At 44.9% G+C, this 141823-nt stretch overlaps 2 protein-coding genes and 1 long non-coding RNA gene across 8 annotated transcripts; 2 read left to right on the top strand and 1 right to left on the bottom strand.

Annotated features, from left to right (window-relative positions):
- Window positions 1–21188: 21188 nt before the first annotated feature.
- MYZAP (myocardial zonula adherens protein) lies at window positions 21189–111484 on the top strand. 4 transcript variants are annotated; one of them, XR_010380841.1, is made up of 14 exons: window positions 27699–27824; window positions 38705–38791; window positions 50022–50177; window positions 52444–52536; window positions 56042–56155; window positions 59732–59884; window positions 63352–63477; window positions 64432–64560; window positions 68757–68836; window positions 70300–70405; window positions 87743–87826; window positions 92059–92159; window positions 109122–109193; window positions 110561–110614. XR_010380841.1 is itself a non-coding variant. In XM_064485562.1 (13 exons), exons 1-13 carry the CDS (start codon window positions 21243–21245, stop codon window positions 110655–110657), a joined length of 1338 nt encoding a protein of 445 aa, XP_064341632.1. In that variant the 5' UTR covers window positions 21189–21242; the 3' UTR covers window positions 110658–111484. The 4 variants fall into 4 exon arrangements, 3 of the variants coding, with proteins under 3 accessions (XP_064341632.1, XP_010977868.1, XP_064341633.1); XM_064485562.1 differs by lacking the exons at window positions 27699–27824; window positions 109122–109193 and adding an exon at window positions 21189–21254 and having other exon boundaries at window positions 110561–111484; XM_010979566.3 differs by lacking the exon at window positions 109122–109193 and having other exon boundaries at window positions 110561–111484.
- On the bottom strand, window positions 89861–125315 carry LOC135321271 (uncharacterized). Of its 2 annotated transcripts, none has more exons than XR_010380843.1 (3): window positions 125090–125315; window positions 92426–92528; window positions 89861–91063 (listed from the first exon to the last, which is right to left on the bottom strand). It is a non-coding gene; the product is annotated as an uncharacterized LOC135321271 (long non-coding RNA). The 2 variants fall into 2 exon arrangements; XR_010380844.1 differs by having other exon boundaries at window positions 89861–91060.
- On the top strand, window positions 124728–140622 carry POLR2M (RNA polymerase II subunit M). Of its 2 annotated transcripts, XR_010380842.1 has the most exons (5): window positions 124728–124965; window positions 126726–127373; window positions 129358–129562; window positions 131345–131609; window positions 140040–140622. XR_010380842.1 is itself a non-coding variant. In XM_010979568.3 (4 exons), exons 1-4 carry the CDS (start codon window positions 124853–124855, stop codon window positions 131489–131491), a joined length of 1113 nt encoding a protein of 370 aa, XP_010977870.1. In that variant the 5' UTR covers window positions 124728–124852; the 3' UTR covers window positions 131492–132518. The 2 variants fall into 2 exon arrangements, 1 of the variants encoding a protein (XP_010977870.1); XM_010979568.3 differs by lacking the exon at window positions 140040–140622 and having other exon boundaries at window positions 131345–132518.
- The last annotated feature ends 1201 nt before the right edge of the window (window positions 140623–141823 follow it).

Genomic DNA, 141823 nt, shown 5'->3' with positions numbered 1-141823 from the left:
AGCCCCTTTGACTTTGTTACCAACATCAGCAACAAAGATATTTAGGGAGCAGCAAATACGGGGAAGACAGAAATAGGCAAGGTAATTCAGCATGGTGTTGGGCCTCTGAGAACTTTCACTCGGAGACCTTTGGTTTGTTTTGTTGAGGAATTTGTGTTCCCACCACCAAGAATTAACAGCAGTTAACATTTGATCATATCTGCTTCGTGTTTTTAAATAAAGCAATAAAACGTTACAGATAAAGTTGAAGATTCCCCCTTTGTTCCTCACCCCCTGCCTCATTCCTTTTCCTCCTTCCTGCAGGCGTCCACTGCTCAGAGAATTGGCCAGTTGCATTAGCATCGAGGATATGAGAAGTGGAGGAATGATTGGAGGTGAGGCTTTTAGAGTGAGAGAATTGTTTTAAACAAATACTCTACAGGAAGCCAGGACATTTAATAGCTGCCCTAGGGAGGGATGAGACCTCCAGGAAGCATCCTTGCCTAGTGGCATGATGGCTAAACCGCCTTCTGAAATGAACCCAGATTGGGGCAGGGCCTTGGCTTGGCTGAGTTGGGACGTCCAAGTTTCGGTGTCCTGAGCTGAACCTCCCTGCACAGTAGAGAAGAGATCTAGTGCTGCCCCGAGATGTTCCTTCCCCTTCCTTCCCTGCTGTCCTTTGTCCCTTAAATATGCTGAACGAATCCTGAAGAGTAGTGATCTGAGGGAACGCCTATTTATTTACCTGACTGATATGTGGCATTTTCAGTTGCCTGTGGTGCTCACATGTCTGGTTCCGGGCTCACAAAGACCAGATTGTCACCAGCTCTCTCCCCTGGAGAACAAAGAGCACGGCATCCTCTGTCATTGTGGGGAACCACCCAGCTTGGGCCTGGAATTCCCATTGTTCTTGGCTACTGCCTTTGTGGGTCCTCATGCCTGCAGCCTCCTGGGTGGTCTGACGGGTGAGGCGGGACGCTGAGCTCGTCACTGAGGACCAGCTGGGTGCTGGTGGCCATGTTTGTTTTGCCATATTCCATCTGGACCCTTGATCAGAATGTGAACTTCATTTGGTAGACTTTAAATTTCAGCATTCCCAGAGGTGGAATCCTTACATCTTGGGAGTAGCTCTTTGAACACTTTGGCAGTAGAGCCATGCCTTATGGTGTTTGTTCTAGAAGTGCCTAAAAATAGGATCACACCTCAGCTTGCCAAGAGGCCTCACTTCTGCTCCTGCTTGGCGGGTAGAGGGATTGAAAGGCCTCCTTTCATTCTTTACATATTTATTTTTCCATATAAAATAGAGCAACCATATCACCAAAAACTTGGAAAATAACCCCACCAGCCTACTGTAGCCATCACGAGCCTTTCAGCACATCTCCTTCCAGTCTTTTTTCCTATGCATTTTTTTTTTTAACATAACCACACGGATAGTGTTTGTGTGAGTTTATATATGCTTTGTTGTCACTTAACTTTAGAATAAGCATGTTTTCTGATAATAGATAATCTTTATCACTTCGAAAAATGCTGCATAACAATGTATTGTGTGACTCTCATCAATTAATCACCATCCTGATATTACTGGATGTCTAGGAGTCTAAATTTTGCCCTCCTACAATGAATATTTTGTATCTGTAGTTTCTTCCTCCATATTTTAGATTATTTGCTTTGGCTCGATGACCAGAACTGGAATTATTGGGGTTTTAAGTGAAAAAGAAATCTTTATATCTCTGTAAATGTTGCCAAATTGCTTTACAGAAGGATTTACTAATCTACACGGATGCCAACAATATACAGATGTGGCGGTGCCTGCGGACCCCCCGCCCCTCAGCTAGGCTAATTCACCTTTCTTCCTGAGTAATGGAATAACCTCTCTCATCAGGTTAGTCTCCTTTTCTGTTGTCAGTGGGTTTATTTTATAAGATGCCCTTCTGTGACTTGTCTATTCTTGTCCTTTTAATCATTATCTATTAAGGCTAATGTGTTTTTAAAGTAGCATATGCTAAAAAATGCAAGTAGTATAATAGGGTAAAAACAGTGAAAAATGAATCCTGCATCCTTGACCTCAGTCTCTCCAATCTCTACCCAGAGACAACCACTTTTTCTAATTTATTTTTTTCAAGCCAACTGCTCAGTGTTTCATCCAGGCTCCAGAATTTTATGTGTCCCATTGGACACATTCACAGAAAACAACTGGAGGGGATTAATAACAGGTGGTGAGGTGAGCGTGGGCCCTGGGGACACCCCTCCTCCAGGCTGACCCCTCCCCACATTCCACACAGTAAAGGAGGCCTGCCTCTGGACTGCTCACCAGAAGGGTTACATCCAGGATAGGGACTTATGGGTCACTGAGGTGATCCTGAAGGAAGGCTGTCAAATTGGATTTTTTTTTTGTGACTTGTAGTGTCAGTTACATGAGAGCTTCAACATGACAGGCCAAGGTCTGTCTGAAGAGGCCGAGGCCTTCCCAAGGGAGCCAGGCACCCAAATCCCTGAGCCCGGACATGCCTAAGGCTCGGTGTGCGCAAGCCCCAGGCCGGGGCCGTGTCAATCCCAGACTACTTTGTGGGCTGTTCTTTCCCATTTGCCTGCTCAGGCCTCACTATCTCTTGTCATCTGTCTTGGCGATCATCTTCTGCTTCTTGTATATTTTTCTCTGGGGATCTTTGATTTCTTATTCTTTGATTACCCACTGGCTTTCAGGATCTGACCCTCTTCCCCAGCCCCAGTGTCAGGCCCAAGGGGTGTCTTTCCCCTAGCAGGTGCACATGGTCAGCACCATAAATATAGGGACACTTTCTGGGGAGGGCAGCGAGGATGGGGACCACTGGGGCAAGTGGCCTGGGAAGAGAGGAATTCTAGGGTCGACCCATCTTCCTGAGATGGCAGCAGGAGATTGGGACCAAAGGCTCCAGGTCCTGGAGGCAGCATTCCCAGCCAGGAATGAGTGGGAGCTGCAGCAGTGATTTTCCCAGGGCTCGTGGGTCCTCAGGTGGGCTCCTTAAGGGGCTAAGAGGCTGATGGGGTGGAAGGCTTCACAGGGCTACCTGCAGTGAGTCCTGAAGCGACTGACCACTGTGGTGCCCAGCAGGGGGAGTTGGTGGCTCCTTCTATTCTGGCCCTGAGGAGGTGGATTAGTGGCTGCTGGGTATCCAGGGCCCTGCCGACCAGTGGTGGAGCCCCGAAGGGGACTTTGGACAATAGTAAGGTTTGTCTTCCCAGCCTAGCCCAGGGTCATTTGGGGCTCCTTAGTTACCTTTAGGTTGCAATGTTTACCTCACACTGATTTCAGTTCCAACATTTGTTGTGAGCTGCTGTTTTGTGAGAGACCGAAGTTATTCATTTGCATTTTTTAAAGACCGTTTGCTGTTCACCTGCTGTGCACTGGCCTATGTTGAGATAAGTTGGATTCAGTCCCTGGACTTAAAGAAATAAAAAATGTCCACTAAGAACTAAAAAGCAAGGGGCAGAGTGTCAAGCAGTAAAAGAGAGAGATAAATGAAGTGTGATGGTGGTTCATGATGGGAAAGATTGTTATTGGCTAGGGTACTCAGGGAAGACTTTATGGAGGAAGTGGTGTTTGAGAGGGCCTTAAAAACTGGTACAATATTTTAGGACTTTCTATTACGAAATTTTAATCTTAACAGATAAGTATGTCTTTGGTGGATAGAACAGAGTGAACACATGGATGCAGGTGGGATTCAGAGAATCAGCCAGTTCATTAGAGTCTAGGATAAATGAAATGGAGGAGTGATTGGAAGTGAGGCTGGAAAACAGGTTTGGGATCGTGTTTTTGGACGACTTTGAATGCCACTCCCATAAACAAGAAAGCCATGGATGTTTATAAGCTGGGGATTCTGGATAAAAAGCAAAGGAGCTGAATTTTATGCCTCCTTGCCCTTTCTGAGAAGGAGATGAATAATTTTTAAAAAGTGGGTGATGAACTTTAGTTCTTAGAAAACCTATGACACTGATCATCAATGGGAGACTTAGCTACTCCCAATTGAGAAATCTGATGATCCGTTTCATACATCTCAAGGTGCAAATCACTACCTACTCTAGACCAGGGCTTCTCAAACTCATGTGTGCATCAGAATCACCTGGAGGGCTTAGTAAAACATAGACTGCTGGCCTCGCTCCCAGAATTTCCAGGACAGCAAAAAATTTGATGCTGATACCACTGGTCCCTGGACGACACTGAGAACCTCTGGGTTTAACTTCCTACCTGACCTTCCTCAGTAGATCCACTGGGTGGCAGCAGAGAGCCCCACAGTCTCCACACTGGCCAGAGCTGGAGTCTTCAGGCAGAGGCTGCTGGGGCTGCTTCTGTGAGCCTTCAGTGCACGTCTTTGCTCCTGAGTGACCACACCAAACAGCCACAGCATCCAGCTCTCCAGCATGCAGGGACGCCTTGTAGGAGGGAGTGCTTGGTGACTTGGATCTCATTCCTTCTCCGAGATGTCCCCACTCCTATCCCCATCCCAAACACCCTCCACCAGGCCATCGGAACTCGCCTCAGCTAGTCCCTCCCTTAGGAGTGGATCAAATTTGAAAACGTTCGGGGTCACTTCCACAAAGGTTTCAATCTGAGGGGTTACGTGACCTCGAGCTTGGAAAGGGGACTGTGGAGTCCAGAATGGATAGGTTTGGCTGTGGCCCTGGGGTTCACCTCATGTCCCCAGTGCCCAGGCTCCATGGTGAGCTGCCCGCTGTATCAGCAGAGGGCAGCCCGGACCCTGACACAACGCTGGAGATAGCAGGGTGCCGTCCTGACGGGGATGTGGCCTGTCACGCCCGGCACATGTCTAATCATTCTGGAGATTTCTAGGTTCATTTGTGAACCATTGAGAAAGAATCCACCCTGTTCTGGTCAAAGGTGGCAAATAGAGTTAACTGTAACCAGCAAAGGACAGAGAGTCAAATGTGTCTTCTGCTAATGTCTCCTTATTTCCATGTTAAGATTTTTCTCTATTCTTGCTAGTATATTCTGCTCATGATATTTATTCTCTTTTGTCATATACTTGAGGTCACACATCAGCTATTTTTTCCTAGATAATTTCCTTAATATTGAGAGCATTTTCTAATATTTTAAAGTATTTTTCTACTGTTTTTGAACATTTTTGAACATCTAATGTTTTGAACATCATGAATGTCTTTTAAAATTGCTGTATATTTTCCCATCATGCATGGGAAATAAACTTAATTCTTACAGGCATTATTTTCTTTGGTATTTGGCATTATTTTCTTGGAGTGATATCCCACAATAGGAAAATAGTGTCAAATGCTTTTTTTTTGGCATTCAAGTGGAACTTTTTAAAACTTTTTCACTTACTCAAATAATTTATGCTCTTTGTTAAAAAATACAGATAGGTAAATGATAATAGTATGAATAAAAAGGAGGAGGGGGAGAAGGAACGTCACCCTCGGTTTCACTATCTAGAAATAACTTAATATTTCTATGTGTATTTGTCAGGCTTTTTCTCTATATGCACATTTTTATAAAGTTTGGAATCACACTGTTTGCACTCTTTCATAACCTGCTTTTCAAATTATCACAGATATTTCCATGTATAAAAATGGATTTTCTCAACACAGTTTTAACAGCTGCACAGTATTCCATGGAACCATAATAAGAGTTGACACTTATTTTGTATTCACTGTACACTAGAAAGTTACATTATCTAAGTTTGTTTAAATCCTCTTGGTATGAGGTCAGTGCCATTACTCTCTCCATTTTAGCAGCAAGGAAGGTTCAGGCATGGAAGGGTTAAATAACTTGCTTAATCATAGAGATATCATACATGTATACGAACCAGTAGTCTGGTTCGTTGTAGGACATTTAAGTTGCTTCTTTTTTGTTTGCTGTCAGAGGTGATGCTGCCATTCATTCATTAAACAAACATTGTCTGAACTCCCACCAATGCTGGGTGTTTTGCAAGAAGCTATGTCTACAGGGTAAAATTCTCAGCAGAAGGTAGGACTGGTTGGGGAAGAGACCCACCTGAGAGGCTCCTGGCATCAGACTGGGTTTTCTCCATTGTTTCCTCACGTGGCTGAGGGAACTCAGTGCTGTGATGCAGTCTCTGGCTGGGTGTGGTTCTGTCTCTTCCATCAGTGCCGGTGTTTTTGGGGTCTGCTTCCTGCTCACACCCCTGCCAGGGTGGGGCCTCGCGCAGTTGCTCTCCTTCCTTCCTGAAACAGCCAACCAAAGCCAGAGGGGTAGCCTGGGGGCTGGTCCCGCACGTCTGATTCTGTTGTTCCCTCTGTGCAGTGCCTCCACTGATCATGAAAATGCCTAGACGTGTTCATTGTCAGTTACTGAAGAAACCTGGCCTTGGTGCTTCGTAGCAGAGTGGTCACCTACTGCACTGGCTCCACCCTGCTGGGCCCGCAGCCTTTCTTGAGCACTGTTTGCTGAAGCATGTTTGGTGTGCTGGGAGAGGGGCTAAGAGCTTTCTAATTTTCCGTTTCCCCCGTAGGGAACCCCATCCCCATTAGTAGTTCCTCCTCACTTTCCCTCCCCTGCTCCTGGGCGCTGGCAGCCACTAATGGGCTTTCTGTCTCTAGGGATTTGCCTATTTGGGCCATTTTATTTAAATAGAATCATATAGTATGTACTCTTCTGTGTCTGAGTTCAGTTTAACACGATGTATTCCAGGTTCGTTCACGTTGTAGCACGTATCAGTACTTCATTTTTATGGCTGATGCTATCCCATTGTGTGAATACACCACCCTCTGTACACTCATCAGTTGATGGGCATTTGAGTTCTTTCTGCTGTTTGGCTGTTATGAATAATGCTACTATGGACATTAGGGTACCAGTTTTTGTTGGAACATATGTTTTCAATTCTCTTGGGTGGAATTCTCTCTAGGAGTGGAATTCTTGGGTCATAAAGCATCTCTGTGTTTAATCTTTGGAGAAACTGCCACACTGTTTGCCAAAGTGGCTGCATAATTTTACAATCACGTCAGCCTTGAAGTAGAGTTCCCTGCATTTTTCACTGCAGTTACCATGGCAGTCTCTAAAATGCAGGCAAGTCACAAGCCAACTGGTGCAGTGGCTCCCCAGCTCACAGTTCCACGTTCAGGGGAAACTCTCAACTCAGCTGTGACCCTCTCATCTTTCTGCAAGGCTGGCTGACAGGTGTGCTACGTCTTCACGTCTCACGATTGCATGTGTTCTTCAGACAGTCGTCCCAGGTGACTCATAGTTTCCCCACCGGTACCTGACTTTTGTTGGCATTGGTGGCCTACGAGTCCACTACTTCAGTGCAGAGGCTCTGTCACACTGACACCTAGAATTCCATTGCTTTGGACCAGTGGTGACATTTTCTTTGTACAATTCTTTGCAGTTGACAAAGCACTGAACTACTACCCTTTTCTTCAGGACCTTGTACTCTGCTTTCGAAGGCATTGTCCTTATTAAAGCAAAGTAATAAGGCCTGCAAAGGTGTATTAATGGCCAGTAAGATGTTGGCCTTTCATCGGGGACTCGTTGAGTCCTCATGTGCACTTTGTGTAAGTGAATCTGTGATGGGGGGAGGAGAGTAGCATTGGAGACCCTCTCAAGTCCAGCCCTGGAGGACTCCCCCTCTGCGGGCGGGTCATAAGCTTGGCATTGTTATAGGAACGTAGTATCAGGTTCAAGCTACACGATTTTTCTAGATTTTTTTCCTTGTACACAAAGATTATTGTTGAAAAAGCTGAAACTGGTGGCAAGATTTCAAGTAAGTTTTCTTTTTGCTTATGTTATTTTAATTTTCATTAAATTATGTCAGTTTGTAACAACTAAAAAATTTTAAAGGAAGCAAAAGGGTGGTTCGAGGCCTGGGATGTGGGCGCCTCTGGGGTTGGCAGTTTCTCCACAAGGCAGTCCCTATTCGTGAGCGCCCCCGCCTGCCTTCTTGTCCATAAACCAGTTATCCATGCCTCAGAGAACACTCCTCACAACCGTGGTTTCTTTAAAAGGAGAGCCTTTGCAAAGGACCCTTGTCAAATGTTTTTCCATTGTCTATAAATTACACGGGGAAGGGTACAGCCCAGGGGTAGAGTGAGGGCTTAGCATGCACGAGGTCCTGGGTTCAATCCCTAGTAGTGCCACTAAAAAATAAATAAATATTTAAGTAAACCTTATTACCTCCCCTCCCCAAAGAAGCTTGAAAGATTGTTTTAAAAACCCTATAAATTACAGACAAAGTTACATCCATAACATCAGCATCCATGTGTATGTTCATCCCGTCTGAAAATGGCCAGGCATGGTGACTCCTCGGAGACGCCGTGTTCCTGTCTCTCTCTCTCTCTCTGTCACCTCCCAACGTTTCTATATTCCCAAGTATTCTCTGTGTGAACTTTTTATTAGATCAACTCACCCTACATAAAAAAGATACCAGATTCTATGGATGAGCCCATACTCCTAGGAGAGCTGTGTTTCCAGAGCTCGAGCAGTCCAGAATCCTAGTTCTTGCAGGCCCTGTGGTCCAACTACAGGCCGGGTGTTCCTTGTTACATTCAAATTTACTTTCTAGCTTGAATGCAAATACCCATTTGCAGAACTGCCCTACTCCACTTACTGGTGTAATCCACCTGCACGCTTCCTCATTGTGTCACTCGGAGAGTGTTCTGATATTCCAGTAAGCTACCAGCCTGGAAATAAAGCAATCCAAATTCCCAGGAGGAGTGGCCCACCTTACCACCGTGCCCTCTTTCCTTGCCTATTTATTCATCAGAGATGAATTGATACCTTGTAATTTCGTAGGTCATCTCGTTCAGTTCTCTGTTTCCAGAAAGGACTATTTCTAAAATAACCCAGGATGTGACTGTCTGTCATATTCTTCTAACTTTACGGGTATGGAAAAATGGCATGTTTGACAAATAATTACTTTCAGTGTCTAATTTTTAGGAATTTTGAAAGTTCTGCTTGATTATAACCTGAATTTTTTTTTTTTTTGCTGTGTGGCATGCCGTTTTCTCAGAGTGGATCTGGTAACTGAAAAGAGTTACCTTTATGTAGTGCGTACACATTACATGCCAGAAACCATACACAGTGCTTCACAAACATTACCTTGTTTTCTTTTTAAAACAGCACTGTGAGAAATGACTTACCGGCAGCCTTTCCCAGATGAGAAGGAAGGGGCTTAGAGCCATGAAGATGCTCACCAGGGTGATGACATTCGGACTTCTGTAGGGCACGAACGTATAGATGGAGAAGATGCACAAAGCACCAAGCATGGTGGATGGATGTAAATCCCCAACAAGGCATGTGATCGTGGTATTTCAGACCACGAAGGGCGAAGGGAAGACCCGAGAAGCTTCTGGAGGGGAAGAGAAGGGATATTAGGAATGAGAATGACTTTGGACTTTCCAATGAAAACAAAACACAAGCTGGAGAATCAGGGAGTAATAGATGCCTTCAAAATTCTGAGAGAGAATTATTTCTCCATACCTAGGATTCTGTACACCTCCGAAACATCGGGACAGTTTCAGAAATTCAAAGTCTTGAAAACTTTAATTCCTATTTACCCTTGGATGTATTTCCAAAATGAGGTTATTCAAGAAAAAGGCAGACAGAAGATAATGGAAGCCGGTGATCTATTCCAGGAAGTACACCCTGAGGACCCACAGGACAAAGGTAAGAGAAGCCTCAGGGTGGCGCTGTGGGGCTGGCCTGGAGGCCAACCTGTGCAGGCAGGTGCGGGAGTTTGTTCAGAGGGCTCTGCCAGGCAGTGGGCTGGGGGCAGTCACCAGAAGATGACATTGATACAGGACCAAATGAATTTTGTCGTACTGAGAGATGGCTACTTTTGAAGGAACGTTAGTGATGAATTAGTAACAAGTACGTAGAAAGTTAAGTGAAGAAAAAGTCATCATGGTTACCTCCAGGAGAAACATGAAGTTGTGTAAGAAGAAGATCTTACTGTATACTGTACTTCATGGCCTAATAATTACATGGCCATAGGGTGTAAGTGCTGAATACTGATTTAACCAAAACTATGGTAGAGCTCAGTTTGGAGAGTGGAGGAGGGGACGCAGGCAGGGAGAATTAAGAGACCAAAACTTCAGCTTCCACTTGGAAAGCTGATGGATAAGATCTAAAATCTAAACCAAACCCAGACATAGTCTTGTAAGTGTGCTGTTTGAATGTAGAGAGATAAATACCAGAACAAGTAGCCAAAAGGGTTCACAGCGGTTGTGTCTAGGGAGTGGGAATCTGCATCTAGAAGACGGAGCCGGCAAGTGCTCAATTTTCATTACAAAGCTTGTAGAACCATTGGATTTTAAAATCATGGATATATATAATCTTGGTTTCGTTTTAATAAAATCAATAGCACATAGTTGCAGAATCACTGTTTGAACCCAATTCTGTCTGCAGCCAATCCCAATTTTGCCTCTCAGTAAATACTTCATATTTATTTGCCTTTAAACTCTGATTTTCTTTAGAGTTCGATTTGTGCAGTTGATCCCATGATCCACACGCTGCACGAGCACAAGGTCTGTGGTAACCTCACTGGGATTACTGTAAGTGACAAGGGGAACCTGTTCTGAGGTTGGAGGGACATCTCATGAAGCCCCTGGGCTGGGGACTTGAACCAGGGACTGGGGCACCACAGGGAACCCGGACAGTTCTTTCGCTCCTTTGCTTCTGTGTCCTCCCCTGCCCGTGTCTGCTTGGTTCGTCTGATTCCCAGTTTGCAGGATGGGAAATAGTCACTGAGGCTGCACCTGAGTGGGGCGCTTGGGAGGGGATGAGATAAACCCAGTGTGAGTGCCAAGTTCTAGAAAGCCAGAAAGGAGATCCCAGTGGGAAACTCATGCTCTTTTTAGAGCTCAGAGGGGGTCATGTAATGAATGGGGTTTGGTCCCTGGGCTCAGGCTTCCCCAGATGGCTTGCTGGTGCTGGCATGTCCCTGCAGACTCAGGCTGCCAAGGCCCTGGGTGGGTGGCTGGACTGGGGCTGGGTGGGGGGCGGTAGGGGTATCTTCAGAGAAGTCATTTACTTGTGTTGGAACAAACACAGGGCTTGTGCAGCAGCGAAGACAGCACTGACTCGGGGTCTGAGGCAGGGACCCCAGTCCTGGCTCCTCTTACCAGCTGTGCAGCCACTAGCCCTGTGGGGCCATTGAGAACTTGAAATGTGCTGCAAGTGTAAAATACACATGGATTTTGAAGACTTAGAATGTCCAAAATACAAAATATCTCATTACTGTTTTACTATTATTAACAGTAACATTAATATTAATGCTGAAATGATAACATTTTTGATATACTGGCTTCAATAGGATATATTATTAAATTTAATTTTACCTGCTTCCTTTTACCTTATAAAAAGGTGACTCTTAGAAAAATTAAACGTTACAAAGATGGCTCACGTTATATTTCTATTGGACGTCACCAGTCTGGACTCTAGACCTGATACACTGCCTTTATTGAAAAGAGCAAAATCACTCAGACTTGGCATCACTCTAGAAAGCTGGAGAGAGCCATTTGTACAATCTCAACGCCTTAGCTTCCACTTAGCATTAATTAAGCATCACCTTGTCTTTCAGGGTCCCAAACCCCGGCGACATCCACACTGCTTGCCCTTGCCACCAACTCTGCCTGTAACAAGCTAGCCCTAACCATAGGAGGCAAGGAGAGGCCAGTGTTCCCGGCAGGAGACCCGTGCACCCTTAGGGGCCTGCAGATGTTTTCAGGGGACCTGCAGGCTGTTCCACTGCTCTGGAAAACTTGACAGAAGGAAGCTCTCCAGCTTCTCACAGACTGCTGCCTCGGCCGACGAGATCAGCATTTCTGGGCTTGGGGCTTCCAGCAGCCCAGCCAGGCAAGGTTGGTGGTCTTGACTGATCAGAAGCTCTAATTAGCAATTGGACATTTGACAAATGAAATGTTGAAAGACAAGTTAATTGTTTGTTATGATGTAACTGGGTAGAAAAAAAAATCTCTCCAAATGTGGTATTCTTAGAGAAAGTTACTGAAAGATGCCCTTGGTGATGGAAAATTTGGGAACCCCTGACAGAAGTCATTGTATTCTCCAGGATCCTGGTTCTTGCATGTTTCGTCTCCACATTTGGTTGGTAAGTGATGGAGTTCTGCTTAACTTTCGCCCAGGGTTGTGTCCCTGGTACGTACCTCCCTGTGAAGTCACAGAATTGTGAGACATGGACGACTTCTGCCGTTTCTCCTCCTGGGACAATGAGCAGCCTGTCATGACTGTCAAAGCCCCACAGCCAACCCTCGTGCTCTTCGTTCAGCCCCGCTTACTCCACATCTTAGGATGTACCAAGCTTGAAATTACCTCATCGCCAAGACCTGAGTGGTAACCACAAATTCCTTAGTTTGTGCTGCAGCTCTGCACGCCACTGTCATCTTCACAGAACCGGCTCTCCGTGCGCATGGAGACCACAGGCACCTGGGCCCTCCCAGGGCACTGACATCCCACTCTCCTTGACCTCCACCTGCATCTCCAGCCCCCACCCTTAGGGAAGGCAGCATTGATCGGGAATTAAGTGCCCGTGCTCGGGGCAGGCTGCCTGGGCTGTGTCTCCACATCTTCCTGACAGCCTGTGAGACTGCCGGTAAGTTACCTCATCTTTCTGGAGCTCATTTTCTTATCTGTAAACTGGGATTTATGTGAACACCTACCTCATGGGGAAGGATGTGACATATAATTCTGTATGTGCATATATGTACATGTACTTATGTTGAGATAATAGTGGTAAAGCTTTCTATCACACTTGGTTCATGGATGGTCTCAGCAACTGTTAGCTCTGGTTAGTTACCATCAGCTCTGGTTTTTCACCTGCTTTCTTCCCCTGGCCGTGGGGGCTGCTCAGAGAAAGCCCGAGAATCAGGCCGCTTGTCTCGGGTACAGAGCAACATACATTCCCCGCACTGGACCTCCCCGTGGCTTGGCTACCCGCGTGCTCGTGTGCGCATGTGCGTGCGTGCGTGCGTGCGTGTGTGTGTGTGTGTGTGTGTGTAAAAGTCCTGTCCACAAATGTGTGGATAATGTGTCTTTTTTGGTAACAGCTTTATTGAGATACAATTCACACACCATACAATTTCGCCCTTTAAACTGTACAATTCAGTGGTTATTAGTATATTCACAGAGTGGCACAACCAGCACCACAACCAATTTAGAACACTTTCATGACTTCCCCAATAAACCCCATATCCCCTTTGCAGTCAATCTCCATTTTCCCCAGGCCATGCCAGCCCCAGGCAACCACCAATCTACTTTTCTCCCTCTCTCTCCTTCTTTTTTTTAAACTGAAGTGTGGCTGACATACGACATAATATTAGCTTCAGGTGTACAATGTGATTTGATGTTTGGTGTGTTGCCAGATGATCACAATAAGTCTAGTTAACATCTGTAACCATATGTAGTTACAGAATATTTTTCCTGTGATAAGAACTTTTAAGACTTACTCTCTTAGTAACTTTCAAATATGCAGTGCAGTATTACTAACTCTAGTCACCATGCTGCACATTGCATCCCTATGACCTATTTATTTTGTAACTGGAACTTTGCACCTTTTGACCCCCTTCACCCATTTTGCCCATCCCTGACCCCCTTCCTCTGGCCACCTCCAACCTATTCTCTGTATCTCTGAGCTTGGTTTTTGTTTTGCTTTTTTTAGATTTCATATATGAATGAGATAGTTTGTTTTTCTCTGTCTGACTTTTTTTACTTAATATAATCCTGTCAAGCCCCATCCATGTGGTTGCAAATGGCAAGATTTTATTCTTGTGGCTGAATAATATTCCATTGTGTGTATATATGATATATATTTATCTCATCTTTATTCATTTGTCTGTTGATTGACACTTAGATTGTTTCCATGTCTTGGCTATTGTAAATAATGCTGCATTGAACATGTGGGGTGCAGGTATCTTTTCAAGGTAGTGTTTTCATTTTCTTTGGATCACTACCCAGAAGCGGGATTGCTGGATCATATGGTAGTTCTGTTTTTATTTTTATTTTTTTTTAGGAACCTCCATACTGCTTTCCATAGTGGATGTGCTTTTTTTTTCTCTTTAAATCTGCCTATTCTGGACATTTCAGTTCAACGAGGTCATACAGTGTGTGGTCTTTTGAGACTAGTTTTCTTCAATCAGTGTAATATTTCCAAGATTTATCGATATTGTAGCATGTGTTGGTACTTCATTTCTTTTTATAGCAAAATAGGATTCCATTGTATGAATATACCACAATTTTTTCATTCATTTGTCAGTTGGTGAACATTTGAGTTGTTCCACTTTTTGGCTACTATGAAGAATGCTACTATGAGCATTTGTGTGCACATCTGTGAATGGACGCAGTTTTCATTTCCCTTGAGTATATACTTAGGGGTGGTGTTGCTTGGTCCTATATTAGGCTGATGTTTAACCTTTTTGGGGGAAGTGCCAAACTGTTTTCTGCAGTGGTTGCACCACTTTAGATCCCCATCAGCAGTGTGGGGGTGTTCCAGCTTCTTGCCGACCCTTGCTATTGTCTGTCTTTTTGAGTACAGCCGTTCTAGTGTGTATGATGTGGTGTCTTGCTGTGGTTTTGGTCTGCATTTCCCTGATGACTAGTGATGCCAAGCGGCCTGGCCATTGTTTTATCCATTCTTTGCTTGTTATCTCTTGGATTATCATTGTGGGTGTTCCAGTCATTGCCCACACTTCACAAGGTCCCAATTCCTTTCATCTCCAGAGATCCCTTCTCATCTGCTGTTCTGCAGTGTCTCCATGCACAGGTTCATTCTTCAGCAAATAGTTACTGAGTTCCTTTCATGTGGTACAGGCTGAAGATGGCTGGGAACATGTAACCAAGGTACCACTTCAGTCTGATGACAACACGTCCCCGTGGGAATCCTCTGCTTAAAATGCGTCAGTGACATTTTAAAATTTGGGATCAAATTTAATAGCAAAATTCATGGCAACCAGGGTTCTGAGTACATATGAGTGTTAGGCCCGTCCAGCCACCCTCCCCACCATCTTCCCTGCTTTGCATCTTCCGCTGCCATCCTTGGCTCCAAATGAATCATTCTTTCCTGCATCCCTGTCCCTGTTCTCCACCACCCCTTCTAGACCACAAGCTTCTCCAGGGCAAGGGATGATTCTCATGCATCCTTGCATTTCCCACGGCCCTGGGACCATACTTCGCCACTTGGAAGTTCTCAGTACAATACCACGTGATGCACTTGATACACTGACCGTTGAATGAGTAAATGAGTAAGTGAGTGAATGAAAATTTATCCTTCTGCTGGGCAGTGCAGTTTATTTTAGTTTTCAGTTGGCTGAAGTCGGGATCTGTCCTGATCTAGCCTGAATGATAGGCCAAGCCTGCTGACCGGAGGTGGCTTTATTTGAGGCATGTATTTATAACAAACAGTGATGCTCTAAGGGGTTTTAAGTCATGGCCTGTTCAGATTGGTTTGTACCCTGTAGGAGTTTCAGAAAAATGAAGTAAAGTGACAGAACATAAAGTACCCACAGCCGAATATAAATGTGTTGAACAGAGTCAGGTCTGGGGGCCTGCATGCAAATTTGCAAGGAAAACTGGAGCGTTACAAGTGTCCAGTCATGGTACCCCTTCCCCCTTGTCCAGGCAGGACAAAGGTCTCTCTCTAGCCAGGACGGGAATGTGTTTCTCTCCTGGGTGGTTTTGTTGAGGGAGAGGATGGGGAGGGGGCAGAAGTGGGCTTCTCATCGGGTATCCGGCCCGGCCTGGCCCTGGGGGAGACAGGATGTGTGCGAGCCAGGCTCCCCAGCCCCTCTCATCAGGCTGTTTCCTATTTTCAGGGGTCTCTGTGGTGGCCCATGTGGGGCGACAGCCGTAAACACATTGTCCTGAAATCTGAGCTGGGGAGGGAGGAAACGCCTGGCATGGATGATACGTCTGTCTGCTTATTTGCCGGGAATGTTGTTTGGGGGAGATAATAAACACTGTGGAGGCAGTGTTCTCAGAGATGTTTGTGAAGATGACGTCCTGTTGAAGAGCTAAGACACTGACGACTTTGGAAGCAGGACGCAGGTCTCACAGCCAGCCTCAGCTCGCCCAGGTCTCTCCCTCAGTTCCTGCCTCCATTTCAAGGTCCTCCCAGTGGTCCATCCTCTGACCACCTCCCCCGCCCCAGCCTCTGGCCTCTTTCCCTTCTTCTTCTCCATGCGCCTCTACATTGCTACGGACCCAAAGCTCCCCCAGGCTGCCCTCTCGTGCTCACAGCTGCTTGCAGCTCTTTCTTCCCCGACTCTTCATCCCCCTCCTGAAACTGAACAATCAGATCTTTGCTAATAAGGCAGTAGAAGAGGCTGCAGGGGACAGCCATCCCTGCTGCTCTCCTTCATCAAGTACTTACCATGTGCCAGGTGTTTTCATATCATTCATTTCATGCACACAACCTAAAAGGCAGTGATAATGGCCATTTCCCCCATTTTATAGGTTGAGAAACTAGGGACCAGGGAAGGAAGTTGATTACCCTTATAATCAGTAGCACTGGGAATCGAACTCATAGTCTGAAGCTGAGACTCACTCTTACTCAGTATGTTCTGTTTCCTTCCTGCTACCTGCCAGGCACCACGTGAATGCCTGATACAGCAGAGTTGCTTAAGGCAGCCCTACCCTTGAGGAATTCCTGGTTATACAAAGAATGATGAAACTCTGGGAAAAGCACTGCAGCAGCAGCAGTGGAGGGTAGAGGCTGGGGAGATGGGGATGGGGTGGGGAGGAGCGGGAGCAAAGGCACTGTGGTGGATGCTGCAGGCTGCTGCCCACACTCTCCCCCCCAACTCCCCCAGCTGCAGGGAGCAGTGGGTGCTAATGGTGCAATGGAATTGCCCTTGGCTGGAGGGAGCTGCCTTTCCCAGTGTTAGGCCCCCTCCCCAGGGAAAGCCTGAATCTAGGGACTGGTCAATAGGTGAGTACCAAGGCCCAGCCCCCAGGTTCAGTTGAGCACAACTCTGAAGGGCCATCCCAGCTGCAGAGGGTCAGCTCCACCAGTCAGCCCCTCCCTCTACCAGTTCGCTTCCATCACTGGAACAGGGATGTATCCAAAGAGCACCCCCAGGACCCTTCTGCACACAAGGCTTCCTCAGAGTGTGTCCCAGGGAGCCCAAGACATGGGAGGCATGGCGGTGTGAAGCTACCTAGCGTGCTCCAGAGAGTCAAAATCGTCCAAGGCCGCCAGGCTGTAGGATGTGGCGGGTGGAGGACGTACCGTGCAGGTGGCTCCTCCTGCAATATGGTCTGAACATCCTTTGACGGACCTCTGTCAACTTTTCTCATTAAAGGAGTCTGCAGCTCTGTCCAGGGCCACAGAGGCCTGACCTGTTCTAAGAGTAAACTGCTGACAGTTTAGAGGAAATGGCCATTTGTAACCCAAATAAATAACAACAAAAAATGTTTGGGAATTTTATCGATGCTTCTGGAATGTCAAAGCTACAGAGCAGCCTTCAGTTACCACGTGGAAGTGAAGCCCCAGGGAGGTGGCGTGACTTCAGGTGAACACAGTGTCGGGGCCACCGCCGGGGCCCAGGGTTCCGGGCCTCTGGTTCGTGGGTCTCTCCGTCTCTCCTCGGTAGGTCTGTACCTCATACCTAAGAACTTACACGTAAGCCCTTGAAGGTTTGCTGAACTTCGTACTCTGACAGGGACTTGTCCACAGGAGGGCAAAACGCCCTTGAACAGCAACGCCGCCGCGCTCCCCCAGGGCTCCAGCAGTCCTCCACAGGGCTCCACAGAGTGAGCCCGCCTTGCTGGTGCCAGGCACATCAAGGCTCGGTGTTGTTCCAGAACCTTCTGCACTTCCCCTGTTCGCTATCAGATCAAATCCAGCTGCTTTTCCTCCAGCCATGGTCAAGATAAATGTGAAACCCATAGAACATAGTCAGGGCACGCTCTGTGCATCACACGCCTGGTCAGTGTTCAGTGCCGGGTCCACTCACCTTGCTGCCCGGGTTAGATGGGCTGCCCTGCTCCAGGGGAAGGGTTAGCGGGTAAGCTGACTTTTGGTCCAGGCGCTTGTTATGACCATTAACAGCCCTTTGCCTCAGCACATTAGCCTCTGTTAAGTGGATGACTCCAGACCCGTCACCGCATCGGAGACAGCGGTGCTTAGCTTCTGCTGTCCTGTCTCCATCGGTGACTTTGCCCTGTGACCTGCTTCTCAGGGCTGACAATTATTAACCTGCATAATCAGACTCTGTGTGAACTTCTCTTTCCAGATAAGGCACGTTTCTGAAAAGTTGCCTTAGAGCAGGGTCTCCCCAGCTGGGGTTTGTGTTGTGCTGGTTTCCTATGAGCTGGTTTATTAGTTTCCCCTGGGCGGGGAGGGTCTAATGTTCAGTTAAGTTGTGGAAACAGTGATGATTATTTATCTCTGGAAGATGCTCCATCTCCTTTAGGGGAGTAAGTCCCATCTTAAATCTGCCCACTTTTGTTTAACCTAGATCTTCCCAATTTCACTTGACTACAGAATCTTTAAAAAAATTTGTTTTGTTGGGGAGGTAATTAGGTTTATTGATTGATGGAGGAACTGGGGGTTGAACCCAGGACCTTGTGCATGCTAAGCATGTGCTCTGCCTCTGAGCTGTACCCTCCCACCTGCAGAAACTTTTTAAATGGAACCTTTTAAACTCCTTGAAGGGACTTAACCTCACCTCTTTCTGAGCTCAGTTTCTCTCATCTGTCCTGCTTTTTACAACTGGGCTTTCCTGTCTGGGCGACTCTTCTGGCATCACTGTTCTGTGTCTCCCCAGTGTCCTTCTGTACTCGGGGGTGTGGCCTTGCTCCCTGTTTCTGGTCCTGGTTTGCCTGGGACTAATGAGGTTGCCTGAGATGTGGGACTTCCCGGTACCAAAGAGAATCCCAGGCAAGCTGGGACATGTTGGCCATCTCCACTGAACCCTGCTTCCTGCGTGCAGCGCTGCAGCTCCCTGGCAGCCACCCAGGTGTGTCCCACGCCTCTCCTGAGATTCCCTGTTGCTGGGCTCAGCCTGCATTCTAGAATGCACAGCTGTTTAGTTTTCAGCTCCCTGCTCCTGGTTGATGTTCTGTGGCTGAGACCACAAGTAGCTTAAATGCCTACCCTCTCCCTGTCTTTCAGCTAAACTCAGTCTCTTCATCAGCCCCTGAAGCTGGAGTGGGTTCCCCTGCTGCCCCTGTGAGCAGACCCTGTCTGACCCCATCTTATCCACCCCAAATGCACTTGAATAACCACAGCACTGAGGTACCCGCCCTCTCTCTCCCCTCTGTGGGCTCCTGGCTCTGACGGGCACAAGGGTAGCTGAGTGGCTCTCAAGAGGGGTCATGGTGATGTGACCCCAGCTGAGAGAGAGCTGAAGGGGCAGGGGCTCCCCTGACATTTTGTGCAGCAGGTAGAGAGCCAGCGTGTCCAGGGAGGAGAAGCTGCAGCCTCCCAGTGCCTCCATTTACTTCTGCTCTGCCACCAGTTAAGCAAGCGTTAGGGCGTATCACCACACTGCGGATGGAGTGACCAACTCGTCCCCTGCTTTTACTGCTGTCAGTATTTTTCTGTTTCCCCCGGCTTTCCCCGAACCTTTCAATCCCCTTGCTCCAGGGCCTTTTGTGTAGGTCCAAATCAAGAGTCTTTTTTTGCTCCTTAAAGCCCTCACTTATTGGGAGATTGGTGACATTTGCTCTTGAAGGGGAGGGGAGGAGGTGACCTGCAGGGGTCAGACAGAAATAGCCATGTCAGAGGGAGGTTTGGACCAGACATAGATGTTTTTCCAGGTCTGGTGAGGAGTGGATCTCAATAGCACCCCTGTCCAGAAGTGCTGGACTGATTTGAACATGCTGCAGCCCTGGTCGCTGTGGCAAAAAACTGCTTACTTATTAAAAATGGTCTGCTGGATGTCTTTTCTGTGCCAGGCACTGTTACAGATGCTGGGATTAGAGGAATGAACAAAACAGACTAAAACTGCCCTTTTACACCTTGGATCTTCACGGGAGATAGACACAAACCAAATGCAGAAAACTTGGGCTTTTATCTGGAGAGCTGTGAAGCCGCTCAAAGGGTCTGTGCAGAGGAGTGTGGATTTAAAAGGATCTCAGGATCCTCCGTGTTGTGCATGGAATGACTATGGAGGGGCAGGGGCAGAAAGAACAGTTAGGAGGCTGTTTCAAGGATCCAGGGGAGAGGTGATGGTGGCTTACATGTTGCTGATGAAAAGGGTTTAGGTTTTGGACATGCTTTGAAGGTGAAGCCAGATAGGCAAGATGGAAGCTATGAGTCGAAAAGGAGGAATCAAGGATGACTCCAGGGATTTCGGCCTGAGCTACTAAAAGAAAAGAGTCCTCATTAACTGAACTGGGGAGGGCTGTGATGGGAATATGGGAATAGTTTTTTTTTTTTTTTAATGGGGGAGTGGAGAGATCTTGCACAGAAATAGCAGAGCCCCATGTCCTGCATTCTCGGTGGGGCCACACCAGCCCACATGTGTGTGGATTAGAAATGGCCTCTCTTCCTCCAGCGGACACGGCCCAGAGCTGGGGCCACAGCTCGTCAAGGGGCACCGTCCCTCTTCCAGCCCGAAGCCCTGCTGCTGTGAACAGCCTTCACAACCACATAGGGAGGCCCTGCCCACGGTGACTCCCGGTATATCGGAACGGCCCCTGCAGGCGGGAGGGGGCCAGATGGATACCTGGGGCAGAGTACACTGGACTTAGAGAAATAGCTGTTCACGGCCGGATGTGGTATTTTACCATAAGTTGTATACTTGCCCCCGCAGCTGCAGTGAGCGGAAGCCTGCTTGCTTCTGTCACTGGTGTTATAAAGCAGTACTGCTGGTCTTCTTAGGATTAAAAAATAATGAATGCTCTTTTGTTTTGAAGCATTTGATCCTCTTTCATGATATGCTAAGAGCAGGTAAGTTCTGTATATTACTCTCTCTTCATAGAGCAAAACAAATATAGGAAACAATGGCTTCTGTTCTTTTCCAGGTGTCTTCACATTAGCGCCAGCGTGGAACACGCGACACACTTGCTTTAAAGAGGTTGCTCCAAACAAAAATAAAGGCGTGTTCCATCCTCTTTCATGCTCAGCATTGCCCCACAAATGACCAGGCAGTTTATGGCTTCCTTTAGAAAGGACTCTGACATACTATAGCCATATAGTTTATATTTTATACTCTCAGTCAAGCCTCGCAGCTGCTCTGAGAGGTGGTACAATTATCTCCCATTTCACAGGAGAGAAGATTAAGGCTTGGAGAGTGGAGATGGCTTGCCCAGGACCCATCAGCTAATGTGTGGCAGAGCCTGAATGCACACTCAGGTTAGTTTGGCTCCAGAGTCCTGTCTGTTAAACAGTGTTCCTCAGACTGACTCCTCTGATGTGAAACCTAGAATGCCCCAATCCCAGGGCCACAGATTTCTGGAATTTGAAAGGAATAAATGTATCTGCCCTAGGCTCCCTTCCCTACCTGATGCCTGAGCTCCGTCTGGTCATCCTTGATGAGATGTCTTCACCCTGGTCCTTGCACAAAGGCTGGGGGATGGCAGAAGGAAAAGTCTCGGAAGCTTACTAGAAAATGAATTTCTGGGTATCATCCCAGGTCCACTGTATCAGAGTGTCCTCAGGTCGGGGCCTAGAAATATATTGTTAGCAAGTCCCCAAGGATCCTAGTGTGCAGCCCAGCTTGGGGACCACTGACAGAGCCACAGTCCAGTGGTGAGGAATGCCCTGCCTGCCTCACAGGTTGGCCGTCCCATCATTTCCACCATGACCCACTGCTTTCCTTTATCTCCTCTCCTTAGCTAGCTCTGGCTAGTAAAGTATTTAGATTGTTTTGAATTCCATCTCCTTGTAGCTTTTACCTGCTGGGCCCCATTCTATATTTTGGGTTACACAAAACAAGTCTAACCACTCTGCCACAGCAACAGCCCTCAAGACCTGAAGTCACCAAACATGCCTCCCCAGCACCAAGTCTTTTCTTCTCTAAGGACAATATTCCAGTTCGGTCACCTGCACGTTTCATTCCTTAGTGTCAGGTTCTTGTAGCATCTGTGTCATAGTCTTCTGAAATCATTTGGATGATGCTTGTTCCAGAACTGAAGGCCATTTTCCCGGGTGTGGTGGGGCCAGCACCACACAGTAAGGACTTTTGCCTTCCTAATTCCAGACCCTGCTTTCCTTTGAAGGCACTTTGACGTTAGATAACATGTTCTGGATCATGGAGGGGTAGCTTCTGTGGATCTACTGTCCCAGCCCAGCTCCACGTGTGCCCTTAGTACATGACGCTGCTGAGCTGCGTCTCCTGTATCCTCTGTTGGTGCCCTTGTTGACTTTGGACCCAAGGTGAAGACCATAGATTAACTCCTGCTGGATTCCGTCTTGTCTGATTTTGCTCCTTGCTCCAGCCTCTTGAGTTTTGGACTCCTGCCTCTTCTATCAGTAGATGTAGTCACACTGTGGGTTCCAGGGCTGGGTTCAGAGGGGCTCAGCTGCTGTGTCCGTGTGTGTGGGACCCGGGGCCACACAGCGGTTTATGGTTACTGTTGCTCCAGAGATCTTTACTCCAAGCAGCGACATATTACACACCCCTCAGTGTCTGCTTCTATGTCTGTATTTTATACGGACAAAGTAGACAGTCTTCTTGGCTGTTTTTTTGCCAGCTCTTTGTGTCTGTTTCCCAGCTTTTGTGTGCTCTGATGCTAATAGTCTGTACCTGTGACCTCCAGAGGATTTTTCATGGACATAGTGGCCCCTTGTCCCTGGGGAGTGTCACGAGTGCCTGTGGGCTGTGTACTTCCTCTGCTGTCCACCCCCGTTGCAGGCAGTGACTGACTGGTGCAGGAGGGCAGACGCCCAGCTCTTTTATCTGGAGGCAGGACAAACGCTGAGTGCAGTGTGCACCCCAGAGCTGCCCTGGGATCAGGCTGGATCTGGAACAGTACGAGATGGTACCCTTGCCGACTTCTTCCCCTTCCTGAGGCCCCACTCCCTTCCTGGTTTCTGCTGGGGACCCTTCCTTAATATCCCCTGCACTTGGATCCTTGGTTCAGAATCTGCTTCTGGGAGAAGCTGACCTAAGATGGTGGGTCGCGGCATGAACAGCTGTGTCAGATGTTCTACGTGACTATGTATAAAGATTTCAAGGCTTTTTTATTTAAAAAAAAAGAAAGCTCCAGCAAAATCCTTTTTGTAGAGTAGCTATTTCATTTTGGGTATAGATTCAAATACAGGTATTAATATCTTAATTGGTCCAAATAGGATTTACTGACCAGTCACCACCAATTTCAGTATTTTCAGTATTTTTCGGACCCAAATTCCTGAGTCACTCAAGAAAGCACAGGGATGGCAAAAGGAGATGTTCTTTGTCCTGTGTGCTTGGGAAGGCCCCGAATTCCTTTAGCATTTCTCACCTGACTGACTTCTTCCCTTCTGAGATGAGGAGGATGATGCTTATTTTGACATTGGGTGGAGTCTGCTTCCTCTTAAAGACAGTCACCAGGATGCCTTCCTGAAAAAATAAACACGTAAGATTTCTGCCTTTGCACCTGCAAGTTTCCTACTAAAAGCCCATTTGGCTACTTGGAAGAGCCAGGAGGATGCTCCGATTGCCCAGGTGTCCAGACTTGTCCCTTTATGTTTAATGCACAACAAAGTCCCAGGGCTAAGAAAGGAATCACTCGTTCTTTACCCATTCATTTTCTTTGCTATTTCTCCTCCTCAGTGCTCTGTGGCACTACTGGTCACCTACTCACTAGGGTAACCTACGATGCACAAAAATCTTCCAACTTTTGGTTGGTCACTAAGTTTTGTTGATTTTCTGCCTTTCAAATCCATCCCTTCCCTTTCCACCACCACTGGCTCCTCTAGTTCAGAGCCTCTTTATCTCTCATCAGTACTATTTCCATAGACCCCAGAGTGCTTGCCCTGCAGTCTATGCCTTCTGTCCATACCCTTCTCTCTGCTGCCTGTCACTGCCCTGCTCCCCAGCCTTCACTAGCTTCCTGTCCCCTGCAGACTGGTTCTCAACTTTATCCAAGGCCCTTTGCTATCCAACCCCAACCTACTTTGTCTCTGGTCTGTCCCTCCTGTTGGGAAGTTCAGGCTAGGCAGGGTAACACACATTTCCTGGACCCTCTCACCTCACCGTTTCCTCTGGCCCTGAGTCCGGAATGCCCTGGCCTTTCCCTCCTCATTCTCCAGGGTCAGCTCCCAGGCCGCCTTCCCAGGGAAGCCTTCCTGCTCTCTCTGGTGGCAGTGGCTTGGAGTTCTTCATCCTCTGCCCATTGCAGTGCTTTGGACGTGTGTCAAGTCTGGCTCCTCTCCAAGTGTAGCCAGTGAACTGTCAAGGACACAGGCCCTGGAGCCATCTCACTGGGGGCTGACGCTTAGCTCCACCACTCACCCGCATTGGTACTACGGACAAGTCACTTCCCCTCCCTGTGTCCTCATCTGCAAAATAGGGGACATAATAGTACCTTCTTCACCGAGTTGCTAGAAAGGTTAAATGAGCCGATGCACTTTAAGACTTTGAATACTGTCAGTGCTGTTTAAGTCTTTGCTGTCGTTTTACTTGAAGGAGGCTGTCTTACTCCGTGTCCCCAGTGCCTGGTACGTGGTATCTGCATGGTACATATTTGTTCAGTGAATTGGCTTATTGTCCTGCTGTTTGCACCTTTCTCCATGGGTTAACTGGTGAACACAGGATTATTTTCAGGGAGTTCCATTCCCTAGAGTGGACCAGCAGCAGGTTCCAGCCCCCGTGTCTAGACAGGTGTATAAATTCTGTGTATCTGGGTGACTTGCCTGGGGTATTGGGTTCCTCTCTGACTGCTTTCCTTATCGCTAGGCCCTGTTCTCTGCTTCTCAGACACCTGGTGAAACGGGGTGTTTCTTGTTCTACTTTATCCAAAGGGGCTTTGTAATTCAATACCCTTGTCCTTGGGTTGGAACTGTGTCCTTTTTCTATTGTGAAAGTTTGGTCTCTGTTTTGCATTCAGAATGGGAACATGCCAGGACTTTGGGATGCTGGACAGCTAAATGGAAGGGGAGAAAAGGAGACGTAAAAGTGAAGAAGGCACAAAATATCAACAAGCCCGGTTGCTAGGGCTCTGTGACCTGTTCAGTGATTCAATTCCTGATTGTTTCTGCCAAGAACTAACAATAGTCTTTGCCACTGATGACTTTGCTGCAGAAATGGGTCCTGTCATAAGCCCCTCAACTAAGGATGCCAGTAGAGAGTTTGGAGAGGGTTCTGCAGAGAGCATCGTGGACAATTTAGAAAGGGATACGAGAGAGAAGTCTGGGAGCTGGGATGGGGGAAGGAGGTGCAAGCCAGTGACTGACTTCAGGAAAATGAAGGGCGTTTATACAGACAGTCAGAATTTTCTACAGACCTGTACTTCAGCAGAGAAATTCAGGACAGCTCTTAGGGTTATGTGGCTATTACTGTGCACAGGGAGGGTGGCAGATCTGAGAGTTCTGTCATAGCGTCTGTTCCCTCCACCCAGACAGTGGCACTGCTCCGTCACCAGTGCTCACAGAGGGCTCAGGGTAGACTGGGGCCATGCTGAAGGGAGCAGATCGACTGTCCCTACCAGCACCTACATCTGTCCTCTTCCTACTCTCAGTCCTGTAGGCCAGGGAGGGCTTCTCGGTGGGGCAGGAGTGCTCGGCTTTTGACTCTTCTTTAAAAAAAAAAATCTTTCCTTTTTGTCTTCTTCTCCCAGAACTCTTTCTAGATGTCATCATAGTTTAGAGACTGTGACTTCATTTTTGACTTTTGCTGGGCTAGATCCACCTTTCCATTGGTTTCTTAGTCCCACCTGCCTTCCTGTGTTCCGTCCTCCTCCTCTCCCACTTTCTGAGGGCTTTTCACATTCCTCTCTTCTGCAGTTCCTTAGGTGTTGGCCTGGCATGGAGGGGCTGTGGCATAAACCAGAGCCTGGCATCTGCCCGCCCACACCACCCACAGCCCTTGGTGACAGCTAGTATAGGGAACTTTCCTAGCTGGGACCAACACCACCCTGGGGCTCTGGCTGCTGCAGCTGGCAAAGTGCATGGAGACCCTCACCTGGAATAATCACTCAGATGGAGTCAGCTTGGAGACCCTCACCTGCCTTAGAAGCTGGGTTAGCAAGGATCTTAGTTTTCATTTTGCTTCATCATGAGTGCGTTGAAGTATTGCTCTGTAATATTTCTTCACTCATTCGACATTTACCTTGCAATTGCAACATGTCAATTACTGTTCTAGGTACTGGGTAGGCAGGTACTAGACAAGATCACTTCCACCAGCAGCTCACAAGCTAATGTGTAGTCTGCTGCTTTTGCAATGGACTATAATATAGTGTAAAAAGTATTAACAATATGAAGGATGGACAGATGGAGGAGACATCTGTTCAGCAACATTTCTTACATTTCTTGAACATCTTCCCTGTTGGTGCCACACTGGAATTTAGAGACGGGTGAGGCTACTCCCTCGGCCCCCAAAAGCTCACCATTAGGGAAGGGGACAGACATGCAACGGAAGACATGGCCTCAAAGAGCTGAGAGGTTCATGAGTATAAGTGTTCAGGGCAGGAGGGTCCTGGAGAGTTTGGTAGGGAGGGAGTATTTGGGCTTTGAAAGGTGAGTAGAGAGAGATTGTCTTCCCCTGATGAGAAACTTTTATCCTCAGGCTAAAGGCCAAAGCCTTCAGCTAAGCACACCTGGTTCCTCATGGCCCAGCTCCCTTCTGGTGCTTCTCTACCACTGGCCCCTTGCACTAGGGTATTTTCAGTTCCTAAAAAAATATACCATAGCTTCTTTTGCCTTCTGCCATCTATGCACCTGCCATTTCTTTTGGCCTGGAATTCCCTCCTCTCTCTGCTAGGGGGCAGCAGAGTGGACAGGCAAGGCACTCTGGTCAGACTTGGGTCCATTGGAGATTTGCTACTTTCCAGCCAGGGGAGCTCCTGTTGTGTTACTTAACCTCTTGATGAGTCAACATCCTCATCTGCAAAATGGGGATACAGGACAGTCGTAGTGCCTACCTCAAAGGGTGGTTGTGAGGATTAAATGAGTTAATACATGCAAAGTACTTGCCAGATGGGGTCACAGTAGCCACTGAATAAATACAAGCAAATGAGTAAATATGAATGCTCTATGCCTGCTTGCTTCTACTTGTATTTCAGGTCTTAGGTTAGTCATCACCTCCTCTGGGAGGCCTTTTCCTACACAGGCCAACTTCCAGGGCCGGTTGTGAGCTCCCATGGGCATCACCTCTTCTACCAAAGCACTGACACCTGTCATTTATCCATGTCCCCACCAGATTGCAAATCCCATAGGACAGGGGCTGGGTGATTGTATTGGCTGCTGGGAGGGACACATGGTAGGCATTCGGTAAATATTGCACAAATGACGTGAGGTGAGGGTCCCATCCATCCCAGAGCCTCCTGGGGCAGCGAGGGGTGGGGATGGGTACTGAGCACCCAGGATAAACAGGCAGGTGGACCTTGACACTGCAGGCCGTAGAGAGAGCCTGTACGTCCAGGGGGTGCAGGGCTCCTTCCCGTCCCGGGACTGACCCTGGGAGGGTGCAGAGCTGTGGGAGGGGAGGTTGGCGGACAACTTTGGCTGGGTCTGTGCCCTTGGGAGGAAATGTAGCCTGACAGGTCAGGCAAGTGCGCGGGCCGCGCCCCCGGCCCCTCCCCCGGCCCGCCCCTGCCCTGCGCGCTGCTGGTCTGCGCCGCCCCACTTCCCGCCCCCAGAGCAGGGCGGGCCCGAGTGCTTATTCTCCCGCCGGGGAGAAGCTGAGCCCGCCAGCGGCGCCGCTGCGGGATGCTGCGCTCCACATCCACCGTCACTCTGCTCTCGGGCGGAGGCTCCAGGGCTCCTGGGGCACCCAGCAGGAGGGTGAGTAGCTGGGGTCGGGAGCTCCCACTGTCCTGATTCTCCGTCCAGGCTGCCCGGCTGCGGGGGTCTAGGGGTGGAGACTCACGGGATCCGGTCCCTGGGCCCCCTCAACCCACCCTGGACACAAGTTTCCGTCCTGTCCCAGCTCCGGACCTGTCCCAGCTCCGGAGGGGACCCTTTTTTCCTGCACTTCAGAGGTGCACTAGTAGCTCAAAGGCTTAGGGGACTTTCTGGAATTCCCAGACATTTCCGCGCCCTGCTCCTCTGCCAAGCCAAGTGTATTGGTGGCACTGGTTTAAGAAGCAAGGGAGACATTTCTGCAGTGTCTCTATCGTAGGATTCAAAGATAGTAAATGTCTTTAACAGCGAAACATTCCTCCTTCCAGTGATGAAAAGAAAGGACCCATTGTCCCCACTGGTGATAGAGTAACAGTGGTTTGGAGTGGGCTTAGCCAAGGTAGGCTTCATTTTACAAAGGAGAGGCGAGCAGCTGGCCGCCCAGGAGCCCAGCTGTGGGTCCATGCAACCACTTTCTTCTTTCTATTTTACATATTAGTGAAGAGGCAGCAGGGGTAGCCCTGGGTACCATCTCCAGGGAGGTTGCCCTTTGGAAAAGCAATGTTTCTCTGCCATCTTTGCTGCATCTTTTCTCACCTCTCCAGGTGTTCTGTGAAAGAAATGCTAGCCACAGGTTACATCTTTCCCATTTCATCTCTCTTCTAAGATTGGTGCCTCTGGGCACATGCCCAGGGCCTTGGTCTGTGCCTTTTTTGGTTCATCCATTCATTATGATATTCAGTACTCATCATTTGGTGCCTGTGTTTTGTGGTTGAGACTTCTCTAATCGTATTTCCCTGAGGTTTAGCCAAACAGGTGGTTAAGTGCAAGCCGAGTTCCCCTTTGGTACTCTTACCTGTTTTCTAGTCTTGTAGATGTGCTTATTTGATTTTGCATACCTCATCCAGGTGATCAGCAGTCACCTTCAGTGCTGCCTTTCTTTAGCTCTAGAAGAAAGGCACTGTTACTCTTGGGCATGGGCCACGTGATGGGTTCTGGTGTGTACATGTGTGCTGTGTGTACTCCAGATTCTTAGGGTTGACAGAACTCTGGCTGTCCAGTCATTAGCCTCATAAAGCAAGATCTCCATTACATCCAAGTGGGTTTCCAACCAGTCCCAGCCTTACTCCAAGAGGGCTATTTGCTTTATTTTTTATGGAAATCATTGTCAGTTGGAACATAATTGCAAATGAGAAAGAATGAAGTCACTGAAAAGCCCTTAGCCTGGACAGGGTCATGCATGGGACCAGATTGTGTGGATTGCATGAAATTCTCTGAGTCTCCTTCCAGAGTGGGCATTAGTTGGGCAGCTAGAATGTTATCATGGGTGAATGGAGATTTGACTAGTGTACTAGATAACCATTCTGAAGATTTTTTTTTTCTTAAGTATTTACTTTCAAGTATTTCTTTAGAAAGTGCTGTGGTGTCTGGCACAGTGGACACTCTACTGAGAAAGCTTTGCCTCTTGGATAAGACAACTGAAATCCTTTGAACTGGAGGGGTTGGTGTCCTGAATCAGACCATGTAGGGCTGCTCTGGGCACATGGCTGCTACTTCTGGAAAGAAGACATCTAAGGGTCCTAGGGTTCCCTTTATGATTTCCACCTCTGCTTATGATTTGCAGATGGCCCATGCACTGTGTGTGCACACATGTGTATGTGTGGAGCGCAGCAGTGAGCTGATGCTTGATTGATTGATCAACCAACACTTACAGATCTTTTGTGTGATGCAGGGCTAGGTATTGGGGTCCACTCTACCTGTGGAGGCAGACGTTGTCACAAACTACCGTCACACAAAGTGATGGTGGTAATAATAGGGGCAGAGTGTTGACAAGGTTACGTGGAAGCTAAAAGGAAATGTTCTTCTCCGAGCACCTGAGGAAGGCCTCCCTCAGCAGGAGACATCTGAGTTTAGTCTTGCAGGACGAGTGGGAATTTGTAGGGTGATTGACACATTTGGGATTCTGAAAAAAAGGAAGTATCATTTATCTAAATGGAACTCTTGGCGTATATTGTGTAACAGTGGCATATTGGATCTGCTTTAGGGCAAAACACTTTTTTTTTTTGAAAAACAAGAACAAGATGTCTTGAGAATAAAATTGTAGACCAAACAAGTAAAAGCGAAAAAGTGTTCCCGAGGTTGAAAGTTTTTCAATAAACTCTATCATTCCGACTTTCCTTTCTGATATTGGACAAGTGATGGTCTTGGAACAATAACACACTAGCCATTAAAGTAACATAGCTGTTTCATCCAAAGAGCTTACCAAATTAGGGACTGCAGGGGAACCAGGATGTGTTATTCCAGACATCCAAGCCAGCCAGAAGTGGTGGTGACAGCTGACACTGAGCAGGGCATTCTGCGTCAGCCGTCCAGGGTGGTGTGGCCAGACCAGACTGTCACCAGTTACCCTTTGTTCAATAGCTGCCACCTACAATTTGCATTTCCTTCTTATCTGAAATCTCTCAAGAGGGAAAAAAAAAAAAAGGTGGGAGAGTAATTTCTGTCAGCTGATAAACAAGCCTGTGAGAGGCATTTAAGGATGCCAAACAGCCCAGGTTGTAAAATTAAAAAAAAAAAAAAGCCTGCCTTCAAACCAGTTGTACACTAAAAATAGTTTTAACTGCAGGAAGATAAATTGGCTGGAGAAACACCGTAGACAGATTGATGACCTTGGAGAATTGGAGAAAACATTAAAAAAAAAATATTGACAGTGCTTCATCATTCTGAAAGGAATTTTGTAAATGCAGTTAATCCCAGCGAATGGGACTTTGAAATGATAGGTCATTTGTGTGGCCAGGTTGTGTGCTTTGAGGGGAAGGCACGTGTTGCTTTGTGCAGCCAAATATTTTTGGTTAAGCTGTTCAGCCAGGGCAGTGTGAGAGGAGAGATGTGTCCAGGGTTTCCCCCAGCACCACGCTCTGTCCATGATAGGAAACTGTTGGCTGGTGTTACTGGTACGTGGACCCTCGGTAGCACATGAAAAACAAAACAAAACAAAACCCAGCAAGGCCACAGGGATAAGACTGTCTCCTGGCCCGCCCTTGCCGACATTTCTTTGTATTTGGCAGGGGCTTCCTCTGTTAAAAACTGGAATGAGCCTGCCGGTCATCACTTCCTTACTCATGCAACAGTCTTGGGGCCCATTTCTGTCTGATTGGCTCAAAATAAAGAATTCTCCTTAGCTGGCTGGTGAATGGGCCAGACAGGTGTTTACCTCACTTCCTTTTCCGTTCACAGAAACACCTGTGTGCAAAACTTCCGTGTTGTCTTGTGGGGTGCTGAGGAAGGGACAAGGGGTGTCATGGGACCTCAGCATCTGGGGGAAAGAAGCTGGCTGCAGTGTCCTCCAGGGAGGGGGTGGGCAGGGGGGTCCCTGTACCCAGGAGACAGGCTAGCTGCTCTCCTGTTTAGAGGGGCCCTCCTGAGCCAGCCCCTGACATGCCCAGTTGAGGGGTTTTGGAACCCTGGTATCCCCAGGACTTAGCCAAAAAGCCTCTGCCACTAAAAAAGTGAGTTGTAGGCTCAGAAAAAAAATGTCCCAACCTCTCTGCCTTGATTCACCCATCTTGCTGTGTCAGATGTAGGATAAAGAGACCTGATTTCTGGCGACTCTTAAGGAAAACCTGAGACCTGGAGGCTGGTGTGACCACTGAGCTTCTGGGCACTTAGGAAAGCCTTTCAAGTCAGCCTCAAAAATTATAGAAGTGAGTGCAGGGAGTTGTGGATCCAGGGCCAACTAACCAGAGACTGCGCTGAAGTGTTTTCACCTAGGTTTCTTTCAGCGATTCCAGGCATTTGTGGCTTTCTAGCCTCCAGCTGCCACCTCTCTCAGCCTAAAGGTGTTCCGGTGTTCCCCAGCACTCGGGAGGGTCACACAGAAGTGTCTGCCTCTTTCCCTCCCTAGATGAGTGATGGTTCCTAAATGTCTGTCACACTGTTGACTCTTCTTGGTCATTTAAGGCCAGAGTGATCTTTCTAAAATGCAAATTCCAGTCACCCAACTCCTCTGCTTCAGGAGCCCCCTCATCCTGCCAAGAACAAGTACAAACCCCCAGGTTTAGCAGCAGGCGCTCCTGATCCGGCCTCTGCCCGCCCTGCCCCCTCCTCACACACAGTCTCTCTAGATGTTCCAAGTTACTTGCTCTTCCCCAAGCTTGTGATGCTATTCCTCTCCTCTCCCTTTTCTCGTGCTTCTCTGAGGAGGGGTCAGCTCTTCTGTGTTCCCCTAGAGGCCAGTGCACCCCATCATTGCTTGTACCTCTGATTAACTACATGAGACAAGGTTTAGGGACTCCCCTCCCCAGGCCTGGTGTAATAGGTGCTCAAGAAGAGGAGTATCACCAGGGCCCTGAAGGAGCCACGCTTACTTAACATTGGCTTGGCAAACGGGAAAACAGGAAGAGAGGCTTGGGAGGAAGCCAGCCCGTGGCCTCTGGCCCACCTGCGCAGGAAGCAGGTGCCCAGGGGCTGGGAGTGCGGGCCCAGGTGAGGACTTGGTCAGCGCTGGGGAGGCCTCCAAACATGCCAGTTGCCTCATCCTGTTGTACCGTCAGTTTCATCCTTTGGTTCAGTCACTGATTCTCGACTCTCGTTGCACATGGGACACTGAGAAGCTTAAAATACCTGCACCCGGGCCCCGCCCTAGGCTGTCTAAGTGAGAACCTCAGCAAGTAGAGGATAAAAATTGGGATTGTTTAGGAAGCTCCCCAGGTGATTCTCATGTGCGGCCAAGGATGGGGACTCCTTCCAAACCATACTGTCCCCTGATGGCTTTCTTGGAAATGCAGATAGTCCTGGGACCTTGTTTGGGAAGGTCCCTTTGGCCTTGTGGGAAGGTGGGGTGGGGCAGGGTGGGGAGTCCTAACACTTCAGGTCTTTGTGTGCATGCATTTACCTGTGTTTTCTCTCTGGGTCTTGGCCTGAGGGGCATGTTGTGAGCCTGGTACGGCAGTGAGCCTGGCAGAGCAAGAAGGAGAAGCCGCCATCCTCTTATTAATGAATTTTGTCTGGAGTCAGCCCTGACGCGGGAAAGGGGGTTCCAGGCCACTTTATACCGCCTGGAAGAAGTGTCCGCATACGCAGATCAGGGGTCAGTAAGCCACGGTCCTGGGGTCAGATCCGGCCCGCGGCCTGCTTTGTACACTCTCAGCTAAGAATGGTTTATACAGGGCCTGCAAAACCTCAGTGTTTACTATCTGGCCCTTTACAGAAAAAGTTTGCCTCACCCTGATATAGATAATCAGTCCTGCAAATTCAGGGCCACAGCAGAGCCAAGAGGCCTACTCCAGACAGGGCAGGCCCTGTTGCGCCTGTGTGTTCCAGAGATACCCTGCCTGTGCTGAGCAGAGAGAGTGTGGTGTCCCTCCTCCCAGCCGGAACCCTAGTGGCCACACCTTCTGTTGTTAGGTGGAGCTGGGCAGGGACCCACCTTCACAAAGTGGACCAGGCCTGAGGGAGATGTAAATGCACTTGGCTCATTTCCTTAGGGAAATGCATGTTTATAGACTGGTGAGCCAACCTGACACCTCCCTGGGTCATCTCCTCCACCCCTTTTTGTTTGAGATGGACAGTTTTCCCTCAGGGGAGCCCAGGTACCGGAAGCTGAGAGCATGATGGTACATGGATCCCAGCATCTCCCCTAGATGGAGACCAGCCCTCTGCCTCCACAAAGGGGGTCGGAAACAAGTCTCCAGAGGACCAGCTTAGCTCCCAGGTGCCCTCATTGCAGACAAGGGTTCGGCTGTTTATCCTCCTGTGGAGGAAGCTTGAATGCTTGCTGCCCCTCCCTTGCTACTCCTCCCATGGGGGTTGGTTTAAAGAAAGTGGAAGGCCCTTTGGGGAGTTTCAGGTACATTCTTCATACTGTATTTTAGTTCAACCTAAAAAGAAACTCACACTGACATTTACTGAGCAAGGGCCTGTTGTGTGTTGATACTGTGCTGAGTGCTGTAAGGGCTACAGAAACAAGTAAGGTTCAAGGCTCGCTTGGGAGCCCTGTTTTTTCCCTTCCAGTCCAGTTTGTAGTGTGTGGAACATAATAGGAGATACTCAGTGATGCTGTTGCATCGCTGAACTCAGATTTGAGTGTTAGTCCCTTTCTCCAAAAATTTGAATGGCTCCCCCTTGTCTTCCATTAGAGGCCTTACTTCTCCATCAGGCATTCGTAGGTTGTCAGAGTTTGGCCCCTATCTGTTTGCCCTTTTCCCTCTCCCATTGTTGCTCAGGCTGCAGGCCCATTTACCATTCTCAGAACGTGCCAGTGTCTGTGCCTTTGGCCAGCCTGGAGTGAGTGCCTTTTCTGGGAATTGTCTGTTGTTATTCTGACGTTGGATTCTCCCAACTCATTGCCCCTGAAAATCCTTCTGTACCCAGCTCCAGTGTCATCTCTAGGAGCCTTCCCATGTACGTCCACCACCAGTTAAGGTTATTGCTCTCCTTCCTATATTCCTATGGTAAAAAAAAGAACACTTACAGAGCACTTAATATGTGCCGGGAACTCCTCTCAGCCCTTGCCATGTATTAGTGTATTTAATCCTTGCCACAATCCCAGGAGAGTGGTTCTGTAGTATTGTCAGCTCTGCTTTACCACTAAGGTGACCGAAGCAATAGAGATCAAGTAGCTTTCCAAAAGTTTCATAGCTAGTAGGTGTCAGAAACAAAATTGGAACCCAAAAAGTACAGTTCCACCATGTTACACCAAGGGCTCTCTGTTGCCCTGAGTGGGTATATATCTGAATTGTGAGCTCCTGCGGGTTCAGCTGTCTCTTTTCATATTGGTTGTTTCTCTCCATGCTGGTACCCTCATAACCTTTAAAACTATTTCACAAGTTGTGGGTGCTCAGTAACTAAGTGATGGAATGCACTAAGTCCATCTTCCTGCTTTTGATCCACTGGGAAGGACCCTCACTTGTAGGGACAGCTGGTCTAGCACTAGTGTTCAGGGGAAGTTAGGTTCGGCTCTCCTCTGTTCAGAACACAAGGCTGAGCCAGCTGCTATGGGAACCCCTGGGAACAAACTATCTTACCTGCCACTCAGTCCTGTCCAGCCTGGGCTGCTCTGGGTATTTGTGTGTCAGGAAACCATGAAGGTCAGCATCATAAAATGCTCAGAGAGATAAGCAACACTGCCTTGATTGTACTCAGTGGGAGATTTTCCCAAAGGGAGATTCCTGAAAGTGAATGACTAATGGGGGGTAAACTCTCCTGGGTCAGCCTAGTGGGTTCGTTCAGGGGTTACTTGGTGCTTCTGTTAGGAAATTCACAGTGTCTTTTTGACCTTGGGATGTTTTCTTTCCTGAAGCTGTCCTGTGGGTCTGGAAAGGATTGCTCTCTTCTCTTTCTGATACAGCCTCTCTCAATTTTTATTATTGCTATCACTACTATGATTTTTAATTTAAAAACGTGCACATACTTGGAGCAGGTGCAGATAGTGCAGAAATCCCACTTTCCTGAGATCACCACCACCACCACCAGCAGCAGCAGTTAGTTGTGTTTCCTTAAAGACATTTTTTTCCATAATGTACACAAATTATCAGAGTGTGTTTAAAAAAACAAAAATGGGATTATTCCTAACATTTTTTCAAGCAAACTTTTTTCCCTGCAGGACAGTTCATTTGGCCATCTTATTAGGAAGCATCTGATCCTGTTCCAGGCTGAGTTTAAATTGTGTCTGTGCAGTCGGTCCATCAGTGGGTCAGCACTGCTAACTCAGACTGCAAGTGCCACGTGTAGTCCGTGCCTCAGTGTTTCCATAAAAGCACTTGTAATGACGAGTGTAAACATTCACACAGGGGTCTGGGTGTAGCCTCAAGCACCTGCTGCACCTGGCATGTAGCTTTGCTGTCAGATGTTTATTTTACATGTTCGTTTTATTTTAATTCATTTCTGTCACCAGGTAAAACTGAGAGCTTAGGGAAATGCATTCTGTTTTTCCTGAGGTTTTGTATACCGTGGAATCCACACAGCTCGGGGAGAGCTGCAGGAAATGTGTTGAAAAATATCAGAGTTCTGCATGGACAGATAGAGAATTGTCTCAGTCGGGAGGGGACTTCTCATTTTGGGGTGATTGGACCCATGGAGTCCCTTCTGAGCCTTGTCTTTTCTTCAGGCTTTAGTTTATTCTGAAAATTATTGCCATGAGGGATTACCCCTCTAGGGCAGTCACCCTAAAAAAGGTATCACTTGCAGTACTAATTCCCACTAGACCCGTTGACCAAATTGTTATTATCATGGAAAGCAGAGCCGGGAAGCCAAGTAAGCCTGTATCATTTTCGAGCTTGTAGGATGATGATAACATCTAGATAATAATACAAATATCTAACATTGACAGAGGCTTACTATGTGCCAGACATCTTCCTTGCCCTGCTTTTTTACCCTTGAGACTCAGAGAGATCAAATAGCTTGCCCATAGTCAACACAGCCTAGTAGGTGTTGGAACCGGTGTATGTGTGTGTCTGTGCACCTGTGCAGGTGTGCACATCTGTGTGCACACGTGTGTGTGTTGGGGGGAGTGTGGTGCAGGAGAAAATCATTTCCTTTTCTCTGCAAAATTATGCTGTGGCTCAGATCCAGCCTATCAGAGAAGATTATTGAGCATCACAGACTTGGATTGCCTGCCTGGTGTGAGTTACACTTTGATGTTTGTGCAAATGCCAGCTGGTTTCATCCAGTCCAAGTGGCCTGAAGTCAGAGGGCTGCCTTTCTCTGCAGGCACTTGGATTCCCATCAGTGTTGTTGCTTGTCAGCTGAGAGCTATCTGCTGGAATGGTTTGGTTTCTCTTTGGCCAGCATAACTGGTGATGAGCTTTGAAGGTTTGGTGCAAAGTTGTCTACATAAAAGGGAGTGACATCCCTGGGGGTCAGGCCACATCTGACCCTGGGGTCACTGGGGTCGAAGCTTGCCCAGAGGAGAGCGAGGAGAGAGAAGGATCTTGAAACCGAATCATGGCTGAAAGAACTAAGGTTGTTTAGTACAGAAGGGAGGAGGTTCAGGGGACAGGAGGCCCACCAAGAGTAAAGGGAATTCTCCTGCAGCCCCTGAGAGCGCCCTTAGTCCATCAGGTAGGTGTTCTGAGGAAGAACTTGTAAGTTCATTGTCAGGAAGTTAGAGGTGTCAGGTAGCAAAATGGGGTGCCTCAGAGGGAGGCAGTGGTGTGTGTGGAAGCACTAACATGCCCCAAGTGGGCTCTCACTTGTATGTGGAAAATGTTACCCTCAGGCTGGGTATCCACCTGCCAGTACCTTGTTGGGTGAGGGGGGCCTTTGTAAGCTGGCAGGTTGGACTTCTAAGATCTTTAACAATCATATCCAACCCTGGGCATCTGGGATGAAGGGTAGTTTTGCTCAGAGGCTGCCCTGTGGACCAGTGCAGATCCATGAGCCTGCAAACCAGGTGGAGGGGTGTCTTAGTTTGCTAGGACTGTTGTAAAAAGGTATCGCTAACTGGGTGACTTAAACAGCAGAAGTGTATTGTCTCGTGGTTCTGGAGGCTGGAAGTCCGAAATCAAGGTGTCAGCAGGGTTGGTTCCTTCTGAGGGCTGTGAGGGAAGGAGCTGTTTCAGGCCCCTCTCCTCTGCATGCTTACCTGGTGTTCTGCCTGTATGCACGTCTGTCTCCACATTCCCCATTTTTATAAGGACACCAGCCGCTTTGGATTAAGACTCGCCATAACAACCTAATTTTAACTTATGTAACCTCTGTAAAGACTCTGTTTCCAAGTAGAGTTACATTTTGCAGTACTAGGGGTCAGGACTTCAACATATAAATTTTAGGGGGACATAATTCAACCCATAACAGGGACAAGCAACACTCTAATGAGTCAAACCCATGTCGCTGTGGGCTGGGTGCTCTGAGTGCTGCTTTGGCCCTCTGTTTTTTGTTTTTGTTTTTGTTTTAATTTAATGGCAGGATCACTTTTCTCTGGGAAATGTCACATCAGGACCCGGCTATAATAGGGTGAAGTAAACATCATGTGGCGTTGAGTCCAATGTCATTGTTACACAGCCGTCACTACCATCCATCTCCAGAATGTTTTCATCTTTTCACACTGAAACTGTACCTTTCCCCCATCTCCTCAGCCCCTGGCAACCACCAACCACCATTCTGTCTGGTCTGTGAATTTGCCTACACTAGAGACCTCATATAATTGGAAGCGTACAGTGTTTGTCTTTTTGGGACCGCCTTATTTCACTTAGCCTTATGTCCTCAAGGTTCATCCATGTTGTAGCATGTGTCAGAATTGTCTTCCTTTGTAAGGCTGTATAGTACTCATTTTATTCTGTGTATTTACCACATTTTATTTATCCATTCATCTATTGATGGACGTTTGGGATGTTTCCACCTTTTGGCTATTATAAATAATGCTGCTGTGAACACGGGTATGGAGGCTTAAAAAAATTTTGTGATTAAACATGTACCTGTCTATTATAGAAAAATCCAGTACACAGTCCAGTACAAAGCACCCTCACACCCCATCGCCACTGGCTGTAATTTGGCCTCTATCCCTCCAGCTGTATTTTGGCCTGTGGTTGTGAAATAAGACCATTCTGTACTGTAACAGAACATGAGCCATTTAAAAAAAATGTCTGAACTCTGAAAGTCTTTAGTAGTTTCCTAAACACGGAAAACATAAAACCTGAGCAGAGGGTGTCGAGTGCATATGATGAGCCCGGCAAGGGCTGGCCTTGCCCCAGAGTCCCCTGTGTGATTGGCACCATCACTCCCGCTGCCAAGTAGGGGAAAGGGGCTCTGAGAAGCCCCGGGTGCCCCGGTTCCTTCCACCCCACATGCGGCTTCCTAACCGGCCTCCCCCGTCTCCCATATAGGCAAATGTCTGCAGACTGCGGCTGACCGTGCCTCCCGAGGGTCCGGCGTCGGAGCCCAGCGAAAAGAAGGCTGAAAGGAAAGAGCAAGTAAGCCCCTGCAGGGCGAAGCCCTGGCCCGTTCTCCTCTTTGTGCCCTCGTGTTTCACCCCCTCTCCGTCCATCCTGTGCCCAGGCCGGGCACAGAGCCTGAGTGTCGGCAGCTGTGAGGTGGCAGGCCCTCTCGATTTGCCCCGTCCACCTCTCCCCACAAGCCCGGCCTCTGATCTGCTCTTCTTGGTGGACACTGGCTGTGTTGCCTAGAAGCGATCGGGGCGCTGGCCCTAGTCCAGGTGCTGTGACAGGGACAGGGAGCGTGTTTCTCCTGGAAGAGCCCCGTCCAGTCGAGTCCAAGGGCCCGTTGTCAGCTGCCGGCGCTGAGGCCCAGCTCTTGGGCGGCCAGGCTGCCTGGAAGGGAGCAGCCCGTCGTGGCGAGGGCGCCCAGCGGCGGGCCTCTTTGTGTCAGCTGCTGTGCTGGGCCGTGCAGATACGTCTGACCTTGGCCTTGCGTTAGAGGAACTCACAGTGTTTCAGGTGAGACAGATGTATAAATAAACAAAGATGACAATCATAGTCTCAGTGTTAGGATCCAGAAGTGTGAGAAGGGCTCCGGGAACACGGAGGATGGGGCTATAACCAAGGACCCAAAAGCTGGTTTGAAAGGGCTCTCACCAGTAAAAATGGAATGGTTTCAGCATCAAAAGAATTAATAACAATAATAACACATTGAATAATTGAAAAAAACCTCATGAGTTGATAGTAATAATCAGAGAAAGAGAGATTATCAAGGGGAGAGCTCTTCTTTATATTACATCAGCTGGTAAATTTAGAGAATCTCTGGTTTATAACCCCCAAGGCAGTGCGTCAGTGGTTGCAGAAACTACTTGGTGAAAGATCACTGCGGAGGAGTACGTTCACGGGGTCTGAGAGTATTAATCACTTACTGACTCTCAGGGTCCAGTGCCACAGTAGGGCAGCCAGCAGTCCAACCGCGTGATCCAGTTCACCATCACCAGTAGTGGGGCTGCCTGGTACTATGTGACTTCTCATGTGATGCAGGTAAGAAGTAAACAGTTTTACCTGTAATATTCATGCCAAACTTGTTTAACTTGAATCTAGTAATAAGGAAACAGAAAAATCCAAAACAATTAGCCAGAATCCCTTAATAGATTCAATGTTATTTAAAAAAGAAAAAAAAGGAGACTCTGTTGAAGGTAAGAGGCTAACGAGATTAAATATCAAATATAATGAATCAACCTTCATTAATTCCTGGATCCATAGAAAGTTTGTAAAAGGCATATTGGGATAATTGTACAATTTTGAGTATGAACCCATATATTATTGTTGAATAGATGGTATTTTTGTGATAGTGGTACTTTGGTTATGTAGTTCCTTCTTTCAGCTTCAAATATTCTACAGAGAAAAAGCTTGGGAGTAAAAGCTCATAACCACAAAGAGAGCAGGAGTGGTCAGGCTTCGGCCGCTGGGCCCCTCTGATGACTGTTTTGCTGAGGAGGGGAGGTATTCCCTTCTGCCCCCACTAATCCCCTCCCTCTCCATCCCTTTCAGAGGAGTGGGCCTGGGCTGAGTCCAGGGGCCTGTGGGCAGCTTAGCACATGGGGAGTCAGAAGGAGCCCTTGCTGGAGATGGGGCCCGGCTAGGGTGAGTGACAGGACAAGGGCCTTCCTTGGTGGCTGTTCCCGAATGCATGGTAGGGGCAATGGGGAATTTGGTCTGCTGGAGTTGGGCCTGAGCTGCACGCCTGGGGAGATGTTCGTGGGGGGTTTCTGGGTGCTGCCACTGGGGCGGTGACTGCTGTGAGGCACCGGAGGGCATGTCACTGCTCAAGAAGAATCAGATATTCCCAAAGAAAGAGGCATCGTGTTCTGTGTCACATGCACGTTGGTAACCGTGCTGTGTACCGATTTGCTTACTGGTGTTGAGCAGTGCTTTTTGAAGTTTAAAAACCAATTAGACCAATTTTGTTTTTTGGTTTTTTTGGATCAAAATGTCATCCTGAACCCTCATATGTAACCCAGGTGCTCGTGGGGGCCAAAGTCCTCCCAGCGTCCCTGCACCCCAGGCGCCCTCCTGCTGCGAACCTGAGCGCAGGGCAGAGATGCCTGGGAAAGCTATCTGCCATGACGCTTGTACTGGGTGGACCAGGTGTGCAGTCTGAGTGTCCATCTCTGACGTGTCGGATGACTCACTGCAGAAGAACTGGGGTAGAGAGGAGGAGGGTGGGGTTGGCTGTTCCCCAGAGCCAAAGTCCTTGGGTGGTGGCAGCACCTGAAGGCCCTGGTGGTGACTGTGAGGCTGTTCTGGGTGACTTCGTCACCATGTCCTGGCTGGTGGCCTGGCCTGCTTGTGTCCCCTGGGCCTTCCTGGCGTCATGCTTCTTCCTGGAGAAACTGCCTGTCCTGCGTCTCCTCCTCCCTCCGGGCTGTGCCTGCTGCATCTTTTCTGATGTCATGATGTCCCTCTCTGAGCAGCCCTCTTTCAGTACACCCCGGCCTTGCCTCCTCTCTCTGCACAGACCAGACCTCGGGGGACTCCTCCATGTACAGCTTGGCCTGTCTGGGGAGGCTGCCCACCCCACACGTCAGCTGTGCCCCCCCCCCAGCCCCGTCCTGCTGTGACCGTGCTAGTGTGCAGTGTTCTCCACGTGGTGTTACTTTCATGTACAGAGTACAGATATTTTATGGCTGTGTCAGTATTATTTTAGTATCTAAAAGTATGAAATGTGGATCATTTATGTGAACAGATAGAACCAGAAAGTTCTAGGCTGGAGTGGGACATAGGTGCCCTCATTTAGAAGATGTTCTGACCCTATCAGGACAAGGACCTTACATTTCCTGATTACCAGTGAGAGTGTGTCTTCCCGTATTTGTTCCTCACGGGTATTAACCTTGGGGCTGTGTGCTTCCCGGGGACCCTGATGGAGCCGTCTTGGAAATGAGGCGGGGACATGTGAAGGAGAGCAGGAGGAGGGCTTGAGGGGGCAGGGTGGGAGGCAGGTGCTTGCGCAGACTCCCTGTCCTTTTCCCAAGTCTCTCACCCCCTTCTCCAGCACAGGCCCTCCGCCCCCTCCCCGTCCTCCTTCTCTAGCCCCACCTACTCTAAGATCATTTGCCTTTACTAGAACCTTCTTCCTCAGACAACCTCCCTGCGGAATTCAGCCCTGGGCCTTGGCCCTCTCTCAGATGCAATGGCAAATGACAGCAAAGGGTAGAAGATGATGAGGCGGTTTCTTCCCTATTAAATAAAATAACTGTCTTTGGTTGTAAGAAAATAAATGCCAGAATACCGGTAGTTTGAGCTGGTTCCATGTGGCACCACTGGTTGTGCTTCAGGACTCAGACCCTGTCGACTCGTTCGTTCCTCTTGGGTGATGACCCAGCCTGTCTGAAACCGACTCAGTAGTATCTCTTTTTTTTTTTTTTTTGGGTCGGTCTGCTCTCACCGGACAGATTTACTAATTATCCTTTGACCCCATGGCATCTACTTCCTCCTCAGACCCCTTGTTAGGGCTCTAGCCTGTGCCCGGAGTCTCTCCCCAGCCGTCTCTCAGTTGATCCAAGTCTTCGCATCCTTCAAGGCCCTACTAAAGGCCTGCTTCCCCCCAAGACCTTCCTGGACCGCCGGTGCTGGGGTGAGCGTCCCCTCTTGTGAGCCACAGGACATCCAGGCTGCCCTCTTTCTCTCCCTTGGCACGTCATCTGCTGCTAAGAACTCCACATGTGTATACGTACATATTCCTGCAATGCTGGTGCACAGCACGAACAGATACACACACACATGAGAATGTGGAGTCTTTCAATGTCGTCTCTCAGAGCCTAGCCCTCTGCCTTGCACATAGTAGGTGTTTAGTGAACTGTTGATAATGATGATTCAGTTTTGTGTTGGTTTCCTGTGGCTGCCACAAAAAAAGTGCCACAAACTGGGTGGTTTAAACAACACAAATGTGTTGTCTCATGGTTTTGGAGGCTTCAAGCCCAAGACCAGGGGATGAGCGGGCCCATGTTCTCTCTGAGGGCTCCAGGCGAGAACCTTTGCCTCGCTCAGCTGATGGCGGCCCTTGGCAGTCCTCGGCTGCACTCTGGTCTTCACGTGGTGCTCTCCCTGTGTGTGCATGTCTCCAGAGCCAGATTTTCCTCTTTTTATAAGGGCACTAGTCATCTGGGATTAGGGCTTACTCTAGTGACTGCATCTGAACTTAACCCTGTCTCTAAATAGGGCCAAATTCTGAGGTACTGGGGATTAGGACTCCAATGTGTTACCTATTTGCAGGACATAATTCAACCCATGAGAAGTTTCTTTGTGGAATTTAAAAAAAATTTTATTTATTTATTTAGGTTGTTTGTTTTTTGGGATAGGTAATTAGGTTTATTTATTTACTTATTTATTTTAATGGAGGTACTGGGGATTGAACCCAGGACCTCATGCAGGCTGAGCATAATCTACCACTGAGCTATACCTTCCCCCTATTTGGAATATTATCATCTTAAGTTGTGTTAATGACTCAGATGAATTAGCTCTATGGACTTCTGTTTGTATATTAAAAATCATTATGGGAGAGGAAATGCTGATTAATTTGTGGACACAAACTTCATGTTGAGAAATTGATGAATGTGCAATATAATGTTTATTAAGTTGTTGAACAGTAAAAATTAAAATTGGTAGTAGATGGTTTTGAAATTGAACCCTTATTTTCAGAGAACCTTGTGAGTGTATGTATCTGTATTCCTATCCAAATCTATATGCAGCGTATTCTTATGCACACACAGAAATAAGAACCAACACCAGCTATTAAACCCTTATCATGTTGAATCAGAGTCTCACTGCATAGCTGAATTTTAGAGAGTATGACCTGAGCTGATTGAGTCTGTGCAATGGTGAAGTTTTTCCAAACTGACATAACAGCTTGAAGTAGATAATGTTTTAAATAGCTGTTAACGTCTCACTGTCAATGGATGTCCTTTAAAAGTGACTTGTGGTTTTAAAGAAGTGGTTTCTAGATCTTGGAGAGCACTGAGTGAAGGAGAGTGGATATATGTGTAGATATGAAAAGTTGGGAACTTTGATAGCCTGGGAAAATGTTTAAAAGGGCCATTCAGTTTTACAGCCCTCTTTCCCTTAAAAGCCCCGGATGAACAAGCCTGCTGAGGGTGAGTTCTTGTTCTTGGCATGACTGTTTATACAACATGACAGGCTGTTGCCAGGTGCGGAGTGTGCTGTCAGGGTTCCGGTGGGGCTGGGGCTGCCCGCTGTGGCACGTGGGACTCCGTGTGTCACCTCGGGAGTAGCAGCCCCTGGAGGGCGGAAGAAGCCTGGGTTCTAGTCCCAGCTGCCTGACCAAGCGCTGTAGTGGTCGGGCCCGTCAGGTCATCTCTAGGGGCCTCAGTTTCCTCTTCTAGCAGATGCAACTGTGTCAGCCTGGAGCTGGCATTTTTTCAGTTTCTTTAGCTGTGGAAGTCTAGTCAAACGGCTGTGTAGGACAGTGCCATCCATAGAACAAAGTGCAGCGGCTGTGGTTTGCAGGGAGGGCAGGGCTGTGCTGGCTGACCCAGCAGCGTCCCTCACCCCCACCCCACCCTACCCTGTCATCAGGCACCGAGGTGGGGCTGGGAGGCTGTCCACAAGGCCGCTGACTGTGCAACGCTTCCAATTTCTAACCTCCTGAGATTTTGATTCTCTCTTTATGAAGACACAGCAAGGCTAGTTCAGGGGCGAGCCTTTCACCGTCAGAGTAAGTGTGATGACTGTGATGGGAACAGCAAAGACCCCCACGAGGAGAGAGGTGGAGAGACAAGCAGAAGCATCCAGACAGACATGGAGAATTTCGTGGAAGATCAGATACTCAGAAATGAGGAGACACCGCCACTAACAGTAGACTCAGGCAGTATCTGCTGGTATGCCCAGCAGCATGCTAGATGTGTTCCTTAAAATAACTGAAATTGGTGGTGTTATCCCCATTTTGCTGTTCAGGACCCTGAGGCACCGTGGAGTAAGCCCTTGCCCAGGGCCACACAGTGAGTAGCTGTGGACCTGCAGTTCTAATTCGGGTCTGTGCCCCAGCCCTGGCATCGTGGTGACGTCGCCTGCATGCTTTCTCCCATTGGGAAGGTCTGTTTCATCAGTCGGAGGAACTTACCTAACGTGTGCACTATACCGCTGGGTTCCAGAAAAGAAGTTCCTGATTACCCGCCCCAAGCTGGTCTCTTTTTCCCTGGGGTTTTTAGGCCTGAGTAGCTATTACCTGCTTAGAGGCTGTAATATCTTTAAGAAGTTACCTGCTGTCCGGATACTGTCATTAGAACCACGTTCTCTTTGAGGTTTCTGCTAGGCTGGAGGTTTTTCTTTCCCTTCTCAACTTGAAGCATTCAGAGTGATCAGTCTTTTTCTAAGCATGGGATTATTTAGGAAGTGGTCTCTGTTCGGTCTGTGAGATAGTCAGAAGTAACAGACATTTTAATGAGCCAAAGGTCTCCATTCCTCTGAGCAGACAGGGCTGCCGTCCCCTCCCCATTTCTCTCCCGGGCTGTGGAAGAGCCTCTCTGGCTCAGCTGCAGTGTCCACTTTTCTCACAGTCCGGTAGAACAGCATTAAGCGTGAGTAATGACCAGGAACAGTAATTTGCTAAGACGGACGCACAGGTCAGACAGGTCAGAGCGCATTCCTGAAAGGGACCCCCTCTGCCTGCAAGGCGGGTAGGATCAGAGGCCCAGCGCTCAGCGTCCCTGGTCAGCTGCCACCCTCTGGCTGGAAGAAGAGGTCCCAAACCAAAAGGGTTGGAAATAACTTAGCTTCTAGTTTTCAAGTCACTCAATACATGTCAGGGTCCACCTAAGTCATGTTGCCAGCCGGACATGTGACCAGATGCCTGTCCTGGCCTCTGGGGTCCGGGGCTGGCTGTGGCAGTCTGCCAGCGTCAGTTTGGATGTATGTCCAACTGTGTTTCTGGTATTGTTTATTCTCTGAGAACCCATCTTGACCATGGGCTTTTCTTCCTTTGCACAGATCAGTGTCTGGGATGACCACACACTCCAAATACTTTGGCACAGACACAATTCCAAACAGTCCCTCTCTCTTCTTCCCTTCAAAACGTATTTATGGAGCATCTGTTTATGCTGAGTATCGGGAATAAAGCAGGGACTACAGCCTCTGTAGAGCTTACGTCCTCATAAGACCCTGTACTCTGACTTAGGGTTTGGAACCTGTGTTCATCTGTCGCTGGATTCACACGTCAGTAAAACCCTTCCAGCAGGAGTTTAGGCTGAGTTTCTTTTCTAAGGCGCTTGCCGCCAAGTACATCTTCATGTTAAACGGCCGTAGCATGAGCCTGTAAATAAGTTTTAAGCTATGCGTACATCCCAGGGAACAGTTTCATTGAGACATTCTCTGTATAGTTTACTGATGATGCCTGTTGTTAATTCTGCCGCATTGCTCAGAGGGATTTGGCTTGAGGTGGTGGTTAACTTTTCCCTTCTTTGACAATAACTTTTTCATTCCATGCATTTATTAAGGCTTTTGTTTTCAAGGCATATTGTGGCCTGCCCAGGAGGCTTTTAATAGGCCTAGTATACATTTTTTAAGATTTGACATTTTTAATACCAAGCAGCATTACAAAGAAGTTAAAAAAATTTAATTATGGAGACTTTCAAACATAAACGAAAGGGGACTGAATCATGTAATGAATACTGGACCCTTCCCCCAGCCGACAACCCTCAACCCCTGGTCAGTCCTGCCCTGTCTACACCCCCATCCACTTCCTCCAGCTTTTATCCCAGATGTCATAAATAGTTTAAGCATGTTTCTCTAAAAGTTACCGTTTATCTCGTAATATAATCACAATGCTATTATCATGCCTAAAACTTAATATTTATCTTGTGGGGAGATTATCTTAAAGGATATGAGAGGAGAAAAATTTAGCTACAAACACATCACTGAACATGTTAGCTCTTCTCATTTTTTTCTGGCTTCTCCAGTTTTTGACCAAAAACATACTGACATTTTATTAAAATGATAGCAGTCTCCACTCCTTTGTGACTTTTATGGATATAGATTTTATGATTGGGGCAAATATCATTTCTCTGTCCTTCCATCTGCAAGGACTCTTCAGCTGGGCTGTATTTCCATATTCCAGGTAATTGCCTAGAACCTCTTCCAACTTCTTAAGCTCCTGATTCAGGCAGCACATAGTTAGAGAAACTCAGTAAGTGCCAATCACTATTGGATGCCGGGGAATATGGTGGAAAAGAAGGCAAAGAAGGCCCCAGACTTCTTAGAACTTCCAGTTAATAGGGAGTAGGCTTTATATATACAGCGATGCTAACAGTCACTCCATCGTGTCTGTGGTGAGTGTTGTGGAGACCTGACTGTCCAAAGGGTCAGTGAAGGTGACCTTGAGGGAAGGACATTTCAGCCCAGCAGTGCGCTCTGCAGGCAGAGGTAATAGCCTGTGTAAATGCCTGAGGCAAGAAGCAGGTTGGCTGATACAGGAACAACAAGGAGGCAGTGAGGCTGGAAGGGTGTGGGGGCCCTGGGGAGATGGATCACAGGAGGCTGGACAAGAGCCTTCCATCCTGGGCTGCCTCTTCCCAATGGCCCCGGACCCAGGCTGAATGCTTCCAGAACCCTGAGGTCTGAGGGCCACAGGAGGACGTGGGCTCCAGCTCCTCTCCTCTTGGCCGTCTTGAAGGCTTTGTGGTTCAGAAACGAGCCTTGGTTTGGAAAGACACACAGGCACTTGAATGCTCCCACCTTGGAAGGAAGAGTAATGTTTACACAGTAGGGTTATCGTGAGGATTAAAGAAAATGTTATACAGTGGCTAGACAACAGGTATTTCCCCTTCTCTTCTTCATAAACATCCCTCCCCTTGCCCAGCCCAGCCCAGCCCAGCCGCGCCTCACGCTGCGTCAGGAACCCTCTCCTCGTGGAGTGGCCTCTGCTGGTGGCCCTGCGCCCAGCAAGAGTCCTGTGTCCCTTCCCTGTGGGTCTTTCATTGAGACCCCGATGTGGTAATCATTCTTTAGTTCTAATTTTTTGAAAATTAAAATAGAAATGATCCAAAGATCATGCCTGTTTCAAATGAGTTCAAAAATAGAGTGCAAGAGAGCAGGAAGGGAAAAGTGCAATCCTGTCTTACTGAGGAAACTACCGTCAGGGGGCTGGGGGCCATCTTTCTAGGTGCTTCATATACTCAGACGCACATTTTTTAAACCAAAGATGGGAATATGAAATTTATTATTTTTTACTTCATGGATCTTCGATAGCTTTCCACGTGTGTAGCTTTCAGATCTGTGACCTCTCGGGCGATGTTCTGCAGACCTCATTGTCCTTGACGTGTTTGTGTTGGCCTCCATCAGTGGTGGTCCTCACCTCCCGCATGCGTGGGGAGGCACAGTCCTCTGTATCCGGCCACCTGAGCATTTTCCTGTAAGCCAGTCCACCTGTGAAAGCCTCTGCTTTGCAGAAAAGCATTTCCCCAAAGCCTTAGGTCAGCATCAGCCTGTTTTTCAGGAACTGGGTGGAGTTCGTGAAAGAGTGTGCCTTTGTTTTCTGGTATGTGGGGAGTTTCATTAGCGCTTTTCCTCTTCCTAATGAACTGGGTAGTAATCAGGGATATCTAATTCCAGCTTCTCACTCCACTGACAGCCATTAACCCCCATTCACCGAAACTTAGCTCCCAACTTCAAGGGTTGCCTCAGTGCCTGTGGGACCTAAGGATGAGGGACTTGAGTGGAAGCATTTTGCAGAAGAAAATGCAGAGCATCCCACCCTCATACTTGCTCTCTTTCCAAGTTTGTGCAGAAGAGTGGAAAACATTGTTTTGTTATTTCTTTAAAAAGCTCACATTGTAAACAAACAATACATAAGGGTATAAAGAAAAAAATCGAATGTCATCTGGTCTCCAGCATCCCTGCTCCTCCTCATTGTCTCCTCCTTAGAGGTCATTACGATGGAAAATTTGTTGTATTAACTTTGCTTTACTTTTACAAACTTTGGCTGAATGGGCTCACAGAGTACTTATTATTCTGCCACAAATGAATGATTTTAAAATGCAAATTATAGTCTCCTATGTCAACGATACTTTGCAAGTGCATAGAAAGAATTTATGCCAAGGTGGTTTAAAAGTGAGTAGAGGAGCAGAGTTGCTGACATGGAATGCACTCAGCCTTCTGTCCCAGGCTCGGTCAGCCCAAGGAAGATTGGATGTAGGCTGATTTGTCTGTAAAGTCTAGTTCCTCATCTGGAGTTTCTCCCGTCCCTTGTCTTCTGTGTCGTGAAGGCCTGCTCTATCCCTATGCATCTAACAAAGCTGGCAGTGTGGGGAGATATCCTTAGTGTCAGACAGAATTGGGCTTAAATCTAGGTGTGACCATAAGCAAGAGACTCAATCTCTCTGAACCTCAGTTTTCTCAGGTATAAAGTACAGGGGACTGTCACTGCCTCACAGCATGGTGGTGACGACGAAACATGTAGGGAACATTTCTAGCTTATAGTAGGTGCTGAACACATCTTAACTTCCCTTCCTCCTGTTTCTTGAGGCTTCGTTCTGTGAAGGTGTGTTAGGACTGGGACACGTTCCCTCTTCCCAAAGGTATTTGCATTTCAACACCAATTGGAGTTTTAATAGAGGGAGTTAAGGAGTGGAAGATTTATTTGGAGTGAAGTCATGCTGCCTCTGCCTGGCTTTTCAGAAATACTTCATGAATGGTCACAACAGGTGACCCCACCTCCTTCCTCAGAACTGGCTCCAGGGTCAGCCCTAACCTTGGAGGACAATTTGGCTGCCAGAATTCTTCCATTGTATGTATCAGACTCATGCATTTCAGGCCACATAGTTAGTGATAAGGATGAAGTCATTTCAGAGGAGCCGGTATAAAGAGAAAAACAGCATTACCAAGAATGTGAGAGTTCAGACACTCACTTTTGTTATCAGGGATGGTGCACGTCCAACTGGCACCTCTGTGAGAAGGCGCCTTCTCTGAAAAGACGGGGCCCTGCAGCTGCACCACTAGGTAAGGGGACAGGGCTTTGGTAGAAATTAGGGAAAGGTGCTGTTCCTCCAGGGTAAAGGCAGGCTGAGCCCGTGACAGATGTGACTTGGTGAGTGAGACCAGGCTGGATTTCTGCTGGCTGCTCTCCCCGTTGCCAGGCACCCCAGTGCTGGGGACCACCTGCATAACCACATTCGGTGGCCCCGATACGACAGCTGTCTCCACGTGGCCGAAGACGTCAGTCGTTATCCCTGTCTCTCTTCCTACTCTCTTTTAGCATCATGACCCGCGCAGTGGAGAACCCACCAGGAAACTCCCTCAGGGTGTTGTCTATGGTGTGGTGCGAAGATCAGATCAGAATCAGCAGAAGGAGATGGTGGTGTATGGGTGGACCACCAATCAGCTGAAAGAAGAGATGAACTACATCAAAGACGTGAGTTAAGGATTTTTTTTTCTGGTTTATATAATCTTTTCATAGCACATTAGAGGGTGGAGTTGGAAGCATTGATACGGATGTGACAAGGCTTTTTGAAACAATTCCTAGTGGTGTCGTTTTGGATGGAAATGCTCCTACAGATCTTCATGGTGATGTTGAAAGCACAGATGGAATTCTGCAGGGAGGCTTAGCGTGAGCTTCCAGATGCGATTAAGTAAGGATGCACTGGAGGCCAAACGGCTTCTTCCGTCCATGCGTGATAAGAGGCTCCTAAGTGGTTTTGCTTATAACATTGGACTCTCCTAATGTACAAATTTGGACAACTGTGTGGATAGATCATGGGGGCTGGGAAAGGACCCCTGCAGTCCAAACTTCTAGCTCCATGTGCCCTATTTAATTTGGTGGGTTTGCAGATAAAGCACAAAGACATGTTGTCAGCTTTTGTTTGAGTTATCGAAAAGAACATCTCTTAATCAAATACCAAGAATAATAAATGCTTTGGGCACCTTCTTTAATGTATCTCAAAAGATTTGGATACTTGTGTAATTCTAAGGAATAAAAAATAATCTTGTTTTGATTTCCAAAGATAATAAATGCTTAACAGAGAAAATGAAGAAAAGCCAGAGAAGCTACACTCATACACAGACATGCAGAACATGTATGACAATTACTAACTTAAGATCCCCAGACATCCAACCCCCAGAGATCATTTTGAACCATTCAGAGAACTCCATTCCTAATTTTCCTGTAGAGGAGCAGCTTACATCTTCCTAGTCTCCTGTATTTTTCTCATGGAAATGCTTAGACCTCCCTCAGTGATGTGCTCCAGATAACATGGCTCAACTTCAGAGGTAGACCTTCTAAGCAGAGGGAGAGTTGCAGATTGCCCAAGACAAGATTGCAGGCCCAGGCCATCAGGTGCCCAGGTCACAGGGCTGTTTCTGACCTGAATTGCCAACCTCCAGCGTGATCTGCAACTTAAATTAATTTCCAGGTCCCACCTTCTAGAGCTGGCTTCAGATCCACCCTGGCTACTCACTCCTGACTGTGTTAATGGGTTTGTTTGCCCTCCCTTGAGAGTGGGTGACTCTGGCTTAGCTGGCTTCCTGCAGTTTTTGCCAATGAGAGTGACATGCAACTCCACCCACTCTCCGCCGGTGAGCAGCCCGAGAGCCAGTCAGGGCCGTGGACGAAAGCCATCCTGCCTGCCCAGAGTGAAAGGTTGTGCTTTTGGCCTCATTTCCCCGAAATGTTTGTAGTTAATAGCAAGAAAGTAGACCCTATCATTAGAATTCATCTGGGGAAAGCTTGGTGTCTTGACTTGCCCTCTCTCTCCTGCCCCGAAATCTCCACCAATATTCAGTCACCCCATAAACATGCAGTCTAGTTTAAAACACAGCTTCAAAACTAAGTCCCCATGTGCTGTCCCTGGCATACCCGTCACTCTAACCAAGTCTGCCTTTGAGCTTCTCCAGTGATAGACGTTCCAGAGGCTCCCTTGAGACTCCTTGTTCTGTTTAGGATCCCTGATTTCTTTGTCCATCCTAGGGGGCACCAGAAGAAGGGAGGAGACAGAGACTACACGTTAGGGTTTTTGTCTTTAAAAAAAAATGTACAAGGCCCCATTACTCCTCTGGAAGTGGGACTATAGAGAAACTTAAACTTAAGTGTTTGGGGGGTCACCTCGACTTTTCTTATACTGAGTGCCTTGTGTATTGGTGATTATTGGGGAACTGACTCTCACATGTATGGGCTCATACTTTCCTGTCTCACATCCCAGACATTTAATTACTCTCTGGCAGTCAGAACCAAGATAGGGGAAACTAGAGTTGGCTTTTGGTTTTCCGGTTCTCCTAGCCATATTTTTACAAGGTCAACTTGTTAAAAATTTTCTACCTATAAAACTGTATGGTAGGGAAACGGGAAAATCTAGCCTGAATATGGTTTTGAGGGTGGCAGGTAAATGTCAACAAACCGGTTTTTCTTTAGAGCTTCTTATTTGTATAATCAATATTTATTAATAATTATAATTTTATGTAATCATAATATATGTGTATGTATTATTATCCTTGTTATTTGGATAATTCCCTTGGCTTCCAACTGGCTATCAGGAGTGATGCTCTCCTTAACTGTCCCAGATTGTCTTCTTCTGAGACTGCTTTTGTGTGAGGTCCTTCTCTCATGAGGGTTTCTTAAACGTTTTGGAAATCTCACATGAAAATGTTGTAGCTGGCTGTCTAACTAGCATCTTTGTGGGCTGCAGGTGAGAGCCACTTTGGAAAAAGTGAGGAAGAGAATGTATGGGGACTATGATGAAATGAGACAGAAGATTCGACAGCTCACCCAGGAACTGTCAGTAAGTCAACATCTCAGTGACTTGGAAATTCAGCAGGATGCTAGAGCAGAACGCCCCCTCAGGTGCTAGTCCCTGAAGGTATTTGAGTGTACATTGGTTTTTTATGGATCGACTCATATTTTAAAAGAACTGAGGGAATTTTGTCACAGAATGGAGTTTAGTATCTGAAGGAAAACTCTGGGGTCAAGAACAGCCTTTACATTGGAAGCATTCCCTCCAAAGGCGGGAACAAGACAAGGAAGCCAGCTGTCATGTTATTCCTTAGCACTGTCCTGGAGAGACTAGCCGATGGAGTTAAACAGGAGAAGGAAATCCAGACGTTTATAAACTGGACAGGCAGACGCAAAGCTATCACTGCTTATAAACTGTATGATTATATACCCAGAAGGCTCGAGTGAACCAATGAAAAAACTACTATAAATCCAAAAGAATTGTGTAAGGTAGCAAGATAAATGATTAACAGACACAAACAAATAGGTTTCAGTATACCAAAAAAACCCAACAACAACAACAACAAAAAAACCCCCCAAAAAACCCAGAGGAAATAACAGCTACATAAAAAATACCAAATACCTAGACGTAAACTTTAACAAGTAGAAAGACACACCATGTACCTAGAAAGGAAGATTCAGCATTATAATATGTTAGTATCATTCAAGTTAATACACAAATTTAATAAAATTCAATAAAAATACCAACATATTTTTATTTTATTTTATTTTATTTTATTTTATTTTATTTTATTTTATTTTATTTTATTTTATTTTATTTTATTTTATTTTATTTTATTTTATTTTATTTTATTTTATTTTATTTTATTTACAACTAGATTAGGTGATTCCTTGGTATATAGAAAACAAACATGAAGAGTTGAGGAAATTCTGGGGAAAAAAGGGCAGTGAAAGAGAATAGCCCTATTAATGTTATGAGAAATTGAGAAAGCCTCAGAGAATAAGATAGCATAGTGTCAGCACATAAACAGACATCATTGAATAAAAGCTCAGAAATACACCCCAACAGATGATAAATGTGGCATCTGAAATAAAGGGAGGCAAAGGGACCAGTCACTGTGTTCTCTTGGGACAGACTTATATCCGGATAAATTCTAAATAGATCAAAGACTCTAGATGCTAAAATGGAACTTAAAAGTGTCAGAAGAAAATACATGTGAATCCTTTAATACTCTTCAAGAGGGGAAGGTGTTTTCTGACTATGACATGCAATCCCAAAACCACGAAAGGAAAGGCTGATACAACTTTGGCTACATTGAAATGAAAACCAGTGCTGGCAGAGACACTGAAGTCAAAGGCAAGGGGCAAACTGGGAAAAGTTATTTGCCTTCATATCATAGACACTCGGCTAATATCCTGAGTATTTAAAGAGCACCCATGAGTCAAGAAGAAAAAGGCCACAGCTCATACAAACAGGCACGGTATCTGTTACAGATAACTTACAGTGAAGGAGCGATAACGACCCTTAAATGTATGACAGGATGCTCTGCCTCATTCTCAGAGTAAGAGAAACTCAAACAGTCCTGCTTTGTCCTTTTTACCTAGAGGACTAGCAGAACTGCAGGAGTGGGACCGGACGCCGCAGGAGCGGTGCTAGGGGGGAGCAGGCAGGCTGCTCGTTGGAATGTAATTTGCAGTATCTACCCAAATTGCAAATGCCTACCTCCTTGGACTCAGCAATTTTATTCCTAAAAATTTATTCCATAGATAAATCCTCACATATGTGAAATGACATATGTATGAATTTAGTTGTTAAGCTCTGTTTGTAATAGTAAGATTGGAAACCTGCATGTCTATTAAGAAGTGGAAAGTAAAATAAATTGTATCTCTACAGTACAATACACAGAGTTCTAAAACCAAAAAAGAAAAAAAAAAAGTGAGTAAGCTCTTCAGAAAGAGAGATTAAAAAATTTCAAAGATATATAGAGTAGATGGTGAAAAAAGCAAGATACAGGGAAATAATCATGTATAGTGTTCTAACATTTACGTAATCCAAGAGGGGGAAATAAATACGTCCAGATTGTTTCACATGTGCACAAAAAGTTACTCGAAGGATGTCACAAAAGTAATTAACAGTGGTTCCTGCTTGAGTGGAGCCAAGTGCAGAGTGGGTGAGGTGGTAACAGAGCAATGGGACAGGGGTGAAAGGGAGATTTAGCATGTACCTGTTCTACTTTTAAAATGATGAACTCTGTGAATGTATCACCTACTCAAAAATTTAAGAAAAAATAACTTTCCTTTAGTTTAATCAAGCAAATGCTTATGGGAGAAAAAAATTTTTTTTAATATTTTTGATTAATAATCTTGAAGGAAAAAAAAAGTCCATTATATATGACATGCTTTCCATGACCCTTAACGTCTGCAAGGAAGAAGCACGGTCACAGCAGTCATGTGTTAGAGTCTAGTTCATGGCCGGGTTGTGAAATTGTCTGCTTAAGTAAGTCTTACTGCCTTGATTATAGGGGTGAGGTTATGTAAACATACCCACCTAACCCATTCTCACTGACAAAGAGGAGGAGGTTTGTGAAATTTTCACCACCCTTGGAAATTCACCCTGCCGTCCACTGACACTAATGACTGTAATTAAAGCCAGAGGATTGGATTTGCAGTAGATGCCTAAACAGGTCTCTGCCCCTTGCTCTCCACTGCCGTCTCCTGCACACCCTCATTCTCATGCTAGGACTGTCACAGGAGTGCCGGCTCTCTGCCCACAGTCTCTCCTCCTCCAGGCCGCACCATGGACTGTAGGCGGGTTAAGGTGCTAACGTACTGCCACGTGAACACGCTGAGCAAGAGCACGCCTCCTGCTCTGGGTCCTGGCCTGCCGTTTCCCTTCTGCCTCCCTCTCCCAGTTGTGCACCTCCTGCTCTCTCGTGCCTGGCTGCTCCCCGTGGTGCCCGCAGTCCGCCCAGGTCTCCCCTGAGCATTCCCGGAACCTTCCCCCGGTTCTGCCGCCTCCTGGCCTTTCTGTATCCAGCCCTTCTTTAAGGTTGACCTTAAGACTGGTCTCTGATGAAACACTCACAAACATGTTAAACACACATCCAACAAAGACAGCATAACACAGCTCTTGAGAACTGGGTGAGCCCAAAGGACGTTCCTTCCTGGGTGAGGAGGAAGAGCGGGATGGCTCAGGCAGGTATTCCAGCTGGGTTCTGGTTCTGGAGGTAGCTGTGCCACTTAGCTATTTGTGTGCAAACCCCTTAACTCTGATTCTGCTTCCTCCCTTTAAAAGGGAACGTTGTGGCTGCCACGTAGTGTTGTGAGGACTGAGTGAGGCCCTGTGGGGGCACGTGTGAATATTATCCAGAGGAAGAGCAGCCTTGTCTTTCTACTCTCGGGTCATGCCGAAGTTGACTTGTTAATTTAAAGCTGTACTTGAAGTACCGTTGACGAGGATGTGGCTGCTGTCAGGAGCAAGTCCCCGCCGGATGGGAGGTGGTTGTGAGTGTGTGTGGACTGGCTGTGTGTAACCGTCTCCTCCATCTGTCCAGGTCTCCCAGGCTCAGCAGGGCTACCTGGAGAGTCACATCCAAACACAGTCGTCAGCCCTGGACAGTTTCAATGCCATGAACTCGGCTTTGGCGTCGGACTCCATCAGCCTGCAGGTATTCATCTGCCCCTTGGTGGCCTGGGTGTCCCCCGTGACAGTGCAGGCGTGCTTAGCCACAAGTGGGCCCCTAGTCTTTGTAGAAAAGTAAGGCATTATTGAGAATCCTTTACACATGGCCGCAGTCAAGGCTGAGCCAGGAAGACAGTGAAGGAAGGAGGTTGAAGGAAGGGCTTCCAAGCTGAGACTCTTCACCTTGGAGCTCGAGTTGTTTCTGCTCTTATTAAAATGGGGGTTTAGATCCTGAGTTCAGAGATCAAGATGTCACGTAATCCACTAGATCCCCAAGTGGTCTTAGGTGTCAGTGCCTGAAACAGCACATCAGCTGGCTCCCCGAAGCCCAGTGTTTCGAGAAGCTCCAGCAATCACAGAGAAGACAGACGTAACCAAAGGCAGTGTGTCTTCATTCATGACAACTCCTAAAGGCTATTAGCACTTTTTCCCAATTTAGAAATTATTTTGCATTAAAAGAGATCATATGCATTCCAAAAAACATCTTATAGTACCTGGCAGAGAAATAAAAAGAGCCAGAACCCTACATTTGTGCAAATGAAATGTGTGTGTCAGCCCAGTTTAAGGTGATTGCTGTCTTGATCAGTTTGATTTGCTAGGAGTTAACCCCTTGGATGTTGCCCACTGCTCTTCCAGTGGAGCCCCCCATCCAACATGCAAATTAACTTGAAAATGTTCAGAGAAGAACATTATATTCCCCGGAAGCAGCTTCCCTTGGCTTTAATTTCCAAACATGTAAACAATAGTTTCTGCCCGCTTCCACCTTTCTTTGGCTATTAGCTTTCTACCCTCCTCTTGAAGTTTCCACAAGCGATTTCACATCCTTTCTGGTTCTCTATAAATAATCTGCTAGATAAGCAAACAGAGTTTCATGCTGAGATTATCCACTTCCGCTAGGATCTGGTATTCTCTACTAACAGCTGTTTGGGCAGTGGTGCCAAGAGCAAAACTGGGCCACGGTCCCACCACGCTTCTGGGTGGGCCTTGTGTTTGGATTTGTCTGGGAGGCCCATTTCTGGTGGGGCCTCCGTGTCCCACCCTTTTCCTGGCTCTCCATAGTTCATGCCAGCTTTCCCCTGGCCTCAGGCCAAGCCCTACTTTGGATCTGGCTCATTCAGTAGCCTTTGTTTTCCCTTCCTTCTGCCATCCAGGGGGCTCACCCAGGCTCCCCTTCCTCCCCTCATGGACATCTTCTCACTCAGGGCCAACCAGGAAATGCTGTCCCTCACCTGCGTTCAGATCTGGTTGGTATCGAGGTTTTCTTCCCCATCATACTTTTCATTTGCCATCCCACTGTTGACTGAGAAAAATGTAGTTAAAAGTTGTAAGTTAAGTTTTATTCAGGGACTTCGCAAAGGACTGCTAAGCCCTCGAGTCAGTCCTGAGGTAGCTCTGAGGGACTGTTCTGAAGAGGTAAGGGAGGAGCCAGGACATACAGGATTCTTTTTGATGGAAAAAAAAAACAAACCAAAAACCCAAAACCATGTAGTCAAACATGTAAAGATTATAGTTAATCATAAAAATCAGACATCTTAAGTTAATGATTTTTAGTGCTTTCCTATGTATGGAAAAAATACAAGTCTGGGCTCGTTGAAGTGACTTCTTTGATGTGCAATTTAACTGTCCAGGGCCAGTATCCTGTTTTTTCCACCCTGAATTCCCCTCAGGTGCATCTTTGGAGGGGTGAGGGGTGTGACAGCACTGGCTGATGGTTTGATGGTGGGGAAAATTCATTTACCCGAATGGCAGGCAACATTCTTTGTTTACTGGAATAGAAGGCAACATTTTTTGTCCACACCGCTGACAGTCCAGGCATTTACTTCAGGTCAACTGTTAGAACAGGGTCAACCCTAACCCAGGGCCCCCTGACCGATTCCTAGTTATGGGCTAGTCTCATTCCAGGGCAGACAGAGGAGCCTTATAATGAAAAGATTAAAAACCATTGTCTTAAAAAAAAAAAAAAAGGCAAGGGGAGGAGGAAGAGGAGGAAGGAAAGGTGCCATCCCATGGCCAGGAAACCCAACTGGTCTGAAGTAGTTGGCTTCTTCTGCAAGGCTCTGACCCCTTCTGTTGTCCAGTCTACCCCATTTTCATTGTTACTGACAATAAGACCAGATCCTTGGTTTGTTTGGTTTTCTAAATTGTCAGAGCTGGAAAGAACTGTTGAGATGATCCCCAGTCCCCTTGTTTTGTGTAAGCAAACTGAGGCCAACAGAGAGAAATGACTTGAACAAGGTGTCTAGCTAGTGGCAGAGCCAGGGCTGCAACCCTGCTCTCTTGGTCCGGATACAGGTTCATGAGCACGATACTGGGCTCTGAAAAGCCAGGGGCGGTTGGAGCGGGGTGGTTGGGCCAGGTGGCTTCTAAAGCTCCTTGTAGCTTCAGTGTTCTGGGATTCTGGTTTCCAAGTGGCTTCTGTACTTTCTTTCATGTCTATTTACCACCATTGAAAATCCTTTCTCCTGACTCAGGTAGGTTTAGGATTGAGTCTAATTATCCAAAGTGGAGGCTGCAGAGTTGGGGGAGCTTTAGAGACGCGTCATTTACAAAGAGGACTCAGATGTTAGAAAGTGTGTCTGATACCAGAGTTTCCAGATCTTCTAATATAAAGCTGTCAGTGACTCGGGGAGGTGGTAGGAGGGGCCCATAAGTCTGTGTCCAGTGACAGGAATTCTGGAGATGTAGACGCCATTTCTGTGGAAGGAGAGTTCAGCAGGTGATCTGAAGCATGGAATAGCAGCAGTATTAAACATTCCTGTCCCAGCGGGCGGCCTAGAGCAATAATCAACAGGCTTTTGACATCTGTCATGCACTTTTCTGAGTCACACACTCTGTTCCCTGGTTCTCCCTTCATCACTGCCCTTCTCTGCCTGAGGGAGGAAGGTGGAGCCTCTGCAGATGTTATGGTAACCTCAACCACGTTGTCATGGCAGGTCGTCTCGATAAGTACATATGGGAACAGCCCGTTTGAGGAAAAAGGGGAGTGTCTCCATTCTACACAACACCGATTTTGTCTTCCGATTTCAATTTGGGAATTTGGAAAATATAGAAAATACAAAGAAGAAAAGAAACACCATCCATAATCCTATCCCATCGTGAAAACTTCTTATTGGGGTTTCAGTGATTCTCCTCCTAGTCTTTTTTTCCCTCCTGTGCATGAACACATTTGAACATGCTTATGCATTTTTTTTCCAAATGGGATTCTTCTCTACTTACTATTTTCAAACTCATTTTTTTTCCTATGTGAAATGATGTATTATGAACACTTTTCCTTGGAAAAGGTTTTTAACCATTCCCATCCATCCTGGGCAGCAGCAGGTGGTACTGGCAGCAGCTATGGGGTGCCATGGAGGGGGCTGGCTGGCCCACCCAGCCACGGAGGGCAGGCCTGCTGACCGCTATGGGGCCGCAGTCGTTCAGACATCGGGGTCCCGGCCTTGCAGCTCCTGCGGGCTGATGTCCAGCTCAGCAGCTGATGACAAAGGGACATCCCGGGGCGTGACTCTGGCCATGTGTTCTCGCACCACTGGATCTGGTTTTGTTTTTATTTTCATCCCAACAGAAAACCCTTGTGGATGTTACTTTGGAAAATAGCAACATTAAGGATCAAATCCGAAGTCTGCAGCAGACATATGAAGCCTCCGTGGAGAAGCTGCGGGAAAAGCAGAGGCAGTTAGAGGTAGCACAGGTTGAAAACCAGCTGCTGAAAATGAAGGTAAAGTCCAGGAGCGCAGAGTTCCTGCTCACCTTTCTCTCCTCTCTTCCCCCATCAGCTCTCCCATTTTCTTGTCTCTGCTGTCTTCTTTGTTGCATTTCCCACCCTTTTGTGGCCAACCCCACAGGGCTTGACTTGAAGGCCCTGAAGGGGTTTCTGTGTTCACAGCTGCCAGCCCAGATTGGGGGTGCCCATGTATACCCCACCGTGGCGCACTCCTGCCTTGGCCCCAGTGGCCTTAGGGGCTGCCGAGACAGTCATCCGGGCACTGCTCTTCTGTACCAAGAAGGCACCTGGGATGCCTACCAGTCTGGGACCTCAGAAGCTTCACTGTTTAGATTCTCTCTGAGGTTCTGAGGCCTTTCTGTCTGGTTTGACAGCAAAGAGCTGAGGGGCAGCCAGGAAGAAAACGGGTGGGTAACCAAGGACCTGGGCAGTGTCCCTCCTGCCCACCAGGCTGTGCTTGGTCCTCCGCTCGGCTTCTAAGGCCCCGGAGGTTGTTGGTGCTCCTCCCAAATTTGAAGCAGGGGTCGATTTCCTCCCCAGTGCAGGAGCAGTCCCACGAGTGGCTCACGGAAGCCACTCACGTGATTTCCTGAGTGAATCTGTTCTCATCTAAGTCTCTGGTTTTCAGACTGTGGTTTGCATGGTCTTAGGCTGTGCTAGAGAAGATGCCTGATGTGTGGTGTCTCCACGTAGTTTATTGCTCAAACCAGAGTACGTGCGGGAGTGAAAGGAGGTGCTGAGCATTCAGTTAGGGGAACACAGTGGTCCCCTCTCTAAGGGCTGCCCAGGGAGGGCTGGAAGGCGAGCATGGGCTGCATGGTCTCTCATTGCCGCCCGCGGTTGTGCGGTCACCATCCACTTGGCCAGACACGGCCACCAGGGGAGGGGAGGGACCAGAGGGCTACGGAGTAGACCAGCTCCCCTTCGCTTTCTCTTCGAACAGGGCTGGACTTCCACTTACTCTTGCATGTATTATATTTCTGGGTGAGAGTTACTTTGAAAAAAAAAGGGGGGGTTGTGGCTGAGAAAGTCTGAAATGTCTGTTTCAAGTCCTATCCTCAGTGTAGGAGCTTTACCAAGCAATTCATTCCACTGTCTGCTCTGTGCACCTGTGCTGTGCTCTCCTGTCTGTTCCAGGGGTGCTGTGGTGTTGGGGAGACCAGGTCTCTAAATCTGGCCTACATGTGCCTGTTTTAGAGATTAATACTTTCCTTTATCCCCAACATAATCATTTTAAAAAGTTACAGGACTGAGAGTATTTCATACAACCTGGATGCTGAGTAAACAGGACGTGAGGGACAGAACCTGTTCTAAAGTGGCGATGGGGTGCAGGACACACTGGGTCTCTCTCAGCTCACGATAATCTCTGTTCAGGAGTTCCCGTTTTGTGGCTTCTTCAAAGTGCCTAGTGATGAGAAGGGAGAATCAGAGGGCATCAAGAGCGACTTCGGGCCAGTCTTTGAAGTGAACACCCTGCAGCCTATGGAGGTTGCAGTACACCTTCCTTATCCAGAGGTTGGGTACCCAGCCAGCTCAGCAGTCTTGACCAAGCAATAAGCTGGAAGGGAGAGACACAAGGAAACCTTCGGAAGTGTAGTATCAGTGGCCTGAAGTTCACAGGCGAGGGCAGGGCCTGGGCAGAAAGGAAACATGAGCCACCTTCAACATAAGCCTGCTGTTTTTTCTCATCTCCTAAGCTGGGCCTGTGCAAGCCCCCCAGGAGCCCCCAGCTTAGGGTCCCCTGAGCCAGGCGGCAATGTTTCTAAAGGCAACATTTGGGGAAGTGCAAAGGTACGGAAAGCATTGAGTCCAGATTTCTTACACAAGCATAAGTCTTTCCTAGAGACTGATTGGCCAGTGCAACTAATGGGGTGCCCTCAACTCCACGTGGCAGCTTCTCTTCAAAGGCCTCCCTGCTTTCTAACTTAAAAAAAATTTTTAAGTAATAAATGCACATGGGGGAAAAAACCAAACAAACAATATGGAAGGTAACCTGTAGGTACACCTGCACCATTTTACACTCCCATCAGCCGCGTAGGAGGATTCTGTTTTCTCCCCATCCCTGTCAACACGCATTACTCTCTGTCTTACTGGTTACAGCGTCCAAGTGGAGGGGAAGTGGTAGCTCACTGCAGTTTTGCATTTCCCTGATAACTAGTGATGTTGAGCATTGTCTCTTGTGCTTATGGGCCATTTGTATGTCTTCTCTGGTGTCTGTCAAATCCTTTGCCCATTTTTAAATTGGGTTATGTATATTTTATTATTGAGTTGTAAGAGTCTTTATATATATTCCAGATACAAGTATTAGATATGTAATTTGCAAATACTGCCCCCCACTCTCTGTGTTGTCTTTTCAGTTTATTGATAACATCCTTTGAAGCACAGGAGTTTTTAATATTGAATATTGGTAAAGTCTTATTTATCCATTTTTTGTCGCTTGTGCTTTTGATGTCATACCTAAGAAGCCATCACTTAATCAGAGGTCACGAAGGTTTACCTTATGTTTTTCTTCTAAGAGTTTTGTAGTTTTGGCTTTCATGTTTAAGCCTTTAATCCATTTTGAGTTAATTTTTGTATATGGTATATTAGGGATCCAGTGTCATTCTTTTTTTTTTTTTTTTCAGTGTCGTTCTTTTGCATGTGACCAATCTGATTGTCCCCAGTGCCATTTGTTGAAAAGGCTATTCTTTTCCCAGTGAATGATCTTGGTAGATAATTGTTTGAAATTTGATTTTTATAACAGATAAATTATTTACTTGGTTTGAAACTCAAGTCTACAAAACAAAATATATTCAGAATTAGAGCATCTATATCTGTAATATCTTTTTTCTTGTAATCCCTCCTTCCTCCTATAGGAAACTTAAAAAATTTCTTTAAATTTATATTATAAGGTATAAATTGTTAATTTTATAGTTTATCCTACTCTGACCCAATTCTGATAACCTAGTGATCTTATTTTCAGCCCTACAACAGAACACTCAAGAATTAAAACAGCATATCTTTCTGATGCTAATTAGAGTGTGGATATATTAACCAGAGAAAAAGGTTTGTTCAAACTGATAATAAAAGCAAAAGAACATTAGACAGGAAGAGTCACTGAAGAAAGGGGTTAATAAGACAGTGGAGCTTGGACACATTTTGGAGAGCATTCAGTTTAAAAATGATTAAATCTGGGGGGAGTGTTGATACTCAGGTATGTGTCTGCCTTTGGAAAATTTACTCACGTGGAGCACTTTTTCCTGATGTTATCAAATAAATGAGTGTAAGGTGCTGCTGTTTATTTTCTGTGCACCCGATCACCCCTTTGCCTTCTTCCTGCCGTCCCGTTCCCCGTTAGTTCCTGCTGCCTGTCTCCTGCAGAACCCTGGCTCCCCTGTGAGTCCACGCCTGAGACAGAGCGAAAGGGACGGATTCCCCTGGAACCCGCCAGAGCCGCAGCTCTGACGTGAGTCTCGTTGCAGGTGGAATGCTCCCAGGAGGCCAACGCCGAGGTGATGAGAGAGATGACCAGGAAGCTGTACAGCCAATACGAGGACAAGCTCCGCGAAGAGCAGCAGCGGCACAGTGCGGAGAAGGAGGCGCTCCTGGTGGGTATGCGCTCGCCGCCGATGGAGTCACGACAGTCTGGGCTTCATTATTGTCGGTGAGCTGTAACTGGGAGGGTTCTGCTCCCAGGTGAGTTAGTGGACTCCAACAGAGGAGACGGGTTGAGGAATTTATTATTTACCCATTCGCTCCCCTCCCCTCCCTCTACTCACCCGCCTCCCTGCCCGGAGTGGTCCCCAGTCTCTGTCTCTCCTCGCACCCCTTTCTCTAGCTAGTCTGACCATTTCCAGCATCCAGGCAGGTCCTGGGCTTCCCTGCAGTGGTGCCCTTCCTCCTTCCCCATCCTCGATCCTACCCAAGCTCCCCCAAAGCCTTAAAAACGCCACCCTCCCCACAAATGAGGTCTTCCCCGCTCACGCAGCTAGAAGTGTCCTTGGGGAGCCCGCTCTCCCTTTGCCGTGGGATCCTCTGGGCCCTGTTACTAGACCTGGGCCGCACGTCTCACGTCTTGGCTTCTCTAGAAGAACATAAATTCCTTGGAGACAAGGACTCCATTCTGCCTTATCTTGTGTCCTCCCAGGCTTAATCAGTGTGCTGACTGACGGACTGAGTTGGTGCTTTGCAGTACGGGGGAAAGATCTGGGCATTCTGCATTCAATTCCAGATCCAGCCCTAATTCCCTTTATGTTGGCAGATACGGTGACACTCTGAGCACCTAGTCAGGGGATAAGTAATATTTGCAGGCTCTTTTTAGACATCAAGACTCAAGAGAAAATAGGAGAAAAAAAATAACTAAGCCCAGTAAAAAGCCATGTGATGCGTCTTTATTCACAGGTGAGAACCAGAACCACAGAATTTGAGTCTATGGTCTGTGGGGCACTTCTAGGCCCCCACGTCATACTTTTAAGGAATCACAATGATTTAGCAAGGCCTGAGCTGTTCGGAGCCTGATTGGTAGGGACTGCATGGCTGAGGAGAGTGCGTTTCTTTTGCAGGAAGAAACCAATAGCTTTCTGAAAGCCATTGATGAAGCCAATAAAAAGATGCAAGCGGCAGAGATCAGCCTAGAGGAGAAGGACCAGAGGATTGGGGAGCTGGACAGGTTGATTGAGCGGATGGAAAAGGTAACACACAGCTTCGGGCCCCTGTGGTCCCCTTGCCCGGCCTCCTCTGTGGTCCTGCAGTTCCCTGCAGGCCTGTCTGAAGGTATGAGAAGCCCTCACTACAGATCCTTCTCATCCGTGCAATCTGTGACTTAAAAAAGAAACAAAAAACAAAAACAAAACTGCAAAATAAAGTATATGGAAGTCCGGAAGTTCTAATTTCTCCCATGGTGATGATTTGGATGCTGCAAAAAATATTACCTGTAAGATTATTTATAAAAATTAATATTTTAGCAGGCCTGCTTGGCTGGGGCCCCAGGCATGAACTCAGTTTACTTGTTGAGCAGACAAGCCCTCTTTAGATGTTACATGGGACACCACGCCTTTTGTTCTGGGGCTTCGGTCTGAAGGGTTGGCTTTCCTCTGACACCACATGTCCGAGTGGGGGACGCCACATTTCTTTGTGGGTCTGTGGGTGGGGCTCGCAGGCTGATGGGTGCGGGTGGGGGAGGCCTGTGGAAGGCAGTTCAGCTGAGATGACGAGCCAGTCTGGAGAAGGGCAGGAGGGAGACCAGAAATTCGACAGGAAGTGGAGAAGAGGGAAGGCAGGGTGGGAAAGAGGAAAGAAAAAAGGAAGGGAAGGAAGGGACAGGGCGGGTGACCTGGAGCAGGTGACAGCTGACTCTGGGGGAGTGGAGGTAGTGGAGCACTGGAGCTGTGGCTGGTTTCTGGAAAGTGGCTCTCCAGCATCCGGGAGCTCATGCTGGATGCTGGGACTCTCCAGGCTGATGACAGAGGGAGAGGAGTGACAGTGTGAGCAGGGTCAACATCTGGGCTGACCTGTGACATCTGCAGCAGAAGCTCCTCAACAGGCCCCCGACAAGTGAGGTGTAACCAGAGTGGGAAAGGCATCAAGTTCAGCGCTGGAGCGCTCTGGGGCTCGTCGGGGGCTCCTGCTGCAGGTCATATCTTTTTTGGGGAAAGACTTGACAAATAAAGCATCCATTACAATTTAACCTCTACTCTCTGGGAAAGCAGAATCCTATCTTGTATGGAAGGGAAGAGACATGGCGTGGTTAGGGCTCATGTCTTGGTTGGGGGTGGTAGCAGTGGCATTTGGGCAGCGAGGGCATCTTCTAGAACGTGGGTGAGCTTTCTCCCGCATCCCCACTCCTACACCAGCAGGAGTGCTCCCCGGGGAGACAGGCTGTCCTGCAGCAAACAGAAGCGGGGTGCACGGGCAGCAGGGGCAGGTGTGTGGGCGGTCACCCCACAGGGAGACTGTCCACAGAGTGGTTAGGAATATCGGTTTTAGAATTAGACAGACCTAGGGTTTGAGTCTTGCCTCTCTTTCTAGTTGTGGGCAGTTACTAGACTTTTCCAAATTTAGTTTCCCCTTCCATAAAAGGCTGATAATAGTAATTCCTATTCTTAGGCCTTTTCTGAGGAGTAAATGAGAAAAATCCATACCATGTGCCCAGCGCCACACCTGGCGTGTACACGGCAGGGGCTCAGAAGTGGGTGGCTCTGATCTTTGTGCTGTTACTCGCCCAGCTGTCTGCCTCCTGTTATCAGCTTTTTTTTTAGCTGGACTTGTTCTCTAGGTTAGTGTCTTTGTACCCTTGGGATTCTGAAAGTTTCCAGCTTTTCCCCACCAATGTCCACATGGAGCCCGTGTGAGGGGCATCTGGCTGGGAGGCCGGGGAGGTGGTAACGCCAGCCCCCCTGGCCACCATTTGTGTCACTAGAAACATTCCCAGGTCCTCTTGGCTTTTTCTTTAGTGATTGAAAATCTATTGTCCTTTCTCTAAATATTTCCCATTTAGACTATTGAAATGCTTGCTTTATTTAGCCAAGATTAGATATACCCATTTACTGTTTTTTTTCTTTCCTTCAGAGATAAATCTGAGAGAGCAGGCACCCTGCCAAATCTGTCACACACTATGTGAACAGCATGTCCACAGAGTTTGTATCCTGTTCTCACCTATCTGAGGGTTCTTCTCAAGGCAAACTGTGTGCTTTTGAATGGCTTCTTTGCTATATCCCTTGGTTTACTGTTTCTGAGCATTGCGTTCAAAACACCTTTTTCTCCTAATGAGTAAATTCTTTTAAGGCCCCTCTTGCAGAACAGATAATCTTCTACTCCTTGATCTCGGTGGTGGTTTCATCAGGTAATTAGGTAGATTCAAATGTAAGAAGTAATTGTGCAGCGTTTATTAAGATTTTATTGTACCTCATTTTAGGAAAAAAAAATAGAATTTTAAAGTATGCTGTAAACTAGGCCGTGCCCTACTTTACAACAGCTTTTCGGGGAGCCTGAGGGGAGGCTCACTTGCTCAGGATTGATCACTGTTATTTCAGGGTTAACACCCAACTTCCAGCCCGTGACAGAACACGTTGGGGCAGGAATAATGTGCATTTGCTGTAGAGATTTAACAACAATAACAAAGCCCCACTGAAAAGTCGGTTTTCCTTCACTGTTCTAAACACATTGGTGGCACTGTGGTCTTCCTGCCAGGCTGGCCCGCTCCCCCATTTTGGTCTATCCCTTGGTCCACCACTGCTTACAGCTTCAGAAGTTGTGGGGGCTAACGCTTCAAAGATTTGCTTTTAATTTGGGTAGAAAAAAGGTTTGGAATCCATGTCCGGAGTCCCAGCTTGTTGGGGAGAATTTCTGAGGTTAAAGATGAGGCAGAGCTGTGCTTCGAGGAGGACCTAGAGTTAAACAGTCTCCCCCCTAGTCAGTGAGAAGGATTTGATAAAATCCATTTTAAGGAGATTTATTATACTAACATCTGTAACGTATTTCCAGTGCAGTTTTGGTGATGATGGACACTACACTTTAATTAATATTTTCCACTTTGTTTAAAGAAAGAATTGTCCAGATTCTTATACTACATTTCTTTTAGGGAAACTTTTGAATTTACATATAGACAGCAAAATATGCAGATCCTATGTGCACAGCTTGATACATGTGTTGGTTTCCTGTTGCTGTTGTAACAGTTCACCAGAGGGGCTTAAAACAACATGAATTTATCATCTTTGGTTCTGGAGGTCGGAAGTTGTAAAGTCAAGGTGTTGGCAGGGCTGGGTTCTTTTTGGAAGGTCTAGCAGAGAATCATTTCCTAGCCTTCTCTGCCTTCTAGAGGCTGCCTGTATTTGTTGGCTCGTGGCCCCATCCTCCAGCTTCAAAGACAGCATTGTAGCATCTCCCGGTCTTTGTCTCGGACTCCAGCCCTACTTCTTCCTTCTTATAAGGGCCCAACTGGGTCATCTCCTGATTTCAAGATTATTAACTTAATCACATCTGCAAAGTTCCTTTTTCCATGTAAGGCAACCTAATCACAAATTTCAGAGATCAGGATGTGGACATCATTGGGGGACCGTTATTCTGATTTTCAAAGTACATTGTTACCAGTGAACATGCCTGCTTCAACACCACCCCAGTTAATTTATAGGATGTTACAGAATTCCCTCTTGATGGTTCAAAAAAATAATCAAGGAATTTGTAGTATGACAGGCCACTGATTTAGAGTATTGATTATCACTATTTAGCACTACAAATTTTCATAAGACATCTGAGCCTGGGCTGATGGAATACTTTTTAAAAGATCTGCAGAAAGAGAAAGAAAAATACCGTATGATATCACTTATGTGTGGAATCTTAAATGAGACAGATGAGCTTATTTACAAAACAGCAACAGGCTCACAGACATAGAAAACAAACTTACAGTTCAAAGTGGGGAAAGGGGGTGGGGAGGGATAAATTGGGAGTTTGGGATTTGCAGGTAATAACTGCTATGTATAAAATAAACAAACAAGGTCCTACTGTATAGCACAGAGAACTATATTCAATACTTACAATAGCCTACAATGAAAAGTGATATGAAAAGGTATATATATATACACACATATATATATGTATATATATGTATAACTGAATAACTATGCTATACCTCAGAAACTAACACAACATTGTAAATCGACTATACTTCAGTTAAAAAAAAACTTGAATGGCTTTATTCAGGATATTTGTCTTTAATTCATAAATATGTCTATAAATACACACTAGCAAATCTGACGTTTGTGAGCTTTGCTTGGACCTTGGTGAGTGGGTGTCACATAGACTTGAATTCACTTGTGCTGGAGTTGCTTGCTATACATTCTCTGGCAAACTTGGGATCCACTGATTAAATATCACTGTCTGTCTGTTTCAGGAACGCCATCAACTTCAACTCCAACTCCTGGAGCATGAAACAGAAATGTCAGCGGAAATAACTGATGCTGACAAGGAGAGGTAAGGTGTGATGCCCTTTGTCTTGTACTAGGTTCAGACAGTGGACACGCTGGGTCTATGTGGGCTCACTTAGCCCTTGCGTTTTTATTCATTTGGTCGTCACTCATTGCAGACTTACCCACGCAAAACACTGACTGGACTGAGAGCTTCCGGACACATCTTACAGCCCATGGCTGGTTGTTAGTGCCGTGGAGCACACCAAAGACTGCCACAAGGGACAGAGTTCAGGCTGTAAATTTTCCCCATCACCTTGAACTCCACAGGATGCCCCTCGTTGAAGAGAAAAACTCACCAACAGTGATGAATACCATTGCTGTGGAAACTAATTTTAAAATGTCTTTGTTTCCAAACATCCCTCAGTGAAACCGTGCCTTGTCCTCTGGCTGTGAGTGGGCAAAGCCCTGCGTGGAAAATGCAGGGGCAGTAAGTGCACTGCCTCTTCTAGAAACCAAATGGCAGAGAGGCCACGCACGGCATGGCCCTCTAGTGAAGGAAGGCAAGGCTGGGATGCCTTGAGCATTGGAGCAAATTACTTCCTTAACCACCATGAGACTCTTTGATTTCTGTGAAGTGGGAATTCTTTTTTTTAAAGGGAGAAGGGGTTATGATGATCTAGCCGTGCCCATCGCATGGCTTATTATTGTGAGGGGACTGTTGAGTGTACTACCTGCCAGATAGTATGTACTGAAAAAACACCTGTTCTCCTTCCTCTTAGCAGTTTCAGAGTCTGTAGAGTTATCGGAATCCTCCCTAACCTTTAACATAGTGCGGACCTGGCAGAGATGGGGGGTGGTGAGCAGACCGCCAGACCCTCCGTCTGTGCTCCGGTCCAGTGGCCCCAAAGAACCAGAGAGTCCATCTGCTGGTTCCTTTGGTTTCTATGAACCAAGCAAAGTCAGAAGATAATTTATGCTGTTTTTTCCCCAAAAAGTGTGAAATGCTTTATGAGGTGGTCTGCTCTGTTTTGACAGAGAGAAGTTCTTTCAACATGTTTCCCATTTTCTAAAAGTAAATGATGCACGGAACAGTGGTAGTGCCAGACTTCCCAGGACTCTGCCCCTGGATTTCAGATATTTTGTTGTGTTGCTGGACTCATCTCCTTCTCTGTTTTCCTAATCACGGTAATTCACTGGATTTCCAATGTTTTATTAAGGCCCAAGCAGAGAGCCTCTCATCTCTGTAAGTGGTGCAAGAAAATTCCCTTCCAGCCCCTGGAGAATATAGTGACTGTCCTTACACAGGGTAAAGCTTACAAGAGGGAGCCTGAGAAAGGGTCCTATGTTCCTTCTGCATTAGGACGGTTGACTGGTAGCTCATCACCTAGGGTGCACACGAAGTGAGCAGAGCGCCTCGTGAGGCTCCCTGTCTTGATCTTGGCCGTGTTCCTTTCATGCGGGGACTTTCTGTGCTGCTGTCGCTGCTTTGGTTGAGGATTCACCTGCTCTTTCTTCTGTCTGTGTTAGGTATCAGCAGCTGGAGGCGGCTTCAGCCAGCCTCCGGGAACGGATCAGACACCTAGATGACATGGTGCATTGCCAGCAGAAGAAAGTCAAACAGATGGTTGAGGAGGTAAGCCCTTGGGAAAGGCCACGGGCCTGGGATTGCCGCCTGTGTGGGGACGCTTCAGCCTGAGAGCCAGATCCGACTCTCAGCTCAGACTTCCGTGACTGAGTGAGCTAGCTCAGGCCACTGTCGCCTTGGCCCCAAGGAGAATTTCCGCATATGTCCCCCCGTGGATTGGTGATTATCCCTTTACAAGAAGGCCTTCCCTGGACCAAAGGGATACTGTTAAGAATGCTGTGAAGTGCAGTTCAGCCCCTGTACGGGACAGCAGCTCCTTTCATGGGTGCCCACAGCTCTGGGACCAGGGACTGTGAGAACAGTTTACTTCTGCTCAGGTCTCTGCACCCCTGGAACCTGCCTGCCTCCCCCGCCCCCGCTCTTGTCCTTTCTCCAGTTCAGGTGCGCCTCTGTCATTCCCTGCCCCTGTCTGTTCCTCACTTTCTTTTCCTTCCTCATTCACTTCTCCCACTCCTGTTTCTTCTTCATTTTTTTCTCTTTTCCACCATCCTTTTTCTCCTTAACTGTCTATATAATAGGAAACCAAGTTATAGGCTTATTGGACATAGTTTACTAGCCTATTTTTCTAAGTGAAAAAACAGGTAAGTTGAACATTACTACATCTCTACGAGGAAAAAAATTTCTTTTACCTGGTGTTACTGTAACCTGGCTCTCTTGTGGTGGCGCTTCCTAGAAAAAAGTTCATGTTGTGTACAGCTAATCACATATTATTGTAGGTTTCACGCTCGATTAAAAAATCAGATAGATAAAAGAACAGTTAGTACTAACAGGGTTATAAGAATTCCTTACAGACTAATTCTCTAACTTGCAAAGAAAAGGTTTTGATATAATGAAACACCTGGTCGGCAGTAGAAAAAATGAAAAAAAATTTCGTTTTATTAAGCACAGCTCTGAAAAATTATCTATGAATCAATTACTAAAATTAAAAGTATATTTATTTCTAATACATAATTTACAGCTATGACAGACAGAAGATTAAATGTATATCTATTTTTTTTCATCTCTAAAATGTTGGCGATAAGGAGTAGGGGGTTAAGGTCAGGAAATTGTGAGGATGGGCAGGGATACTTTGTTTTATAGCATGTGGGATAAACACATACAGTAGATAAAATCTTCTCCCCAAGGGAGAAACCCTGTCATGCAGCGTTGAGTCCTGTGACCAGCTCATGTGTCAGTTTCGGGGAGCAGAGGCTCCGAGGAGGAAACCCACATGCACCTTTGCAGTCCCTTGGCACAGCCAGGCAGGAGCACTGCCAGCAGCAGTGATGGGCACGTCCTGCCCCACAGCAGCATTAGGTCCATGTCAGAAGTGTGTTTCCCAAGGGTCGCTTTGCACAGTTAGCATCTCAGGGAACCATGGCTGTCAGAGCATAGCCTTTCTGCTTCTGCATTTCACACGGCTGTCCCTCATCTCTCCGTGTGGCTCCTTGACTATGGGAAACACTCCCTTCCTCTCACCTCCCCTCAGGGTGCTGGTCTGCACTGTTTCCCTACCTAATATTAGAGAACCGCTGAACAAAACCTCCTGTGCCTTGACATCTGATTGAATTATCATCTGTCAGTGTTCACAGTTGGTCTTTTTAAAAAGACATTTTCAAGTATTTTAGAATTCTCTTTTCTAATGTACCTCTGGAATATAATAGACATATCAGTTTGAAAGATGTAGGGGAATATTTATGGAAAATGGGGAAGGATGTGAAGATCACTGTCCATGCAGTATTCATACTGTCCCTGTGATGTAAGATCTTCCAAATAAAGTACTGAGGAGGGAGGGTGTAGCTCAGGGGTAGAGCATGTGCTTAGCATGCACGAGGTTCTGGGTTCAATCCCCAGTACCTCCATTAAAAAAAAAAAACTAATAAAAAATAAATAAATAAATAGACCTAATGACCACCCCCCCCCCCCCCCCCCAAAGTGCGGATAACATGGTCTGAAAGACTCGGTCACTGGCATGAAATCCCAGGCTGAAATTTTGGATGGCATTGTTGGTGAGCACCACCTAGGGGCCGGCTGGGTTTCAGCAGTTAGATGGAGACAGAAAGAGACCTTTAATTCTAAATTTAAACTAAAAGCTATTTAAAACGGGTAGTGAGAGTTAATGAGCTTGTCCAGTACACCATGTTAACTCACAGAACAATAGGAAGGTTTCACATCTCAATTGCTGTAGCCATTTATGTGAATACTTTTTTTTTTTTAAGTTGGAAACATGGAAAAGGGACATGTGAGCCTGTTGAGAAGTTCAGGACCAGCCTGGGAAGAAGTTGGGAACTCCAGTAATTCAGGGGATGGGGAAGGACCTGATGGCCAAGGAGAGATGTGAGAGTTGAATTCACATCTTAGGAAATGGTCAAGGAGAAGGGGGAATGTATTTTTGTTTGTATTGCAGTGCAGGGCCACTGGGTGGCACTTGCAAAGAGGCAGACTTCAGCTTTCTGTTCAACATAAAGAAAACGTTTCCAGGGTTGGCTTCCCTGGGAGGGGGGCTAGGCCTTTATCACAGGTGCATTTATGAGGAGAGAAGTCGAGATAAAAGCCCCTTGTATAAAGGGTTCTCTGTGGTTGACGAGGCTGTGCCTGTTGTTAGGATCTCAGCCTTTTCATTACTTTGCATCACGAGTGACATCGGCAAAGACTTATTAAAGCAGCTCAAGTCATCTGGACCAGATTTTGAAACATCCAGACGACTGAATTAGTCATTTGTGGATTCTTGAACTCTGACTTTAGAAGCATACTTTTATCTAGTGAACTCCAGCTGGCCAGATATTGAGACAAATTTGACCTGGAAATAGAGGCAATTACGTGTCACACGTTAGGGACGGTTTTCCTTCCCTCCCATGAAGTCTGAAAGCTTGTCTGTACGGTGGCTTCACACGCACCCCTCCGTTACTGCTGTCTTACAATGTCTGTGAGTAAAGTCAGCTTATTAAAATGATGGGCTTCTTGTCTCAGCTCAAAACATCCAGGGATTATTACCAAGGTGCTTGGAATCCTTAAACGTTAAGCAGTATATTTATTTCCACCTCAGTAGAATATCATTTCTTAATAATAATAATAATAATAATAATAATAATAATAATAATAATAATAATAATAATAATATACTGAATAAAAAATAACTGGCCTAGGTTTTGCGGTCCTTAGCTCAATAATGACTTGGTTTTCCTTGTGTGGGACAGTATATTTCGGGTAAGGATTTGTGCATGTGAGAGCGGGCAGGATGGGCCCTTTTGAAATGAAGGATTAATACGTATCTTATGGAGTCAAGGTCATTGAGAAAAGACAAGGAAGGCAAAGCGTCTTGTGTGAAGTGTGGGACAAATACCCCCAAGAGGCTAGATCTTTGTATTGAATTAAGTCTCCTTTTGTGGCATATGTCAGGGATTGGTTATCTTCCTCTCATCACTAGCTCTTCTAAGTGGTTCTGGATCTGACAAAAAATAAAAGGCAAAACAAGCCCCCAATAGATCCCCTTTAGACATTTAAAGTTTTACCAGAAAAATACAGAGGGATTGGAAAAAAAGAGCACTCATGGGGAAATTCACTCATCCATCCATTTACCAGATGTCCATCCACCGGCAGTTGCCCTGGGCTGGGGCTGGGTGCACAGTGGCGGGCGGTGCAGATATGGCCCTGCCCTCATGGAGCTTACCATCTGGTGTTACCTGAGTTCCAGAGTCATCCTTGCCCTGGGGCTTCATTCTTCTGTTGAAAAGCCGTGGTGGGACTAGGTCCTTTTGTCAATCAGGCTGAGAGCTTTAGCTTGCCATGAAAGAAAGCAGGAGACCAGGGAGGAGCAAAAGGCTGGGAGGAACCTGCAGCCTGAGCAGTGAGCACCTGACACACCTTTAAGTGTTATTTCTTCAGTCAACAGGACGTTCACACCTCTTTGCCTGCTCTCGTCAAAGCCCAGTCCCCTGCCAACCAAAGCAGCTTTCTGCTCAGGGGAAAACTAGGTGGAAGAAAGCAATTTTACAAATTTAAATTCTCTCCATCCCAAGAGTCTTCCATTTTAAATGCATCAGCCATTTGTTAGCACACAATTTATTTAAAGATTACTGTGTGGTCTGCTGAAATGTACAGTCAAAAGTATGTTTTCCCCAAATGCCCTGTGTTTGGAGGATTCCGGGTGATGTCCATCACCGGTCACTAGCCAGGCTGGGGTCGGGAGTGGAGCCGCGGCCCTGAGCCCACAGCCCTAACCCGCTGCGTTGAACTGTTTCCAGATCATGTCCCACGAGCTCTTCTCCACATTTAGTCTCCGGCTCTTTGGAAGATGACAAGATGGTAGCCTGCTCTGGGTTGGAAGCGGTTCTTTTATTGTTCGTGGTTAGAAGAACACCTGTACTCTCTCTGCTGGGAAGAGGTGGCATGTCTCTGTGACGAACCAATGAACCAAACACGAAGGAAGCGCTTTTGAAAGGGAAACGTGGCACGTAGGGCTCTCGTTTATGGAAACACCCACAGACTGTGACTTCAGCGTGTACGGCCTCACGCTGCAGAGTCAAGACAACTCAGAGATCCACAAAGTATTTCGAGAAACGTGGGTTCCTAGACATCAAAGAAGGAACTGCGATGAAACATGGTACTAAAAAGTAATTCAGAAAGTATCAGGTGCAGGCTGGCCTAAAGACCTTGGGAAAGAAGCCTCATGTGTGAAAAGCTGCCAAGGACACCTGCTAAGGAAATAAGAAGCGGGCCTGAAGAACTCCAGCACACCAGGCGCAAGTGCGCCCCACCAGACCCCCCCCCCCCCCAGAGGATACAGAAGCAGCCGAGTGTCTGTGTAGTTTGATTATATTTGTACGTGGGAGGTGGCCCTGAGGATGTCCTTTCTGGGTGGAGATCAACAGCCCTGGTCAGCTTACCACTGTTCTTATTTAAGAAACATCTGATTTGCTTCTGTCACCACGGTTGTTTTGCCTGAAGAGACAGTTCAACTCACTTCATGAAAAGAAGAAATATATTGGATGAAAAGGGAAATATATTGGGTTGAAATGTATTGAAGCAAAACAGACGCCATGAATGCTTTGTTGTTCTAGAGGTTGTCTTGAGACACTCACAGGTGCTGGTGTCTCATCGAAGCTAAACAGCGTTGCTGGGAATCGTAGGGGCAGTGGCAGCAGGTGGTGGAAATGGCCGGCGGGTGCTTTTAGCCTAACAGGCTAGTCGACTGGGCTGGTGAAGAGAGTTCACGAGGGGCGGGTAGACGGGGTGGCTTTCCACCCTCTGCGCTTCTCCGTGGAGAAGCGGGCAGGTCGGTGATGCTTTCTTGTCAGTCGCTGTCTTTGGCCTTGCGTTCAGGTGCTTCTGCTCAGCTGAAGGAAGTGGGCGGTGGGTGGGAAAGCGGGCGATGATCCAGTCCCCATGGTAGTCATGGCCTGGAAACGCAGGTCACCCGCGCCAGCGGCCTGTTCGAATGCAGGGCCCCAGATACTCTGCTGGGTTCCTAGCCTTGCGCCAGGCAGCTTTGAGTCAGATTTGAGAATCGTTAATCTAGATGTCACTCTAGCGAAGGGACCTACACTGTTTCTAGGGACACCTGATGACTTCTAGAGAAAGTAGGTGCTGCGCGTGAGCCCCTCTCCCGGTTGTGTGGTGTCCCCCTGCCCTTGGAGTTCCTTTTCCTTTTTGGGCTCTGGCCAGGACCTGGAGTCCCGGCAGGCCTTAGGTTGCGGGCCGGGGCTGAGGGAGGTGCCTGGGCCGTCCGCAGGACTGGCCGGGAGACGCCCCCAAGTGCTGTGCCCTCGGCACCCCACGCACCGCCCCCTAGGCCTAGGGCTGGGTCCTGGCTCATCGGGCGTCTCCCTAGGTCTGGGTTCCCTGCCTGACAAGACCCCTTTCCACCTGCTCCTCCCTGCCTTTTTCCGTGGCCTTCGGTTCACCCCTCCCTGCCCGGACTCTGATAGGATGTGAACCCAATTTACTGTGTCAATCATGAGTTAGGTGCTCAAATCCTGCTGCTCCCCCCATCCCCTTCCCCTTCCCCTCCCCTTACCTGGATCCTTAGCCTTGAGCTCTTACTAAGGCTGTAATTTTGTCTCATGGCCATTCACACCCCCCACTCAAAGGAGACGCTACTCAACAGTTGAGGCAGAATTTATTTATAGTAAATGAAAATGTCACAGTTTCAAATTTTAGTGTTGAACATTGTATTAGCTACATCTTTATTTTAAAATCATACATGCTTGATCTAAAACGTGAAGTTTTTAGAAGGTATCAGAAAGCTCACACATCTGAAAGCCTTTTTTCTATGCATTATATAAAAAGACCATAGGTGCGCTGTGTGGTCTGGACTGATTAATGTGTTCACAATATGCATTGTCCTTTCAAGAGGGACGGTCTTTCCTTCGTGAGTGTCACTAAACCCGCGTTCTGTTTTTGAGATCGTTTCTCATTGGCTCTGATGCGTTTCTCAGAGACCTGGGTGCTGATGCTCCGCCCAAGAGAGTCCACGGCCGTGCTCCTGACCCACGTCACTCCCAGCTGGTGAACGTGTCTCGTGCTTTAAGGCTGAGCGTTTGACCTCACATCCCACGTTAACTCTCTGTGGGAGGTGTTATTAGCACGATTTTTTGGTATAGGAAACTTAGACTGTTAAAAAAAAAAAAAAAGAAAATTAAGTAGCCAGCAGTCTCTCCACAAATGGTGATGGTGCTGGGTCCACACCCAGATTTTTGACTCCAAAGCCAGCATTGTTCTTTGCTTCTTATTTTTTTTTTAATTGAAAAAAATGTTTTAAATACAGAAAAATAGAATGGTAAAAACAAAATCCCATGTACCCTGTAGAATTGACAGATGTTAACATTTTGGCGTATTTCAGTTTTTTTTTTCCTAAATAAGACATTACAGACAAAGAAGTTGTACCCTTCCCAGTGCTGATCTTTTTCCTTCTTTCCCCATCGTACCCCCCACCCACGCCCTGCCTCAGCCCTGCCGCTTCCTCCCGAGGCAGTTTAGCTTCCATCCAGGCCATGTTTCTGTGCTTTGACTGCACATATATGTACCTGTTACCAGTGTATAGCTTGGTTTCTGTGTTTAAAAATGCATATAAGTTTTTATAATATATAGGTAAATTTTATTGTATTTATTTTGCAACTTACTCTTTTCCCCAGATTTATTTTTTGTGTTGTTACATACAGATCTAAATTATTCATTTTGATGGCCGTCTAATATTCTACCATATGACTACATTTAATGTATCCTACTGACAGACACCTAGCATGCTTCCAGTTTTTTATTCTTTTACAAGCAATGCCAAGCACATCTCTGTGCTTCTCCAGAGAACATCCTCTGAGGAGGAAGCGCCAGGGCCTGGGCTTGGCACAGTCTCACCACTGCTGGGTGTTTCCCAGTTCTCCACACTGTGCCTGCCCTTCCTCCCGTCACGTACAAGGGGCAGATTTCTCCACAGCTTCCCCACCTCTCAGCCCTGCTGGACTGGAATTTTAGCCGGTTGTGAAATAGTATCTCTGTGTTTCCATTGTAATTTGCATCAGGCTCATTACACCCGGTGAGATGGAGTGTCTTTTCAAAAGCGTGTTGATCAGTCAGGCTTCCATTCTTCGGTATTGGTTGTTCATAGCTTTTGTTCATTTTTCCGTTTGGTGGTTTTTCTTTCTGCTGGTGATTTGTCGGAATTCTGTATGTGATCCATATTAGCCACTTACCAGAAGAACTGTTTGGATGTCCTGGTCTTCTCCCAGTCAGCGGTTTTGTTGTTGTTGTTTGTTAGTGTCTTGTATAATATACAGTTTAAACTTTGGTATAAAGTTATCAACCTTTTTGTGCTGTTGTGTGTTTTGTTTGTCATAAGGATTCTTTATGGTAATAGTTTTAGAGTTTTGCTTCTCATCTTTAGGTCTGTGGTTATACCCCCACCGCCACACACACACTCATACCACCCCCCCGTTTTCTTCCTTACTCTATTCTTCTTTCTTATCATCTTGTAATATATCCTACACTTCTGTGTTTTGCTTATTTATTGTCTGTTTCCCTCCACTAGAATGTAAGCTCCCTGAGGGCAGTGGCTTTTGTCTGTTTTGTTCATGGCTAGATCCCTAACACTTGGAATAGTCACTGGCATATAGCAGATGCTCAATAAATACTTGTTGAACAAACACAGAATAATCCAGACGGAATTTATTTTTTGCATATGTGGTCTGAATAGAGCTTCCACTTTTTTTTCCTCTCATGGAAGGCTCGTTTCTCTAACATCTTCTATTGAGTCGTCCATCCTCCTCCCACTTACTTTGTCACTCCGCCTTCGTCCAGCTGGAGTTGCTTCTCTTGTGCCACGTCTTTAACATGTTGACCGCCCACTGTGGATCGGGTGTGTTTCCTGCGGGGCCCAGATTCCCCCTTCACCACAGTGTGACGCACTGAAAATATATGTGCTTATAATTAATATGTTTTTTCCAGTATAATTGAAATTGTTTTCAAAAAACAATTTGTCTATTTTCAATTTTCAACCTCTTTACAGTTTATTTCTTCTTGGAATGTCATTATTCTGCATGGAATAAATTCAGGTAACTTGTAAAAACCTGTGTAACTGGATGAAGGAAAGCGTCACCCAAACCTGAGTAACGGGGCACCCGAGGAAATACAGCTGTCACCCAGGTTTGGGTGATACGGCGATCAGCGTGTTAAATATTCCCGTCCCCTTGCCCTTGTGCTGAAGTTCACGAGAAACCCAGTCCTCACACACGGGAGTGGGAGCGGAGGCGATGAAAAGCGAGGCTAACTTCTGTGGAGCTCTTCTCTGGTGGGTCAGTCAGTAAGCATTTAAGAAATGGCTTTTATGAAGCAAAAACAGACCCGAGTCCTCAGAGCCTTCAAAGGCCTTTCTGGTTAACGTTAAAACTTGTTCGAACTCAAAGCAGAATATGAAGGTTAAGCAGAAGAATGAGCCGTGTGCTTGGGACACAGAAGCAGGAGAACATGGTGGTTAAGTTTGTAGGTTTCAAGTAAATTAAATCTGACTTTACATCCTGCCTCTGCTCCTGACTGGGCTTTTATATCGTGAGCAAGTTATTTATCCCCTCCAATGTTTAGTTTCCTTATCAAAAAAAATAAGGGTGGGGGGAATTGATGTTCATAGTACTTGCTTCAGGGGTTGCTGATTGAAAGAATGTATGCTAAGGGCGCCGCACAGTGCCTATAAAGGTTCACTAATTCCCGCGTGCGTGGAGAATCTTTAAGGAGGAGGTGGTACTTGACCCTGTCTTGCAGGACGGGTTAGATTTTTGGGGGCAGGGATTGAATGGGTGGAAAAGGACATGTCGGGCAAGGTATAGAATAAACAAAAAATAAACACATGGAGGCCAGAAAGTGTAGGATGCGTTCAGGGAGCATTATTCTAGTCTGACTGGATTGTAAGGAGGGAGTAATAAAGAGGAGACTGAAAATGTAAGTTGAGACTAATTGTGGTGGATTATCAGTAACAAGCCAAAAAAAAGTCCTTGATTACTCTGCTCCTAATTCCTCGATGGCTCCCCATTGCCTGATCAGATCTGAGCCCCAGAGACATGCCTCTGGCAGGAGGTGCTTGGCGAACAGGAGAGGAGAGGGGCAGGAAGGGCAGCTGGGGGGCTCCTGGGAGAGTTGTGGCCAGTGCAGGTGAGGGTCCATGTTCCAGGGCACCTGAACTTGAGGAACAGTTTTTAAACTACTGTTTTTTGGGTTTTTTTTGTTTTTGCTTTTTTTTAGCAACAGCTTTGTGCCAAGTGTGGAGCTGGGTGCTTCTGTATACAGGGGTACCTCAGAGATATTGTGGGTTTGGTTCTAGACTACCACAATGAAGCAAATACTGCAATGATGTGAGTCCTGTGAATTTTTTGGTTTCCCAACGCGTATAAAAGTTATCTTTGCAGTAACTATAATGTAGTCTATTAAGTGAGCAACAGCATTATGTCTAAAAAGACAGGCATATATACCTTAATTTAAAAATACTGCTAAAAAATGCTGACCATCATGTCAGCCTTCAGTGAGTTATCATCTTTTTGTTGGTGGAGGATTTGAAACATTACAGTAATTACCAGAATGTGACACAGAAACACAAAGGGAGTAAATAGTGTTGGAAAAATGGCGCCAGTAGACTTGCTCGATGCAGGGTTGTCACAAACCCTCAATTTGTGAAAAATGTGGTATGTGTAAAGCACCCTGAAACGAAGTGCAGTAAAACAGGGTGTGCCTGAACAGCCTCACATTGTTTAGCTGAAGCAGTTCTCCCTGGATATTCCTGGTCAGCGTATGGTCTTCTGTCCTGGACACTGCATCCATCCAGGGATCCGCAGGGATACAGACACCTAGGGCACCCTCTTTCCCACGTCTCATTCCACCTTCCCCTGCAATTAAATAGGGAAAAATAACAACCTAAAGGCTTAGGGCCCCAGCAAATCCTTTGTGAAAGAAGGTATCACTTGCCAGTATTCTTCCCAGCCTCACCCAGTTTCCTGGCAGCATATCCTAGCTAGGTTGTCATCACAGGGAGGATGGAGGCCAACCTCTGGACATCATTGTGGTGCGAACAGAAGAGCCTGGGCCTTGTCATTAGGGAGACGTGAGTTTAGATCTCAGCCCTGCCAGCATCGAGCTCTGGGGTGACCAACTGTCCTGGTTTGCCTGCGAATGAGAAGATTCCTGACACAGGAGACTAAAACCTGGAAAGTCTGGCAAGCTGGGACGAGCTGGTCATCTCTTTAGCCCCGTGGTCTGAACCTTTTCCTCACCCTTTCAGCAGTTGCCAGGCTCACCCTCTCTGGGTGGGTGAGGGGACCAAACATCACTCCGCCTGCTCCCTTATTGCACTTGCTTGTGCATTTCTTTTTCTGTTTGCTGCCTCACCGGGATGTTTGTTCCCTGAAAGTGGAGACCAGGTCTTCCTGGCTCAGTGCTCTGTTGCCAGAATCCAGCACTGGGCCCAATGCAGAGGTGGTCACAGCTGGTTGTTGAGGAATGAACAAATGATAAAACTCTAGGAACCATAGTTTCCACGTCTATGGGGATCACAGTCCTTAGGGTTGCTTCTGAGAATGATAAGCTAAGCCATCAAAAGCCCTGGGACCCAGTACACCCCTTTTTCTTCCTTTCCAGTGGCAGATTGAAAAGCCAGTTTATTCCTCTTTCCCTGATGTTTGTATAGCCCAGGAGAACCAGGGTGCTATTCCTTCTTAAATAGGAGTTGGGTTATCTTTAATAAAAGACAGAAATCAAACCAAATTCGATTATTTTACCTCAGAAGCCAGTTTCAACTGATCCTTTTGAATGGTATGGTTCTATTATTATATATTACTTCAAACTTAATAGAAAAAAATTGATTAAAATGTGTGCCCTGTTCATATCTAGCCTGGCTGAATGCCACAAGACACATTAATTGAAAATGAATTTCTACAAACCCAATCAAGCATCGTGAAGATGAAAAATGTACCTTTTCCCCTCCGTTCCTTCATTGATTTTTCATTTTCCCCACTCAGAGCTTCATTTAGCAATTTTTCAGTTTCGTTTTGTTGTGGCCTTAATTCATGCCCTTCACTCCCCCCAAAATGAGATAATGTACCACTTCCCTCGTCCTTTGTAAACTGTTCTTTCATGCCACATTCGTGTACGGCTGACTGTGATCTTGTATATGTCCCTGTGCTTTATTGTTTTTATGTCTTTAATTCTTACTGTGGTAGTTTTTTTCAGAAAGAATGCACTTTAAAAATATATAACTATGGAATTACAGTATTACAGGACTTCTAAGATAGAATTAAGAGAAACTGTAGCCAAAATAAAAAAGCCCTTTCAGAGTAAGAGCATAAAATACCGAGTATTACCATTTTTCATAGTGGGGTATGTGGGTATCAAACATGATTGCAGTTCTGTTGAGGGAAATGGAGAAGACTGTTTGCCAGATCACAAGGGGCTGGGTTGAAACGAGGCTCTGAGGACATGAGAGGGAGCAAAGGGAGGAGTGGAAACCCCGGGCGAGCGCTGGACGGTTCTTGCCTGCCCCGTGCCGTCCCTGCCCCGGTCAGTTCACTGATTCCCTGGAGTTACAGGGGTTTTAGAAAGAATAATGGGGATCTTCAAGCTATTTTCCTGTGAAATTTTCAAATAATTGAACAGCATGCATTTCTTATGAAAAGTCTAGAAGGATTCACAATCAAGTGTCCGATTGCTTGACTTTGATCTAGAATTCACAATCATGGTTATCCTCTTTTGATCAGAAGCTTGGAATAGCCACTATCCATCATTGATACATTTCCAATGGGAAAATGAATTCTTTCTTTCTCGATGCAGCTTAAAGTAGGAAGTCTTTTACAATGAGGGTCCGTTAGAAGGAGTGACACAGCGGAGCGTTGGTGATACAGGTTTGGAAACTTTATAATACGTTGAGTTTCCTGATAGGCATGCACACATCTACATCCACTGATTTGAATAAAAGTGCCTGTGGGCTTTCATTGGTTAAAAGTAAAAGTAGAATGAAAGCAAAATAAAACAAATTTCAAAGAAAATAATATTATCATAAGCTTAGTTTGGATTTAAAAATCCAATTCTGTTTCCCTTACAAGATTATAAAAAATTTTTTTTCAGGGCGACCATCAGTTTTAACATACCTTCTAATACCATGCTGTTTCCATGCTTTCTGTTCGACATACGGTGTTTTCAGATACATGTATGTTATCATTGGCCAGCTAGTAAGAGAAAACAGCCCAAAGCACAGTTTCTTCAAAAACCAAATCAAGTGTTATCTAGTATTGCATGCTTACTTGCTGCTGCATTTCCTATAGTCCTTCATTCCTCTCCACATCCCCAACCTCAATATGGGGTTGTGTTTCATGAGTCTTGCACAATTGGGTACTATTCACATCATTCTCATTACAGAGCTGTATCACATTCTGACATCTAACACGAAATGACCCGTGTCCTACATGTCTGTCACTAATGGAAAAAAAATTCCAGGAAGCTGAGAAGCCTCACAACCTCCTGGGTTGCTCTGAATCCACAACAGGACCTTGCTAAATTTTTGTACAGTTTCATTTTGGTCTGGTTGACATACAAGCTCTTTTTGAAAGAAACTGGGAGGAATCCTTTCACTATAGGAATCTGTTTCCAAAGCAGTTTATAAAAATGTGTGGATTGATAAGGGTGATTTCACCTCCTGAGAGGACTGCTCTTTTATCTGAGATAACTGATATGCTCAACATCTGTTCCGTGTGGGTCTGCTGTCTGGGGCGAGGGAAAGATGTCAGCAGAGGGTGGTGGTGGCAGTGATGGGTCCTCCTAAGGGGGGGTGTGCTTGGAGGGCTGGAATGGAACAGAGGAGAGAGACACAGAGCCAGCCTGGAGGACTTGGGAAGAGCTGGCCTGGGAGGTGACTGTTGAGTACTCTCTGATGGCAGACTTCCTGGTGGAGAGCAGGATGGAGGGTGGGAAGGCATGCCTGGTGAAGCCACCAGCTGGTGCGAAGGCCCGGAGGCAGGACCATTGTATGTCCACAGCATGCAGAGGATGGAGAAGCTTTTATGTAGGATTCAGGCATGAAAGGAAACTGGGGAGATCAGGTGGGACCATAGCAGAAGGGCCTCCTGTTCACGCTGGGGAGTTCGAACAGTAGAAACTTGGGAGGGTTTTTAAGTAAGAGATATATATTCAGCATCTCTGGGGCTAGAGCCTAGACGCAGATGGCTCCCTCCAGGTGATTGCAGTGTGGCTGTGGTTGAGACGGATTGCTTAGCTCAGATCATCTAAGCAGGTAACTCAGTTGTGGCTAATGTGAAGAAAAGCCATGATCAGTTTTAAGAAACTAGATGACCCCCACCCTCACCCCAAATCCTGCCTTAAATATCAAACTGGCCTGTAGTTTTAGAAACCCGACATCTTGCATGATCAGTTAGGCTGCAAGACATATATTAAGTCTGAGTGACCAAAAAAAAAACCCAAACCATGCTGATGAAGACAAAAATTAGACATCACTTAAATGAGTTAACATCAGTTACCTAGATGGGTTTCTTCCCTTTGTTCTATAAAGGGGTTACTATTTGATACTTAACTGTTGCAACAAGATTACCTTCTTTTAAAAAATTATTTATTTATTTATTTATTTATTTGGGAGGTGGAGGTAATCTGATTGGTTGGTTGGCTGATTTATTTACTTACTTACAGAGGTACTGGGGATTGAACCCAGGACTTCGTGCATGCTAAGCACGTGCTCTACCACTGAGCTGTACCCTCTCCCCCCAGGTTACCTTTTTGGGTAAATAAAATAGAAGCACTTATTTTCCAGACCTCATCTAATTTCTCATTTCTTAATGCCTTGACTTGAGCCTGGTAACTTGGGTCATTTACCACCACCTGGTGACAGCTAAATTTAAATGCAGTTTCGTGAATCATACGTAAAGCTCTTGAAGATCAAATTCACCAACTTATATGAGTCAAGAAGTGAGAGCAAAGGTGCCAAATGGATTTCATTTGCATTCCAGCTGCATGGTTCTCTGGATTTTGGGGAGCCCCCAATTTTGGGGGAGCACTTTGGAGATTATGTGTTTAGCAAGTCTTACGTTGGTTCATCCAGGCCTCCAAGAGTCTGTTCCAGACAACTCAGCCTCTGAAGTCTAAGGGGTGGATTGTTTAGAGGTAGTGGATGGACAGATTCATTGATTCACTCAATGTCTGAGAACGTAAAGATGACTGAGGTCTTTATTCTCAAGAAGCTGACAGTCTAGGGAGGGAGAAATACCAGTAATAACATAGTAGGGGCTAATTTTGAGTGTTTTTCAAGCTCAGTGCCACAGGAGACAATAGTTCAAGGCTCTTTGAGGTCAGCAGTCAGAAATAGTAGCGTCCTCCACAAAAATGTGTGGCTTAGGTATTGTGGGAAAGAACCAAAGGCTTGGGAGACACATGTTACCCAGAATGTTAGCGAACCCAGAAGCATGAGAGTCGGCTTATTTTAGAAACTGGGTCCCTCACTTGGGAGAAGGTATGGGATGTGCTCCAGGAGCAGACCCCAGCAGGGAAGTCAGTTGGATTCAAAGTCTGCACCTGTTGTGCGGCACACGGGGCCCGCCATGCACGGCTTGCAGGCTTTGGCATCCTTTTTCTCTAATCTGAACAAGCCAACCTTGCCACAGGATATATTGTACAAGGTGCTTCTGTGAGAAGTGCTTGAGGATGAGAGCGAGTGAGCACGCACAGCGTTCGTTTTTTAGCACAGGAGCACAGTCGCTTCTGAAAGCATCCATTGCTGAAACACGAGAGCCTTTTCACAGAAGCTTCAGCCCCCCACATCCTTCCCACAACCTGCTCTTTCTCTCCAGAGCGAGGTGCCTCTTCCCTCGAGCAGCAGCGCTCTCTCCGGATGGCATCTCAGCCTTGTATTTCTTTCTTTTTAAAACTAAAATCTGGGAACAGAGGTTGTCAGAACCACCTGGGTCTCTCTCCCCCTGTGCACTGTTCATTGGGAGCCCTTCAGCCACATCTCTTGCTTCTTTTGACTCAGAAACCGCTCTGGTTACTTTAGAAACGTGTGTGTGTGAAGTCACTTTTTATATATTTGATGCAGTATTGCCCCTGACCTTGGAATACTTTACTTAATTTCAGTACGTATTTTGGCTGTCATTTAAGGATTTTAAAAGTCAGTCTTTAAAAATCTTAACACTATGAGAAGGAATGAAGAAGGGACAATATAAGGATGATTTTTGAATATTATTCCTACAAACATAGAAGGAAATTTAAACAAAACACTCTTGTACTTTGCCCAAAACCCCACCTCAGCCCCAGAACGATTTCGTTTATCTAACTTCTCTTAGGCTGTTACTTCCATCCTTGCACACACTTGTTTTCCTATCCCTTGAGGCCTTTTGTAACTACTTCTCCATTTTGTAGTATATTTGTTTTCAGTGTTTGTGTAATATATTTTATCAAATTGATATTGCATAATTTATTACCCATTCCTTCAGTGCTGGACATTAAGGTTATTTCCATTTTCTCTGTTATAAATGATAGGAGCAAGAACGTCTCCGTATATATAGCTTTTTTCCTACGTCTGAATTATATCCTTAGGATAAATTCCCAGGAGTGGGATTAGAGGGTCAAAGGGTATGAACAGCTTTATGGCTCTTAATATTTATTACTGAAGTGCCCAAAGGGTCATTCTAATTTACAATGCCACCTGCAACACATGAGAGTAGCTGTCCCCCCCTGCCCCAGCCCTTGCAACACGGATTTCTTCAGTTAGTAGTCCGAGGCAAATTCAGTAGGTATGAAGGATAACTAGTGACTGTTTTTAATTGTTAATGTTTATAATTATTATCAGCATTAGGTATTTTTTCGTAAGTATGTTTTGTGTTATATTCTATTTTGTATGGTTTGCTTTTCATGTCAGGGTATTATTATATTTCTTGATACCAGGTGGAATTTATGTTATAATGAAAATATCAAATTCACTCAGGACAAAGAGAGTAATGATGAATCATTACCTAGATTCAGCAAACAACAAAACAGGTCTTTCGGATCTATTCCTAGAAATGGAATCGCTGGGTCAAAGGGTAAATGTAATGCTCACTTGTACTTCTAGCTGTTGCTAGAGTCCTGTAAGAATTGTGTCATTTTGCAGAGAGGGATTTTTTTTTAAAAAAAGTTTGCAAATGCTCAAATTTAGTATATAGTATTGTAGGAAAATTAGGACATTCTTCAAAAATCACAAGTTATGTATTGAACTTATTAAAAACTGTTCCCACTGTTGTCCAAGACGAGGCCTGGTACAGAGCACCCTGGTAGGGAACCTGCGGTTTGTCTATGGAGACATGGTAAGTGAATGAAAAACAAACAGTAGCCCAAGATATAGGATATATTATAAAAACAAAGGTGAGAGCCCAACTCAAGTGTGTACCTTTGGGAAGCCCTCCCTGCCCGCCCCAGGCCCCAGGAGTCCTCGCTTTCTGAGACAGTGACCTTTTTCCCAGAGCAAACCTTCTGACACTTGGTTGGACAAATATTAGTGTACTAACAAACAGGAGCAACAGAGCTGAATGCCTGAAATGGAGTTAAGCCTGCATTTCCCGAAGCACAAGCACCTGTGGGAGGTCACTGAGGGCCACAGGGCAGAATCGAGGCAGAAAGGTTAGGCTGGCAAGCCGGGTGAGACGTGCCCTCCACAGCCACGTCTGGTGTCCCACGCGTACCTGCGCACAGAGTCCCCCCTCATGGTAATGCTGTTCCCCCAAACACGAAAGAACCAGATGTGTAGTTTCTGTTTGAATGAAAACCAAAGGCACCACCTCTCCCTGTTGATTAAGTGTGCAGGTCTACATTTTTGATTAACAGTTTCCAATTTCTTTCTAGATCGAGTCACTCAAGAAGGTGGTGCAGCAGAAGCAGCTCCTCATATTGCAGCTTTTAGAAAAGATATCTTTCTTAGAAGGAGAGGTAAGAAGCTGTGTTTCTTTAAGATGGTGTCTTCCCTACCATTAAATTTTATGTTGCAGAGCCTACCCACCGACACTTAATTAAAAATACGGCTATTTCCTGGCCTTATAAAATTGATTGAAGGTTAACTGCCAACACTGAAAATGAGGTTCTGACAGCTAGTTTTTCTTTCCCATCTGACTCTCCTCATTCCCACTAGCTGCTCACCTCTGCTTCTTTGCTTGCATTTTTCACGCTCAGGAATTTTCTCAGCAAGTCTGATAAGCTGCTGATGAATGCTGCAAAGCCCCACGTTTGTGTTGGGCTCTACAATTGGCCAAATATTTTCACAGACATTCCTCACACAGTTCTCTCCACCACTTTAAGAAAGCAAGACAAGGATTCTTCTTTCTGTATTAACAAATTAAAAAAAAGTCACAGAGAAGGCAGATGGCTTTTCTCAAGATCACCCAACTTCCTGCCAGAGCCAGGCTGAGATGGGCTGACCCCTCATCCGGTGCTCTTCTGTGACATTGAGTCAGCGTGTTCTAGAGGTGACGGAATGTCACCTGAGACTTTCAAGATATTTAGTATTCTTGGCTTTCTGAAAGGCATTTTTGGGATTTTGTTTAGGTTCCAGGGAAGGGAATTCTGGCGCTGGAAGAACCTTGAGAGCTTAGGCCTTAACCGAAGGGGAAGCTGTCTGTTGTCTCTGAAGGCTCTTTATTAAGAACTTGGCTTAGCTTTTTCCTTTTCAGCCTCTGAATTTCTCCTTGTGTTTCCCTCCCCATTGCAGTCTCTCTTCAGTGAGTCAGTCCAGGAGAGAGTGATGAAGTAAGGAGACAGAAGACAAGTTATTAAGCTCCTAGTGTGTGCTGGGTGCTGTTAATTACTTTCAGTATCTTTCGTAGAACATAGAGGTAAAGAGTGAGTCACACTTGCCCAGGGCTGAACTTTAGATCTGCTTCTTATTGGCTGGTGGACACGCATTACAGTTAGAAATCGAGGAGGATGCCTGCGCCTACATGCGTGTGTCTGTGCAGTGAGGGTGCGCTGACAGAGCCTGGCAGGAGCTAAGCACGTGATCATTTTCTCACTTCATTAAGAGGGAGGGATGTCATACGAGCTAGAGTGTTTCCTCCATTTTACAGCTGGAGAAACTGAGGTTTGGGAGTGTTAAGGAACCTGCCCAAGGTGACAGTTAGAAATGGGTTGGCCTGAGCTCTTAAGCATCATGTTTGTAGGGGTGGCGAGCAAGGTCTTTGTTTACTTTGTTTTGGGGGCACTGGCTATAAAAGTCATAAGCAGAAGTCCCTAGTGGCCCATGGGGACCTGCAGCAGACTCAGAGCCCAATGGAGGGGGAGGGGAGGAGCTATACCCAGAAGAGAGATGTCCTGTTATATAAGGTCTTTCCCCCTTCCCCCATTCTATACAGGGAACTCATTTCTACATCATCTGTGTCTCTATCTTTTACATACATCTCTTATAGACAGTATAGGCTTTTTTATACATTCTGATACTCTGACTTATATTGGAGTGTACAGCCTATTACTGATAAGCTTGCTTTTAGGTCTGCCATTTTATTATGTCTTGTCTATTGGTACCTCTGGCTTGTTTTGTTTATTTTGTTCCCCTCTCTTGGTTTCTTTTAGAATTCCATTTCAGTGTATCTACTGGCATTTGCTGTGTCTTTCTGTAATGTTTTAATGGTTGCTCTAAGTATTACAATATACATCACAGTCCACTTAGACATAAGATTGTACCACTTCATGTAAAATGTGGAAGTCTTACAATAAGGTCCATTTACCCCTCCCCTGGCTATTCTATATACATTATAAACCCACAGCACAGTGTTATAATTTGTTTTAACAATCATGTCTTTAAAAGAAATTAAGAGAAAACAATCATCTTTCATATTTACTCACATATTTATTTCTGATGTTCTTCATTCATTCCTGATAATCTGAGTTTCTTTCCGTTTTCATCTCTTTGGCCTGAAATTTTACTTAGCATTTTGCGTAGTGCAGGCGAGATGGGGATAAATTCACTTAGTGTTCCTTATTTGAAAGTAAAGCCTTTATTTCATCTTTATTATTGAACTACACAGGTCTAGGTTGATCGTTTCTTTTAGTACTCACTGTCTTCTGCCTTTTGTAGTTTTTTCTATTTTTACTGAAGTATAGTCAATATCTGGTGTACAGCACAATGCTTCAGTCATATAGTAACATACATATATTCCTTTTCATATTCTTTTTCATTTAGGTTACTGTAAGATTGAACATAGTTCCCTGTGCTCTATACAACATGTATCAGTATCTGCAAATCTCTAACTCCCAGTTTATCCCTTCCCACCCTCCTCCCTCCCTGGTAACCGTAAGTTTGTTTTCTATGTCTGAGTCTGTTCATTTGAGTTATTTTTTTAGATTCCACATGTAAGTGGTACCATATATTTGTCTTTCTCTAACTTACTTCACTTAGAATGATGATCTCCAGGTCCATCCATGTTTCTGCAAATGACATAGGAATACTACTCAGCCATAAAAAGAAAAAACAATGGGATTGTATTTTTAAGAGTATAAGTGTTTTGTATCTGTGCTTCAGTGGCAAGCTGATGTGAACAGAGTTCCTCTGGAAAAGAACCAAAGAATGGGGGCCACCAGTCCACTATTCACTGTAAACCAACTGGGGCATATTTACTAACCTTGTCTTTTCTGCCCCCTAACTATAGGTACTTGACCCAGGATTTTATGACATCCTCATTATTAAAGTCTACACTGAGAAAAGGATAAAATGGTGGGATGGCTGGAGCTTGTTAATGGGCAGGCCTCTTTTGCCTTTCTCTGCCCTTGTGAGTAGAGTCCACATATTGCTGGGAAGCTGTGTGTAAGTGCTCACGACGCCCTGGCAGTGAGCCAGCACCGATCTCCCAAACTGAGCATCAGGTGATTGATAGGCGCAGAGCCCATAAGTCTGTCAGGGCTTGTCGGCTGCTCAGGAATCTGGAACGCATTCTCTTCCTTTACGCCGTTTCCCATTGGTCAGCAGGCATTCCCAGACCCTCACATCCTGCAGACCATGAGTCTGTAGCAGAGCTGCTGCTCTGCACCTTGGTATCCTGCATTCAGGGCAGGTGCTCCCGAGCTGTATACCCATGTTCTTTCTTACAGAACAAATGAGCTTCTGTTTCCAGAGAACTTTTCAGCTTGTATCTGTGACCTAGTACTTATCTTAGAACAGTGTCTGAGCTTCAGCACCTACTTAAAAAGAAGAGACAAATGTTTTAATTTTTTTTCCAGTTATGCAAGTAAAATGTACTTTTAAAAGCACTTACAGTAAATCTTGTATCTCCTACATGCCATGCTCTGAAGGTACAGCCAGGAAGATAATTAATGGTCACTGCCTCATGAAAATTTCATCTAGCATTACCGAAAATATACAGAAGAACTTTAAAAAAAAAAAAATCCAAAAGTCTCAATACACAGAGATAACCGCTGGATGAATTTTTTAAAATGTGTTTTTGTCCTTTAGATTTTGTGTACCAGTACTTCATCTGTTTTCATTTCAATATTATCCTCAATTCCCTTGCTCCTTTGTCCTTCATTTCCCCCATGGGGCAAATTTCCAATTCCTGAGCATCTAATCATCAGCCTATGTAATGTTTGGCTCTGACCTGGGGAAAGAAAACTGTGTAGCATGCTCATTTTAATCCCAAGGAGCTTGTTCTACTTTATATGTTTGAGATGCTGAATTTTCCACACCTATGAAATACTAATTATTAAGTTATAGAGGTATTTCCCACTAAATTAAATTAATAGATTTACTCATTTTATAGTTTAATGAGGGAGTATTAAAACATTAGTTGTACCTTATTTATAATTGAAAAAAAGTGATAAATATCTAAATGCCATCAATAAGAGACTAGTTAAGTAAGTAATGTGCATCCATACAATGGAATGCTATAAACCCATTAAAATATTTTGTTGACATGGAAAGAGTCGCAGCAAATAATGGCACAGAGTAGGGTATCTTGTTTGTTTCCATTTAGGTAAAATTGAATACATATGTATGTCCATGCACAGAATGCTATCTGTAAGGATGCTGTCTACATATTCCCTTGATTCATATTGCATAAGACGTGCTTAATAAATACTTTGTATGATACAATTTATACGTATTATCTGGATTTTCCCCTATGACATAGACATCTATCACGTATTTGCTTTACTAAAAGTGCCTTTTTCCTCATTGCTAGAATAATGAACTACAGAGCAAGCTGGACTATTTAATAGAAACCCAGGCCAAGACTGAAGTGGAAACCAGAGAGATTGGAGTGGGCTGTGACCTTCTACCCAGGTATTTAGGAATTTCCTATTTTTCTGACTCAAATTCCCCTTTGACTTAAGAAAATACTTTCCTGGGCTGTTATTACCAGAGTTGCATTCTTTCTATCAAAAAATATTTCTGTGAAGAGAAGTAGTGGCTGCTGAGGGGTCTGCTGATTTCTGTGGGGCAGGGAGCTTGTGTGTGGGGGGAGGGTGGTGAAGCCACTTCAGAGAGAGACTGGCCCTACCAGTGAGTGTATGCATTTGGTCCTGCATTTATTCATTCAACAAACTTACCTGTTGGGTACCTTCCCTGTGCCAGATTGGGTTCCTGCTGCAGAGTACAGTCTGCAGGGGAAGACAGGTTAAGTAGACAGGCATTTTCATCTGTGGGAGGAACCTGTGAGATGCTTTAGTTACAAAGAGGAGAGGGAGTCTAAATCTTGAACAAAATTGGTTCCCCAGTACTGTAACAGTTGTTATCATACAGTGGACCACATTCATCAATGATCTGCTTTAGCCATGAGCCGATAAACAATAACTATAACCTGTTTCATTCATTAGCTCAGAAATGCAAGGGAACTGACCCGTTTGTTGTTAAGCTGTTTGTTCCACAAGCCCAGCCCCTGGGCCTCTCCTGACTCAGGTTAGAGCCTGTGACCCGGTAACCAACCTACCCTCTCTAGGTGTGCAAACCGAGCTTGCCCAAAGAGGACAGAAAACAAGTTTATAACACAGACACTGATGGTATGTAGTTTATGATTTAGGGAACCACAATCACAAAGTGCCTTGTATAGTGTGTGTAGGAGAGTGTATTCTTGTGTGATCAGGAGCGTTAGTAGGGCAGAATGGCCTTGAATGGTTACATGGGTGGGAAACAGGGAGGAGGGGATCGCCAAGGAGGGATGTAGAATCCCTGGATCTGGTCCTCATAGTCAGCAGCAGCAGGATGTGTTCAGGCTGGACTCTCTTTGCTGGGGCCTCAGTTTCCCAGTCTGTTAAATGGGTGATTTGACTATGTGACTTCTGAGGTCTAACCAGCTCAAACATTGTCTAACAGTGTCCCATTTCATTCATTACTGATGTTGGCTTTTTTGTCCATTAAAACGAGCCACTTGCCATTCTCTTAAGTTTTACCAAAAGCAGCATTAAAGTCTTTCTTCGACATTGTTCTCCTTTACGCTGCTCACTTTCTGGTGAAAACAAGGCAGTTTTATCATTCTGCTATAATTAGCAGGAAATGTTGAAAAAAGAAGGGAAAAGAATATGTAAATAGACTCCAGGTCTCATCAATTCAGGGGACAAAGTACTTGATAAAAATAAGACCTAAAAGAATGATCACGTTCAGGGACTCCTTTTAAAAGATTTAAAAAGAAAAAAAAGGAAAACTGGCCAAACTTTATTTTTCAAGAACCAAGTGGCTTAGTCCCCTTTAATTGCCCACATAATAAATCTTGTTTGGTTAAGACAGGTACAAAACTATGTCTGAAACCAATAAATTGTTTGTTTTCTAATTCCCACATTTTGGCTTAAAACAAGGTTTTCAATTTTTATGCTGAAGGAGAGCCTGAAGCAAACTTTTATGGCGAAGTTATGAAACCACAAAGCGGTTTTCATAATGGAAGTGCTGACAGACCCTTAACTTATGGCCACAGTGAACTTGGAAGCCACTTCAGTATCTAAAAGCAGCTTTTCCATAAACGTAACATTTGGTTTCCCCCAGGATCCATCTTAGCACTTTAACTACCTGGGTCAATCAGCAGAGGAAATGAAAACTACGTATCCACATTTCCGAAAAGGCAGAGTAATGTTTCATTCGTTTCCGCACAAATATTTATTAGATGCCTACTATGCGAAGGACGCCGTGCACGCCTGGGTGGCGAGAGGGAATTGAGGGCCGTGCGCCACCTGGGCTTCTAGGAACCGCGTGCTCTGTGCTGGGGCTCTGGGAGAGGCACCGGGGGTGAGGAGGCAAGGAGCTGGGGACCCTCCCTGCCAAAAACAAACAACCCGAGAAACTCAGCTTTTAGTGTACTTTATATGACAGATGCCAAGTAAGATTTTGCTTGAATAAAGAACTCTGTGGTCAAAATCAAATTGGAACCTCCTGGTCTAGTTTTATCTCCATGTTTTGTAGACAGCAAAATTGAGGCCCAGAGAGAGAAGGTGATTCACTAACAGCCACACAGCCAGGATTGGAACCATGCCTTTGGAGTCCTAGCGTGATACATTTGTAGTTTTAAAATGCTCAACAGATGAAAGGTCTTCTGTAAATAGAAAAGAAGCAAGAATCTATAGAAAAGGGAAAATAACACAATTGGAAATGTGATAACTACAATCAACAGTAAAAGAATCAACATGAAGATGTAAAAGAGGGCATCAAAATCATAAAATGTGGGAGAGGGGACCAAGGAAATGTAGATTTTTTGTTCTTTTTAGGATGTGTTTGAGCCTATATTACTAGCAGTCTAAAGCAAGTAGATACAGTAATGGGTTAAAATACTTGAAAACCAGGGTAACCATGAATTAAAAACAGAATAAGGTCAGAAAAGCCAAAAAGAAAAAAAAAAAGCAGCATAATACAAAGGAAAATCATTAAACCACAAAAGGAAAAACAGAAAAGGAAACGAAGAAATACAACAACAACTGGGAAGCAAGATTTAAAATGGCAATAAACACATCTATCAGTAATTACTGTAAATGTCAATGGATTAAATGCTCCAATCAAAAGACAGAATGGCAGACTGGATAAAAAAAACAAAAGCCTACAATTCACTGCCTCCAAGTGACTCACTTGAGGGCAAAGGACACTAGGCTGAAAGTGAGGGGATGGAAAGAGACTGCATGCAAATGGAAATAACAAAGTGTGGGTACCAGCACTCTTACCAGATGAAACAGACTTTCAAAGGTCATAAAGATAAAGGACATTTTGTATTGATCCTTTTATCATTATATAAAGAAAATATTATACTCGTTAACATATATGCACCTAATACAGGAGCACCTAAATACATAAAACAAATACTAACAGACATAGAGGGAGAGACTGATGGGAGTACAGTAATAAGAGGAAACTAACACCCCACTTACATCACTGGACAGCTTTTCCAGGCAGAAAATCAATAAGGCAACAGAGATCCTAAATGACCACAATAGAACAGTCACACTTAATTCGTAGTTTCAGGACATTACATCCAAAAAATCCAGAACGTATACATTCTTTTCAAGTGCACATGGAACATTCTCTAGGATAGTCTACATACTCAGACACAAAACAAGCCTCAACAAATTTAAGAGGATAGAAGTTATCTGAAGCATCTTTTCTGACCACTATGTCATGAAACTAGAAGTCAACCACAGAAAGAGAAATGAGAAAAAATGATTGCAAGACTAAACAACATGCTACTGGAAAAAAAAAAAAACCAAACAGTGGGCAATGATGAAATCTAAAGGAAGGGAAATTAAAAAATCCCTTGAGAGAAATTACATTGAAAACACAACCACACAAAATCTACAGGGTGTAGCATATAAGAGGGAAATTCATGGTGATACAGGCTTCCTCAAAAATTAAGAAAAATCTCAAATAACCTAACCTACCACCTATAAGAATTAGAGAAGAACAAACAAAACGTAAAGTCAGCAGAAGGAAAGAAAGAAACCAAGAGCTGTTTTTTTGAAAGAGTAAACAAAATCTACAATCCTCTCAGCAGGCTCACCAAGAAGAGAAAGGACTCAAAATAAATGACAGAGGAAAAATGACAGCCAATACCACAGAAATACAAAAAAACATTAAAGAACTCTATGAACAATTATATGCCAACAAATTGGACAAGTTTCTAGAAACACACAGCCCACTAAAATTGAATCAACAGGAAATAGATAATTTGAACAGACTGATCACTAGAAGTGAAACAAAATCAGTAATAAACTCCCTGCAAACGAAAGTCCAGGAACAGATGGCTTCACTGGGGAATTCTACCAAACATACAAAGATCTTATACCAGTCCTTCTCAAACTATTCCAAAAGACTGAAGAGGAAGGAACACTCCCAAACTCCTATGAAGCCACCATCACTCTGATATCAAAACCAAAGACACTATCAAAAAGGAAAATTGTGGGCCAATAACTTTGATGAATATAGATGTAAAAATTCTCAACAAAAATATTAGCAAACTGTATCCAACAACACATACAAAAGATCATACGCTGTTATCAAGCTGAATTCATCCCAGGGACACAAGGATGGTTGAACATAAGCAAATCCATCAATGTAATATACCACATCAACAAAAAGGGCAAAAACCACATGATCATCTCAACAGATGTAGAAAAAGCATTTGATAAAATTCAACATCCATTCATGATAAAAACTCTTACCAAAGTGGGTATAGAGGGAACATATCTCAACATAGTAAAAGCTATTTATGACAAACCCACAGCCAGCATAACACTCAATGGTGAAAAGTTGAAAACCTTCCCCCTAAAATTCAGAAGACAAGGATTCCCACTCTCACCACTTCTGTTCAACATAATATTGGAAGTCCTAGCCATAGGAATCAGCAAGAAAAAGAAATAAACAGGATCCAAATTGGAAGAGAAGAGGTAAAACTGTCACTATACACAAATGACATAATACTTTATATAGAAAACCCTAAAGACTCCACACAAAAACTGCTAAAGCTGATAAATGAATTCAGCAAGGTAGCAGGATACAAGATTAACATACAGAAATCTGTTGCATTTCCTTACAGTAGGTGAAATATCAGAGAAGTTAAAAAAATACAATCCTTTTTAAAATTGCATTAAAAAAAATACTTAGGAATAAACCTGATCAAGGAGGTGAAAGTCTTATACATGGAAAAATATAAAACAAAGATTAACAAAATTAGAGATGATTTAAAGAAATGGAAAGATGTCCCATGCTCTTAGATTACAAGAATTAATACTGTTAAATTGCTATACCACCCAAAGCAACCTACAGATTTAATGTAATCCAAATCAAATTACTGAGGACATTTTTCACAGAACTAGAACAACTAATCCCAAAATCTATATGGAACCACAAAAATCCCAGAATTGCCAGAGCAATACTGAAGAAAATGAAGGTGGAGGTGTAACCCTCCCATACTTCAGACAATACTATATACTGTAGATAGTATTACAAAGCTATAGTAATTAAAACCACATGGATTAGCACAGAAACAGACATACGGATCAACGGAACAAAACAGAGAGCCCCAAAATAAACCCACACACCTACAGTCAATTACTCTTCGACAAAGGAGGCAAGAATATACAGTGGAGAAAAGACAGTCTCTTCAGCAAGAGTTGTTGGGAAAGCTGGACAGCCACATGTAAATCAGTGAAGTTAGAACACTCCCTCACACCAAACACAAAAATAAGCTCAAAATGGCTTGAAGACTTAAACGTAAGACAGGACACCATAAACCTCATAGAAGAGAATGTAGTCAAAACATTCTCTGATATAAATTGTAGCAATGTTCTCCTAGGGTAGCCTTCCCAGGCAATAGAAATAAAAGCAAAAATAAACAAATAGAACCTAATTATATTTATAAGCTTTTGCACAGCAAAGGAAAACATAAACAAAATATAAAGACAATCTATGGATTGGGAGAAATTATTTGGAAACAATGTGACTGACAAGGGCTTAACTTCAGAATATACAAACAGTCTATACAATTTAGTAACAAAAAAACCACCCAATCAAAAAATGAGAAGACCTAAAGAAATAGTTCTTCAATGAAGATATATAAATGGCCAAAAGGCACATGAAAAGATGCTCAATATTGCTAATTATCAGAGAAATGCAAATCAAAACTACAGTGAAGTGTCACCTCACACTAGTCAGAATGGCCATCATTCAAAAGTCCACAAATGATAAATGCTAGAGAGGGTGTGGAGAAAAGGGAACCCTTCTACACTTTTGGTGGGAGTGTAGTTTGGTGCAGCCATTATGGAGAACAGTATGGCAATCCCTTAAAAAAACTCAAAACAGACTTACCGTATGATCCAGCAATCCCACTCCTGGACATGTATCTGGAGAAAGCTAATTCAAAAAGATACATGCACCCCAGTGTTCATAGAAGCACCATTTACAATAAGCAAGACACGGAAGCAACCTAAATGTCCACTGACAGATGACTGGATAAAGAAGATGGATGGATGGGGGGATGGGTGTGCGTGTGTGTGTGTGTGTGTGTGTGTGTGTGTGTGTTACTACACAGCCATTTGCAACAACATAGTATGGTAATCTCCAGGTCCATCTAAGTGAAGTAAGTCAGAGAAAGACAAATATATGATATCACTTATATGTGGAATCTAAAAAAAATGAACTTATTTACAAAACAGACTCGGAGAAAACCAACCTTTGGTTATCACAGGGGAAAGGGGGTAGAAGAGGGATAAACTGGGAGTTTGGGATCAGCAGATACAAACTACTATATACAGAATAGATAAACAGGGTCCTACTGTATACCACAGGGAAGTGTATTTGATAGGCTGTAATAACTTTTAATGAAAAAGAATCTGAAAGAACATCCCAAGATGGTAGAGTATCAGGACCAGGAGCTCGCCTCTCCTCACAGCTACAGCAAAACCACAACTGACTGCTAAACAACCATTGGAAAAAAAAAGACTGGAGCCTAGCGAACAAGATCTTCAACTGGAAACATAAAGAGGAAACTACAGCAGGACAGCAGGAGGGGCGTGCTCACAGTATAATTGGGCCCCGTGCCTCCTGGGTGGGTGACCCACAAGCTGCAGAGTAATTAAGTCACAGAGACGCACCCACAGGAGCAAGAGTTCTGAGCCCCACATCAGGCCCCCCACCCCACGGTTCCTACATTGGAAGGAGGAGACCCCAGGACATCTGGTTTCAAAGGCCAGTGGGGCTTATCTCCAGGAGCCCCACGGGAGTAAGGGAAACAGACTTCATTCTTTTGATAAGTGTACACAGAATCTTGCGTGCACCAGGTCCAAGGGCAGAGGCAGTAATTTCATAGGAACCTGGGCCAGACCTGCCTGCTTATTTTGGAAGGTCTCCTGGGGAGGTAGGGGAAGGCTTGGCTCACCCAGGGGACATAAAAGCTGGTAGTGCACATTCAGGGAGTGCTCATCTACCTGAGCTTTCCTGGAGGCTGACATCTTGATTGGATCATTAGCACCAAGACCTAGCCCCACCCAACAGCCTGTAGGGTTAAGGGCTGGGAAGCCTCAGGCCAAACAACATACAGGGTGGGAACAAAGCCCTACTCACCAGAGGTCCAGGCCAAGCCTCACCCAGCAGTGGGCAGGCTCCTCCTGCCAGGAACCCTGCACAAGCCTCTAGTCCCAGCCTCATCCACCAGGGGCAGATACCAGAAATAAGAAAACAGTCCCAAAGCCTGTGGAAGGAATCCACAAACCCAGGTGAGACTCTCCCCTGGGACCGGCTGGACCCTTGCCCTTGGGTGACAAGAGAGGAGTGTACTGCTGGGACGCATGAGACATCTCCCACAGAGGGACACTTCTCCAAGGTCAAGAAATGTAACCTACCTAAAAATACAAATAGAAAGAGAGAATATGACGCAGCACAGGAATGTCCCAGGCCAAGGGACAAGACAAAATCCCAGAAGAAGAAATAAGTGATGAGGAGACAAGCCATTTATCCGAGAGAGTTTGGAGTAATGATGGTGAAGATGTTCAGAGAACTGAAGAGAACTATAGTCACAGAGAGCGAAGTTTTTAGCAAAGAGATGGCAAATAAAAAGAACACCCAAACACAAGGGTGGTTCAACATACGTAAATCAATCAATGTGACACACCACATCAACAAGAAAAAGGACAAAAATCACATGATACATCTCAACAGATGCAGAAAAAGCATTTAATAAAATTCAACACCCATTTATGATAAAAACTCTTACCAAAGTGGGTATAGAGGGACCATATCAACATAATAAAAGCTATTTATGACAAACCTACAGCCAGCATAATGCTCAAGGGTGAAAGCTGCAAGCCTTCCCCAAAAACCTAGAACAAGACAAGAATGCCCACTCTCACCACTTCTATTCTATATAGTACTGGAAGTTCTAGCCATGGCAGTCAGCAAGAAAAAGAAATAAATGGGATCCAAATTGGAAGAGAAGAGGTAAAATTGTCATTATGTGTGGATAACATGATACTACATATAGAAACCCTAAAGGCTTCACACAAAAACTACCACAGCTAATAAAAGAATTCGGCAAGGTAGCAGGATACAAGATTAACATACAGGTATCAGTTGCATTTCTTTACACTAACAATGAAATATCAGAAAAGTAAAGAAATAATCCCTTTTAAAATTACATCCAAAATAATGAAATGCTTAGGAATAAATCTGACCAAGTAATTGAAAGACTATATGCAGAGAACAACAAAACACTGACTAAAGAAATTAAAGATGACTTAAAGAAATGAAAAGATATCCCATGTTCTTGGATTGCAAGAATTAATATTGTTAAAATGGCCATACTACCCAAAGCAATCTACAGATTTAATGTAATCCATATCAAATTACCCAGGACATTTTTCACAGAACTAAAACAAATAATCCTAAAATTTGTATGGAATCACAAAAGACCCAGAATTGCCAAAGCAATACTTAAGAAAAAGAATGAAGGTGGAGGCATAACCCTCCCAAACTTAAGACTACAGAGCTACGGTAATCAAGACAGCATGGTATGGGCATAAAAAGAGACGTATGGATCAATGGACCAGAACAGGGAGCCCAGATATAATCCCACAAACTTTTGGTCAATTAAACTTTGACAAAGGAGGCAAGAGCATACAATGGAGAAAAGACAGTCTCTTCAGCAAGTGGTGCTGGGAAAACTGGACAGCTGCATGTAAATTAGTGAAGTAAGAATGCTCCCTCAGACTATACACAAAAATAAACTCAAAATGCATTAGAGATTTAAACATCGGACAAGATATGATAAATCTCCTAGAAGAAAACAGGCAAAACCCTCTCTGATATAAATCATAGCAATGTTCTCCTAGGGCAGTCTCCCCAAGCAACAGAAATAAAAGCAAAAATAAACAAATGGGACCTAATTAAACTTATAAGCTTTTGCGCAGCAAAGGAAACCGTAAGCAAAACAAAAAGACAACCTACAGAATGGGAGAAAATATTTGCAAACGATGACTGACAAGGGCTTAATTTCCAGAATATATAAACAGCTCATACAGCTTAATAACAAAAAAAACAAACAACCCAGTCCAAAAATGGGCAGAAGACTGAAACAAACAATTCTCCACTGAAGACACACAAACTGCCAATAGGCACATGAAAAAATGCTCAATATCACTAATTATCACAAAAATGCAGATCAAAACAACCATGAGGTATCACCTTAAACCAGTCAGAATGGCCATCATTCAAAAGGCCACAAACAATAAATGCTGGAGAGGCTGTGGAGAAAAGGGAACCTTCCTACACTGCTGGTGGGAATGCAGTTTGGTGCAGCCATTGTGGAAAACAGTATAGAGATTCCTCAAAATTTTGACTAAAAACAGACTTACTATGTGATCCAGCAATCCCACTTCTGGGCATATATCCAGAGGGAACTCTAATTTGAAAAGATACATGCACCCCAATGTTCATAGCAGCACTATTTACAATAGCCAAGACATGGAAGCAACCTAAATGTTCATCAACAGATGACTGGATAAAGAAGTTGTGGTATATTCATACAATGGGATACTACTCAGCCATAAGAAATAATAAAATAATGCCATTTGCACGATGAAACCGACAAAGGCTTGATCTCCAGAATATATAAGCAGCTCATACGACTTAATAAGGAAAAAAACCCCACCCAATCCAAAAATGGGCAGAAGACCTAAACAAGCAATTCTCCAAGGAAGAAATACAAATGATCAATAGGCACATGAAAAAATGCTCAATATCACTAATTATCAGAGAAATGCAAATCAAAACTACAATGAGATATTACCTCACACCAGTCAGAATGGCCATCATTCAAAAGTCCACAAATGACAAATGCTGGAGAGGCTGTGGAGAAAAGGGACTCTACTTCTAAAATACACCTGCACCCCAATGTTCACAGCAGCACTATTTACAATAGCCAAGACATGGAAACAGCCTAAATGTCTATCGACAGATGACTGGATAAAGAAGATGTGGTTCAACGACAACATAATGCCATTTGCAGCAACATGGATGTCCCTGAAGAATGTCATTCTAAGTGAAGTAAGCCAGAAAGAAAAATACCATATGAGATTGCTCATACGTGGAATCTAAAAAAAAAACATAAATTCAGAACAGAAACAGACAGATTCATAGACATAGAATACAAACTTGTGGTTGCCAAGGGGGCGGGGGGTGGGAAGGGACAGACTGGGATTTCAAAATTTGTAGATACTGACAGGCATATGCCAAATAAACAAGATTATACTGTATAGCACAGGGAAATATATACAAGATCTTGTGGTAGCTCACAGAGAAAAAAAATGTGACAATGGATATATGTGTGTTCATGTATAACTGAAAAATCGTGCTCTACACTGGAATTTGACACAACATTGTAAAATGACTATAACTCAATTAAAAAAAAATAATAATGCCATTTGCAGCAACATAGATGGACCTTGGGACTGTCATTCTAAGTGAAGTAAGCCAGAAAGAGAAAGAAAAATACCATATGATATCACTTATTATGTGGAATCCAAAAAAAAAAAAAAAAAAAAAAGACAAATGAACTTATTTACAAAACAGAAACAGATTCACAAACATAGAAAACAAATTTATGGTTACCAGGGAGGGAAGGGGGTGTGAAGGTATAAATTGGGAGTTTGAAAATTACACCTCTTGGGGAGTGATGGAAATGTAGCTATCTTGATTGTGGCAGTGGTTTCATGGGTGTATAGATCCATCAAAATTTATCAAATTGAACATCTGAAATACGTGTAGTTTATTATACAGGACCCATACCACAATAAAGGTGTTAAAAGCATATTAAAAATCTGAAAAAGAATATATATATAATATATATAAATATATTTATTTATATATATAAATGTGTGTGTATATATATATATAAAACTGAATCACTATGCTATAGACCAGAAATTAACACTGTAAATTAACTATGCTTCAGTTTCTTTTAAAAACTCAAAAATCTGAAAATACAACTACTTTATAATCTAACAACGACAACAAGTGTGGTGGTTTGGAAACTAGACCTGGGTTTGGATCCTGGATCTGCCTCTTGCTACATCTACAGCTTTGGACAAACCCCTAAACTCTTTGAACCTGTTTTCCTCGCCTAGAATGAGAAGATTTTGAAACTAATTCTCCCTAAACTTGCTGAGATGATTAAGTGAGATACAGGACAGGCATAGCATGCCCAGAGTAGAGACCACATTTTCTTTCTGTGGGTGCTGCCCGCACTCTCCTCGTTACCTAAGCTCACTGTACCGCAGTCACATTTGAGCCATGAACTGCTTTGCTCCTGGACTCACTCAGTCGTACAGAGCTGGCTTTTTCCTTCATGACTTGCTTCATGCCTTTCCGCTCCCACCGCACCAGCTACGTGAGACCAGTGCTCTCTGTCTAATTTACTCAGTGCCACCCCTCTGCCTTCAGTTCCTCCTCCGCACAGTCTTCCTCTCCTTCATCTCACTTGTGTTGCATAGATTTCTGCAAAGCAAAGGTCTTATAATGGAGCAAAGAGAGAGGCCAGGGGTGCGAAATCTCTCACCGGGATTTCAGGGGCTTTTCAATTCCTATTAAAAAAAAAAAACAACTCAAGAGTTTGATTTGAGAAGTTTGATATATGTTAATTAACGCCATTGAGAGCAATTTCAGGTCAGCAGCCTTCATTCACAGGGTGAAAAACAAAATACCCAAAGAAAAGAGACTTCTCTTTCTCTTGCCCCTTAGTAAAACTCCATTTCCAGCAAACTCATAAATTATGTCTTGTTGATAGGCATGCTTTAATGAAAAATATTCCTTGTGGTCCTAAGTGCCTGACACATAGTAAGCGCTTTAAAATGCCTACATCTTCATGTTTCTCTTGTAGAGACCAGAACACAAAGTAGCCTTCTGTTGTGGCTTTATTTGCTGACTCTGCTTTCATTTCACCCCCCAGGGGAACTGCCCCTTTATGGATTAATAAAAGGTTAACAATAGCCTTAATGTGTTAAAGAAAATGGCTGCATTTTGGTTCTGTGGGTGAAATTATCTGTGTTCTTAAAATGCTCTTGTTTCCTAGTGATCAACTAAATAAAATACCTAACTTCTTTTTGAAAGGTTGGGATATGAGGGCCTGTTTTGGAAACCCAGAGGGTCCACCTTTATAAATATTTCTGCATTTTATGGGCTTTTAGGATATTGTCACCAGAGACTATTTCTGTTATGTGGAATTTTCACAGGAGTTGGCACAAACTGCTACCTGGCTTCTGCCCCTGGCACTCCCCTGAACTGCCTGGGCAGGTCACGGGGGCCCCCTGCATTGCCAGATCCTGTGCATTCCTCTCTGTGGCACATGAAGCGGACACTCTGACCACTGAGTCCTCGAAATCCCTCGTGCTCTGGTTCCCTTTGTCATCTGTACGTGTAGAGGTAGCTCTGTGCCTGGCCTGAGTGAGCTGCTGGGGTCATGAAGATAAGTGAGACATGGTTTTCACCCTTCATGAAAGTATAAGTAGCAGAGGACATGTAGACCAGTGGTGCAGTGAGCTGCTTCCTGTAGTGTGTCAGCAGCCTCGGCAACAGTCATTTTCAAGCTGTGTAGGGGGAGGGGAGAGCTTGGAAAAAACGTATTGAATCTCCTGGGGAGAGGCATGTGAAGTTTAACATCCCCTCCAAGCTTCTAACCCACCCCCGTTTTAGAAGCTGTTTACCATCCATAGTTGAAAATCGCTGCAGGGTAATGAAGGGGAGGAGGGGGGTGTGTTACTGATGGGACAGTTTAGCAAAAGTGCACCTCATAGAAGCAGAAAATTGAGCAGCACTGCTCAAGAAAACAGAGCACATAAAGAAACGAATGATCATTTTTATCACTGCTGTGGGGAATTGGGGAAACTGTCATATAGGAGGAGATGTTTGGCTTGAGTCTTCAAATGTTGGCAGGAATTCATCAGATGGATTTGACAAGGGAAGCATTCAAGACAGAGGGGACAGCTGAGGATGACAGAGCTGTGCAGTGGTGTGGTCAGTGAGGAGAGCTGTGTTTCTTAGCGAGGCCAGGCAGGAGATCTGACAGTAGATGGTGGAGGCCTTTACACCATGCAGAGGAGTTTAGATTCCATTCAAGAAGCAAGGGGGACCCTTTAAAGAGTTTTAAGAACAGTAATACACAGCCAGCATAATACTCAACAGTGAAAAATCTGGAACAAGACAAAGATGCCCACTCTCACCAATTCTATTCAACATAGTCTTGGAAGTCCTAGCCACCGCAATCAGGCCAGGAAAAGACTATGTGCAGATGACATGATATTATATATGGAAAACCCTAAAAGTTCCACACAAAAACCACCAGAGCCGATAAAAGAATTTGGCAAGGTAGCAGGATACAACATTAACATACAAAATCAGTTACATTTCTTTACACTAACAATGAATTAGCAGGAAAAGAAAGTAAAGAAACAATCCCTTTTTAAATCGCACCCAAAACAATAAAATACTTAGGAATAAACCTGACAAGGAGGTGAAAGCCTTACACGTGGAGAACTACACAACACTGACTAGGGAAATTAAAGAGGACTTAAAGAAATGGGAAGGTAGCCTATGCTCTTGGATTGGAAGAATCAATTTTGTTAAAATGGCCAAATTGCCCCAGGCCATCTACAGGTTTAATACGATCCCCATCAGATTACCCAGGACATTTTCCACAGAACTAGAACAAACAATCCTATCTATATGGAATCACAAAAGACCCAGAATTGCCAAAGCAATATTGAAGGAAAAGAATGAAGCTGGAGGAATGACCCTCCCAGACTTCAGACTTCAGATACTATAGAGCTATAAAATAATGTGGTATTGGCATAAAAACAGACACATGGATCAGTGGAACAGAATAGAGCCCAGAAATAAACCCAGAGACCTACTGTCAATTAATCTTCAACAAAGTAGGTAAGAACATAAAATGGAGAAAAGACAGTCTCTTCAGCTGTTGGGAAAGCTGGACAGCTACATGTAAATCAATGAAGTCAGAACACTCCCTCACATCATATACAAAAATAAACTCAAAATGGTTTAAAGACTTAAATATAGGACAAGACATGATAAATCCCCTAGAAGAAAGCATAGGCAAAGCATTCTGACATAGATCTTAGCAATGTTCTCCTAGGGCAGTCTACCCAGTCAATAGAAGTAAGAGCAAAAATAAACAAATGGGACCTAATTAAACTTACAAGCTTTTGCACAGCAAAGGAAACCATAAGCAAAACAAAATGACAACCTACAGGAAGGGAGAAAATGTTTGCCAATGATATGACTGACAGAGGCTTAATTTCCAGAATATATAAACAGCTCATACGACTTAACGAAAAACCAAACAACCCAATCCAAAAATGGGCAGAAGAACTAAACAGGCAGTTCTCCAGTGTACACATACAAACAGCCAATAGGCAGATGAAAAAATGCTCGTTATCACTAATTATCAGAGAAATGAAAATCAAAGCTATAATGAAGTATCACCTCACACCAGTCAGAATGGCCATCATTCAAAAGGCCACAAACAATAAATGCTGGAGAGGCTGTGGAGAAAAGGGAACCTTCCTACACTGCTGGTGGGAATGCAGTTTGGTGCAGCCATTGTGGAAAACAGTATGGAGATTCCTCAAAAAACTAAAAGTAGACTTACCATATGATCCAGCAATCCCACTCCTGAGTATACATCTGGAGGGAACTCTAATTTGAAAAGATACATGCACCCCAATGTTCATAGCAGCACTATATACAATAGCCAAGACATGGAAACAACCTAAATGTCCACTGACAGATGACTGGGTAAAGAAGCTGTGGTATATTTATACAATGGAATACTACTCAGCCATAAAAATGAATAAAATGCCATTTGCAGCAACATGGATGTCCCTAGAGAATGTCATTCTAAGTGAAGTAAGCCAGAAAGAGAAAGAAAAATACCATATGCTATCATTCATACGTGGAATCTTAAAAAAAAAAAAAAAGACAAACGAACTTATTTATAAAACAGAAACAGACTCACAGACATAGAAAACAAACTTATGGTTACCAGTGGGGAAGGGATAACTTGAGAGTTCAAGATTTGCAGATACTAACTACTATATATAAAATACATAAACAACAAGTTCATACTGTATAGCACAGGAAACTATATTCAATATCTTATAGTAACTTATAGTGAAAAAGAATATGAAAACGAATATATGTATGTTACTATATAACTGAAGCATTGTGCTGTACACCAGAAATTGACACAACTTTGTAAACTGACTATACTTCAATAAAAATATATTTTTAAAAATCATAAGTAAATAAACAAATGGGGCCTAATTAAACTGGTAAGCCTTTGCACAGCAAAGGAAATCATAAGCAAAACAAAATGACAATTTACAGAATGGGAGAAAATATTAGCCAATGATGCGACAAAGGCCTAATTTCCAGAATATATAAACAGCTCATACAGCTTAATAACAAAAACCCAACTCAATCCAAAATGGGCAGAAGACCCAAATAAGCAATTCTCCAGTGAACACATACAAATGATCAATAGCCACATGAAAAAATGCTCAATATCACTAATTATCAGAGAAATGAAAATCAAAACTACAATGAGATGTCACCTCACACCAGTCAGAATGGCCATCATTCAAAAGTCCACAAACAATACAAGCTGGAGAGGCTGTGGAGAAAGGGAACCCTCCTACACTGCTGGTGGGAATGTAGTTTGGTGCAGCCATTATGGGAAACAGTACAGAGATTCCTCAAAAAACTAAAATTAGACTTACCATATGATCCAGCAATCCCACTCCTGAGCATATATCTGGAGGGAACTCTAGTTCGAAAAGATACATGCACCCCAGTGTTCACAGCAGCACTATATACAATAACCAAGACATGGAAACAACCTAAATGTCCATTGACAGACGACTGGATAAAGAAGCTGTGGTATATTTATACAATAGAATACTATCAGCCATAAAAAAAGAATAAAATAATGCCATTTGTAGCAACATAGATGGACCTAGAGATCATCATTCTAAGTGAAGCCAGAAAGAGAAAGAAAAATACCATATGGTATCACTCATATGTGGAATCTTAAAAAAAAAAAAAAAAAGAAAAGAAAAAAGGACACTATGAACTCATCTACAAAACAGAAACAGACTTGCAGACTTAGTAAACAATCTTATGGTTACCGGGGAAAGGGGGTGGGAAGGGATAAATTTGGGAGTTTGAGATTGCAAATGTTAGCTGCTATATATAAAAACAGATTTTAAAAAACCTCCAAGTTTCTGCTGTATAGCACAAGGAACTATATTCAGTATCTTGTAATAACCTTTAATGAAAAGGAATATGAAAATGAATATATGTATGTATATGCATGACTGGGACATCGTGCTGTACACCAGAAATTGACACATTGTAACTGTACTTCGATAAAATAATAATAATGTATTGTATAGTTGAAATTTGCTAAGAGAGATCTTAGATATCCTTAATAACCAAAAAGTCACTATGTGAGGTCAATTAGCACAGCTGTCATCTAACTGTAGGAATCTTTACCCAATGTATATGTATATCAAATCATCAGGTTGTACCCATTAAATATATTACCATTTTATTTGTCAATTATACCTCAGTGAAGCTTGAGAAATAAATCAACAAAAGAATTAAGTAAAAAAAAAAAAAAGGCTCCAACTGCCCTTTTAGGAAAATCTGATAGCAAAATGGATAGATTTGGAGGCAGGGAAACCATTTAGACTAACATTCTCATGTTCAAAGGTAATTATGAGCCTGAACTACGGCAGTGGCTGAAGAAGAAAAGAAGACAGACGACAAACAGTAGTTACTGAGGTAGATATCACTTTGTGAATGAGTGGACACGGAACGCCAGGGGACAGGGAGTTGACTCTACCATCTCATGTGTGCAGCTGGTCGTTGCATTAGTTGGAATAAGGAATGTAGCTGGTGTAGCAAAAAGCCCGTAAATCTCGATGGGTTAACAAAATAAAGACTGATCAGAGCCCACGGCTGAGGGACATGGCTCTCACCCCACACAGTCATTCGGGAACCTGGGATTCTTCCAGCTAGCTACCCTGCCTGGACTTTGGGGTCCCCTTGGGTCCACTACTGTATCCTCTGCATGAGAGTGAAGAGATTGAGCGTGGAGGATTACGTAGAAGGTTTCTATGGTCTAAACGTGGAAGTAACAGAAATAATTTCTGGCCCACCAAATTGCAAGGGAGGCTGGGAAAGGCAGTTTCATGTCCAGGAGGGAAAAAATGGGCTATTTTCTCAATCTTAGTCACCAAGTCCTGTTAATTCTGCCTCTCAAATATCTCCCTAACCTTTCCTTGCTACTTCACCTCCAGGGCTACTGTTAAAGAGTTCGTGATCTCACTCCCACCTCCTAAATAGCCAGACTCTCCCAAACAACAGTCTGCCTCCAGACTAACCCCTCTGCAGTCAACCCTCGGAGATGCCAAGGAGTCTTCCTAGAACAAAAATAGGAGCATGTCCTGCCCCTCCTTAGAAACCTTTAGAAACGGCTCTCTGTCCCATTCTGAACGCCTTAGCAGGGCACACAGGGCCTTCTCCCCCGGGCCTCGTCTTCTGCCACTGTCATTGTGAGCTCTTTGCAGGGAAAGACCAGGGAGAAGAGGGAGGGCAGAGCTGAGCTGTGGTCCTGCTACAGGGACGTGGCCAACTACCAAGCTGCAGCCTGGACTGGGGGGCACAGATGTCCTGGCCTCACTGTGCTCCACTCTCTCGCCCCCTGCTACCATCTCCCAGCTGGTCCAAACCATCTGGAAGCTGAAGGGTGAGGGAGCCCACTGATGCTGACCTTCAGGCCCGCTTCCCAGGGCTCCGAGTGGGGTGGAGAAGGGGTGGGTATTGAGCCCAACAAGCAAGTGCAGAGGACCTGATGTCCCCATCATAGCACCGAACACATCACATTACAACTGTTTCAGAACAGATCTTTCCCACCGAATTATGGGTTCCCTGAATGCATGCTTTTTATTATTCTGAATCGTCAGTGTCTAGTATAGCTTTTAAAGGTTACTAAAAATAATCATCCCTGTTAGAATATTTAACTGAAATATTCAGCTGTGTTACTGCTGTCTAACTGCTGAAGGAGGATTTCCTAGAGCTGTCTGACCGTATGAAGCGTACGGAAAGTTTTGTTTCGTCCTCCTGACCTGCCTTTTCTCATTTCTCAGCCAAACAGGCAGGACCCGTGAAATCGCCATGCCTTCCAGGAACTATACCCCGTACACACGAGTCCTGGAGTTAACCGTGAAGAAAACTCTGACTTAAGCACTCAGACATGCACTTTTCACAGATGGACAAAGGCCCGGGAACCCTGCAGCTGGAAGTCTGAATGGAGCTGATGGTTGCTTCCTCCTGTACACAGTTTAAACCCCAGTGGAAACTGCTGAGGTTCTGATCCACTTCGAAAACCTGAAGCAAAGTGGAGGCGGAGAGGGAGGTCAGGAGAGAGCAGTTTCAAGGTCATATTTCAAACCCCAACCAGGGTACCCTGCTGTACTGGGCCGTCATCAGCTTTCCACGTTGACACTGAGTCCTGTCAGGAGAATTCCCTCACAATTTATTTTCTGTTTTACTAGACTTCGGTGGGGAGTTTTGAAAAAGGGCATTGACCTGAAATTTCACGTTACTCATGCCAGGATCATTTGTTACAGCATGAAGGTTTTATTTACCCATAAAGTATTAGAGGCAGTGCTTCTCTGCTGCAGGGAAGCCTGTCCACAGGGGCCCGGACACCGGGAAGCGTGACCCAGGGCGCAGGTGCAGGTGCCGAGGACCCGGGCAGAGGTGTGGGAGCCCCGGGTGGAGCCGGTCCTTGGGTGGGCAGACACACTGCATCTGATGTGCTAATCCCTTGGTTTAATTTGTGCCTTACGCCCTTATGGGGCCAGCTGAAGTCACTGTATTTATTCAACCTGTGATTTTTTTCCCCTTTCTTTCTCACTTTCACTGAAAGAGAATCTTGTACGTTGTGGAAATTTAATCACGTACTGTTTTCAGTATCAATTGGTGTTTCTAATTTGTTCACGCACAGTCTACTTTGATATGGTAACCTCTGTCACGTATGCGTAATAAATGCAATATGTTTTGTTCTACTGATGCTGTCCTTGCGTTTCATCTGTGACCACACAGAAGGGGTAGAGATTGGGCTCTGGACTGTCAAGTCAGGGCGTGGTGCTCTTTCAATCAGCACTGACCCTACAATCATTTTATGAACCGTAAGAGAGGACGTGTGTGTGTGTGTTGTGTGTGTATTTAAACCCTGAAGTTTATCTAGTTAACCTACTTTCTAGAAAGACCAAGATGCATTCATGTTTATAAAATACAGGTATCATTGTTACCTAAATGTAAAATCACCCTCCTCACCCCAATGTTCACAGCAGCACTATTTACAACAGCCAAGACATAGAAGCAGCCTAAATGTCCATCAACAGATGACTGGATAAAGAAGTTGTGGTATATTTATACACTGGAATACTTGTCAGCCATAAAAAAGAAAATAATGCCATTTGCAGCTACATGAATGGACCTGGAGATCGTCATTCTTAAGTGAAATAAGCCAGAAAGAGAATGAAAAATACCATATGATATCATACGTGGAATCTTAAAAAAAAAAAAAAAAAGGACACTGAACTCATCTACAAAACAGAAACAGACTCACAGAGATAGTAAATAATCTTATGGTTACTGGGGGAAAGAGGCTGGGAAGGGGTAAATCTGAGTCTGAGATTTACAAATGATAACTACTATATATAAAAACATAAAAAATTTCTTCTGTACAGCACAGGGAATTATATTCAGTATCTTGTAATAACCTTTAATAAAAAAGAATATGAAAACAAATACATGTATGTATATGCATGACTGGGACAGTGTGAAATGGACACATTGTAACTGACGGTTAAAAAAAAAAATCACCCTCGCTTGTGTCCAAGCCCTTACTCCCCAACTTCAGGGAAAAAGAGCCAAAGACAGACAGCAAAGCAACTCAGTTGAGTAAATTACCACGGGTCAGGACAGTATAAAGAGGAAAATGCACATTTTGAGGCCATATTTGTATTTAAATTGTGGCTTTGGGACCTTCAGCAAGTTATCAAAGTTCTCTGAATATCAACATCATTTTCTAAAAACTTGGGATAATTGCACCAACCTGATAGGCCAATGCGAGTGCCAACTGAGGCAGGTCATGCTGAGGCCCCTGCCCATGCGCAGAGGAGGATGTTGCTGCTCTGAGGTGAGTTTTAAAGCACTGTTGAGTCCTGGCTACCCTCACTCACAGAGACACGCTAGCATGAGAAGCCAGGCCCTCGTGCAGCCCCCAGGATGAGCATTCCAGGAGAGGCAATGCCTGGGACCAAGAGGCAGGGAAGTGGGACTGAGAGTGGCAGCGGGTCCTGAAAACCTGCGGGAGATGCTGGTCTGGAAACAGCTTCTAAATGAAATGCAGTGGCATTAAGAATGTCAGTTTTAATGAGACCAGAGAAGAAATGAAGATTGTTCTAAAAACACTCCACACACCCCTCCCCCTTTCTTTTCTTAAAACAAGAAAAAGGAAAAAATTTCGCAAGCAATTTAAAAACGAAAGAATGCCAGGGATCATTCCACGGTATTAAAGGTAGTCTCTACCTGGGCCCTTTGTATTTTTAAATATACCTTCAACGTGTATAGAATTAAAACATTATCTGAACTATTCAGAAAGACCATTAAAGAGACTTGCTAAGTGGCACAGACTTGAAACGGGAAAAAAAACAGAGATGATCCTTCTCAATCCTCTTTCTAAACTAACCCTAGTGATGCTCAACCCACCTAAGCATAGGTATCGTGCAGAATCGCGGCAATGAACTCTAATATTACACAGCAAATTTATCTCAGTGAAATGAAAAACAGCAGCATAAAGTTTTTTAAAATAAAAAATATCCTATATTAATGCCTCAAATAATATCCTCATTCCAATCCGCCCAGACTTCCTTACACACACACACCCACACGTTTATCTTGTTTTAGAACACATCCTGGGAAGCAGAATCGTGGTATTCAGGAACAGGGGCTCTGGAGACGGTCTCAGTCACTAGCATGTGCCTTGGACAAATCACAGAACCTCTTCAAGCTCCCGTAAAATGGGGTCAGTGACAGTTCTTTCCCAACCATCCCCCTGGGACGATTAAACGAGTCAGTATCTGCGAAGTTCTTAGAACAGTGCTTGGCACCCAGTAAGCGCTTGATAAGTGCTCTCTATTGTTAATACAGACTTCCGTAACCACGTTTCATCATTTATACATATACAGGGGTGTAGACCCACACCTCTGCTTCTTATAGCTAACTGGATTCCACTTCACTGATGTACTAGGATTCACTCGACCTGTCCCCTGACGTTGGAAATTTGGAGGTTGTCTCTACTCTTTTTTCAGCAATCCTCTGACGAACCACCTTGTACACATGTCTTTGTACCCTTCTTTGCCTGATTGTTTTCTTAGGATAAATCCCTAGAAGAGGACTCGCTGGGTCAAAAGTTATGCACATTTTGGGGAGAGGAAATAACTCAGTGGTAGAGTGCAAGCTTTGCATGCATGGGGTCCTGGGTTCAATCCCCAGAACCTCCCTCAAAAATAAATAAATTAACCAAATTCCTCCCCCTGCCTCTCAAAAGTTATGCACATTAAAATCTTTTGGTGCATCTGGCCCAATTTGGCCCGTGGAAATTTGAGTCCACTGAAACTCTCACCAGCAGGATAAGAATGTGCTTTTCCGACCCCTTTGCCAACACTAGGATTGGGAAATGAGGGTGTATATAAGGTTGCTTGCTTAGGCAGCCCCGTTCCCTGAACAGGAAGTGAAAAAAGTTTCTTCAGGATATTGCCTTCGGATACCTGAGCTCGGGGACCGTGCAGATGTGAGCTGCAGGCCTGGAGGTGTCCCCAGGGCTGAGAGAGGGCCTGGGCAGCCGACAGGAAACAAAAGTGGGCTTAGAAGGAGCCGGTGCCCCAGGATGCTGGAATAAGAGAGGGCCTGCCGCTTGGTGACTCAGAGCCAGGAGTCAGCCATTCTGAATTCAGACCCCGTGTTTGAGTCTGAGTGGGACGTGCCCTAGAGGGTTCACTTCAGGGCTGGCTGGGGAGAGAGGAACGTTTGGGAAGTCTGGAGTTGGGTAATGTGATACGGTCCCCCATTTAGAGGGCACACCTACCAAGACCCACCCCTGAGCTGTTCTATGCATCTTCCCTGGGCACCCTCTTTCTCCCCAGCAAATGCCATTTGCCTGCTCCAGGAACTCCAGGGTGGTCCCCAGGACAGGGGGTGGGCTGCGGGGTGTGACAGGAAGGCAGTCAGGCCACATCAGACCATGTGCTCTTCCTGACATGTGGACTCCAAGGGCCAGTTCAGTCTCACAACCACGTGCCAGGTGCTGGGGAGACAAAGATGTGCACCTCAAGACCCTCATCCTCTCCAAAATTGTTCCCAGTCAGGCTGTCTGCTGATCTTTGCTGTCCCTGAATCCCAGGGGTATTTTTCTCGGGTCACCCCCCCCCGCCTTTTCTACTCTCATCAAATGACTGACCACTGTGTCTGTTGCCTTTCTCTCCAGCCATGTAAGCCATTTCCCATAAAGGTGGGACCCATTTCCAACCTCGAGAAACATGGAGAAATCTACAAATGAAAAGGATCCAGGAAGTGCAGTGGCTGGGGAAGTAAAGGGGACCAAGTTACCGGGCTGGGCACAGCATGCAGTCACTGAATCTCGCCAGTAGTTCTGTAAATGACACTAGCAACATTCTGTGGATAAGGACATTGAAACTCAAAGAGATGAAAATGGCCTGAAACCACCCAGGCCTGTGTGATTCCAGAAGACAGGTGGGAAGCCTGGAGCTGGTACTGCCACTCAATCACAATGCTCCCTTGGGCCGGTCACTTCTGCTCTCAGGCGCAGTGAGCACTCCCGTGAGCAGCTGTGCCCAGGAAGGAAATGGAATTGCACCTCCCCGCACAGGCTTGCTGTGCAGATCAAGTGAAATGGCGTTCCCAGCACCATGCCACAGACGTGCCAACCACTGATAAAAACAGCTGCTAGCTGCTATTAGTACTAGCAATTACTGCGAAGGAGGTGTTGCACCATGGATTTTTGCAAACCCAAGGATTTTCTCTTACTGGACACGAAGACTTAGTGAATGATGAATACGTGAGTGGGACTGTGCAGAAGGAAAGGGCAAAAAAAGTTGTGGCTGGATTCAAAGGGGGATAAATACACCTTAGTCTCCTTTTCCTTTTATGCAAATTTGAGAATAACTCACTTGACTTTGTCAGAGAAGGACAAGCCCAAAACAAAGGCTAGAGATGCACTTCTACAGAGACCAGAGGCAAAGAGACCAGAGGGAGACTGCTGCCAAATTGGGAGATAGTTTGTTAGGATTAGATTACTAACACATGGTGTGAGGTATAAATCAAAGAGGTTTTTTGCATATGGATGTCCAACTACTTGTTTTGGCACCACTTGTCGAAAAGATTACCCATTTTCCACTGAAATGCCTTCGAACTACTGTTGAAAGTCAATTAGCTATACATACGCAGGACTATTTCTGGACACTTTGTTTTGCTACATTAATGTAGTTGCTATCTTTTTTTTCCTTCTTTTTTGGGGAAGGGGTAACTAGGTTTATTTATTTTATTTTATTTTTTAAATTTTAAACCCAGGAATTGAACCCAGGACCTAGCGCATGCTAAGCACTCACTCTACCCCTCAGCTACACCCACCCGCTCTAGTTGCTATCTTGACAACAACCCCACACTGTCTTGATTATCGTGGCTTTATCAGAAGCCTTGAAGTCAGGTAGTATAAGCTTTCAAGTCTGTTCTTTTTCAAAGTTGTTTTGGCTATTTTAGCTTCTTTGCATTTCCATATGAATTTTTACAGTCTGTCAATTTCCACCTATGGGCTGCGGGGGTTTGGACGGACATCGCACTGAACAGGCAGATCACCAAGGAGAAAAGCAAGCCCTCACTGCTGCGGATCAGGCCAGCCTGGAGCTGGTGGGACCAGCTGAGCTCCTGAATGCGGGGCTGCTTCCCTCTTCTTCAGCTGGAAAGGTACCAGGTAAAAACTTCCCTAATATATTTTGGTGAAGGTATGGTATAATCTTTGTGGAATTCTGAACAAAATATTATAAGAAACATTAATTTGTGCCCAAGGGCCATAAAACTGATGTAATTTGAATGCAATAAAATATAAATAAGTGGCAAACAGTTCTTGGGGGTTTTCTCTTAATTTTTCAACACATACTTTCGAGTTTTAACATACAGCATTTACAGCATTCACCTTCCTGAATTAGGGGCGGGAGGGGGGTTGAGAAATAATTAGTAGGCAATTTTTTGGCCCTGGGACTTTTCTTGTAAATGTTTTCTTTGGCAGCCATACTCTTGAGAACAGGAAGTTACTCTCTTGTTACAGATTTAAGACTTTTCTGAGCCAAATAACAGAAAGCTGGATTAGTTCTGAAATGAAGGGAGAAAAAAAACAACTCTCGGCTCTCGCTGGAGATTAATGACATCTTGCAAATATTTTAATTCTCCCCTTTCCTCTTAACTTGCCATCTCCTAAACAAAACACACTCAGCTTGAAAAATCTTAACTGCTCACTTTTTGGCCCAACCCGAAAATAAAATATTTTTATGGTACCCACAAATTTAAACATTTTTGGGGACTGGGGAGGGGAGGAAATTAGGGCTGTCTCAAGTCGACCTTTTTTGTCACAAAATCCCAATATGGAATTTAAAACAGAAAATGTAGTTGTAAAGACATTAATATTTGTACGGTAATCATAAAGATTCATAATTTCCCTTGACCTTTTAAAATGGCGTTTGTTATGGATAAAAATGTTAAATCAAGCTTTGTAAACAATGTCTATATTTTGCCAGAGAGACTTGCAAACAATTTCTTAGGAATTGTTCAAAATATCAGGATTCTATCCTTTGACTAGAGTACTTATCTACAAAACAAGGAAACTGTTTCCCTCCAAAAAAAGGCTGAGTATTTGTAAATTAATGTCCACTCTCTACACTCAATTCTAGGGGAAAAAACTTGCAATGTCAATGAAAATTGTAATTGGTGGGAACATCAATTCTATGAGTCATCTGACAACCATTTGTAGGGATTCTTGAAACACAGAAGGCCTTAAGAAAACAGATTAAGGGGTGAAGAACACCTTTCTATAACAAGTGATTCAGAAAGCGATCTACTAGTGATCTAGGAAGTTTCCGTGGTATTACAGTCATGGCTCAGCATCGAGAGAAGATAGGGGAATTGGTTCCAGACCCCTCCCATTCCCACAAATACCAAAATGAACAGATGCTCAAGCCCCTTACATAAAATGGTGTCGTATTTGCATATAACTTATGCACATCCTCCCATATAATTTAAAGCATCTCTAGATTACTTACAACACCTAACACAATGTAAATGCTTTGTAAATAGTTGCCAGTGCATGGAAAATTCAAATTTTGCTTTTCGGTACTGTCTACATTTTTTTCCTCTTTCTGAATATTTGGCTTCAAGGCTGTTAAATCCATGGATGTGGAACCCACGGATACGGAGGGATGACTGTAATTGCAGCCTCTCAGAAAAGAAAAGAGTTGGGCTCAATTTTTCATTTAGCTTTGCATCACATACCCAAACTCAAATGTCCTGGTGCCCAAGAAATTTGTATAAAGGTGGGAATGGTCTGTGGCAGGATAATGGGGATAATGGCTAGTGGCAGGGAGGGCGTGGAGGCACGAAGGATGCTCACCAGGATTATAAGAACATGCCCATCTTCAAGTCAAATTCAAAATTATGAATTTGAAAAACTATATGCTGCCAAACAAATTCATCTGTAGGATGGATGTGGCCAGAGACCCACAATTTGCAACCCTTTATTTACATTATCTAATGTATTTCTTTCTGTACATTATAAAGAAGATATTTATTCCTTCAAACCAGCTTTTTCTCCAGTCAGCTTGAAGTGATGTTCCTCCCACATCATTCATTATAGTTTGCTGTCTTCTGATATTTTGACAACTTCAGGGTTTTTTTTTCTTTTAACCTTATAAACAATCTTAAATTACTTAGAGCTGTCACTCATCAGATATAAAAATTAAATTAAGCCCAAGAACTCTAGGTGATGGAAAACATGATTCATTCCTGTAAGATATGAACCATGGGAGTCCAGCAAAGGTTGATAAAACCTGAAACTTCATCAATGTTGGAGGAGTATTTATTTAAAGGGAGCTACCTGCTTCCTGGTTTACTGCATACCAAATATTTCTTCTCAACATTTATGAGCTTAAATAGATGCAGATGTTGTCAAAGAATGTATTATAACATTAATCATCCTAGAATCATATAATTCAAGCACTGAAAGGCATCTTGGAGTTTGTCTGGTTCAACACCCTCATTTTAAACAGGAGAAAGCTGAGGCTTAGGGAAATTAACTGGCCCCAAAGTTAGCAGTACACAAAGCTGCTCTCCGAAAAATCATAGCTGGGGACTGACAAATTTCCCCACACCTCTTCACTTCTTTGATCTGGATCACTTTTACTGTCCTATATACTATGCTTGACTTTCTCTCTTCCAAATTTTGGGGAAGAAAATCAAGGAGAACTGTTTTTTCCTGAGTCATTCTCCCGGCGGCATATTATATAAGCATCCCAGCTCCTTCTCTCTGATTCCCACTAGCTGAAACTTTTCAGAGCTGTGTTCTTTTTCATGCAACAGAAAATTAAAGGTGAGCAGACACTTGGTGCTGGCCAGGTCTCATGAGAGGAGAGGGGTGGTCCATTTCCTCTAAGTCCATCCTGCTGCCCATCACCAGTTTCTTTACTTCACAGCCTCGGATGTACATCAGATTGCAAAAAGCTAGACATACAGCGTGCTGGCCTTGCAGTGACCTGGTTCTTCTTTCCTTAAACTAAAAGCAAAACTCTCAAATCCCTCTCCCATGAAACCCGAAAGGAAACTATGAAATCTCACCCTATAGTGTCTTTGCAAATGACCTCCTTTAAATGATACACTGGATGTTTTTTTATGAAGAATCTTACACAAGGCTCACTTAAGTATAGGAGGGCCTGCCCTCCAGCATGGAACGTGAATCAGTTCTAAGCAGAGTTTGGTTTTGACATCTTCCCTTTTTGCCTGCCCTGCATATTCACCAAATTGTGGAAAGGAGGTCCACTACAGTCTTCCTGCCACCTAATCTCTCAGTTGTCATACTCTCTCTGGTCTACTCTTCGCCTCCAATTGCTCAAAATTCTCTCCATTTCTCCCTTTCCCTCCTGTCAAAGCCCACTCTTTTAGTGTAGGTCACCTGAGCTAGCCTTTTGTAAGAAAACCATCTGGAACAAATTCACACTCAAGTGTAAATGACTGATAGGCCACAGCTCTTCTAGAAATATCTACTGTCTCAAAGGAAGAATCTTGTTAACCTAGTAACTGTCTTATGGAATAAAGTTCAGCCAATGCTTCAAAAAAAAGTGAAATAAGTCAGCAGAGGGGAAGATACTTTAAATCTTGTTCAAGATTCTATCTCCTAATTGTAGTAGAGGGGCCTCAGCTACAATGTCTGTACACTCTGCACCAAGTATCAGTACATGTGATCTTTCAATGACTTTTTTTTTCTGGTTTGTGAGTTTATTCATTTGAGAAATCATAGAAAGTTGCTATTCAATCCCAATAAGTCACCTATCTAACCAGTAACCTTCATTAAATTTGCTAATTAAAAAGTAAAATCACCTGGAACTTTAGAGCATCAAACATTTAATTTTTTTCCCCTGAATTATCTCTTCCTACACTAATCAAAAAACTCACAAAACACTGTGGTGTCCTGAAATGGGAAATCTGTCAACAAACAACACTCAGCCATGTGAAAGTCTGACAAGAAAAGAATTATTTTCCCTTCAACTTGAACCTTATTTGGTTGGGATTTTCTCACCAGAGTTGTCCTATTTTTTTTTTTTTCCTGTGGGCAACTGCCCCCTTGATTAATCCTACTTCCCTCAGTTTTAGTTTTTCCAAGCAGCTGAGCAAACAAAGATGCAGGCAGCCATTTTAACATGCTTCCTCCCTCAAGCCCTCTGGGAAGGGCCGTCTGTTCATCCTGCTCATAAACCAACAGCCTGCATGTGCTTGGAGAAAGCAGCAAGGATCTTCTGTCAGGATTAATTTTAATAGCCCAAAGTCTGCCACTAGGGACCCATGGCCCTGGTAAATGGCTTTAAATTACTATTTGCTGATAAAGAGGGAGATATGAGCTGAAAATTTGGTTCCTCGTTTCAAACAGTTTGGATAACTAATGCAAGAACTTACTTATAGCGTGGAGTGCATGCACTTTACAGCCTCACCCCCTGAGTAGCTGAGGAAAACCTTTTGTTGCAGCGGGATCACAGTGAAATACAAAGAGGAGAGATGTAACCTTTTGTCGAAGTAAAGAACTTTAGAGCTGGAAGGGGAATGAATTTATCGGTGAATTCCTGAGCAGAAAGCTTCCTGTCCAACTTTGTTTCTGATGTCTATGCAGAGAAATGGTATCCTTTTTACTGCCCCTTCAGCTTGTTTGTCTCCCTCTTTACCAGTTCCTTTCTCTCTCCTTTTTTCTCATCCCCAATTCCAACTCCCTCCCTTAGCTTCTCTTCCCTAACTCACCAGGCTCCTGGCAGTCACTTGTGAAGTTCTCCGCTGAGGAACAGACAGAGCCGCACATGGACGGAGGGGTCAGGAGGTCTCAGCACTCCTCTCTCCCTCTGTAGTGAGGCTAGTCCCCACTGCTCCACCTACCCGAGAACGCACTGACCGGAAGGAGGGCTGGTGAATGGCACACAGGTGTCAGCCATCAGTGTTGATACGCCTCAGGTTTACCATCATTCATTTCTCATTAGCTATGGCTGCTACGGATTTGATCCAGCATGTTCCATTTCCACACAGATGCTTTTTTTTAAAACCCTGTTTTTTTAAATCATGTTCTCTTTTTTAAATTATTGAAGTATAGTCAATTACAATGGGTCAATTTCTGGTGTATAGCACAATGTCCCTGTCTTGCATATACATACATATATTTGTTTTCACATTTCCACATGGATGCTTAAATGCACACCCCCCCCCAAAGAAAACAGAACTTGTTTCATGATTGTTTATGACTCTTGGTTTCCATCTCTTCTCCATGTGCTCAGCACCTAGCTGGGACACAGCACAAGCTAGCCTCCCCTTTCCTAAGTCAGCTCTCTCATCCTGAAGGCCAGCCATCAATCAAGCCTTGATTTTTTCCTAACAGACTAATTGCTATTGAGCTCTGTATTAGCCAGGGTTCTCCAGAGAAACAGATCCAATAGTGTGCACCCACGTGTGTGTTTGTAGATAGATAATCACATCAGCCACTATCAGAGAGAGATTCATTTTAAGAAACTGGCTCACATGATTATCACTGCCAGGTAGGCCAGCAGATTAGAGACCCAGGAAATTGCAGTTGAAGTCTGAAGGCCGTCTGCTGGCCCAATTCCTTCTAGCTCAGGTGAGGTCAATCCTTGTTCTCCTAAGGGCTTCAACTGATTGGATGAGGCCCACCCACAATATGGAGGCAGTCTGCTTTACTCGAAGTCCACTGACTTGAATGTTAACCTCAGCTTAAAAAAAACACCTCCACAGAAACAGCTAGAATAATGTTTGACTAAATTTCTTTACTGGCTAATCCTCTTGGTTACAGACTAGAAAACTAGACAGTTGGTGCATTGGTTGTTCAGAATTCAGATTTGCATTATGACAACTTGAAGTCCTAAGCTCTGTTGTGTAAAAGATTCTATCCCATACCACTGAAAATATCTTCACAGTAATTATGGTTAATGTTTATATTAAAAGCTTAAGATTTGTATACATAAAAGGGACATTTCATTAAGAGGAAGAGGAATATGGGGGCAAGGTGAAGAGAAAAAATCTGAGAGAGATTCCATCAGTTAGTACCTGCTATATGCATTAGGGGAGACAGAAGTACAAATATAGCTCCTCGACAGAATTCAGACTTTACAATTTTGTTCGAAACGAAATCACCATGCACAACACAACTGGAGAAGCATTACGGGTTCTAAGCACTATAGTTATTATGCTCAAAGAGCAATTTGGGTTGGAATAATCTAAGAAGGCTCAGGGAGGAGGTGAGACCTGAGCTAAGGTTTATAATGGGCTGGGGAAAAAGGGACAGCCTTCCACAAAAGCAAAACAGCAGGCGGGGCAGTGGGGGGCAAAATTCTGAGGCTTGAGAGAAAAGCGTCCTTGCTTTTGAGACAGGAAGGAAGGGGACAAGGCAAACCATTCAAGAAACAACACAGCAGTTAACACCAATGTGGCGTAAAATTCAACTCCCAACAGGCCTTGAGGCCCAAAATGGCAGGAGATTTGACTTCTAGGAGACCTTGAGCTTCATTATACACTCATTGTAATATATGAACATGGTAAATGACACAACCACAGGTGCCATGACAGTCCAGAGGCTAACCATAAAAGGTCAAAAAGTGGGCAGTGGCCCAATTCCTGAGAATCCTAGGCCCTTCCCCCAAAGTAGGTGGAATAATCCTCCCACTTGTTAGCAACATGAAGCTACTGAGCCCATAAAAACTAGCAACAATGTGCCTCTCGGCCTCTTGCTCCCCTGCCTTCCAAAATGGTCCGCTTGTCTATGGAGTATATCTACTGAGTACCCAACCCCTACACCTCATGGCCTTTCTCTTGCCTTCTGAAAATGCCTGCACTCTGTCTATGGAGTATGTATCTTTTTGAACAAATAAATCTACCTTTACTCAACTGGGGCTCGCTCTTGAATTCTTTCCTGCATGAAGCCAAGGACCCACACTTGACGGGACGCGTCCCAGGGACTCAACTGAGACCTGGGATACGGCTATCCTCTCTCCTGCATCACTTTGAGGGCACCTGTGGCCCAGGATCAGAAAAAGGGGTTCAGTACTGTGGGGGAAATAAAGGCCTTCAGCTGTGGTCAGAGGAAGGCTTCAGGGGAGCTTGCCAGGGAACGGCTACCTGACAAGGGCTTTACTCAAGTATTTCTCATTTAGCTAGGGCTGGAGCAGGTTACTGAAATCCTTGGGCTTCAAAGCAGAGCTTATTTGAGAATTTTGATACATTAATTAATCTGATCAGAATGGACTAGATTGCAACGATACAGACATAGCTGCAACTATGCTCCCTAAAGTAGCTTCAGATTTTATCTAGAGATTCTGTCTAATTGGGACAGAACTGCCTCTTGTTTATTATAGCACCTTACATAGGATTCAGAAAATGCAAATTTTCCGTATCAAAGAAGAGGGGTTTCTGATGTTGGAGTTTATGGGGTCTTTTAAATCTCCCAATTGATGTCTATTGTGACTCCAGCATGCTTCCTACTATTTCCTCTGGGACACAGCTCTCCAGGCTGAACTATAAAGAAAAGGTAAGGGTTAGGTGTGATGCTTACTACACTGCTTTCCCCAACAGCCTAAAAAACTTTCTAACAATTTGGAAGAAGGGGATTTTCAAATTGGTGTGGTAGAAAGAGCAGCTGGACATCTGAGTTTAAAATGTAGTGCTGTCACTTACTAGTTTTGTGCCCTGGGAAAACTTGCCTCAGCTTTTGTGCCTCCGTTTTTCTGTAAGCAAAATAGGGAATTGAGGAAGAGGTTCTCAACTGGCTTGTACAGCACCTCCCACCTCCATCACCCCTTGTGAGTCTTTGGAAGCGTGTGTGTTGGGTGGGGGTGCGCTTGGATTGTTAATGAGGACTCGGGAATGCCAAAGCTACTACTGGACTGAAGCCAAACACCAAATGTCTTGCAGTGCCTGAGGGAGTGCCGCAAATGAAGAAAAGCCCTGCTCCCATTGCCATAAAGCCCATTACGAAACGCTGATGGTCACTGAGGATCCTTCCAACATTTGAGGGCTTCTAAGCCTTGGACTGGGCGGGCCACGCCATAGGCCGGCGCTTCCCGTGCCCCGACCGGCACATTCCCCTAGTCTCACCACTGGGTAACTCATCACTCAGGTTTCCACTTACATTTCACTTCTCAGAGATACCTTCCCTGTAGCCCACATCCATCTTAAAATTACACTGTTTTCCTCGGTAGGCTCCTTCAGGGCAGGGGCCGGGACACTCACTACTTTCTGAACAAACACGTGAAGAGCGGATGCACAGAAAAAAGACAGCTCGCGAGCGCGCCCGGCTGGCACGTGACGTCACCCCGAACCTCGCGTCCCCTCCCGCCCCTCTGGTCCCTTCCTCATCCCTGTCTGCGTTTGTTTCCGGCGTTTCAATAAAGCTCGATTCGGCTAGAAGAAGACCTGTTCTTCCGGGAAAATGGCGGCTCCCGCTCGTGCCCCGGAGGCCCCGCCGGCCGCGGATCCGGCGCCAGCAGCGGGGGCTGCCGAGGACGCCGAGTGCCCGCCGCCTCGCCAGCCTCAGCCCCCGCAGAATGTCCTCGCTGCCCCGCGGCTTCGAGCCCCAAGCTCCCGAGGACTTGGGGCAGCGGAGTTTGGCGGAGCTGCGGGAGATGTTGAGGCGCCAGGAGAGACTTTTGCGCAACGTGTAAGCGTGGGTCCCGCGAGTCACCGCCTGTCTCCTTGGGTTCGGGCTCCCCGGGACGCGTCCTCCCTTCTTCCCCTCCCACCTTACCCCATCCCCCACCTCACCCCCAACCCCGTTCTCTTACCTGGAAGGTGACCTTGCTTCAGGCGGGTCCGCTCCAGGCGCGCGGGCGAGTGGCCGGCCTGTAGCCGCAGAGCCGACCCCTTCCGGCCGGGCACCGACCACCTGCGGGATGGCTTCCGTGCTGAGCAGCTGCGGAGCATTTCAGCTAATCAAACTCCTCGTGGTTTTACTTATTCAGCTCCTGTGTCGGTTCTCTGAAGGGAAGATCTGTATCCCAAATTCTTTTGTCCCCCCCACCCCCGCAGTCGTGCCCCAAACATCTTGTCAATTTCATTTCTAGACCCTATTTTTACAGAAACCTAGGACATGGGAAGAGTGGGATAAAAGAGGGGTTTATTAGGCAAAGAAAGTTTGACTCACACTCAGCTGGTGGACTTCACGGATTTTACCGGGGGATCGATATAATGAAAATGATTTTTTAGGAAGCTTATTTTAGCAGGTTGGTGCAGGATAGTTGGAAGGGAAAAGAGGCAGAAGACGGTAGGAGGATATTTTCAGAGAGGTTCCCAACAAGGGGATTTTTAAAAAGTGAACTAGAAGGGTGGTTGTGGGATTGGGAAAACTGCATCAGGTGTGGACTAATTTGAACATGTAGTTGAGAGACGGCTGAAGTTTCTAGACCGCGTGGAGCACCACTAATAAAAATAGGAAGGCTGGGGGAGGGGAATAGGTCCCAGATTGACTTCACTTAGGCGAACTGATTTGATGGGAGAGTTAATTATTATCTAGTTAAAAGCTGGAGAAGTGATCCCGAGGCTCAAGAGAGAAGGCTGGGAATATACAGGCATCTCAGTTGGAGAGGGAGAGTAATAGTTGAAATTGGGGAAATGATTGTAGTGTCAGAAAGAATAGAAAGCCTGAGATGGAACCTTCCCTATTTATTGTGTAGTTAAAAGAAAATCAGAAAAGGAACTTCTATCACTCAGACAAAAGGACAAATCATCATTTGGGGGCTTCCTAGTAGAGCCAGCTGTTTTGCCTTTGTGAGAATGGGTTTTTGACCTGTAGGCGTTAGTTAACTTTTGGTCTCAGGACTCTTTTACTCTTAAGATTTAATTGAGCATCCCAAAGAGCTCTTGTCTTATGTGTGTTTTATCTACTGATGTTTATCATTGTCTTAGGAATTACAAGTGAGAATCTTTAAAACAAAAGATTACCCAAGCACATACTTTCTGTTAGCCATCAGAGCAGTGATGTTGTTATATAACGTGTGGCTTCTGGAAAACTTCTCTGTACTCCTGTAAGAAAATGAGAAATGGCAAATAATGTCTTAGTTTTGTTATAAAAATAGTTTTGACCTTGCAGATCCCTCCATTAACCCTCCCCAGGAAAGTCTTTGAGATCACACTTTTAATTTAAAACTGCTGATTTTTGGAATGTCATATATGCTTAAAATACTTTTGTTGAAATTCTAATTAGATGAGACAGATGAGGCCTATTCCCTATTTTTCCTGCAGCCCCTTGTTTTTTGAGGGGTATTTGGATAATGATTCTGTTGTTTTATTTCTCTTTTGGGGTACTTGGAAATCACATTTTTGACTGGTTCCTCTCCCTTTGAGAATAATGCTTTGTCTTGATATCTCAAGTTAAAAAACATGGCTCTCTCTTATGTATGCATGTTCTTTTCCTTTTGCCAGAAAATTCATTTGCAAATTGCCCGACAAAGGTAAAAAGATCTTAGACTCTGTTGCCAAACTGAAAGCTGCCATTACAGAGCGTGAAGAAATTCAAGGAAGAAGTGGACTCTTGCATCCCGTTAGTTTAGACTGTAAACAGAGGCAGAAGGCAGTTGCATTTGTTGATGTGGACACAGAAAAGGCCCAGAACTCTGACCAGATACTTGATACTTCATCACTAGTTCCTGGCTGTTCCTCTGTAGCTAACGTCACGCCATCTCAGACAACCTCACAACAGAAGGAACCTGTCCATCCTCCCCGCAGAGGCAATGCAGACGCCCCCGAGGTTGAGTTCACGGTGAGCAAGTGCCCAGCTTCGGGCAGCAGAGCTACCGCACCTTCCCCAGCTGAAGCGCGTGCGCCTCTCCCTCAGCATCGTGTTGCTGGTCAAGCGGAGGATAGTTCTAGCAGCTCTGACAACCAGTTTATTGATAGATTACAAAGGATCACGATTGCAGACTCAAGTGAACACCGCTCAGAAGAAAACACGAGTACTGAGAACTTGACTGGCCTTCAGAGCGAGCCACAGAGGAAGCCTCATTACATGAAAGTGCTAGAAATTCGAGCCAAAAACCCCCTGCCCCCACCACATAAATTTAAAACCAATGTGTAAGTACATCGCCACAGAAGCATACTACTTGTTAAACTCTGGACCATGTGTGAGAACTGCCTGCGGTTAGCAATGAGCAGATTGTGGAAACTCTAGCCTGGCAGAGGGGTCATGTTGAGAAATGCTGTAGTTTTTTAGCCAAATAATTGAAAAAGTTTTAAATAGCAGCTAGAGTATTAAATTTCAGGATATTTGGGCGATATTTCATATTAAACAGAGAATTTATTCTGATTTTTTTCCAGAACCATTTTCTGCTATATTGCTCCCCCTTTGATGAGAATTTCAGCTAAGGGGAAAACAGTTGCAGGAGCTGATGGACTTTCTCAGCAAAAAATATTTGTGTGTACGCTGTACGTGGGCAGCTGGTGCCGTGGCGACACAGAAGTAAAGATTCTGCTCCTCATAGTTTAGGACCTAGATGAGGACCCAAGGCTTACATAGCTGGAAGAACATTAAACTGTATAATCATTTCAGGGGGAAGGGAGCTGAGAAGGGGTTAAAAACCTGAAAACATCTGGGCCGGGACTGGGGTGGGGGTAGGAAATTAACCCTGCTTCTAAGTTCTGAGTCATAGTTTTGTTTCTGACATATTCAGGAAAACAAAAGCTCTCTGAAGAGAAAAGAGAAATGCAAATAGAACATTCAAGTGAGGGAGTAGATTTACAAAAATGTAACACCAGACACAAGTCTAACCACTGTGCCTTTCTTTGAAAAATGAAAGTCTACAGTTAAAAATACCTAAAACCAATTTTTATTCTTATAGAGACTTTCAAGTTTAATTCTTACCATTTTTTTTAATCTCAAAATTATTTCTCCCACATAGAAAATGAGGATTATATTACATTAATTTTTGGTTAGGAATAAAAGGGAATCTTTAAGTAATGGCTTGTGTGTAGTGAGGTATCTTTCCTCACTTCTAGGTAGACCAAAAGCCAGAATCATCATCTAGTCGACACATACAACAGAATATACTGACCCCAGTTCTGTGTTGTGGTCATTTAGCTGGGAGTGGGAGGAGGTAAAGGAATGCCAGTGAGGGTTACCAAGGGAAGGTCTACAAGAGACAGACAGACACTTGGGTGCAGTTATCGGTAAAGCCTGGGCCTTGATGGGTCGGTAGGCCTTGGACAAATGGAGGTTGGAGGGTGGGATGTGGTGGTGTCTCTCTCCTATGAAGGTGAAGGCTGTTATCCCTCTCTTGGGCTGTAGTTGTGGTTGGTCCTGGCCTAGTCTTAACTCCACCGGTCCATCCTCTCCACTGCTGCCAGAGTGCAGTTTGCAGACTGTAAACCTGAACCTGTTCATAGATGTCTTCACAGTGGGCTGGACCCAGCCTGCTCCCCAGCCTCCTCCCGCTGCCTGTCCTGTAGTCCCCACCCCTGCTTCCTGTGCGCCGCAGCGGGTCCCCTCGCACCCGCCGCTGGGATGCCCTTCTCCCCTCATTTCCTGAATACTTACTATTCAAAAACTCATCAAAGTGCACTCTTTTGAAGCTCTTCTGACAACCTCCCCATGTCCTATTCCAACTGGGTGTTCCCTTTTTTTTGTTCCAGCGTACCCTGTGTGGGCCCGTGTCGTGGTCCCTGTGATATGATACTGCACTGAGGGTTGACAAGTTTATTTCCCTCTGCTGGGCAGTAAGCCCCTTAGCAAATGTTTTTGAATGAAAAAATAAAAACAGGCTTCAGTTCAAGTATAAGCTTTGAAGAGAGAAGGGAAAGGCACCTACTTGTTAGAACAACGAAATGTCAAATTACTCTCCAAAAACGTGCCAGTTGCAGTAGTTCTGTTTTTGAGGTAAATATGTTAGAAGAAGGACCAAGTTTTATCTACACACGTAAATAGTGGTACAGTGCTTACTGTCACCTTTGTAGAAGAATTAACTGCTCAGGTTACAGGCCACTTCCGTGTGTGCGAATGTTGCGAAGGTGTCTGTGTAAGGAAACCAGTCTGATGGTGTGACGGAAGTTCTCCCCCCTCCAGGTTACCTTCACAGCAGCACGACTGGTCGAGTCACTGTCAGAGGCGAGGGTCTCCTGTTTGCTCAGAGGAGAGGCGGCTCAGGGACAGGAAGCACCTTGATGACATCACAGCAGCCCGGCTCCTGCCGCTCCACCATCTGCCTGCACAGCTGCTCTCCATAGAGGAGTCTCTGGCACTTCAGAAACAGCAGAAACAGAGCTATGAGGTATTTAGAGGATTGGTTGTGTCTTGTCTGCATGTCAGATGCGGCTCACATGAGTCCGAACTTATTCCTGGAGGTTCAGGGAGAGCAGGGTTTAGTAGACTGCACGAGGTCCTAGAGATGTGGGCATCTGTGCATGCCATGAGCTCTCAGTTGTGTGCCTCTAGCTTGCAGTCTTGAGGCTGCTGGCACTGTAGGAAATGGTCACAGCTGCCTGTGACACCAAAGTGGTATTTGCTGGGAAATGTGCTGAGACCACTGTGAAATTTCATAGCTCTGAAAAGGCAGACCGTCAGGTAGCAGTAGCATCGCTTTTCGGTCTTCCACCTTGAGAAACCTGCGTGAGAACGTGTCAGTGGTGGCGTTTAACCTGGAACCCTGCTAAGAGTCAGGGCAGTGTGGTTTCCAGGCTCCAGTCTCCTGCGGTACCGAGGAGACCATGAGATGGGTGGGAAGTGGTGTGTTGTCAACAGAAAGCTGGACACTAAGCTTAATAGCAGATCTGCGGGCCCTTGTGAAGACAGAAGAATCTCTTACTTTTGGTCACTGAAACAGTTTTGGAGCGTTTTCTTCACGATCTGTGTGTTCTGCATAGAGCTTTAAATGTGTAAGTTGACAGTTTGTGTACAGGGTAATGGGATGACAGAAGGTAAGTGAGGACCACTGGGAGAAAAGAAAGGGTTTGATTTTCTTAGACAGCGATCATTTGAGCCTCCAGGAAAATAGCTGCCAGACCTAATGCTGCTTGGCTAGGCTTTAATTGGGTACTGTAAACATCAGTGAATGCAGACCTAGCTTGTTATTCTGCCTGGGCTTTTCATAGAAGCCCAGGTAGCACGGATTGGCATTTTTAAGGCCCTCCTTTTTAAAAGCCATTTTTCTTCCTCTCAGTGCATTGAAGTTATTGCCTCGTTGTTACTGAGCCTGGAGGAATTGTTTTTTAAATTGTCTATTTGGCCTTCAGTGTCTGTCCTGAGATATTCGTAGGCTGAATTAAACCCTTCAGTTTGAAATTGGTTTCCTCGGCAGAGTGGTAGTGGTAGCAGCAGCTCCCACTTCAGTCCCACCTACCCACACTGCCCGTGGCCCGAGGGCAGGGACAGGAACAAGCTCAGGTGGTCTGGGGGCAGCATGGGCAAGGTGAGGAGCTGGGTCAGGAATGAGCACCACCACCCGCCATCAGCTGGTGACAATGTCCTTGGGTGTATATACACACATTGCCAGTGTCTGAAACTTAACTGAACTTTTGATTGCATGGTAATATTCATGGGAGTTAACTTGAAGAGTGACAATCAGTTTTTAGTATTAATTCTTTGATTTTCATTGTGGTGTAGAAATGTACCTCGCAAGCCTAGAAGCCATGATTTAATCCAGGGAGAAAGATTCTTCCCCTTGGAGAATCAGTATAGCATTGGTGATTTTTGACATTTGACAGTTGAAATTGTTCTGTAAGTTTGTACATACAGATCAGGTGCCCACATACTTGAAAATGTGTCTGTATTTATAACCATTGCAGTGCCAGGCTGATGACTCAGTTTCTCCTGTAGAGGTGGGATATTTCAGTGCACGTTGTTTATGGCTGGAAGTCTGTCACCACCGCCGTAGCAGGCTCGTAGCTCTCCCCAGCCTTGCCCTGTGGTGTCTGTGGTGGGCGCAGTGCTGTAGAGAGCACCCGGTGCAGCAGAAAGCCCCTTTAATTCGAGTCTGTTCCAGTGACTTCCCATTGAAAAATTGTAGGGAAAAGATGCACATGTGTAACTTTCTGCTTTGCTTTCTGTTTTAAAGGAGATGCAAGCCAAGCTGGCAGCACAAAAATTAGCTGAAAGACTGAATATTAAAATGCAGAGCTATAATCCAGAAGGAGAATCTTCTAGGAAATACCGAGAAGTAAGGGATGAGGGTGACGATCAGTCCTCTGATGATGAATTCTGAAGATGGGCGTCCGGATAATCTCCTGCATCTCTGCCTGTTGGGATCTCATTATCTTCCATCAGACTTTCTAACAAGTATCAAGATCAGTGTCAGACCTTGTGGAAAGAATTTTGTAAAGGTACACAAAGGAAGCTATGCAAGTAGCCCACTTTGAGAAGATAACTTTCATGTGCTTGAAAAGTTTAAAAATTGAATATTGTGCTTAATCACACTGTATTAAAGTTTTGCAGTGTGTCGTCTGTTGGTCTGATACGTTAGTGTGCACGAGAGCACATTTTTTTCTCTAAGCCAAATGAAAGCAGGTGACCAACTGCTTTTCTCTTTATTCTTACCTCTGTCAAGTAGCATTTATTACATGTCTTTCAGTGAATTATTAAGTTGTCCCAGGCCATCACCTACAATGAATTAGGAAGATACAGGCCCCTCCCTTTCTGAATAATGAAGGGAGCAACGTAGAGAATTTTGTGCATGTTTGCATGGGACTGTGCGGTGTTGGATGAGATACCAAGGAAGACGCTCAGAGAAGATTCTTAAGTGTTTGTTTCCTTCTTCTGCCTTTCCTTAGGAAGAATGTTTTCCTTCTGATTAGGAATAAGGAGTCCTTTTAGTTGATGCTGGAGGGTGGGTCTAGGTGACCAGATTTGCCTGGAGTAACATGAGCTGTAGGAAAAGCCCAAGATGACGGACATAGGTGAAGGGAGAAGCGGTTCTCCTGCCTGGCCTGACTTGAGTTCATTGTACTAACAGATGATAGGTTCAGTTTGCTAAGAAAATCAGTTTTTTTAAAGCTACAATTGGTTTGTTATCAGTATATTGCTTTCCCACGCAAAAAAAGAGGGTTACATGAGCTGCAGAAACCTTAATCTCATATATATACATAAATATGTAATTTTAAAGGATTATGTGGTTTTCTCCAGAGAAATTAACACGTATGTTATCAAAGATTTCTTTGTCTAGTATGTTGGCGCCTTTAAACAGTGTTGAAAGGAAGAATAAAATATTAATTACAGCAATTTCAAAATGCTAATGTGACGTTTTAGTGGTGCTTAATTAAATCTAGCTTAACTTTAAAAGAACTTTTCATATATACCATCTGAATGAAAATACATTCCGGCCACTGTACATGTGATGGGAGGGGCTCAGTCCCATGGCCTGCACTTCTGGAGCGGCTCCTGCTTCCCAGCTCCCTTTTGCCCCCTCCCTGCAAAAAGCAAATGTGAAAGTACACTGAGGGAACAGTTTCATTAATTTTACTTTTAAAACTAATTGTAAATGATTTCATAACATAAAGTTCTTTGCTGTTCCTTCTTTACAGAATAAAAATACATGTTATTTCTGGAAAGCTGGGTAACATGGGAGGGCTCCATGCACACTCACACAGTCCCCTGTAGTCCCACCCCCGGAGAGAGGGCCTCTGTTAGCATTCGGGCACGTGTACACGGACGGACTTTTCTCTGCATAGCTCTGCATTTATATTTTCAGCAGTGTAATCATACTATGCATCAGTTAATAGTCTGCTGTATATATTGTAAACATTTTCACATACTAGAGATTCTGCATTTCAGATAGCTACAGAATAACTTCCATTTTATGGGTGTACTTTAACTTTCAAAATCATCTTGTTTCACAATTTGTTAATTATAATGCAACCTGAAAACAGGGATGCAATCAACATCCTAAAATGCCATCACAGCTGAATACAAGTGGTTTGTTTCCAAAAGGTACCTTCCTAGAAGGGACTTGCTGGTGAACACTTACGTTTTTGAGACTTGATGTACATCACACACTCATGAAGATGGCCCCTTGGCATTCCCACTAGCCATAAAGGAAACTCCCAGAATCGCAAATTGCTATTTAAAATCTTTGCAAATTGAATAATTGTAGAAAAGGACTACCTTTGAAATGTGTGTTTTTTTGATTATGAATGAAGGCTAAGTGTTTTTTCATGTTTGTTGACTATTTACGTCCATGGTTTGAGCACTGCTTATTCATGCCCTCCTGTATTCTCTTGGAGAGTTTGCCATTTTTATTGGCTTAGAGGTTCTTTATGAATTAAGATGTCCATCTCTTGTTACATGTTGTTACTGTTTTTGTGTGTCACTTGCCTTTTAATACAGTTGATGGTGTGTTTGGTGTAGAGCTTGTTTTCTTTAGGAGTCCACCTTCTCAGGGGTGAGAGTGAGCCTTTGCTACCCCGAGGTTGGGTATGGATTTATCCTTCTTTTAGTCATTTTTAAAAATTCACTTTTATACTTATCTTTAATTCAAAAGGAAATTTTTAATCCATCTCAAATTTATCTGGGAATATTGCATGAGGTGAGATTTTAATTTTTTTAAATTTAAACTGTAATGAGTGCTATCATAGAATATTAAATTCCTATGTGTCTTTTGTGTCTTGGCCCTGTTTCTGGGCCTTCTAGTTTTTCCCACGCTAGTTTAATACTTACTGCTTTCATCAGTGTTAATATTTGGTAGTACGAGTTCTTGTTTTTTTGAATTTGGAGAAGTATTCAGAAAAGTACATAAAACAGATGTGCGCTTTAGTGGATGAAGCAAACAACTATGTAATGACAAACCAGGTGCAGAAAAGCTATTACCAGCACTTCCAGATCGCCCTGTGTGTCCCCTCTAGCCTCCCCTTTGTCCCCTAGAGGTGACTACTATCCCGATTTTATGGTCATACGTCCCCCCTTTTAAACGGTTTTACCGGCTATGTGTGCAGCTGGTTATAAGTCGCTATTTTTGACTTATAAACATGGAATCACACTGTATGTTGTGTCGGTGTCTTTCACTCAACATTGCTTATAAAATCCACGTCGTGTGTCGTGTGATTTATTCACTTTCACTGCTGTGTGATTTGCCATTTCATTGCTCTGATGTTTTCAATCTTACGGGGCTGCAGTGTGCATCTTCGTGCACGTGAACACGTGGCTGTACGGTATTTACCTAGGAGTCTAACCGCTGGGTTAGGAGGTAGGCATGTCGTTCACGTTTCATATCCCCCCACCCCCACTGTGTTATGAAGAGCTTCATTTCACTAACACCTGATACTGCCAGACTAATTTTAGCCAATGTGATGTTTTTATAGAGATGTCCGTCATGGTTTTATTTTTGCATTTGCCTAATTAGGAATGGCATTGAGCATCTTTATATGCTTATTGGTCACTGGATTTCTTATTTGGAAAAGTGCCTATTCAAAACTTTTGTCTGTTTCTGATGTCTTCCTGAGGTTGTTTTTTTTTTCTCACTGATGTGTAGGATGCATTTTTTGATACTAATCATTATTGAGTTATATTTTGTAAATATCTCTCCTTCTCTGATTACTTTTCATTCTTTTCATGGTTTTTGAATGAACAGAAATCCTTAATTTCAATGGCACATCTATCCATCTTTTCTTTTATGTTTAGTGTCTTTTGTATCTTGTTTTAAGGAGACTTTCCCTATCCTGAAGTCATGAAAACATTATCTTTTAAATTTTTTTCATTTAAAAAGTGCTTTATAATTTTTGCCTTCCCCATTACATGACATTTTGGACTCTTCCTGGCATGTATCTGTGGCTGTGCGAGGCAGGGTCTGTCTGGATAGCCGCTCGTCCCAGCACCACATGGTGTACTTCCTCCGTACAGCAAGCATCTGTGTGTGCCCGCATTGCTGCCTGCGTCTCTCTGTTTCTCCGTTCTGCTTGTCTGTTTGTGCTAATACTACACCACTGTATTCATGATAGCTTTAGGATACAGCTGGAATCAAGCCTGCCATCATATTCTTCAAAAGTGGTTTGCCTTTTTTTTTTTGACTGTTTTCATTTTTTTATTTAAATGTCAAACTCAGCTTGCCATGTTTCACAAAACAACAAAATATATATATACACACATAATATATATATATATATCTCCTTGGTAGTGCAAATCTCCATTTCAAAAAAAAATGCTTGATATACTGTCAATTAACTTTCTATTTCTATGTTTGAGACTTAGGAGATTTAGAAACTTGCCATTTATAAATGAACTCACTCTTTCAACTAGGATTGTTACAGCAGGCAGGTAGCTAGATATGAGCAGAGAAAGGGGGACACAGGCCAAATGGCAGGAAACCATACATCTTGTGAACAATGGGGGTCCTTGGACAGATCAAGAAAAGCAGAAACCTCCGGACTGATAAGAAACCATACCGTCTGGGGTGACCAGTGTCCTGGAGGCAGGCTGGGAAAGATGGGACAAGACAGGACTTCCACCATCTGAATGTAACCTTTCGCTCCTTATACCCCCCCAACCAAATGTAACCTTTTGTTCTTTATGACTTCATCCGACTTCCCCATCAAGACGAAATAAGGACAAAAATCCCTCCTCCCCCCCAAGAAAGGGGAGCTGGAATGAAGATCAGGAAAGGCGACCCCGAGTCTCCCTGACCACTCATTTTTACATCCCTATAACCAGCTTGCCAAAGCAGCGCGCGGCTATCGGCCCGTTCTTCCCTTGAGAGAGTACTGCCTACCCCTTCATAAATCCTTGCTTTGCTTTCTTGACCTCCGTGTCTCATTTCTGCATTCCTTCTGCAAGGAGACAAGAACCTCCTCCCTGACAACAGGATGACTATTTTCAGTCTATTCAAGTTAAACAGAAAACTCAGAACACTGTTGTAGTGTGAATACCTAAAGCACTGTGTAGTCTTGATTGAGAAGCGTTAGCAAGTAAGGAAGAATTTTAGAAAAATACTGAATTTAGGTTTAAACCAGGAAAATGGAGTGAATCTGCAGTCGTGAACTTGTCCTTCAATTCTCAATGGGGGAAGAAAGTTAAGCGCTGAAGTTTGGAGCTTAACCTGATCTGTGGAAGATGTTATGAGGCTTAATCTTGTTAAATAATAATTATCTACAGGGTAATTTTCATTTCATAGGACCTGTCTCTAATTAACAGCACATTCTCTGGGGAGCCGGGAGCTGTGAGTCAAGGTGGAAGGCAGGTAGCTTGTGGGACTATCTCAACTTCCTGTAACCAGGATGTTGGAGCGATTTGCTCAAGGGCACTCAGGCAGCCAAGAAGAGATCCAGTACTCAAGATTTCTGGGCACCGGACCACATGGCCTTGCACACGAATACCACAAATCAAGGTTGCATTTGGGCTTTAAAAAGTGCTAATGCTAGGCAAAAGCTCAGGTTACTCTGAGGGCATCTGTCAGATCTCTAAGAAAAACTTATACTACAAAAGAGCTTTTTTCCTTCTGATAATTTTTGTATTCGGGATGTTTTCTTTTTCATCATCTTAGAACTAGGTGACCATGTTGGCCCCTGCTGGTGTCTACCCCCTTCCCTCCTCACTTGGTAGTTGGCTGCATAAGCCGTTTTAGGAGAAGAGGGAAGGGGCCATCAGGTATCATGGGCTTTATTCCAAGGACCAGGTCTAATCCGGCAGTTTACCCTTTGCCGGCCTCATGACAATTTGTAACACTAAAAGAACGTAGTTGTTAGGATAAAAAAAAAAAAAAAAAAAAGATTCTGTCTTTGTACGGGCCAAGTCGAGAGTGCCTGTACTAAATAAATGAAAGGATTATGTGTCCGGCTTTTACGAGGAGCATACAGAGTCATCTACGGAATACGGCAAATTGCGTTTCTGACTAGCTCTTTGACAGGGAGGAGAAACGTCAAGCTATTATTTTAATTTCTGGCTAAAGTGAGGAAGCTTTGATACAGGGCCGATGAAATAAACCTTGTGTCGGGTAAAACTGAACTAGAGCCAGACCACAAATCAGAAGCGATTCTGAAAGTACAGCCTAAAAGCCTGAACAATTAAATATGATCTATTACTTCCCAGATGATTTTAGAAAACTTGGAATCAAAAAAGGCGAAAAAGAGGGTAAGCCACTGGAATAGCATTAGATTATTAGATTTAGGATTTAAATGCCACTATTTCCTTTGAATCCAGTGGGAAGTTATGCACTCTCCTGACTATTAAGTCTGCAAGAGGAGGTCAGCGACCCCTTATCTAATGTATGGGGTATGTTTGGAGAGAACAAAATTTCAAAGTGTGGTCTTTATAGAACACTTTGAGGTCGGAGAGAGATTCTATATGAAAACCTTATTGTAACGATGGTAACAATTATGATTGAAGTAGTTTAAGAGGTACCTTTTGGCATCCGAAGTAAAATGTTTTTAAAATCACCACCATATGACGCTTTTAATTTAGTGTTAAAATTAACTGAGAACAATAGAGACTCCCTAAAAAAGCTATTTTGACAAGGGGAAATTAGGACATTGAGCTAAGGAGAGACCTGGCTTCGTATGGAAAAACTTCCCATTATTAAGGCAAAAGAATGAGAGTTGTAAATCAAATCCTTACTCAGAGCTTACAGAAATGTTCTTTGAAAGACGGAGACTCAGCTTGGTACTTATAAACTCTGTCTGAAAATATTGCTAGTAAATACATCAGGTCTCTTAATCAGTCCCACATATATGTGTACTGAATTAAATAGCTCTTCTAGTGATGGGGTTGTAAAAATGAAAGCACATCTCCTATTGATTATTTAGATTCTTTTTTTTAATGGAGGTACTGGGGATTGAACCTAGGACCTTGTGCATGCTAAGCATGTGCTATGCCCACCACACTATTTAGATTTTTAATAAAGATTTCTTCTCTTCTTCAGCTACGTTTAGCAGGGTCAAAATGAACCACACTGGGAAACTGACTGGCAATAGAAGGCAAATATTATCTCAAATTAGCATCTTTAGTTCTTAGGGAAGGAAGGGAGCTTAGATATTATTTTCCACATCCTATAAATGGGGAAATTGAGGCACAGAGAAGCACAGAGACTTGCCTATGGTGCAGCCGATTCTGACAGAGCCAGCTCTTTCTGCCCTAGCCTGTTTGCCTAATGTGAAGTCCACTTATAATAATTCCTTAGCACATTTTTACAAAATTCCAGAAAGAGCACAGTGCCAGAAATCTATTTTCTAATTTTAAAACTCTAGAAATATTTAATTTCCTTAGATATTCTTAACTATAGCAACTAGGTTCAATGACTATAATTTTCTTGAAATAAAAATGGTAATGTATCAAAAATAAATTAGAACAGACAACATACTTCTTGTTATTATAAATGTGACCTGATTTTTCCCTTCCGCTGCCTAGCCTTCTCTGTTTTGAACGTCCCCGCTTTCACAACGCCTCTTCCTTTAGTCGTCAGCAGGTTGACTTTGGTCAGCTCACCAAAGGCTCTCACCAGTCCTTCTGAGAGATCTCAGTCTTGTACCACCCTCTGAAGGTGTCAGGGGTCTTGGGTTTGAATATCATTGCTGGTTAATCAGCACCATTAATCAAAATTCCAGGAAGTCTAATGGCTTCTGTGAAGCATTTGGACTTCAGCGGAGTAATGCTTCTTTGAGAATTCTTCTTTTTTTAAATTGAGGTATAACTGACATAACATTAGTTTTGAGTGTACAACATAATGATTCTCTATTTGAATACATTATGAAAGGATCACCACTTTAAGTCTAGTTACCATCCATCTCTATAGTAGTTACAAAAATGTGTGTTTGATGAGAACTTTTAAGATTTATTCTTAGCAACTTTCAAATATGCAATACAGCATTGTTAACTATAGTGGCCATGCTATGCATTACGTCCCCGTGGTTTTTTATGGTTTATTTATTTTATAAATGGAAGTTTCTATCTTTTGACTCCCTTCACCTATTTAATACCCCTGCCCCTTAAATTCCATTTGAATTAGTATGTTAGTGAAGTGTCTGTGACTACACCAACGAGCAAACTAAATTTTGCCCCTCTGGATTGTTACCTTTCTTTCTCTCTCTGGGACAAAGGAGGATTTCTCAGAGCTTCCTGGGTCTTCCCGCTCTGCCCTTGGCAATGACCTCAATGTTCTGAACCATTTCTTCTGTATAAAAGTTTCTCTTAAATTGGAAAATTTCAGAATAGGGCAAATTGCGTTCCTCCAGTCTATGGCTGCCATGATTTCCTCTGGGAGAAAATCTGTTTATCTGTCAGAGTTCTATGTGAGAATGCACATTATCTGGAAGGTAGCCAAACATCAGCGAACTCATTAGTTAATCTCTCCCTGGATATCAGTTTACTAGATGACTTTTTCTTGAAGGGAAGTGGGGCTTAAGGAAGGGGAGGTGGAACAGGCAAGTTTTGAGGAGAAGGAGGGTGGAGAGGAAATGAGAATGGAGGAGAAGGACAAGGATGGGAAGGAGTCCTGGATGGACCCTGAACAGCACAGGGACAGCAAGGAAACATAACTTGGGAGAGTGGTCCATCTCACTGTCCTCAGTCCCTCCCATTTTCTCTTGAACCCACCCTAATCTCAAGTGTTTGCCCCCAGTATTGTCCCTAGAAAGCTTGTGTCAAGCCCATCGAGGGCTTTCATGTTGCTCAGTTCAGTAGTTAGTTCTCAGTGCTGCTTTTTCTTGACCCTTTGGAGCATTTGGCATAGTTAATCCTCTCCCACTTTTCTGGAAACACTTTTGTTCTTAGTTTCTGGAACACACCACTTTCTCTTGGAAGCACTTCATGACTGCTTGCTCTTGTCTCCTTTGCAGGTTTCTTCTCACCCTCCCAGTCACGAAACACAAATGCCCAGCGATCTCTCCTTGAACCTCTTCTCCACCTATGCTCACTCCTCTGGTGACCTCATCCAGCCCTGCGGTCTTACATCCTGCTGGTACATGAGGAATCCCAAGCTCCTCTCTCCAGCTCTGACCTGCAGAGTCACATTCAGCTGCAGCAAGTGTGCTCTGAGGCCGGGATCTCAGACTAGGAATCAGGATGTGTTGGCGGTGGTGGCGGCAGCAGAGTTCTTGCTCGGCTATCAACAAAACAGATATTCTTGGCTAAGTCACTTCTTGGGATTGGAGTGTTCCAGTTTCTAAAATGAGGGACTTGGAACAAATTAGCATCTCCCAAAATGTATGTCTTCAAACAGAAGTCCTGAGGAAAATGGGATTTGGTGGTCAAATGAGCTCCCATGCTGTTGTCTGGATGGTGGCTGGGGCCTCTGACCTCACCCTGGCCCATGTCACAGAGGCTTCCGCCACAGCAGCCAACGTTTTAAAGACATCATCAGATCGGTTCATTTTTCTGCCCCAAACCCTCCAGGGGCTCCCATCTCGCTCAGAATAAAAACTAAATTCTTTTTGTGCTAATAATGACCTACACAACCCTGGTGGCCCCACCCTGGGTACCTGACAGTGGCGCCCGAGCTCCCTGGCGTCCTTGCTGTGGCTGTAACGTGCAGGGAACGTGCCCGCCTAAGGGCCTTCGCACAGCTGTTCTCTCTGCCTTGAGTGATATTCCCCGACACCTGGCCCCTCATTTCCTACAAGTATCTATCCACAGGTCTCCAAATCAGGGGCGCCAGTGAATATAAAATAACCCCCCTTAGCTGGCTTTATTTTTCTCCACAGCATTGTGCATTTCCCTGTTTATGGCCTGACTTCCCCCACTACAATGAGGTTAGGAATTTTTTTGGTTTTGTTTATTGCTGTATCCCCAGAGGCCTCGAGCAATGCCAGACATAGCCGGCATGCAGTAACACCTTGATAACCGAACAAGGGAGCGAAGGAGCAGATGGCTGGGGGTGGCTGGAGAGCCGCCTCTGCCCTGCCCGTGGGGACCCCCGCGCTCCCGTGTGCGGTCCTGATGCCCAACACCCAGGGGGCCGTGTGCTGCGGAGGCCACAGCTTCACATCTGTGGTCTCTCTTACTTCTCTTACATGTCCTGGGAGGGATGTATTACCATTCCAGCGTTTTCCAGAGAAGGAAACAGAGGGTCACGAGGGAGTGGCTTTCTCAAGGTCGCACGCTATTAAGACCTACATCTGTTTTAGTCTAAGTGCAGTGCCCCTTTCAATTTCCCATGCTGCCTTTGCTATTGGCTTGAGTTCCAGACAGCCAGTGCCTGGCTTTGCCGGGGGGCGGGCGAGGAAGGGGCAGTGGAGAAGCCTTCCACCACCTGGGTGGAGCCTCCCCCTGGTCCCGATGGCAGGGCTGGGACATGCCGTGCCTCTCACAGAGGTTTGCCTTAATGAGATGAGACAGCAGGGGAAAAGCATGAGGACAGCCCAGGCGACAGCCCTTCTCTGGCTCTTTCCTTTCCAGGGCTTTGATTCCACCCCCCCCCCCCCCCGGCCACTGCCTCCCCCGGCAGCTCAGCCCCGCCACTTACTCCCCGGTCACATTACTTAACAGCTCTAAGCTTCCTCATCTGAAAAGCGGGACTGGTAAGAACAGTGTCACCATCGTAGGCTCGTGGTGCGGATAAGATAGCCCCAAGTTTACAGCAACTGTTAGCTGTTGTTCTTCCCGCATCCAGCCTGCCCCTCAG

This window comes from Camelus dromedarius, chromosome 5 (assembly GCF_036321535.1).
Source record: "Camelus dromedarius isolate mCamDro1 chromosome 5, mCamDro1.pat, whole genome shotgun sequence".
In the NCBI taxonomy this organism is placed as follows: domain Eukaryota; kingdom Metazoa; phylum Chordata; class Mammalia; order Artiodactyla; family Camelidae; genus Camelus; species Camelus dromedarius.
The sequence above is the reverse complement of the archived record's forward strand: the minus strand, read 5'-3'. Positions and strand labels throughout refer to the sequence as shown.

Excerpts from the sequence above, each read along its gene's own strand:
- MYZAP (XM_010979566.3), top strand. The coding sequence starts at position 27,750 with ATGCTGCGCTCCACATCCACCGTCACTCTGCTCTCGGGCGGAGGCTCC. Across the intron at positions 50,178-52,443 it reads AGATGAACTACATCAAAGAC|GTGAGAGCCACTTTGGAAAA; the intron begins GTGAGTTAAGGA and ends TGTGGGCTGCAG. Across the intron at positions 92,160-110,560 it reads GGCTGTGACCTTCTACCCAG|CCAAACAGGCAGGACCCGTG; the intron begins GTATTTAGGAAT and ends CTCATTTCTCAG.
- POLR2M (XM_010979568.3), top strand. The coding sequence starts at position 124,853 with ATGTCCTCGCTGCCCCGCGGCTTCGAGCCCCAAGCTCCCGAGGACTTG. Across the intron at positions 127,374-129,357 it reads CATAAATTTAAAACCAATGT|GTTACCTTCACAGCAGCACG; the intron begins GTAAGTACATCG and ends TCCCCCCTCCAG. Across the intron at positions 129,563-131,344 it reads AGCAGAAACAGAGCTATGAG|GAGATGCAAGCCAAGCTGGC; the intron begins GTATTTAGAGGA and ends TCTGTTTTAAAG.